Source organism: Muntiacus reevesi, chromosome 18, assembly GCF_963930625.1.
Source record: "Muntiacus reevesi chromosome 18, mMunRee1.1, whole genome shotgun sequence".
NCBI lineage: Eukaryota > Metazoa > Chordata > Mammalia > Artiodactyla > Cervidae > Muntiacus > Muntiacus reevesi.
In genome coordinates, this window is record NC_089266.1 from 5,068,049 (window position 1) to 5,193,921 (window position 125,873).

General features: G+C 52.2%; 6 protein-coding genes across 10 annotated transcripts; 3 read left to right on the plus strand and 3 right to left on the minus strand.

The window, feature by feature from the left end:
* The first annotated feature begins 15,724 nt into the window (after window positions 1-15,724).
* Window positions 15,725-22,041, plus strand: SSTR2 (somatostatin receptor 2). Its single transcript, XM_065910960.1, has 2 exons — window positions 15,725-15,841; window positions 20,655-22,041. Exon 2 carries the CDS (start codon window positions 20,743-20,745, stop codon window positions 21,847-21,849), a length of 1,107 nt encoding a protein of 368 aa, XP_065767032.1. The 5' UTR covers window positions 15,725-15,841; window positions 20,655-20,742; the 3' UTR covers window positions 21,850-22,041.
* A 26,726-nt stretch (window positions 22,042-48,767) lies between these two features.
* On the plus strand, window positions 48,768-60,973 carry COG1 (component of oligomeric golgi complex 1). The gene is made up of 14 exons (XM_065911087.1): window positions 48,768-49,101; window positions 50,769-51,013; window positions 51,163-51,344; window positions 51,480-51,650; window positions 54,032-54,188; window positions 54,898-55,108; window positions 55,464-56,249; window positions 56,758-56,904; window positions 57,363-57,524; window positions 58,329-58,456; window positions 58,931-59,039; window positions 59,468-59,577; window positions 59,648-59,726; window positions 60,778-60,973. Exons 1-14 carry the CDS (start codon window positions 48,787-48,789, stop codon window positions 60,919-60,921), a joined length of 2,946 nt encoding a protein of 981 aa, XP_065767159.1. The 5' UTR covers window positions 48,768-48,786; the 3' UTR covers window positions 60,922-60,973.
* Window positions 59,824-77,357, minus strand: VCF1 (VCP nuclear cofactor family member 1). The gene is made up of 3 exons (XM_065911088.1): window positions 77,105-77,357; window positions 72,336-72,435; window positions 59,824-62,194 (listed from the first exon to the last, which is right to left on the minus strand). The coding sequence occupies exons 1-3, from the start codon at window positions 77,323-77,325 to the stop codon at window positions 61,964-61,966; spliced, it is 552 nt and encodes a 183-aa protein (XP_065767160.1). The 5' UTR covers window positions 77,326-77,357; the 3' UTR covers window positions 59,824-61,963.
* A 314-nt stretch (window positions 77,358-77,671) lies between these two features.
* MTNAP1 (mitochondrial nucleoid associated protein 1) lies at window positions 77,672-91,601 on the plus strand. 5 transcript variants are annotated; one of them, XR_010659635.1, is made up of 6 exons: window positions 77,769-78,108; window positions 78,216-78,326; window positions 80,419-81,895; window positions 85,513-85,605; window positions 86,120-90,243; window positions 90,868-91,601. XR_010659635.1 is itself a non-coding variant. In XM_065909166.1 (6 exons), the coding sequence occupies exons 3-6, from the start codon at window positions 80,446-80,448 to the stop codon at window positions 87,394-87,396; spliced, it is 1,671 nt and encodes a 556-aa protein (XP_065765238.1). In that variant the 5' UTR covers window positions 77,769-78,108; window positions 78,216-78,326; window positions 80,419-80,445; the 3' UTR covers window positions 87,397-90,234. The 5 variants fall into 5 exon arrangements, 3 of the variants coding, with proteins under 3 accessions (XP_065765237.1, XP_065765238.1, XP_065765239.1); XM_065909166.1 differs by lacking the exon at window positions 90,868-91,601 and having other exon boundaries at window positions 86,120-86,224; window positions 87,374-90,234; XM_065909165.1 differs by lacking the exons at window positions 77,769-78,108; window positions 90,868-91,601 and adding an exon at window positions 77,672-77,751 and having other exon boundaries at window positions 86,120-90,239.
* Window positions 91,602-94,384: 2,783 nt separating this feature from the next.
* On the minus strand, window positions 94,385-100,876 carry CPSF4L (cleavage and polyadenylation specific factor 4 like). Its single transcript, XM_065909785.1, is given in 7 exon segments — window positions 94,385-94,437; window positions 94,440-94,478; window positions 94,607-94,720; window positions 98,597-98,683; window positions 98,686-98,718; window positions 100,263-100,313; window positions 100,774-100,876. Coding segments are annotated over 7 exon segments (480 nt in total).
* A 14,180-nt stretch (window positions 100,877-115,056) lies between these two features.
* Window positions 115,057-117,220, minus strand: CDC42EP4 (CDC42 effector protein 4). The gene has a single exon (XM_065910105.1). The coding sequence runs from the start codon at window positions 117,088-117,090 to the stop codon at window positions 116,062-116,064; it is 1,029 nt and encodes a 342-aa protein (XP_065766177.1). The 5' UTR covers window positions 117,091-117,220; the 3' UTR covers window positions 115,057-116,061.
* Window positions 117,221-125,873: the final 8,653 nt, after the last annotated feature.

Below are 125,873 nucleotides of genomic sequence, written 5' to 3' on the forward strand. Positions count from 1 at the left end.
GAACCACTGGACCACGAGGGAAATCTCAGGACCCATCTCTTAAACACTGGCATTCTCCGTTGTCTTCTTTTCCCATCCTTATATTCTGTCTGGATGACCTCATTTTCTCCCACTTGCAACTATCACCCTTGGATAACAACTCCCCAGTTGACATGACCAGCTTCGTTTTCCTTTCCCCAAGGCATCTAGACTCATAGCTCAAACCACTTACAAGGCACTCCCTCCACCATCCCAGAGGCACTTCACATTCAGTTCAAGCAAAACAGAACTCACTCACTTATCCCCCCAGTGTTTTCTCCTCTATCGAGTTCCTGAGCCAAAAACCTGGGGACCCAGAGTGGGCAGCAAGTCATCCCAGGGGTTGGGAACGAGCAGGGAGCTGATCCCAGCTCAGTAACGCTTAGCCAACCAAGTCAATAGCCAAGTCCAAAGCTAACCGAAGCACTAATGCTTAGCTGGCTAAAAACAACCAAACAAAAACTACAAACATTCACATAGACAAACAAGCAAAACAGAACTGAACAAATGAATAAAAAACGCAAGTGCAGACCACCTAGAAGAACATCTGCTTAAATACGGCAGAGGAAACACATGTAGCTTCCTCACGTCTCTTCCAAATTCCTCTAAGATGACAGTAAAGGAATTCCAAGATGCAAAAAGTGTGTAAGAAGAGAAAGAATGGCAGAAAAAATGACAACAAACGAGAAAATGCCAAGAAAAATTCGGAAGCTGGAAAACGGACTGGGAGATAACTGACTTTGCAGAATACAGATGAAACATGACCCCGAAGGAGTCAAGCCCATCAGAAAGGAAGCCACTTCACGCAGCAGAACTCCAGAAAGATCCAGGACTGGGAGGCTCCAGGCAGGGTTGGAAAGAGGATGGTCGAATGACTTGATAAGACGTGGTCAGAGTGGGCAGTGGGCTCAGTGAGTGAAGGGGATAAATTACATGGTGATGGATGGTAGTTCCACCTTCGGTGGTGATCGCTTTGCAATGTACACAGATGTCGAATCATAACGAAGTACACCTAAAACATATACATTGTTATATACCAATTTTGCCTCAACTTTAAAAATGAATCACTACTTCTCTTAATCTTTGTTTTAATTAGAAAAAAAAAAAAAGAAATAGATCCTTAGATCCATTCCCCACACTTCCTTACCCCAATTTAATTAAATTCTCAGAATACTGGAGTGGGTAGCCTTTCCCTTCTCCAGGGGATCTTCCCAACCCAGGAATCCGACCCAGGTGTCCCACACTGCAGGCAGATTCTTCACCAGCTGAGCCAGAAGGGCAGCCCTGTGTTTATTCTGGGAAGTGTTTGAAACAGCCAAGTTCTGGACTTGGGGACACTGGATCCACTGGAAGGTGGGGTGATGGTACAATACTATGAACAGGGAAATTAGATGAACATCTACATACTGCACAGTGAAACTCTAAACCATCTTCTTTGCTCTAGTAGCACTGGTAGCCAGGCTTATAAAATGCCAAAATCCAAGCTTTGGGGATTCCTGGGAAGTGCTCAGGCCTAATGAAAATGACCTACAGATTAGGGAGGCTCCCCAAGTGACCTGGTCCCCACCTGACCCTCCTACAGGGAATCCACCAGTCAAGAACCACACCTTTGTGCAAAGACCCTCCAATACACACTACGGTGCTTCACGCTTAAACACAATCAAAGATCACCAAGGACAACTGCAGAAAGACTTGAAAGATAAAAATAAGTAAGATAAAGGACTTTGAAGGAAACAGACAAGCAAGAAGTAGAAGGAAACTAAAAATAAGTAAAACCCATAGAAATTTGAGACCAAATATTACATTCATGAAACAAGAGCAGAAAGTTATAAAAAGAGAATGCTGATAGATTAGAACAAATTTCTAGGAATTAAAAATACAATCGTTGGGACTTCCTTGGTGGTGCAATGAATAAGAATCTGCCTACCAATGCAGGAGACATGGGTTCGATCCCTGATCCAGGAAGATTCCACATGCTTCAGAGCAGCTAAGCCCGTGTGTCACAAGCACATAACCCACACTCCAGAGCCCGGGAGCTGCAGCCACTGAAGTCCTGCAACAAGAAAAGCCACTGCAATGAGAAGTCTGCGCACTCCAAACCAAGAGCAGACCCCATTCACTGCAACTAGAGAAAGCCTGCATAGCAACAAAGACCCAGCACAGCCAGAAATAAATAGATAAATAAATTTTTAAATCTTTATAAAAAATATAACTTTTGAAATAAAAAGTTAATAGGAAGTCTAGAACATAAAAGATCACTCAAAAAGTAAAACAAAAACAACAAAGAGCTAGAAAAGAAAAAAAAAAGTCAAGGGAATTGGAGAAATGGTCTCTGAATAATAAGCTAGAAAGAGAGACCAGTAACAATAGTGACAATTATTTTCTGAATCATCTCTTAAAAACTAACATTATCAGCAAATTTCAAGATCAAGGGCCATGAGTTTCCAGATTAAAGATGCCCACAGAATGCCGAACATGACCAATGATAAAAGAAAAGAGTGATCCACACCAAGGCACAGCCTCATGAAACGTCATAACACCTGCAATGAAGAGAAGATTCAAAATGGTTACAGGGAAAGGCAAGGCGCTGGACAAATCAACATCCACACTGGAAGCCAGGATACAATGGATAAATGCCTTCAAAACTCAGAGGGAAGAGGTTTCATTACGGTCAAATCATCAGTTGAAAGTAGAGACATGAGAAAGACATTTGCAGAGAAGTCCAGTATCCCAAAATATACCAAGGTCATAACTGTTGCTGTTGCACGCATGCTCAGTTGTGTCCGACTCTTTGTGACCCCATGAACTGCGGCCCGTCAGGCTCCTCTGTCCGTGGGATTTCCCAGGCAAGAATACTGGAGTGAGATGCCCCTCCAGGGCATCTTCCTGACCCAGAGATCGAACCCGCATCTCCTGAGTCTCCAGCACTAGCAGGCAGATTATTTACCACTGCTCCACCTGGGAAGCATACACAACAAATTTTGGTGGCTTGAAACCACAGACCTTTATTATCTTCTATTTGTGGTATCTCGGGAATCTGAGAATGCTTAATTGGCTGGTGCTGGCTGGGGGTTTCTCCTAAGAGAGAAATTACAGTGTCAGCCAAGCCTGCAGTCACTGAGGCTTGACTGGGGCTGGAGGACCCACTGCCAAGCTCTTTTGTGTGGTTGTTGGCTGGAGGCCACAGTTCCTCTCCATGTAGGAGTGCGCACAACGTGGCGACTGGCTTTGCTCAGAAGAGATGCTCTGCGGGAGAAGGTGGGGGAAAGAAGAGGAAGAACAGGAGGGGGAAGGGGAAGAACAGAAGAGAGAAAGAGAGAAGAGAGACTGGAGAGGGAATGCTAGAGAGCAGAAGCCACTGACTTCCACTGAAAAAGACCCTGAAAAACAAGCCACTGGAAAAGACCCTGATGCTGGGAAAGATGGAAGGCGGGAGGAGAAGGGGACGACAGAGGATGAGATGGTTGGATGCCATCACCCAATCAGTGGGCATGAGTTTCAGTAGGCTCCGGGAGTTGGTGATGAACAGGGAGGCGTGGGGTACTGCAGTCCGTGGGTCGCAAAGAGTCAGACACGACTGAGTGACTGAACTGAACTGAACAGAAGCCACAGAGTCTTTACAGACTTAATCCTTAATCCCTGAAGTGGCGTACCATCACTCTGCTTGAATTCCATTGGTTACAGAGACCAATCCTGGTACAGAGGGGAGAGCACCAGGAGATGGGGATTACTGAGAGTTGTCTTGGAGGCTGGCTACCACATAGCCCTTTCTCAAGAAGCTTGTGGAAGAGATGCTCCACTAAGACAAAGATTGAAAGGCAAACACAGAGCAAGAGAGAGAAAATAGAAAACTCGCGCTGAAAGTCACAAAGACAATCCCAGGCTGACGGCGAAGAGAAGTCCTGCAAGGTGGGCTACACAGAAGACCGAGAGGGAAGCTGGTCCAGACTGCGCAGAAGGACAAAGGGATCCAGGAAGGAAGCCGCCAAGCCCTTACCCCAAAATGAACCCAATATGTCGAATAAACCTACCGAGATTTTCAACTCTATCAGAATTAGGAGATGAAGTACAGATAGTTACAGAGAAAAGTAAACCAGATTTTTTTCTTTTTTTTTTAAGAGGTAATCATTAACTCCAAGGAAAACAAAAGGCTCTGTAAGAAAGAGGAGGCTGGCAGAGAATAATGCTTGGCTCAGCTTTAAATAATATTTACATAGTTATAATAAGGCAAGCACTGACCACTGATTTGACAGAAAGGATGATAACTATGTCGAGATGGAAGTGGGTGAAGAAGTTCATTGTAGAAGTAATAAGCTGGTGATTTCTTGGACTAGGAAGTCAAAACAATCTAAAACAAAACTCAAAAAATGGAAGTACAATTGCATCACTTATAAACAAGGAGATAAATAAATAGAAGAAACAGCAAGAAGAACTGGAAGCATTTGCCCTTAGGGACTGTCAGAAATGGAGAAGGATGGAGCAGGAATCTGCTGTTTTTCATTAAAAGCTTAATCCCAGCACTTGACTTTTTGGCCATGGACTTATATTATTTGATTAAAATTAAATTAAAAAAAAAATATTTTACTGGCCAAACAAACCCTTCTACCAGCTTGTATTAAAGATCAGCATACGTTATCAGCCTGTATTTTACTCTCTGGACCTCCAATTGTAGAGAATGATATCATTTCAGAAGGAATTAACCAGGATAAGTAATTCAAGCCCACCAGGCTGCCTCGGTCTACACGGGAGTCCAGCACTGCCCTCCTATTCCTCTGAAAAAACGCATCAGTGCTCATTAAGTCAGGCCCTGCTAATTGCTTTTTGACCAACTGCCAGCTTTGTGGCAGAATACCAAAAACAAGGACAAAGGCGGTTTTAGAGACGACAGCCCCCTTTAGCCTCTTTCCTGTATGGGCTGTAAGAAACCACGAGAAGACATCTGACTTCTGAAAGGTCCGCACGGGCACATCAGGTGCACTTATCCCCCGGAAGGCTTTCTGAGCACTTGCTGAGGATCTAGGGTCCGAGGTCGGGCCTGCTGAGTTCTCTCACCCTGAGGGTTTGATCGCAGAGCTTAGAGAACAGTTTTTCTCCTTTCTTCTCTGATATGGCCTTTTCGTTCACTGGATATATGGACAGAAGGATGAGCAAGTGAGGAAGGTCTGCATCTTTGTGTCCTGTTCAGATATAATCTTCAGGAGCATGATCACGTGGCCAACGCCCGTTCTATATTTGGGGTTTCTTCTTTGTGCCGATCACATCAGAATGGTACATCGGAGGGAGTACTGGCTATTTCTAAACAGTCTAACTATCTAATAGTGCTAAAAAAAAAGTGCTAAGTGCTCATCTTGGAAAACAAAATATGCATGCAACATCACTGTGGCCAAATCATTTTTGGAACGCCTCTTTGAAAATTCACTTTGGAGCCCGAAGCACAGTGTTGAATATAGACTCACTGGTGCCAATCATCTCTTAGGGATCGGCTTGGGTTTCAGAACCAGCTATAATCTGTAAGGAGTTTCAAATTTTATGTGCCAACAATGGAAAGCGATCTTGTATGTATGAGTCACTCAGTCATGTCCGAGTCTTTGCAACCCCATGGACTGTAGCATGCCAGGCTCCTCTGTCCATGGGATTCTCCAAGTGAGAATATTGGAGTGGGCAGCCATTCCCTTCTCCGGGGGATCAAACCCAGTTCTCCTGCATTGCAAGCAGATTATTTACCATCTGAGCCACCAGGGACTCCAATAAAAATGAATAAAACAAAACAAAACAAGGGGGATATATGTAATACATATAGGTGATTCACTTTGATATATAGCAGAAACTAACAATGTAAAGCAACTATACTCCAATAAAAATTAAGTAAAAAAAAACAAGAAAGAGGGAATATATATATATGTGTGTACAGCTGATTCACTTTACTATAGAAGAGAAACAGAATAATGTAAAGCCATGCTACTCCAATAAAAGTTAATTCAGAAAACAAATTTAAATACGCCATGGCTTCCCTGGTGACTCAGTGGTGAAGCATCTTTGGGCAACGCAGGAGACACAGGTTCTACCCCTGGGTGGGGAAGATCCCCTGGAGAAGGAAATGGCAACCCACTCCAGTATTCTTGCCTGCAGAATCCCATGGACAGAGGAGCCTGGTGGGCTATAGCCCATGGGGTCACAAAGAGTCGGATATGACTTAGCGACGGAGCATGCACATAGGCGTGTATACACAGAAAAGTTGTGTATGAAAATGTTTCCTTTAAGTGCTATTTAATTGAGCTTTTCACTGACAGGTCCCTGCGGCGGGTCCTACTGCGGTGTCCCGCGGGGAGGCCAGGGCTGGCTCCCTATCGCCTGCTCTGTCTGGGATTAGGCCCCCGGCGGCGTGCTCTCCTGCCTCTACCGGCAGAGAAGACACCTCGTAAGCCCTGAATCCAACAAACCAAACAAGCTCCCTGTGCCAGCAGGCGAGAGACAGAACCCAGAACCTGTCACCCTTCCCGATCCCAAACAGAAAGGTCTTGCGGGGAGGCAGACAGAGGGTCTGAAGGAGCACGGAGAATGGAGTGTTTGGAGCGGCCCTGGGACAATCTGTCAGCGATCGGCTGCAGCAGGGGAGCTGGGGTGCAGGGGGGTGGGAGGCGCGGCCCTGGGGCTGCGGGGGCAGGCAGGAACACACAGGCGGCTTTGGGGAGCGGAGTCCGCGGGGCGCCCTCCCCAGTGCAGCCATCTGCTCCGGGGCCCTGGGCGTCGGGCAGGCCCTGTGAGGCCCGGGACCAGCGGACAAAACCAACAGACCGGCTCCCCCAGGAGGAAGCAGGAGACGCCGCCATTTGTCTCTGACTTTTGGAGAGGGGCCAGGTCCCTCCCCTGGAGCCCCACCCGGCTCAACGCAGCATCTCCCGGGGCTGCAATTAAAACGAAGGTCACAAATGCGCTCATCTATGCAACAGAAACAGACTCGCAGACACAGAGAACAGACGTGTGGTCGCCCAGGGGGAGGGGGTCAGGGGAGGGGCGGAATGGGAGATTGCGATTAGCGGACGGAAACTATGATATAACGAATAGACTTAAAAAAAAAAAAAGATCCTACTGTATAGCACATATTCAATATCCTGTGATAAACCACAATGGAAAAGAATATGAAAAAGATTATATATATATCACTGAACCACTTTGGTGTAGAGTAGAAATTAACACAATATTGTAAATCAACTATAGTTCAATAAAATAAAAATTTTTTTAAATGGCATCATCGAGAGAGGGGACACAGATATGCCTATGGCTGATGCATGTTTTCATGTTGATGTATGGCAGAAACCAACACAATATTGCAGAGCAATTATCCTCTAATTAAAATAATAATAATAAAAAAAACCAATGGTGTCAACGCCCACTGGTCTTCGTGGAACCTCTTCCCACAGAAAGGAGGGAAAGTTTCTCCTCTTTGCCTCAAAGAAACATTTCCACCACCCAGCACCACCCTCCTCTGAGGCTCCCACGAGCAGCCTCAGGACGGCATGAGGCCCCCTGAGAGAGCTCTTCCAGACCCTTCGCTGAGCCCTGTCTGGCTGGGAAACCTCCCCTGGTGGAACGCGCATCCACCCTCCTGCCTTCTCATCTCACCCAGACAAGGTCACCGAAGCTGCAGCTACCTCCCTACCTGCCAGGCCGCCTAGTGGTGCAGGGGCCGCGGAGAAGGCAGAGACTCCTCAGTGATGCTGGAGGGCCTGCAGGGGAGCTGGAGGGGCTGCTAGGTCAGAGGATTCCAGTGTGTGTGTGTGTGTATGTGTGTGCGCGCATGCACGTACTGGTCCTGTCCAACTCTTTTGAAACCCCATGGACTGTAGCCCTCCAGGCTCCTCTGTCCATGGAATGCTCCAGGCAAGAATGCTGGAGTGGGTTGCCATTTCCTCCTCCAGGGGATCTTCCCCACCCAGGGATCGAACCCACCTCTCTTGTGTCTCCTGCCTTGGCAGGTGGATTCTTTATCACTGCACCACCTGGGAAATCTGAGGATTTCAGATTCTGCAGCAAATCTGGGTTCCAGACACTGTGATCTCCTTTTGATTCTATCAGGACTGCAGCCTGTCCTCGGGTTGGGGGGAGGGGAGGAACGAGAGAAGAGAACAGCCAAGGGCTGGGTTTGGGGACCCCGTCCTGCAGGGCCTGGGACCCAAGCTGGCACAGGCCTGCTGGCACGGTGACTTCTGGGCGCTCACCCCACCCTGGGGCCAGCAGAGGAACTGCAGCCTCTTTGGAAAGAGCGTTAAAATTCATCAACCAGAGACGGAGTCAACTCCAAGCTTTTGCTTCATGGGGTACAGAGGCCCTGGGGCATCAGAAATTCCTGGTCCTGAGATAGAAAGAGAGAGAGCTCCGTGCTTGCTCTGCCATCACAGGCCAACACCTCTCGCCTCTGGGAACGAAGACACCTCCTCAACATCAGGCCCGTGTCTCCACCTGGAGGTCCTCTCCTGTGGGCTGGTGCCTCCCCCAGATCCCTCTAAAATGTAAGAGTGATGCTAGTGGTAAAGAACTTGCCTGCCAATGCAGGAGACATAAGAGATTCAGGTTGGATCCCTGGGTTGGGAAGATCCCCTGGAGGAGGGAATGGCAATCCGCTTCAGCATTCTTGCCTGGGAAATTTCATGGACAGAGGAGCCTGGGGGGCTATAGTTCATGGGGTCATGAAGAGTCAGACAGGACTGAAGTGACTCAGCACACGCGCATACATTCTATGTCCTATGGTGAAAGAGCTATCATTGGGGGCTCCCTGATGGTCCAGAGGTTAGAACTCTGAGCTTCCACTAGGGGCGAGGGGCGCAGGTTTGATCCCGGGTTGGGGACCTGAGATCCTGCATGCTACCTGGAGCAGCCAAAACACAGAGAAAAAAAAAAGAGTTTTTCTTTTTTAAAAAAAAAAAAAAAAGGATGAGCTGTCATCATGGCCACTAGCACAGAAGAAAAAGGACACGGGGGCTGTTCAAAGCCAGGGGAGTCGTCTGCAGGAAAAGGACACGACTCCTCAGGATCATGGGCAGGATTCCTCATCACGGGGTGGGGAAGGGGGCCGCTGGCGACACTCGAGGGCACAGACCCCAAGAGGGAACACGCCAGAAGCAGGAGGGTGACCCGGCTTGGTGATTCTGTCACTTGGCCAAGAAGAAACCTGGCTCTGAACTGCCTTGACCTAAATACAAACAAAACCTGAGGCCCATTTACTGGTTCTGGCCCGTTTGTGGGATGATGGCCCATCTCTCAGAAGCTGCGGAACACCCATTCCTACCAGAGATGGAGCACTTGGAGTGGGTACCTGCCCAAGGGCACCCAGGTGCCGCCCACCTCACCCGGGCATCCCCCTGCGAGACCACGGTGTTCGCTACTCAACAACGCTTTCCTTTATGAGGAGGAAACTCTGGTTCCACCAGCCCCCGAAAGCAGAGGCTCCCAGGGCCCCACGCCGGCAAAAAGCCTGCCCAGGCCCCTCTACCTGCCAGGGCGTGGGATGGTGGGCTGTGCTGTGAGCCCACAGCGGCCCCAGTGAAGAGATGAGTTGCTTGTCTGACCCAGGACAGATGTTTCCCTCCCTGATCCAAAGTTCCTGGATCTGAAATGATGTTTAAGTAGCGGGGTTCTCTGCTCTAGTTGACATGAAAGTCATTCGGGGAGCTTAAAAAAACAACAAAAGTTCAGGTCTTCGTCCCAGATGCATTGTTAAAAGAATTGCTCAGAAGGGAGCTAGGGCATCTTCACTCTTTAAACCTCCCTGGGTGCTTCTCGGTCATGTCTGACTCTTTGTTCCCAGGTGGTGCTGGTGGTAAAGAACCGGCCCGCCAATGCAGGAGTCACAAGAGACAGGGGTTGGATCCCTAGGTCAGGAAGATTCCCTGGAGGAGGGCATGGCAACCCACTCCAGTATTCTTGCCTGGAGAATCCCATGGACAGAGGAGCCTGGCGGGCTACAGTCCATGCAGTCACAAAAAGTCAGACATGACTGAAAGGACTTAGCACGCACAGGAGATTCTGCTCTGCAACCTGCTAGTGAAGCTCTGTACCAGCTGCTCTCTGCGGGCCAGCTGGCTTCCCTGAGTCTATAAATCTGACCCTAAAGGCAGCTCTTTCTTTCCCAGGAGGAGGCCGGCCCAGGGAGCAAGCTACTTAGGCAATTCAGCAAGGAGGTGGGAGGGGGCAGGTCATACATCAAGAGTGCACCGGACGCTCATTACCTGGCTCCGTCTGGAAGGGGGAGGGAAAGGGCCCTGGAGAAGACCGCATGGTTGTCTGGGTCTCAGAGACCTTGGAAACCATCCAGAACTCATCAACAAACACTGTGAGATTAGGGGGTCAGCGGAGGGGAAAGAGCTGAAAACAATTAAGGCATCCATCGTCCCTCCTCCATTTCAATCAGACTCCAGGGGTGCTTGGAGGAAGGAAGGGCCCCCTTCTCCACCACGCTGCTCTGAAGGATTGTGCTTCAGGCCTCGGCCGCGGTGTGGCCTTGAGCAGAGTATTCAGCCTCTCTGGGCCTTAGCTGCTTCTTTCACAAACAGGGAGACTCAGAACCGCGACAGGCTTCCTAGGGTTTCGGCGTGATCACAAGTTAACACAAAGTTCCCACTACAGTGCGGGGACACAGAAAACACTCAACGAGTGTTAAAAATCATTCACAGGCAGGGCTCCCCGTGGCAAAATAAACGGGGAAAACACTGGGCTTAAAGAAAATAAATAGGTTTCTTCGAGGCAAGATTTCTCAAACTAACAATATTAATAATGATGATGAGATGGACCTCAAAGGCTGAGAAGGCGAAATGGAATGAAGGATGTGCGGAATACTCAGTCCCCACCATGCACATAAGGGGCCCTTAATAATCGTTACTGATGGGTGTTACTGACAAGCCGGGGGGAATCTTCAAGAGAAGCGGCAGGTGTGGGAGCATCCCGGCCTCCTGCTCTTTTCCTGCAGGGCAGGGCCCAGGGAAGGATGGTTGTGCCTTTTCCAACTCCATCGCGGAGGGGTTGGAAAAACGGACCCAGCCAGCGTGAGGGCTGCAGGGACCTGGTTATCAGGAAGAAGGTCTGGAGGGAAGAGAGCGCTGGGCTGAACGGTGGGGACAGCTGGGAGCCACCCCTCTGGCTTTCCCACACTCCCCGTGTGAGGCGTGTCCCCATGGGAGGGGCAGGAACCTGCAATTCAGAGTTTTGCCACTCTCTAGCTGGGTGGCCTTGGACCAGTCGCCAGGCCTCTCTGAGCCTGGCATCTTTTCACCTGCATGGTGATGGTACACGGACTATAAATTTGAGCTTGTCTCCAATTCCTTCTGGCTCCAGGATTCTATGAATGTGCAGTTCTGCCCAAATGAGGGAAGGGAGAGAAAAGCAAACCCTGAACCGTGGTTATTGTCTTCTAACCGTGATCTCCGTTTCCAGACTTATTGGAGGTCTTCTAACCATCATCCCAACTCCAGACATATTTGGGGTGGTTTTTAGAGAGATTTTGATGACTGCTCACTCACTTGGCCATTGCATTTCCCAGGGTGAGGAATTCCATAGCAAAAATGGGATGAGTATCCAGCAAAACTCCTACCTGTCAAGGGGTGGGGAAGAGAGACGCCAAGAAAGGGTCTCAAGTCAACCCCTTCTGTATCTAAACAGACCCTTCAACCCATGATGCCAAATGGTCAGAGTTTTACAAGAGGTCTGTGACCATATGCCATATTTTCCAAACTAACCGTCAAGACCCATGACATCACAAAGGGTTTCTTGTGCTACCAGGTTCACGATGCAGTCTCGGAGACAAAATGTGGGAGCTGACATCTTGCTTTTGGTAAAAGGCACATGCTTTGTGGGTAACAAGGGCAGAACGCCTGAAAACAGGGGTGTCCCAAGAACTGCAGGTAACTTGATCAACACGCAGGTGACCTTCCCTGTACATCTGTCTCTTCTCCACGACAGAAGGGCTGCCCTTCCCATCTGTGGAAATGGCAAGCCGCATCGTCCCTGGCATTCCCACGAATACAGCAAGACCCGCCCTGGATGCTTGGATGGGCATCCGCCGCTCCCGGCTGGGTCCAAGCCTCCTCCCAGGACCCTCCTGCCTTCCTCTAGGCTTAACAGGACAACTGGCTTCCACGAAACTGACTGCAAAGTCACGATTCCCCCCATTTAATTTATTAAGCCACTAAGAGACACAAAGACCTGCCTGGGTCTTATGTATCCACATCGGCGCTCCTAGACTGTGAACTTCTCACCGAGGGGGTGAACCCAGCGGCATCTCCCCGTGTTAAAGGCTGAGCACTGGCCTGGGCCTGGGTCCCACTGCGGTTCTTAATTTCCTGCTGTCTATTGTCTCTCCGATAAGTGCTGAACGAGGGGAAGGGATTATTTAATTGCTTTAAAGATATCAAACAAGCCAGGGTGGAGGTTATCTCATCTGCAGCCCTTCTATTTTTCCAGCTCAAGGTTTGGTTACTTAGTTACTCAGCAAGCTGCAGAGGAAGGAGACGGCCCCACAAGGTGACAGTGCAGACTTCACTCAGCAGGTGGAGGGGAACCGGGAGAACGGCCGTGAGGACTCGAGACGGACCAGAAGCAGAGGGCAGCCGCCCAGTGCAGGCGGCAGCAGAGTCAAACAACTCTTTCGAGGCATTCAAAGCCCGCAGAGGGAGGCCTCCATTACCCGGACAAAACCAACAGCTGTTCTAGATTACACGGTTCCTTCGCATTAGGTGGCCAAAGTACTGGAGCTTCAGCTTTAGCATCAGCATCAGTTCTTCCAATGAATATTCAGGGCTGACTTCCTTTAGGACTGACCGGTTTGATCTCCTCGCTGGCCACCTGATGAGAAGAGCTGACTCACTGGAAAAGGCCCTGATGCTGGGAAAGATTGAAGGTGGGAGGAGAAGGGGACCGACAGAGGATGAGATGGTTGGATGGCATCACCGGTTCAATGGACACGAGTTTGAGCAAGCTCTGGGAGATTGTTTGGACAGGGAAGGACAGGGAAGCCTGGCGTGCCGCAGTCCATGGAGTCGCAAAAAGTCGGACACGAGTGAGCAACTGAACAGCAGTTTCTGTTGTCAAGGACAAGACTGTTCAGACTCCACTTACCCAGCCTCACAGTGGAGACAGGCGTGTCTGAGGTGAGTGGATCTGTCGGCAGTTTTTCCAAGCTGAACTCACTCCACCTGCCATATAGGGAGGCAGCGGAGAGGAGGAGTCACAAGGAAAGGCCAGTGAAGGGGGATGTCACTGCATCAGCTCACCCGAGATGAAGAGACTTGTTCGAGGAGGTCATGGAGAAGATGTGACCCCTGTGTGACCTGAGAACTGTACTGGGGCCATCAGAGGCTCCCTGCCCCTCCCCCTGTCCTTGGCCATTGCAAACATTCCCCTTGCTAGGAGCCATTTCAAAGACACAGTCTTGAGAACAGTGTGCTGTTGAGACCATCAGACTGAGCCCCACTAAAATGAAAGTAGTCAGTCACTTAGCCATGTCTGACTCTTTGCAACCCTATGGACTGTAGCCCGCCAGGCTCCTCTGTCCATGGGATTCTCTAGGCAAGAATACTGGAGTGGGTTGCCATTCCCTTCTCCAGGGGATCTTCCCAACCTAGGGATCAAACCCAGGTCTCCTGCAAGGCCTCTATAAACTTCTAAGATTCTGGTGAGCGGGTGCATCTTGCAGCGCCCAAGAAAAGCCTCATCAGTGACCTTTCTGCTTCTTAAACCGGCCACCTACCGATCTGGAGTGGCTGCCTTTCCTCTTCGCTCCTTGCCCTCCGTGTACAGGGGAGGCTCTCTGTTCTGAATTTCACATGGGAAACTTCTGAGGTTGCAACCAACACACGTACCGATCACCCCAGCAAGATGCCCTGAAGAGAGATGGTTATTTAGCTGGTTCTTCAGGGGCAGTCTGGTTTTGCTGGTAGAGCTTATATAAAACTGGGGGGTGGAGGGGAATGCATTGTCCCATTAGAGTTATCCTGAGAGCCGGTGGGGAGGACATTGAAAGCCACTGGTTCGCTTCTTGTAGAGGTTAAAACACGTATTTTTTTTTTAATGACGCAGGAGTTTGGCACTAATAATTTAAGACCTTTGGAAAGATAATATGGTTCCCGGGAAGGGAATTTGAGACTGGAATAGGCGTTTCCTGGATCTTCCTTTTCCTGGAAACCAGTTGGGTCACTGGTTTTAAACTGAAAGTGGCAGCAGGTGTTGCCGTGGCCACTGGCCCCCACCCTACCCCCCGAGTGTGGGGCGTTCTCTTGAGTTCAACCCGTGCTGCCCCCGGTACTATAACCAGCCCTCCATCGTCCAGCTGGTGGTGAGCAGGGGCACCCCACTTGTGTCAAGCTACGCGCCCAGCCCCTGTGCCCGGCACACAGAGAGAAGCAGGCTCCCAGACGGGCTGGAACACGAGTCAGCCACCCGTTCATCTGGCCCTGAGCACCAGGATGACTAGCATCTCAGAAAGAGACACATCCAAGGATAACCTTGATTTCCACCCTCATGGTGGGTATCCCAAGACACAGCTTGGCCCAGATAGAAATTGGCAGTTATTTGCTACCTTACCTGCCAGTCCCCTTCCCAGGTCTCTGGGGCTCACCCTACCTGCTAAACAGTCTTTGGACTGTAACTTTCACTGGAGAATTGCAAAGCAGATAGCAGCACAGGACAGTCTGAGCCAGCTCAGCCCACAGAGAAAACTGTAGTTGGCGTTTGCTTTCCGTTTTCCCATCCTCTAAAACTGTACTCAGGATGGGGAGTGTGTGTGTGTGTGTGAGTGTGTGAATCTGTGTGAGTGTGTGTACTTGGAGGAGGGTGAGGAAGGAGAGGCTGCAGGACTGAATATGACTTATTAAACTTGCAACAGAAGCTGAATCATCACGGCCAAATAATAACTAGCTGTACCTGCGTGTGACAACCCCTACTTCATGCATGTCTGTTTCCCTTCGCTCCCTCCCAGGGGGGAGGGGGAGGGGCTGTGCCCAAGGTCAAGGTGAAGGAAGGGGATGGCTGTAGGGCCCCTGCCTCTCCAAGTCCTGGAGAGAGGGTCGAGTTAGGATGAGCTGCCCCAGTGTTGCGCCTCTGATTGCTCTCCCACCTGAATTTTGGAACCAAGTGCCGGCTCAGCCCTGGGCCGAGGGGCGCTGGTCACTGCAGCCAGACGGGCATTCCCCTGGCCCTGTTTTCCTCCCGCTCCTTCCGGGGGCCTTGCGCCTGGGGGATGACCCACTGCTTTGCAAAGTTGTCTGAATTCAGACATGGCAGAGGTCGCCCGGCCGCCACTCCAGCTGTCTGAAATAGGCTGGGTGAGACAGAACCGACTCTGTGAAGGCGGAGGGAAGACAGCGCGTGTCCGTGCCACCGATCTTGGGGAGGCTGAAATCGCTTGACCCTTCGCGCCCCGCACGCGCGTCTGCCTCTAGCCCGGGTGCCTGCGACCTCTGCCCGAAGCCACCCCGGGATTCTCCCGCAGCGCATCCCAGTTCGCCCACCCGACCCGGCGGGCGGAGCGAGCTGCGGTGACGTCATGGGGGGCGTGGGGACAGGAGCCGAGGTGCCCGCGCTCCGCACTGCCAGTCCGACCGGCGCAGCCACCCGCGCGCGCGCTTGCTCCCCCGCGCCCGGAGCCTCAGTCCGCCGCGCGGCTCCCGGGGTCTGCGGGCCACGCGGGTGCTCCGAGGCGCGACGCGCGAGCGGAGCCGGCGGCTCTAGACGCCGAGCGCCGGCCAGGCAGCTGCGCGCCCGGGCGCCGGGCTGGGTTGCGGACAGCCGCTGGTGCCGGCGAGCCGAGCTGGCGGATTGCAGCAGAAAAGCAAAGGTGAGGTGTGTGGGCGTGCGTGTGCGTGTCTGTGGGTATCTGAGAGAGAGGAACGCACTTGGGCAGCTGGGTGCATCTGCGCTGCGTGGAGGTGCGCGCCCGGCGTGCCCAGTGTGGGTCCCGGAGCGTGGCTCTCCACCCTTGGGCTTTCGCGGGTGGTTTTGGTGGGAATGAACGCCAGCCGGTGTCCCGGCGCGAGCGGGGCGCCGTGGGTCGCCTGCGCCGGAACGGACGTGTCCGCACCGCTGCAGGCTGAAGCGCGCGGCGTGCGCCCTTATCCAGCCCTGGTCTCCCAGCCGAGTGTCCAGGTGGCACCGGCTGCGACGGGCACAACTTCTCTGCCGGCCGCCTGTATCAGAACCCGGACGCGAGGACAGCGAGGCTAGCGAGGGGGATATCGCCGCGGATGCTGCCGGCGCGCGCCCCCGGATCCCTCCCCCACCTACCCTCAATCCGAGCCTGTGAGTGGCAAGCAGCGGAGCAGGAGGGAAAAAAAAAAAAAAAGAGGGGCTTCTCCCTTGTTCTTCCTCGCCCAGCCGGGGACACGGATCCCAAGCGCTGTAGCGTCTGCTCCGCGCGGGTGGAGAGGACCCGTTGCCCAGGTTTGGAGAGACCGAGTCTCCGAGCAGCCCGCACCCCGCGGAGGCACTGGCCAAATCCCCCGGCGGCGGCTGTTGGCGGTTCCCAACCGACGCTGGTGCCCGGCCCCGATCTGCCTTTGGAGATCAGGGTGCTGGCAGGACAAGCCTTAATCCCTTCTCCTCTGGAGATAGCAGGGAATCCTTTAGGAAATCCTTGGGTCTGATGGCCAGCGAGTTGGATGGTGCAGAGGTAGATTTTCTGTGCCAGCCTGGGGCGCCCACTGGAAGGGCGGTGGGGACCCTTCCTCTCCCCTCTGCCCCTTCTGCCAGCGATGCCTCAGCTTCTCCTAAGCGCCGGAGCTCCGGTGGCCCGCACCTGGCTGTTGGCTCTCCCCACCTGTGGGGCTCACCCTTCGGCCACCGGGAAAGGGTTAGGAGGCCAGAGCGAAGTGGGGTAGGGGCTGAGTGGAGGAAAAGATGCTGGAGAGAAAGGGAAAACTGAAGTTGAAAAGGATTTAGGGTCATCTGGGATGCGAGGTCCCATTCCCAAAGCTCAGTTCTTAGGCTGGGAACCATAGACCCTCTGGGATGGGAGGGGATGCTCTAGATCAGGGGTCCCCAACCTCCAGGAGACATCCTGAAACCATCTTGCCCTCGGGTCCATGGAAAAACCATCTTCCCTGGAACCAGTCCCTGGTGAGAAAAAGGCTGGGGACCGTTCTCACCCTCCTCTCCAACAGAGCTGGGCTCAAGCTCAGAGGAAACCAACAATCAGGCATTTCCCATATCTAACGATTCTTAGGCTGGAAAAATAAAGCAGAAAACCAAACTTTCTGGTGCATTTAATCACAATCCAGCAGGTAGTGACGCCTGGCATTGGCGTCCACTTTTGATGAGACGCCAATGAAGCAGAAGCCTCTCGGAGAGCCGAGGCAATGGACTTCATTGTTGATGCAATAACATTCGCTGTGATTCAAACTCATTTCTTCCTCGGAAGAGGCTTCTCAATCCGCACTGGCTCCCCAGCTTACCCAGTCTGCCACCTTCACCGAGTTCTGAACTCTGTCTGGGGCTGCCTCTCTCAAAGGTGGGGAATGTTGCCTCTCAGAAAGAAAAAAAAAAAAAAAAAACTGACCCTATTCAATCCCTTCCCATTGCATGAGACTCCAGCCAAAAAGGCAGAGTCAGGGCTGGAGGTCAGCATTCCCTCCCCTGCTGGCATCATCATCACTACCCCTGCAGCCCTGGGGTCTTCAGTCTGGCCCAGACATCGCAGTGTGACTTTGCAGGTCACATAGATGGGGTGCTGGAAATGCTAGTGATAAATGTCCACCCCAATGCAGGTGGTTTAAATGGGCTTCTGGGTTTTGGAAGAATTAAAATGACAACCAGCAGTTAGAAGTGATATTGGAAACAGCCTGTGTTAATCCCAGGACACCAAAACCAGTTTCGTCACAGCTTCTGTTTTTAATTGCTGCCAGTTTATGCTTTTTACCCAACTCAGATATTGACTCCTGGGTCCCCAAAGTACTTTGCAGAAAGATCAGCCATGAACCCCCAGACCCCCACTTTTCAGACAGTTGTGTGGTGGGGAAGTCAGCACAGAAAAGCTAAACCGTGCTCCAGGCAGTGCAGAATGAACCAGAGGCAAACGTGGGCAAGCGCCCCGCAATACTTGCTGCTGGCTAACTCCCCTATAACTCATCAGCAGTCTCTTCAAGCAGAAAGGAACAAGGTCCAGTCTTCACTCAGGCGCCAGGGAAAGCACCCTGCTCAGGGGACATGTGTCCTCCAGGTGGCCTCCTCCCACCATGAGCTGAGCGCTCCACCGCTTTGCCAGCTTCCCCCTTCCCAGAGGGACCGCTTCCCTGCCGTCCTTACTTCCCACTTCCGGGACTCAAGACCCAGCTCAAACCTCCTCATGCGAAGCCTCTGAATCTCCCAGAAGAGAAAGGCACCCTCAAGTCCCTTGTTCACGTCTCCATGCAACTCACACCCTAAGAGTTGGTACCCTTCCTGTCTCCCCTCCTAAGACGTCACCTCCGTGTCTGGCTCATTCCTGTATGACAAAGAAGTGTCCCAGGGATGTTTTTTAAATGACCGTAGATAAATCATTTAATTACGTGATAAGCTATTGTTCTACATCTTGGACCAAGCCGATAGTGCCCCCATTATTTTCTCGGCATGGAGGTAAGACCAGAGTCGGCTGCTGCGAACCAAAGCCCAGTTATCAGTCACTGGTTTTCCAATCCACTGAGCAACGGCTGTGATGCTGTGAAAAGTGTAGAAAGCTTGGGTGTCCTGTGTTCAAATTCCAACTTCACCAGTGATGCTCAAGGGAATGGAGCAAGTTCCTTAAACTCACTAAATCTCAGTTTCCTCATCTGTAAAATGGGGATAATTATCCCCACATCATAGGATTGTTTGGAAGGTCAAGGAGACAGTAGATCAGTAAATGTGAATCAGTGTTTCAAATTCACTCTTGTGAATAAGCCTGCCTTCCTCCCTCCTGAATCCTGGTTTTGCCCTTAATTAGAGGATCACAGGCAAATTCTCCAGGTTGTAAAAAGATCCCCAGCATCTTGATGGGGGACTTGGGAAAGGATTCTCCAGGGCACCAGGAGGTAAAGCATTGGGTATTAGAGAAAAAGAGAGGGAAAAAAAATCAACTAGAGCCTACATTTTAAAAATAAAAGCAAGCCAGATCCTTCTTTTTAATATTTAAGACTATAAACTGGTTCATTGTGTAGGCAGATTTCAATAAATTAGAAATAAGTTGGTATTCATTGGAAAGACTGATGCTAAAGCTGACGCTCCAGTACTTTGGTCACGTGATGCAAAGAGCCACCTCATTAGAAAAGACCCTGATGCTGGGAAAGACTGAAGGCAAGAGAAGAGGGCGGCAGAGGATGACATGGTCGGATGGCATCGCCGACTCAACGGAGATGACTTTGGAAACTCTGGGAGACAGTGAAGGACAGGGAAGCCTGGCGCGCTGCAGTCCATGGTATCCCAAAGAGTCAGACATGACTGAGCAACTGAACAACAACAAATGAAAAAGGGAGAAAAGACAACCTCTTTAGAGTTCTAATTAGGAACCCAGCACAGTGCTAGGCCTTTTCATCTTCACTTCATCACTTCGTCGTCATGATACCTCCATTTTAACAAAGAAGAGAGTGGTTGAGTGCCTGGCATGGGGTCACATGGTCTCCATGGTTCTTTCACCTCTAAAGTCTGGGATTTTTCCACTATGGGATTTTCAGAATAGAAAGACTCCAAAGCAGTTGTCAAGTCAGCATAGATTTCCTCAAGGGGGAAAGACCAGGAACGCGGGTGTCAGACTCTTCTGAGGCAGGGCTTCTCCAGGCTCTGTCGTTTTACGTTCAGATCAGCCTGCCTCATAGGAACCGCTGTCTTGCAGGTAGAGTCAACTCCCATGTGTGTGTCACCAAAGATGACAAGATAAACTGGGATGACTTCACTCAAACCCTTCCCAGCCATTGGAAAAACAACTCCAGTGGCCTGCATGCTGGGAGAATGAGCTGGTAGCACTCACACTGGTGTGAAGGACAACACACTTTTCAAGTGAAAAGTGTCTGACGAATGGATAAGGAAGCCGTGGTACATACACACCACGGAATATCACTCAGCCGTTAAAGAGAGTTCATTTGAATCAGTTCTAATGAGATGGATGAAACTGGAGCCCATTATACCGAGTGAAGTAAGCCAGAAAGATAAAGACCAATACAGTATATTAACGCATATATATGGAATTTAGAAAGATGGTAATGATAACCCTATGTGCAAAACAGAAAAAGAGACACAGATGTACAGAACAGACTTTGGGACTCTGTGGGAGAAGGCGAGGGTGGGATGTTTCGAGAGAACAGCATCAAAACATGTATATTATCTAGGGTGAAACAGATCACCAGCCCAGGCTGGATGCGTGAGACAAGACAAGTGCTCAGGGCTGGTGCACTGGGAAGACCCAGAGGAATCGGGTGGAGAGGGAGGTGGGAGGGGAGATCGGGATGGGGAACACATGTAAATCCATGGCTGATTCATGTCAATGCATGACAAAAACCACTACAATATTGTAATTAGCCTCCAACTAATAAAAATAAATGGGGAAAAAAAAAGAGTGTCTGAGAGGTCAAACCAGAAACGCGGGAAGCGGGTGAGAGCTCAAGTAACCCCTGGCAGATGAGTCGATCTTCTTTTCTCCCTTGCAGATGTCGCAGTGGGTCCTTTGCCTCTGGGACCCATGATGGTGAGAATAAGACCGGCGGGTTGTATCTAGCCTAAGACCAGAAGGCAGCCATGGATCTGGTGTCCGAACCCAATGAGACCCAACCTTGGCTGACCTCTCCCTTTGACCTCAATGGCTCCGTCGGGGCAGCCAACATTTCAAACCAGACAGAGCCGTACTACGACCTGGCCAGTAACGTCGTCCTCACCTTCATCTACTTCGTGGTCTGCATCATTGGGTTGTGTGGCAACACGCTGGTCATTTATGTCATCCTCCGCTATGCCAAGATGAAGACCATCACCAACATCTACATCCTCAACCTGGCCATCGCAGACGAACTCTTCATGCTGGGTCTGCCCTTCCTGGCCATGCAGGTGGCTCTGGTCCACTGGCCCTTCGGCAAGGCCATCTGCCGGGTGGTCATGACCGTGGATGGCATCAATCAGTTCACCAGCATCTTCTGCCTGACGGTCATGAGCATCGACCGCTACCTGGCTGTGGTCCACCCCATCAAGTCGGCCAAGTGGAGGAGACCCCGAACAGCCAAGATGATCAACGTGGCTGTGTGGGGCATCTCTCTGCTGGTCATCTTGCCGATCATGATATACGCTGGCCTTCGGAGCAACCAGTGGGGGAGAAGCAGCTGCACCATCAACTGGCCAGGTGAATCCGGGGCCTGGTACACGGGGTTCATCATCTACGCCTTCATCCTGGGGTTCCTGGTGCCCCTGACCATCATCTGTCTCTGCTACTTGTTCATCATCATCAAGGTGAAGTCCTCCGGCATCCGAGTGGGTTCCTCCAAGAGGAAGAAGTCTGAGAAGAAGGTCACCCGCATGGTGTCCATCGTGGTGGCTGTCTTCATCTTCTGCTGGCTCCCCTTCTACATCTTCAACGTCTCCTCGGTCTCGGTGGCCATCAGTCCCACCCCAGCCCTCAAAGGCATGTTTGACTTCGTGGTGGTCCTCACCTACGCCAACAGCTGTGCCAACCCTATCCTCTATGCCTTCTTGTCCGACAACTTCAAGAAGAGCTTCCAGAATGTCCTCTGCTTGATCAAGGTGAGCGGCGCAGACGACGGGGAGAGAAGCGACAGTAAGCAGGACAAATCCCGGCTGAATGAGACCACAGAGACCCAGCGGACCCTCCTCAATGGGGACCTCCAGACCAGCATCTGAACTGCCTGGAACCCCATCACTCAGGCGCCAAGCTCTGCCAAAGGGCCGTGCGCTCCCCAGCCCCAGCCCCCTGCTTCCTCCCACCCATCACCAGGCTTCTAGAATGGGGATCTGCTCAGCAGGAGTCCGATGCAGAGAACAGGGTTTGACTTGGCTTGCAGGAGTGATGTATTAAACTGATTATGCCCCCCTGAGACGCAGGCAGACAATTCTGAGTCTGGAAAAGAGGAGATCACGCCTGGGTGAGACCTTTAGAAACAACTGAAATGCAACAAAAACAGAAAACTCTGCGTGTTTGTGTGTTTAAAACCCCGTACGTAATCTTGTGGTCTTACATTTATACTTGCATATCCTTATCTAGTCCCTGTATAGCCATGACCTAGGTGTGTTTCCTGAGTTCAAAGAGACAAGGAGCAAGTTCAAATGTGCATAGTATAGAGGGATGTTTATTCCAATATGGTACCGCAGAAATGGACTTACCGTGAAGCCAATAAAGTTTAAGCTTCAGGGGTCTCTCTTGCTTGGGTGGTATGTTCACATGGTCATATGCTTTTGTAAAAAAAAAAAAAAGAAAAGAAAAGAAAAGAAAGAAAGAAAAATATGTAAAAGTAAGATATTTTTGTATTTTTTTTTTCTTAAAAAGGTCTCCCTAAATTGTATAAGCTTCCAGCCTCACAAAACTGGCCTCTGTCCCTGAGTTTTTGCTTCATTAATTTCAGGCAAGTTAAATCAAAGTTTAAAAAAAACATAAAAAAGGGTGGGGTGGAGAGAAGGAGAAGGTATTTAAGACCCAGAACATAAATTCATGTGTTTCCTCCTCTTAGATATAATCAAAGGATTATTCATCTCTCCAAAAGGACATTAAGTGGCTGTGGTCATCGATCATTGTATTTATCAAGACATGGCCTGCTCTAAGATTGCATCATTTTCTTCTTAAATTGCCTTAATTTTTCCTAGGGAGCCGTGGAGGGGAGTGGGGTTGGGTGAAAATCACTAACATGCAAGGCAAAAAATGGACAATCATTCTTAGAGGGCAACAATTTTATTCTCCTCACCATGAAAATAAATGAATAAGAACGAAGCAAAATTACACCTTTATAAGAAACCATAAAGCTGGGGTTTTTTTAAATGCCAGACATGTTTTCCCAATGAAAGAAAATGAAAATGTTATTCAACAGCCTCTCAAAGGTACTTTTTAAGAACTTGCTACAAAGCTGGGCGCTAGTAAAATCACAGTGCACGCAGAAGATCTGAGGGCATGGTTCCAAAAGCACTAGCAATACGCGCCAGCCAATAAACACGCCGAGTGCAGGGGGTGTGGTGTGAGCGCTGGAGGCAGCCCCATCCCTCACAGGTGTGGTCGTGCCACCTTCCTCACCCACAAAATACACAGCAAACATCGACCTTTAATCCACGGGCTCCCTGAGCTGTTATTCCTCAAGCACCATTACACATAGGCACTTCACACCATCAGTGACGTTTTTCTGTCCCTGAAATTGAAGACAGGCTTGTATAGGGGCAACAGGAAGAGAGGCAATGCCCATTTCATTGACCGGTCGCAACTTCTGGGGTACAAAGAAATACACACTCAGGTGTTTGCAAGGATGCCATGGTCTCTGGGATTGTATGAGAGCCTCACTCGTTTGGTTTCAGGTATCAATTTCACCATATTTAAAAACGAGCTTGCCTCTTCCGGCTCCCTAAGCACGGGCTGTCAGGATGACTAAGAACTCCACCTGTGGTCATCATGCTGCTTTTGTTCTCTCTGCCTAGGTAATTCATGCCACCTCCTCCCCCAGAGCACTGACTGAGGCCCAGAAAACGTCTTCAGAAGCACTGATGACGTGGACTTCCTGGTGGCCCAGTAGCTAGGACTGTGTGCTCCCAGTGCAGGGGGCCCGGGCTCAATCCCAGGTCAGGAAACTGGATCCCACGTGCTGCAACTGAAGATCCCGTGTGCCAAAACCAAGACCCCCCAACTCCAAACAATCAAATAAATAAAAAATAAATGTTTTTTTTAAGACTGATGATAGATAAGTCCATGCAGAAACAAAAGAAAGTATTATGAGACTATAAAGAAAGTTGTTACACACAAAAAACGCATGCAAAACAGACTTCCCTGGAGGCCCAGTGGTTAAGACTCCACGCTTCCACTGCAGGGGGTGTGGGTTCCATCCCTGATCAGAAAACAGATGCCTCAGGCCTCATGTTGTGGCCAAAAACATACTTGCAGTGAAAGCCCACAAAACTACTAAGAGAAAGTTCAGCTGCAAGGTCAGTTCAGGACGTCTTAGCAGCCACAACCAACGGACAGCGATTTCCCCTCCCTCTCCCCTTGCCTGCCTCCTCTTCCATGAAAAGAAGCAAAGATTCGCAATGAAATGCTTTAAACCCGACTTTACCATTACTTCTGTGCTAAGTCACTTCAGTCCAGCTCTGTGCGATCCCATGGACTGTAGCCCGCCAGGCTCCTCTGCCATGGGATTCCCCGGGCAAGAATACTGGAGTGGGTTTCCATTTCCTCCTCCAGGGGGTCTTCCCGACCCAGGGATGGAGCCCAGGTCTCCTGCATTGCAGGCAGATGCTTTGTCACTAGCACCACCTGGGAAGCCCCTACCATTATTATGAGATATTCCTGGGCCTTTACATAAATGCTGACATTTACTTAAGAGAAGTGATTCCAAGGGACCCAGAATTGGTAAAAGTAATTTCAGGGCAGATAGACAAGTTTTAGAGCACTCAGGCCTCTGCGATCAGAGAAAGCTGCCTGCCGGGAGGTTGCCATTTTCTCCTCCAGGGGATCTTCCTGACCCAGGGATCAAACCCACATCCCCCGCACTGGCAGGCAGGTTCTTTACCACTGTACCACCTGGGAAGCCATTGATGCTATAATTCTGCCCAAATAAGCCATCATGTTTCTACTCTACGAGAAAGGATTCTCCACTTTACGAACAATGCCTTTCTACGATGATTTGCTCTTAGGTTCTTTTTTCTCCAAAGGAGGGGACACATATTTTCATTTAAATGTTAATGCAATTTTAGTTTCAAAATTTAATCTTAGGCTTCACTTGACAGGTAATTATGAAGACAGATCTGCTGGATGGTAGGAAAGAATAAAAAGTGATGCACTGCTTTGATTTTAGGGTATCTGAGCACTTGGGTTATGCAAACTACTATTTAACCTTCTATTCACATGGGTAGCAAAGAGCTGATTAAATCTAAGTGGGTGTAATGAGAAAGGCATCAGCAGAGGTGGCAGGACACTAAGGCCTGTGTTGATTGATGTCGGCTCGTCTTTCAGTAACACAGAGAGTTGAGTGAGACTGCACGTGGGACTGGAACTTTGGTGAAGTTCATGTCACAGTTTGGAACAGTCTAGGAGGACATAAGGACATGGGAGGATGGAAGGATGCTGTGTTTCTTTTGCTTGTTTTTCTGAAGAAGAAGGGGCTTCCATTCTTTATTGCTGGTGGCTCAGCAGTAAAGAATCTGCTTGCGAGGCAGGAGACCCGCCTGCAATGCAGCAGACGGGGATCTGATCCCTGGGTCAGGAAGATGCCCTGAAGGAGGGCATGGCAACCCATTCAAGTGTTCTTGCCTGGAGAACCCCATGGACAGAGGAGCCTGGCAGGCTACAGTCCATGGGGTCGCAAAAGAGTCAAACGTGACTTAGCGACTAAACCCCCACCACCACCATGAAGAAGAAAAGAGGAGGAGCCGTGCTCCATGAGTTGTGACTGCTCAGCAGTCCTGAGACAAACGTGCAGCTGGTCTTGAGTAATCATGGGTGATTTTACTGCGTGCATTTAAAAAATTTCATTTTATTGAAATATAGTTGATTTACAATGTTGTGCTAATTTCTGACGTACAGCAAAGTGTGAATCAGTTACACACATTCTTTTTCATGTTCTTTTCCACTTATGGTTTATCACAGGATACTGACGATGGTTCCGTGTGCTATACCGTAGGACCTTGTTGCTTATCCATCCTATATATAATAGTTTATGGCATGCATTTTTCTGTAACAACTTTTCTGACCATTTCCTCTTTTTTTTTCTTTTTTAATTTTGCTTTGGTTATTTATGTCTTTCGGCACCTGCACAGGGACCTGAACCCAGGGCCCTCAGCCGACTGTTTCATCTTATAATCATACCTCTTTTTGTTTTTGCATAAACTTATTTATCTCTCATAAATGGTGGACAAGGAAGAAAATGTAGCCTGGTTGCTGAGACTTCCGGAGTTGGCAATGACCTGGAGTCTGCTTAAACAAATTCATCCTCTCCTCCAAGACAAAATCTAGGTATCAAAGTGTTTGGCTCCAGCTGCCCTAAACGGGAGCACCATGCTGGAAAAAGTGCACAGCCTGGTCACTGACAGGAGTAGCAAGTGGATGGCTGTCAAGACAGATGTACATAATCAGTCAAGGGCTTCCCTGACAGCTCATTGGTAAAGAATCTGTCTGCAGTGCAGGAGACCCCAGCTCGATTCCTGGGTCGGGAAGATCCGCTGGAGAAGGGAAAGGTTACCCACTCCAGTATTCTGGCCTGGAGAATTCCATGGACTGTACAGTCCATGGGGTCGCAGAGTCGGACACGACTGAGCGATTTTCACTTTCACTTTCAATCAGCCCCAGATGGGGCTATTCAATCAAGTTTCAATAAAAGACAGAAAGGAACTTTGTTTGGCCTTGTTGAAAAGAACATAGCAGGAGAATCATCAAAAGGTTCCATGTACTGTTTCTACCCTGGTGGTCCAGTGGTTAAGAAGTCACCTTGCAATGCACAGGGGATGCGGGTTTGATCCCTGCCTGGGGAACGAAGATCCCAACTCCATGGAGCAACTAAGCCCAAGACACAACCACTGAGCCGGCGAATCACAAGAGAGTCCGTGTGCCGCAAGGAAAGATCCTTCATGATGCAATGAAGATCCCACATGCCAGATAAATATTTTATTTTTAAAAGGCTCCCTATGTGATGGGGAAGGTCTGATGAGTGTCTCTGAAACGCTCATCATCACAAAAATCACACAATTTGGCAGATCAAGCATTCAAGCTCATCAGTTCAGTTCAGTAGCTCAGTCGTGTCTGACTCTTTGCGACCCCATGGACCGCAGCATGCCAGACCTCCCTGTCCATCACCAACTCCCGGAGCTTACTAAAGTTCACGTCCATTGAGTCAGTGATGCCATCCAACCATTTCATCCCGGTCATCCCTTTCTCCTCCCACCTTCAATCTTTCCCAGCATCAGGGTCTTCCCCAATGAGTCAGTTCTTTGCATCAGGTGGCCAAGCACTGGAGTTTCAGCTTCAGCATCAGTCCTTCCAATGAACACCCAGGACTGATTTCCTTCAGGATGGACTGGTTGGCTCTCTTTGCAGTCCAAGGGACTCTCAAGAGTCTTCTCCAACACCACAGTTCAAAAACATCAATTCTTCGGCACTCAGCTTTCTTTATAGTCCAACTCTCACATCCATACATGACTACTGGAAAAACCATAGCCTTGACTAGACAGACCTTTGTTGGTAAAGAAATGTCTCTGCCTTTTAATACGCTGTCTAGGTTGGTCATAACTTTTCTTCCAAGGAACAAGTATCTTTTAATTTCATGCCTGCAGTCACCATCTGCAGTGATTTTGGAGCCCCAAAAAATAAAGTCTGTCACTGTTTCCATTGTTTCCCCATCTATTTGCCATGAAGTGATGGGACCAGATGCCATGATCTTAGTTTTCTGAATGTTGAGTTTTAAGCCAACTTTTTCACTCTCCTCTTTCACCTTCATCAAGAGGCTCTTTAGTTCTTCTTCACTTTCTGCCATAAGGGTGGTGTCATCTGCATATCTGAGGTTCTTGATGTTTCTCCCATCAATCTTGATTCCAGCTTGTGCTTCATCCAGCCCAGCGTTTCTCATGATGTACTCTGCATATAAGTTAAAAAAGCAGGGTGACAATATACAGCCTTGACGTACTCCTTTCCCTATTTGGAACCATTCCATGGTTGTTCCATGTCTAGTTCTAACTGTTGCTTCCTGAGCTGCATACAGATTTCTCAAGAGGCAGGTCAGGTGGTCTGGTAATCCCATCTCCTTAAGAATTTTCCAGAGTTTTTTGTCCACACAGTCAAAGGCTTTGGTGCAATCAATAAAGCAGAAGTTGATGTTTTTTCTGGAAATCTCTTGCTTTTTTGATGATCCAACAGATGCTGGCAACTTGATCTCTGGTTCCTCTGCCTTTTCTAAATCCAGCTTGAACATCTGGAAGTTCATGACTCATGTACTATTGAAGCCTGGCTCGGAGAATTTTGAGCATTACTTTACCAGAGTGTGAGATGAGTGCAATTGTGCGGTAGTTTGAGCATTCTTTGGCATTGCCTTTCTTTGGGATTGAAATGAAAACTAACCTTTTCCAGTCCTGTGGCCACTGCTGAGTTTTCCAAATTTGCTGGCATATTGAGTACAGCATTTTCACAACATCATGTTTTAGGATTTGAAATAGCTCAGCTGGAATTCCATCACCTCTACTAGCTTTGTTTGTAGTGATGCTTCCTAAGGCCCACTTGACTTCACATTCCAGGATGTCAAGCTTATAAGTAATAGCTTATAATCAGCCACTTCTCTAATCTCTATTTTTTGCCAGATTCAAAAATACCGAATTTCCTATCAAATGTTCTACCAAAGCAAACCTTCCCTTGAGTGGTTGTTTTGTTTCTAATATGTGAATTTCTAGGAAATTTCCTGCAGGCAGAGCCTCTAATATTTTATCTAGAAGCTCATCTAGAAAGTAGGCATCAGGGACTGTATTCTACTTACAGCTGAAAAGCTTGTGTAGCTGCTACCTGAGTCGACAGACCCGCAGGGCTGAGAATAACAACTCAAGGCTTCACACCCCCTCCCCACTCCCACCGCCAGTTCCAGCGACTGCCCGCCCTCCCCTTCAAGTCTGTGGTGACTGAACACAGGCTGGGGGCCTGGTTGTCATCTTTAGATGTGTCAGGTTACACAGGTTCGGCCTACGCTTAAAAACAGAGGTGAGGGCTACTCTGATGGTGCAGTGGTGGAGAGTCTGCCTGCCAGTGCAGGAGACACAGGTTCAATCCCTGGTCTGAGAAGATCCCACATGCCAAGGGGCACCTAGAAGCCCATGGGCTACAACTCCTGAGCCCAAACTCTGGAGCCTGGGAGCCACAGCTCCTGAGCCCGTGCACCCCAGAGTCCTTGCTCTGCAACGAGAAGCCACTGCAACGAGAAGCTCACTCGCCTCAACTCGAGAAGAGCCCACGCAGCAACAAGGACGCAGCAGAGCCAAAAACAAGTAAATAATACTCTTATTTTCTTTTAAAGATCTTAAAAAAAAAAGTGCTAAATATTAACTGAGATTTAACCAAGCTGTACAGAAAACACTATCGTTTCTCCTAAGAAGAAAAGTGAGTAAAATATCATTAGACGAAATGCTGTGACTCGATGACTAGGTTCCGTCTGCTCCTGCAGGACAAAGATTTTCAGCATGAGAGAGCTGATGACGCAGAGCCTCAACTCCAGTTGGGTGGGGAGGGAGGTGGCAAGGGGAAGGACAGACTCTGTTTCATCTCTCTCTGCTCTCCTGGTATCACTGAAGGACCAGCCCCGGGGGAGGAAGACCTCTGTCTGAGGACGCATGTCTGGTCCAGAGGGGGCAGATTTGTGTCCAGATCCTGCAAGGACCGGAAGCAGAAGAGGGGTGTCCTGGTTAGAGATAAGATCACCCCGTCCTTTTAGAAAAGCCTGTCCAGGACTGGGATGCAAGGCCCACTTAAAAAGAAACCTGGAATGACTTCCTGGGCTCTACCCACACCAGTTCCTCAGTGATCGCGGCCTCCAGTCGCTCAAGCAATAGAGAACGGCCCTTGACAGTGAAGAGAGATAGAGGGGTGTGCTGTGATCTACCAAATAAGACGGCAGTAGTTTGGACGAAGGAGACACAGTGGTCCCAGGTCCTTACAAGGTAGCCAGTACAGGGGTCCTGAGAGAAGACGGCTAGTCTCAAAAGAGGACTAAGGGCTTCCCTCATAGCTCGGTCAGTAAAGAATCTACCTGCAATGCAGGAGACCCAGGTTCGATTCCCGGATTGGTAAGATCCCCTGGAGAAGGAAATGGCAACCCACTCCTGTATTCTTGCCTGGAGAATCCCTCGGACAGAGGGGCCTGCTGGGATACAGTCCAAGGGGTCACAAGAGTCGGACACGACTGAGCAACTAAACCACCACCACCTCTCCGGCGGTCCAGTGATTAAGGCTTCGAGCTTCCACTGCAGGGGGCATGGGTTCAAGCCCTGGTGGGGGAACTAAGATCTTGCATGTTTCCTGACATGGCCAAAAACAGGAAGGTCGGCCACCAGCTCTGCAGGACTATCTATAGATGCTCCAGGTACCCCAAAAAGGCAGCAACACCCTCTGGAACAGTATCCCACATCTGGTCTGGAAGGTGGCTGGGTATCAGTTTCTTCAAGGCTCCCTGCCCCCCAGGCCAGGGAATATGGTCCATTCCGGAGACCAGATTCTTTTTTTCTCATGAGTGTTCTTTTTTAACAAGAACCCCAAATGGTTCTTATATAACACAATGAAAGCTTAGCTATTTTCTTACCCTTCACTCACATCCACTTCTCCAGCAAAATGGACCATTTTCCAAGGCTCTCAAGTTCAGGGACTCCCCTGGTGGTCCAGTGGCTAAAACTCCACACTTGCACTGTCAGGGTGCGGGTCTGATCCCTGGTTGGGGAGCTACGATCCTGCATGTCACCTGCCGTGGCCTGAATCAGTGAGTATCTCAAGTTCAGCTCAGCTGGTACCTTCGCTGCCCTGAGCTTGCTTGGACACACACAGACCACGCCACCAAGCCGGGGCACACACATGGGATGCCAGTGCACGTGAAGAACGCGTTCACACGTGTGCATGTGACATGCATGCACACACACAGGAAGCGGACACGTAACACACACTCGCATGCACACACAGCACACCATCTGTGTCTCTGGGGCAAGATCTCAGATTCGGAGAACTGCCAAGGCTTTCAACCGAGGAAGAGAACTAGAACCTGACTAACCCTTCTGAAGTCTAAGGATGCTGAGCCATCTCTTTCTCGATGGGGAAGGAGGACATTGTGCCGGCGGTGACTTTTCATCCAGAGGATTCTGTGCGCGGCCACAGTCTGACACCAAGCCCCAGCCAACTGTCCCTGCAACAACACTTTAAGTTTAAAAAAAGGATTGGCAAAAGGGTGTGGACGATTCACTACAAATCATTCCCACCAGTCAACCAACCTAAAGCACGGGTCCTGCTCAGAGCAATACTTTGGCATAAGAAACACATGACAACTTCTTGGCATAAAAATCACTCCAAATAAAAAACAAACAAACAAACAAAAAATCACTCCAAATAATTTTTTTAAAATCGATCCTTACTGAGGACAGTGTTTCAATAGGCATTCCCCACACCCACCCCCCACCATGGCTCAAACGGTAAAGAATCCACCTACAATGCAGGAGACACAGGAGATGTGGGTTCAATTCCTGGGTCGGAAAGATCCCCTGCAGGAGGAAACGGCAGCCCACTCCAGCATTCTTGCCTGGGAAAACTGCATAAACAGATGAGCCTGGCGGGCTACAGTCCATGGGGTCACAAAGAGTCAGAGACGGCAGAGCACACACAAGGCTGTCAGCCAAAACCACCCCACCCACCCAGCCCCGCCAGCTTCCGCACGTAAACTGAGGCTGAACACTTTGGGGGAACCGAGATGCTCGGCCACCAAGAAAATGAACGCACCTCCACAAAAGCGTATCTTCAAGATAAAAGAAGTCCTCCCTTCACACACTGTTCCACCCAGTCCATTTTCACAGCTCGAGACACCTGCATCAGCTCACCCCGTACATTTGTGCATTTTCTTTTTTGGGGAGGAGGGGGGGCAGGCAGCATGTGGGATCTTAGTTCCCTGACCAGGGATCGAACCCACCCCTTTCACTGGAAGCATGGAATCTTAACTGAAAGCAAGGGACCGCCAGGGAAGCCCCTCATCCCATGCATTTTTAAGTACCAGCCAGTATGTGACAGGGAAGAGCATCTTTTTAGAGCCTTCCTTGATGAACTGAGTAGCTCAAATGGTAAAGAGTTTGCCTGCAATGCGGAGACCTGCGTTCAATCTCTGGGTTGGGAAGACCACCTGGGGGAGGGCATGGGAACCCACTCCAGTATTCTTGCCTGGAGAATCCCATGGACAGAGGAGCCTGGAGGGCTACAGTCCATGGGGCTGCAAAGAGTCAGACACGATGGAGCAACTTTCACTCTCTTTCAGTATGTGATGGGGAACAGCACGTTCTTAGAGCCTTCCTTGGTGAACAGGAGTCTCCAGGGTTCATCTGCAAGATGATTTAGAGTTAGCTTAGTTCCAGCTACACTGCCACTTTAAAGTCTAGACACTTCTAGAGCAAAGGCTCAGACTGGATTAAGACTCAATTTGGCTTCCACTTACAATGCCTTTTTTTTTTTTTCAGATTAAAATAGTCTCCTACATTCCAATAGTTCACAGAGCAATCGAAGTTCATGAAAAAGATAATGGAGACGTCAAGTTTCTGACTGAAATAGATAATGAGGAAGTTGACTATAGAGGCTTGTACCAGGAAGGCCAGAACTGGCCTGAACAGAAGAGCGTGGTGGGGAGAGTTGGAGGGTTTTCTCCATATGTCAGTAGAGTCTCTGTAATAATGCAGGACGATCCGAAATTCAAGCATGGTGTTTTGGCTGTAACGGGTGCATATGAGTTACTATTTATGAATCCTAAAATGAAAAACAATTCCTGGGACCAGATTGAAGTAAGTTCTGTTGAAAAAGAAAGTAATCTATTTAAAACGTTCCACTTTCCGTAGAAAAGGAAACAATGTGGAGATGTTTTTGCCTTGTTTGAATAAATGATTCATCAGCTAAAAGAATAAAATAAAACAGCCTCCCAAATAGCTCTCCGGAGTGGATGGTGCTGTATTATTCATTACGGCTCCTCTGGGAGGTGACAGACCTCAGCTGTCTCAGGTCCTCCCTCCTGTACCCTCACGCGACCCCCTCCGCTTGCTCCAGGGGCTTCAGGTGGCACCGGTCACATCCTCAGGCACGCCGTGTGGCCTGAGGACTGTCTTTGCGACAAGGAAACCCCATTCCTCCTCGATCTTAGGCGCTTAGCTCCAGTCCAGAGTCATTCTGGGACCTGAGACCCTCTGCTGCAGTGTTTGCACCTGGACACACGTCTCCTCCAGCAACAAAACACAAAGAAACTGGGACTAAAAACAACCGCGTGCATGCACGGGTGGGGCAGAATCATGGACCAAAGATGCGAAAAGACCAAAAAAAATCCCTACTGTCACTTCTAAAGAGTCAGGAGCAAACAGTGGGTGTCAGGAGCAAGAGCACAGGAACGTGTCCTGCGCACACCACCACCCGGGGGGTGGGCACACCCCGAAGCCACCCCTGCAGCCTGACGCCCTGAACACACCCCCCCACCCTCGCCCCGGGTAAGGAGCAAGCTAGCTTCGGGGAGTGAGCAAGGGGCCCTGTTGTGCTCGCTTCTCCTGCTGTAGCGGGGGCCCCAGTGGAGCCTTGTCTGAATTTGCTGTCTGGCTTGGTCAATTTCTATTGATTAAGGAGGCCAAGAACTCTTGTGGGTATCAGCCTCGTTCATGCCTCTTCTCCATCTCTCCAGCCTTCCAATCTTGGTGTTGCCTCAGACAGAAGCAAGTTTATTAACAGCTCATGGAGTAGGAGGAAAACATTTCCAGTTAGAACAACCTGCTAAGGACGATGTGTTTGGAGGAGGAAATCAGCCAGGTTCAGCCCCACAGGGCCGCCACTCTCGCCAGTGGATCCTGAAGAAAAGGAACAATTCAACTCCCCAGGATGATCTGAAAGCCTTTTCTCCAGGAAAGGTCTCCATTTGAGTTTCCAGGAGCCGAGAACCGTCTCACTAGGAAAGAACAGAGTGCGGAGTGAGTGGTGCTGACTTTCAGATGCGCTGAAGATGGTCTAGTGGACGGTGAATTCCTCCCAGTCATCCTCACTCCTTGTTCCAGAGTTACTCTATCCAGTATTCTCCAGCTGTCACACACCATAAAACAACAGCGGGGTTTTTAGAAACAGCAGATCAGTCATCATCAAAGGAGACTGAAGACTCTTCACACTTGCTCTCGAATGCATTTCCACCCTCCTGTCTGCTGTTTTGAGCAGTCCCGGCATCGTTCTTGGCTCCCCCTGTCTGAAGGTGGTGGAGGTAACGGGAGGTTCTGGGCTTCTTTCCATCCCCATCTCTGAAGACTAAAAGGAGTTTTCTTTCTCCTTTCAGGCTCTCCCCATACCAGGAAACCTGGGACACCCAGAAAAAGCCTCCAGCAACCTCGAAAGCAAAAAGGGTTTTAACTACGTGCTGTGATGGGTGGTTTTTTTGCCTTTTCATACTGTTCATGGGGTTCTCAGGGCAAGAGTACTGAAGTGGTTGGTCATTCCCTTCTCCAGTGGACCACGTGTTGTCAGAACTCTCACCATGATCAGTCCATCTTGGGTAGCCCTACACGGCATGGCTCATTGAGTTAGACAAGGCTGTGAGCCAAGTGATCAGTTTGGTTAGTTTTCTGTAACTGTGATTTCCATTCGGTCTGCCCTCTGATGGAGAAGGATAAGACGCTTGTGGAAGCTTCCTGATGGGAGGAACGGCTGTGGAGGAATCTGGGTCTCGCTCTGATGGGCAGGGCCACGCTCAGTAAATCTTTAATCCAATTTTCTGTTGACGGGTGGGGCTGTGTTCTCTCCCTGTAATTTGGCCTGAGGCCAGACTACGGTAGGGGTAATGGCAGCCTCCTTCAAAAGGACTTTTGCATGCACCGTTGTATTCAGTGCCCCTGACCCCACGGCAGGCCACTGTGGACCCACGCCTCTGCCAGAGACTCCTGGACACTCACAGGCGAGTCTGGCTCAGCCTCTCTCAGTGGGGACACTGTTCCTTTCTCCAGGGTCCTGGTGTGCACAAGGCTTTGTTTGTGCCCTCCAAGAGTCAGTTTCCCCAGTCCTGTGGAAGTTCTGTAATCAGATCCCACTGGCCTCCAAAGTTAAATTCCCTGGGGTTCTCAGTCCCCTTGCCCCATCCCCAGGTTGGGAAATCTGTTGTGGGTCCTAGAACTTTCGCGACAGTGCAAGAACTTCTTTTTACTATGTGGAGAATAGGTGTGTACCAAAGCCAGAAATTATTATTATTCTCATGGTATCTTGGTATATTTTTGCTAATATGTCATTCCCATGTGTCCAGTATTTAGACGAAATAGCTAATGCTGCAAATAAGCTGCACCAGCCTTTGTAATTGCGTGAGCTTTTGTCAGATAAGTTTACTTTGATCTTCACTGTTATAATTGATGGTATATACTAGAAACCAAGAAGCAAACTTTTTAGTGACTTTATTTATTTTTGCAAGTGCACTATTCCAGAAACCACCTCCACATGAAATCACACTCTCAGTGAAGGAACTCAGGGTGAAGTCTGTTCATGAGGCCAGCCATGTGGACTCAGCTCGGTTCCTGCCTACTTCTGAAAAAGATCCCACAGATGCAGGAAAATGAGCCAGGGTCCTAGGTGACATAACCCACCTAAAATGGGGAACTGGAAACTTTAGAATTTTACAGTTTGTCTTAGAACTCCTAGCCCAGTGAAAAGCATACAAGACGTTTTCTAGATGTCTTAGCTATCATTTGCCTGGTAACAAAAGAGAGAAAAAAAAATTATATACATATATATATATATATATATACACACACACATACAAGAAGGCTTAAAAACAGACAACCAGGGTCTTCCCTGGTGGTTCAGTGGTTGAGACTCCCCCTTCCAGTGCAGGGGGTGTGGGTTCAATCCCGGCTCAAGGAACTAAGACCTCACATGCCTCTGGCAGAAACCAGAACATATACAACAAAAGCAATATGGTAACAAAGTGAATAAAGACTTTTAAAATGGTCCATGTCAAAAAAAAAAAAAAAAAAAAGCTTTTTAAAAAGTCCCATTTAGTACAATGACTTTTTAACGGCCCCATCTGATTTCTTCCAGATTTTGTAAAATAGCTTAAGTAGCATGACAAAGTCATGGTAAAGCAGATGACCAAAGGGATGCTCTAGGAATGTCATAAAGACATGTCAGCTTTGCCAGTACAAGACTGATGACAGGGAAATGTCAAGAGTTTTGAAATCAGGTCAAAGAAAATGACTTTTTGTTATCTTCTCATCATGTCTTTCACTCAAAATCAGAACATTATAAAAATTTCCAGGTGCTTAAAACAGTCTTAAATATGAGTTAGACTATTAAAATCAGACAAGGAAATTAGATAACTTTTGGAGGGCTCACAATACACTCACTTTTGGAGTCCTAAGCACTTTATATTCACCATTGTATTCAATTGCCACAAGAGCTCTATAAAGTAGGTCCAACTGTTACCCCCATTCTACAGATGAGAAACCGAGGCAGAGTGGACTTACATCCCTCGCCCAGAACCCGATTTGTTAACCACATCACTGCACTTTCACTTATGGGAGGTGTGACCTGGAGCTTGTGACATTGCCAAACCCTTGCTTTCCTGTCTGCAAAACTGGGATCACCCCACCTACCAGACAGAGTTGTATAAAGACTGGCTGAAAGGAGATATTACAAATAATTTATCACATTACCAGGTACGGAGGGGTGTCCAATAAATGTGAAATTCCCCTCGCCTTTCATCACAGCAAGAAAAGACCAGAAACTTCTGGGTCATTAAACCACCAAACATTTTCCAGAATGGCTAATATTAAACCACGGCTTCTGATCCTGCCATGAGGAAAACTCAGCTGGCCCTGACATAACTGCCGCATGATGCAAAATAAAGCAAGTGCAGCACAGAAAAGTAAATGGATTATGCACTGCCCGGTAAGGCGCTAAACGATTTCCATCCACACAGTGCTCTTGCCTACAGGGCTTTCCTCCTCTGCTAAGCCTCAACTTGTCTATACCCGAACAGACAAGGGAGACAAGGTCTCCCCTTCCTAACAAGGGCTCGTGTTGTCCAGGTGTTGCAGAAACTTCGGGTGCACGGCGTGTTCTAAACTGCTGAGCTGTTCGTTCTTCCCCCGGGGTGACATCAGGGCTGGACCCGGGCCTGGTGCTAACAGGGCGGGGGAATCACGTCGCTAATCTGGGGTCTATAACCATCTGCATGGCGCACGGTCCAGCTGGAGACAGATGGCGCACGCAGAGGGGCTTAACTAAAACGAATGCAACGGAAGGAGCTGCACACAGAGGGATGGGGAGAGAGAGAGAGCTGAGCGAGGAGCCCGGAGGCCAGGCCAACGCGGAAGCCGTCACCAGCTAGGAGGGCCCGCTGAGAGCTGACGCCACGGGGCAGGCGGGACCAGGATCTGTGCCTGCGACGTCATTAGCCCACAGCCAGAACTCTAGTGCACCCCTCTGCTCCCCTCCTGAGACAGGCTGGGACCTGGGACCCTTTGCTGTAAGGCTTGCACCTGGACACACATCTCCTCGAGCAACAAAATACAAACAGACGACAGCAAACTAAAAATAACTGCAGGCATGCAAGGGGCCCGGGTTCAATCCCTGGTCAGGGGAACTAGATCCCACATGCCACAACCAAGAGTTTGAAAGCTGCAACTAAAGGTCCCACAGGCTGCAGTGAAGACTGAAGATCCCGCGGGGCAGAGCCAAATAAGTATATTTTTTAAAATAAGCGAATTCTAAGAGGATAAACAGGATTTTCAGAAAATAGCCGCTGGACAGCTTGGGAGCGGCAAATGGGATGCAGGATTAGAGCTCCACCTGCTCACACAGGATGCTAAGTGGTCAACACCCAGAGACTCTGCTTTGGGCAGAATGCAACTATATGAGCCTCCTTTGCGAGGCATAAACTCATCGCACGGTCTTTCAAATTCAAAGGTCAAGTAGCACACTCTTCCATGACCCCCGCCTGGACCAAAAGCCTATCAAGAGAAGATTCAATACATTTTAGCCAAGTGGTGGCATTCTCCCCCAAACTCTATTTGCAGACACTCAAACAGCCAAGTTTCCCAAGTCTTAAGAACTCAGGGTCTTTGATCACCCAGCCTCAGGCCAAGCATGTTTATATTTCTGATTTACCTGGTAGAGCTTAAAATACAACAGAAGCAAACGAAGTTCACAGTCCAGGAGAGACAAGCCTTCCTGCAAGCACACCTCCTCCCGAAACGGCAGTTTGCTCAGAGATCTGATTTCCCTGTCGGAGTCTTTGAACTCTTCCTGGTCTAAGTCCTCATTAATTGACACATAATTTTAGATTGTGTGAATCCCAGGATAAGACAGGATCCTGCCAGTGGTTCATCCCCAGGAAAGGGAGACTTGACAACTGCTTCCTCTCAAGTTATTTCTCCAACTATGCTGTATCCAAGATGAAAATATCCCTTCTCTCATCATTACAGTCAAATATTCTCAGGTGGCAGCTATGGGTGCCTGGGAGGCCACATACGTCTCTAAATAAGGTGAGGGCAAACTTTAGTTGCTCCGTCTTTGCAAACTGAAGTTGCCGACTCTGCGACCCCATGGACTACAGCCTCCCAGGCTCCTCCATCCTTGAGATTTCCCAGGCAAGGGTACCGGTGAGGGCGGGGTTACTGAAATAACGTGTCGTTGTTGCTGTTGTTCAGTTGCTAAGTCACGCCCGACTCTTTTGCGACCCCATGAACTGTGGCCCACAGGGCTCCTCTGTCCATGGGATTTCCCAGGCAAGAATCCTAGGGTGAGTTGCCATTTCCTTCTGGAGAGGATCTTCCTGATCCAGGAAGCAAAGGGGCATCTCCTGCACTGCAGGCAGATTCCTAACTGCTGAGCCGCCAGGGAAGCCCTGTAACAAAATAGCTTCTCTTACAGGTGTGTCCTTCAGCTGAAAACATTCAACCACATTGGAAGGGACCTGAACTTATCCTGACCCTCAGGATCGCTGTCCTAGAGTACACAGCCCAGAAGCAAGGAGAAAAGGAATAAGAAGGCGAAAATGACCACAGGACTCTTTTCATTTCATAAGTAACATTTAAAAGCCCAAAGAATTCACATATTCTGGGGGTAAGGGAAGGACAGAGCAGATTATGAATGAATTCAACATTTTTGCAATTAGAGTAATGAATCTAATCATTTCCTTTCTTTCATAGGAATTCTAAGAGAAGGTGTATTTTGAATGTTTATAGACTCATCAGCATACCAGTATTTTTCACACACTCAACAAATAGTGAGTATCTACTGTGTGTCAGACTCTATTGTTTTGGGCTCCAAAATCACTGTAGATGATGATTGCAGCCATGAAATTAAAAGACACTTACTCCTTGGAAGGAAAGTTATCACCAACCTAGACAGCATATTAAAAAGCAGACATTACTTTGTCAACAAAGGTCCATCTAGTCAAGGCTATGGTTTTTCCAGTGGTCATGTACGGATGTGAGAGTTGGACTGTGAAGAAAGCTGAGAGTCGAAGAACTGATGCTTTTGAACTGTGGTGTTGGAGAAGACTCTTGAGAGTCCCTTGGACTGCAAGGAGATCCAACCAGTCCATCCTAAAGGAGATCAGTCCTCGATGTTCACTGGAAGGACTGATGCTAAAGCTGAAACTCCAGTACTTTGGCCACCTCATGCGAAGAGCTGACTCATTAGAAAAGACCCTGATGCTGGGAGGGGTTGGGGGCAGGAGGAGAAGGGGACGACAGAGGATGAGACGGCTGGATGGCATCACTGATTCGATGGACATGAGTTTGAGTGAACTCCGGGAGTTGGTGATGGACAGGGAGGCCTGACGTGCTGCGGTTCATGGGGTCACAAAGAGTCGGACACGACTGAGCGACTGAACTGAACTGTGTGTCAGACACAGTACTGTGTGTACTGGTCTAGAAGCTGGGAATTTGATGAGACAAAAGACAGGTCAGATCTCTGCTCTGAGTTGAAGGGGAGACGCTCAACAAACATATGCATAAATAAATGAACATGTATTACAACACAGCGACAAACGTTATGATAAACGTGATACATAGACAGTAAAGAGCGGTACTAAGGTCGTGGACCCCAGAGCCAGACAGCTTGGTTTATATCTCAGCTCTGCTACTTCCTCAATCATTTGGGGGAAATTATATAATCTCTCTTGGCCCCAGTTTCCCCTTCAATAAAGTAGAGATAAGAACAGGATCTAGTTCAGGGGGTTTTCTGTGAGAATTGAATAGGGCAGTTCATTTTCAAGAGCTTATAACAGTGGCTGACATATAAAAAGTCCCTTATAAATGCTAATGCTTCCTACTTTAAGTTGGGGTGACCTGGGCAGTCTTCTCAGAGGAGGTAACCCACGTGAAGACCTGATAAAAGAAACAGAGTGAAAGCCTCAGAAAGGGGTGAATCAAGCCTTCTTTATGAAACAGAAAGGACACCAGTGAGGCTGGACTAGAGCGAGAGGGAAGGGTGGGCTGAGATGGAGTCAGTCACGCAGGCTCTTGAAGGTTTTTGCTAGGATTCGGAACTTGCCCCAGAAAGGGGAGAAGCCCCTGGAGGGTTGAAGCAGGGACACCCAGGGCCTGGTTCATACTTTTGAAAGACGCAGCTGCTTTCATAACGAAGACAGGTACTAACGGACAGGAGTAGAAACATGGAATTAGAAGGTAATCTGAAGGACTTCCCTAGTGGTCCGATGGTTGAGACTCACGCTTCCAATGCAGGGGGCGTGGGTTCAATCCCAGGTTTGGGAACTAAGATCCCACCAAGAAAAGAGAAAGCAGTCTAAGTGGCTCAGATGAGAAACTGATGACTTGGTCTCTGGTAGTGACAGTGGAAGTGGAAAAGGCCAGGGACACACCTTGCATCAGGGATTAGCAAACTCTGGGCCAAAACTGGCCCCTGCCTGCTTCTGTAAATGAAGTGCTCTTGGAACACAGCCACGCCCGTTCACTTACCTACCGTCTGCTGCTGACTTCCCGCTACAGCGGCCTTGTCGAACCGTTCTTACGGAGACCACAGGGCCTGCAAAGCCCATCAACTCTCTGACTTCATAGCCAAAGCTCCTCAACCCCTACTTTGGAGGAAGAGTCTACAGGATTGGAAAATGGATCAGGTGTGGACAGAGAGAAGCATGGAGGATTATTCCTGGGGTTTTGGCATGAATAACTCAGTGGTGCCATTTTCTGAGATAGGGTTGGCTTGGAGAAGAGAACAGGAAGGGTGGCAGGAAGAGAATGATTACTTTGGACGTATTGGGTTTGAGGTGTCTCTTAGACAGCCAAGTGAAAAGTCTAAGGAGGCGGCTAGACGTATATCCAGGAGCCCTGGGCTGGAGGAACAAATGCAGGAGCTACCTGCAAACACCTTTCCCCTTCTCTACACTTGCGCTGCCGTCAGAATCTCCACTCGAACCCGTGGAGCAACGCTCTGAGTCTTTAGGGGACTGGGCAAGGTGGAGTCACCTAGCCAGGGATTGCCGACTGAGAGGGACCGGCGCTAAGGCTTGAGCCTGGGCCCCTCCAACACTACAAAGTCATGCAAAGGAAGAAGAGCCAGTGAAAGTGATGGAGAAGAAGTGTCTAGCGGTGGGAGAGGCTGTCTTGACGGAGGTCAAAAGGCAACTGTGTGTAACAGGCTCTAGGCTCACCCACCTCATCAGAACTGACTCAAACGCATTCCTTCTTATGGTTGAGCAATACCCTGTTGTATGTATGTATGACTTCTTTACCCATTCATCTTTCGATGAACATCTAGGTTGCTTCCATGTTACAGCTAGTGTAAACAGTGCTGCACAATTTGCGCAGGATGCAGAGAGGCCAAACCCAGAGCTGCGGGACAACCTAGAGGGTGGGATGGGGAGGGAGGTGGAGGGGAGGTTCAAGAGGGAGGGGACATGTGTATACGCATGGCTGATTCACACTGACGTCTGCAGCCACTAACACAATATTGTAAAGCAATTATCCTCCGATTAAAAAAAGGCCACTGTGTCAATAAGGGGTGGGTCAGCCATGCTGAGGGCTGCTGAAAGGTCCAGGAATGAAGTGCCTGCAGGAACTGAAACGGACAAGATGGGGAGGGCGGTCTTTCAGTGGATGCGAGGATGATGCAACGGGTCCTATCGGATGGGGTTGGAGAAGAGAACTGGGGGCATCCTGTGGAGGCAGCAATTACCAAAGGTCAAAACATTTCATTGTCACGGGGGGACAGGTGGGCGCGCTGGAAGCAGACTGGAAGACAAAGGGGCATTTTTACAAGACGGGAGACGCTAGGGATATTTTTGAGATGATGGAAACCATCCTGCTGAGAAGGAGAAAACTATGGAGGAGAGAGGAGAGTGAGGTCCTTGAGGGGTGGGAGTGGGGAGATCCAGAGTTAGATTTAGGGGACTTAACTCGAGGACGTTCCTGATTACTTCCATCTTCTCCACACACGTGAGAAAGCGCAGCAGCCAGGGTGGGACAGTGGAGCAAGGGAGAGACAGTGCGGCACACCTGAAAAGAAGTGAGACAGACTTACAGAAGGAACTTCTGGCTGCTGGGGAGGAGGGGGGAAGAACGTGGGGAAGGGACAGTTAGGGAGTCCGGGAGAGACGCGCACACACTGCTATACTTAGCATGGGTAAGGCTGGGGAGGGAGGCGAGGGGGGCTCAGCGCGGGGGACACATCTGTGGCGGATTCATGTTGACTGATGTATGGCAGAAACCATCACGATATCAGAAAGTAACTATCCTCCAATGAAAATAAATGCATTTTAAAAAGAAAATAAGTAAAACATAAAATGGATAACCAACAAGGACCTAGTGAATAGCCCAGGGGAACTCTGCTCAACGTTATGGGGCAGCCTGGATGGGAGGGGAGTTTGGGGGAGAATGGATACATGTAAATGAATGGGTGAGTCCCTTCGCGGCCCACCTGAAACGGTCGCAACATTGTTAATGGGGTTTAACCCAATACAAGATTAAAAGTTTAAAAAAAAGAAGTGAGAGACTGTTACAGGATCATTGACTGTTCATCAGATATCTCTCTGGTCCTCCATTCCATCAACAGAGCTAGTTAACATAGCAAGCGCTCAAATACACACTAATTAAGGGTCCAAACTAATGTCTGCAGGGGGATCTTTGCTATCTCCTTTTCCAGTGAAGGTGTTGAGTTCGTGTGCAGTCAGATGTCCAGGCTCTCTTCATCAAATGTGATACCTGCCTGGGTATTTGTTGAAGGCAGGGTCTCCAGTATCTGCAAACAGTGAAGTCAAATAACCATCCCTCCCACGACAAATGTCATCTCCAGTTGACACAGGCTGATAAACATTGACACAGAGATGTTACGACGACTGTGGGAGGCATTCTTACCCTACTAGCATGTCAGCCAAGGGCAAACACCCAATGTCTCAATCACACCAGAAAGTGGTTCGTGACTGGATCTCCTGTCCCGCCCCAGACACTCCTTTGATCGGTACAATCGATCCTTAACCAGAACAAACCTCCCTTTCTTTTCTTTGCTGTCTGTTCATTTGTGGTCAGATTCCTCTCCTTTTTTTCCCTTCTATCTTCTTGCTTTCTTCTTTTCCATTTCTCCTAGCTTGGTTGTTATTGTTTAGTCAAAGTCATGCCACTTTTGCTGTCCCATGGACCGCAGCCCGCCAGGATTCTCTGGCCATGGGGATTGCCAGGCAAGGATACTGGAGCGGGTTGCCATTTCCTCCTCCAGGGGATCTTCTCAACCCAGGGATGGAACCCACATCTCCTGCAATGGCAGGTGAATTCTTTACCACTGAGCCACTTGGGAAGTCCTTCTCCTACCTTATCCCGAGTTAAATGTCTTATTTTAATTTTCCTTGGTTAGTTTGTCTCTTCCATTTATCATCTCGTCTCTGGTGTGCTCAGCCTCCATCCCATCCTAAGTGTACAGGAGAACAACAGCCTTTCCTCCAGCATCATCCGTGGACAGACAGACCTAAGATTCAGCAGGCTCCTCTTTCAGACTGAACACGGACGTGCCAAAAAGGCAGACACCTTCCATAAAAGAAGAGGTACTGGGACTTCCCTGGCGGTCCAGTGACTGAGACTTCACCTTCCATTCTAAGGGGTACGGGTTCGATCCCTGGTCGGGGAGCTAAAACCAGGCATGCCTGGCAGCCAATAAAACAAAACATAAAACAGAGACAGGGACTTTCCTGGTGGTCCACTGGTCAGGACTGCACCGTGCAATGCAGGGGACTCGGGTTTGATCCCTGGTCGGGGAACTAGGATCCCATACACCACTGGGCAACTAAGCCCACGTACCACAACTAGTGAGCCCACATGCCACAGCTAAGACCTGAGCGGCCAAAAGAAACAAATATTTTTTAAAAACAGAAGCAATATTATAATCAATTCAATAAAAACTTTGGTCCACATCAAAAAAATCTTAAAAAAAAAAAAAAGAAGAGGTACTGAAATAAGGCATTGAAGTGGATGTGATACAGATCAGAACTGTCTTACTGCCTTTAGTATTTCAGCTACGAGGTGACTGATGACAGAAACTTGGGCAGACACTTTGTGACCATGCGACATATAGGCAGGACGCTACGCACTCATTCTGCAAACATTTATTGAATCCTTTCATCAGGGAGCCAAGGGCCAGATGCAAGACCCCACAATGCATAAATGAAGGAGAACATGTGGGATCTGCAAAAGTCGGTTTTTAAAAACCCTTCTATTTTAGGCATGATGCTGGCTGGCTTGCTATATTTCTATTTAAAAGGGAGGAGAAACCTGCCCCCTCAATGTTCTGAGTGAGATAAGAGTGCTAATGGGCCCGGAGAAAGGGAAAATGTCAGAACATGTTCCCGGTTTTCAAAGACAGTCCTCCAGCACGCAGACGACTGGGCTCCCGCATCACTGGATGCCACTCCAGCCCGGGGCCCGCGACTGCCTGAACCTGCAGATCCGCACTGCCGGGCAAAGGGCAGGAGGCGGTGCCAGCGCCGTCTGAATTTTGCTTCGGAATTATCTGGTTCTTCTGGCTTTTGATGTTCTGAAATTTTCTTTGAAGCTAGTAATGTGACAAAGATCAAGGACGGCAGAGTCAGACTAACTGAGATCTGAAGACTGACTCAGCCGCCGACTGCCTGTGTCATCTCGGATCGGTGCCTCGCTCCTGATGAGACCCTGTTTTACCGTCAGAGGAGTGGAAGACGAGCTACGCTGCAGAAGTATTGTGAGAATTAAATATAATACATGCAAAGTGCTGAGGTGCTGCTTGAAATGACAGCTATCATCGTCGGCAGAATGCTAGGTTTGATTTCAGGAGCCCAGGGTGAGCCAAATGTCACCTCTTGAACTTAAAACACTGGATGCATAAAATTCTACCCCAAAAGATTTAAGGAGAAAGGAGGAAAGTTTGTCATCAAGAGTTGCCACACTACGTCTGCCAGTGCAGGGGTCACGGGTTTGATCCCAGGTCCGGGAAGATTCCACATGCCGGGCAGCAAATCAGCACGGCCACCACAACTCCTGAGCCCACGCTCCCCAAGACGAGAGGCCGCTGCGGCGGGAGCCACACGCCGCAAGGAGGAGCCTCCACTCGGCCCAACTAGGGAAAGCCCAGGCGCAGCAGCCAAGACCCAGAGACCCAGGGCAACCAGAAATGAATAAATACATGTTTTAAGTTAACAACAGAAATAAGAGTTGTCAGAAGACACACACACACACACACGCAGTCATCTCTAAATAAAATTAAAAGATGGCAAAATAGTGAGGGAAATACGTCAGACAGAGAAGGAGAAATATCATAGGAAGTCCCTTCTATGTGGAATCTAAGATGAAACGGTACAAATAAACTTATTGAGGATCCAGAAACAGACTCAGAGACTTAGAGAATGAACTTATGGTTGGGGGAGGAGGCTAGGGGAAGGGATAGTTAGGGAGTTTGGGGCGGACACGTACACACTGCTGTATTTAAAATAGATGACCTACTGCGTAGCACAGGGAACTCCGCTCTGTTATGGGGCAACCTGGATGGGAGGGGAGTTGGGGGGAGAGTGGATACGTGGATATGCATGGCTCAGCTACGCACCCGAAACTATCACAACACTGCTAATCGGTCTATTCTAGTATAAAACAGTAAGTTTAAAAGAAAAAAAAAAAAAGATGGCAATAAAATGAGGAGGTACTTTCTACTTGTGCGCTTCCTCGAAGAAGAAAAAAAGGACTATTTCACATCTCAGCCCTGGCTCCCAGCCCAGTGCCTTGCCCTGCTGCTGGAGCCGAACTCCTTGCCCACATCCTGGTTTTGCTGGAGCCACGGAGCAGGAGGAGGGGGAAGAAAGCCTCACTGCCACATCCATGCAGAGGGGCTGGGAAAGGGGCCATGGAGAGTGAAGAGTCCAACACACAGCTCCCGCAGCGCATCCCCACCCCGCCCCCTCCCTCCCGCTGCGCCCCTGCTGCCGAGTCCCCCAGCGCCCAGGCAGCGGCCGGTTTGGTGACAGCCTCTGTTAGGCGCTCGGATCCGCCAGCAGAAGAGCAACAGTGGCATCTTCAGGACAGCCGGTGAACTCGGCTGGGGAGGCAGAGAGACGGCGTGCAGAACACACTCTGCTGCCATGTCGGCGGACGAGCCTGCCCTTTCTCTACCTGAAATGACATCTGTGAGCGCCAAGGCCAGCCCCCGACCCCATGCGAACCCCGAGGCCCCCGCACCCAAGCTGATCGCTGACATTCCTCCCGCATGCTCTTCCAAACTCTCATTCATGGAGCCAGAAACTCAGGGGGTATAGGTCAGTTAAGAGTCTCTAGGGCAAGAAACTGCAAGTGTTTTGATTTTGAAATGAAATGCATCAATAAAATACTGGACTGTCCATAGAATCCTTGGGGAAGCTGGGGAGCCCTGCTCAGCAAAGAGACAGGAACCAAGGAAAGTGAACCTTCAGAACCCGGTCGAAATACAAGATACTAGGGAGGTCACCCCTGGCTGTCACTGGCAGCTGGATGCTACAGCTGGATTCAGTGTCTCTGCTGCCCCTGAAGCGTGGGTGTTTATAGGGGGTACCTTTGTCACCGCCAAAATGAAGTCTCCCTGCTCCTCTCCATCTGAAGTCCTAGGTGGGGTGTGTCTGATTGGCCGATCCCAGCTCAGCTGTGAGTGGAACAGAGCAATGTTTCGGTACAGCGGTGACTCTCAGAGAAGACAGACCCTGCAGGCGATGGGAAGCTAAACACCATCAAGTGTCCCTACCTAATGGGGTCGCAGTGACAGCAAAGGGCAGATCTGCCACCAGGAAGTGCCTTGAGTTTGTGGGAAGTTGTGAGAGAAAGTAGAAAAGAAATTCAAAAGTCTAGGTCTCAGTGCTGTGACTGATTAACTCTGTGACTGATTAACTATGTGACTCGGGCAGGAATAAATAAGCTGCTCTGGGGGTTTTGTCATACATAGAATAATTATTCCTACCTCCTTTGCAGGGCTGAAGTGTACATGGGATCATTTTGTGGATGGCCTTTGACAGTTACACCGCATAATTCCATTCACCTCTCTGGGTCCGAGGTTGCCCACCTGTCAAATCCCACAGGTTGCAGGGCTATGGCGAGGTAAACTAGAACACTATCTCTGTGTAGTTGCTAAGTCGTGTCCCGACTCTGCGACCCAGTGGACTGTATGCCGCCAGGCTCCCCTGCCCATGCGACTCTCCAGGCAAGAATATTGGAGTGGGTTGCCATTTCCTCCTCCAGGTAGAGCACTACAAATGAATGGTTCCATTGTCAGATTGAAATTTTCTGATGCCTCGGATTTGTGTCAAAACCATGGAGATGGTGGAAGAGGATGTGGGGTTGGGGCATTCATGAGGCTGACCATGACTGAGACCCAGCTGGTGGACACACCAGTATCGTTCTCTCTGCATTAATGTGCATATGAAATCTCCAATTTTTTTTTTTTTTTTTTTTTGGTAAATGAAGGGTCTTGGAAACACTTGAAACAGGCCATACTCTCCAAGTTTCATTGTCAGTTAGGCGTCCTCCCCACCCTCCTCCCAGGCATTGTTTTCTCAGGCATTTGAGTCTTTTCCTCACTGCGCACTACTCTCCTCGCCGCACTGGTGCCAATGTAAGGTTCTATCAGGGGAAACATCTTTGATGGTACAATACTGGTTTGAAACCAAAACCAAAAACCCCAAAGAAACAACCAACGACACATGAAAACCAGAAGCAAAGAAGCGCGCGCGCACCCCTGCGCTCCGGCCGCGTCCCGAGCATGTGAGGTTACTTTCCAATGAACGAAAACGGACTCCCAGGTCCCTCTTCCTAACATCGCGTTCGGTGGATGACCAGAGGAAACAACGAACAACAAGGACGCCCCAGAAGGCTGCAGGCTGAGAGCCAGGGATGGGGGTCCAGCGGTCAGCTCTACGCGCCCACCCGGCTCCCAGCCCGACCCGGACAAGGAAGCGGCCGGGGGCCCGGAGGAGCAGGGGGCCGACCCAGGGGAAGGGGACGGGCCCAGAGTGCCATCGAGCCCTCACAGGGGAAAGGCCGTGATCCGGCGCCGCCGCGAGGGGCCTGGCGAGGGGACCCGAACATCCCGAGGAGGGGTAACAATCAGACCGCCGGCGCTTGAAAAGTAACCGCGATGGGGAAACGCCGCACCAGCGCTAGGAGAGGTTTCAGACCGAGTGAGGCTGCGCCCCAACACACCTGCCGGCTCAGCGACCCAACAACCACGCAGGGTCCCTTTTTAAAAAGTGCCGCCTAACCACTTTAAAAAAACCAGTTTAAAAACAGTGCCGCCCATCACTGGCTCCGCCCCTCGGCCGCGCCGAACAGGCCCGGCCCCGCCCCCCACCCAACCGGGCGGAAGCGCTTCCGCCCTCAATCAAGATGGCGTCTGGGCGGCGCGGCCGGGCGGAAGTGCCCCGGTGGGGCGCTGACGCGTCCATCATGGCGGCCGCAGCCGCCTCCCCGGCTCTGAAGAGGCTGGACCTCCGCGACCCCGCGGCGCTCTTCGAGACCCACGGCGCGGAAGAGATCCGCGGGCTGGAGCGCCAGGTGCGCGCCGAGATCGAGCACAAGAAGGAGGAGCTGCGGCAGATGGTGGGCGAGCGGTACCGCGACCTGATCGAGGCGGCCGACACCATCGGCCAGATGCGCCGCTGCGCCGCGGGGCTGGTGGACGCCGTGAGGGCCACCGACCAGTACTGCGCCCGTCTCCGCCAGGCCGGCTCGGCTGCGTCCCGACCGCCGCGGGACCCGCAGGTCAGCCCCGCGCCCCGGCCCGGCCGGCCCGGCCCCGCGGGGAGCGGGCGCCCCGGCCGGGGCCCACCCGCCTCAGGGAGGCGCCCCCGCCGCCCTCCCCGCGCAGGTGGCCGGTTCCCCGCGGCTCCTCGGGACCGCTCCCGGGCTTCGGGCCTCGCCTCCCTCACCTCAGTCCTGGGGTCGCCGGGCTTCCTCCCACATCTCATGGAAACGCTAGGTGTTCAGCCCCGTTCCCTGTTTCACGTTTCCTGACATCGTTCCGGGAACAGAGCCCTCCCCTGTGTCGACCACCTCCCCTCCCAACTCGTTCCTTCTTCCCGCTCCCCACCCCCACCCCCACCCCACTCCCAGGAACAACTTCCAGGCTGCACAGACACCTGCTACCCTTTGTAGCAGGTCGCTGAGGGTAGTAACCAGTTCCCAGGCTCTCATCTTTTAATAGAGGAACAGGTTCATTTTAAGGAACTAAGGTGATAAAGAATCTGCCTGCCAGTGCAGGAGACACAGTTTCGATCCCTAATCCAGGAAGATCCCACATGTCTCAGAGCGACTAAGCCCCCTGCAGCATAACTGATGAGCCTGTGGTCTTGAGCCCACACACCCTAGAGGTGGGGCTCCACAAGGCAAGCCACCGCAATGAGACTCCAGAGTAGCCCCCCTTACCCCACCCCATGAGAATCAGTGGATTCACAGGTCCCTGGAAGAAAGCAGTGGAAGGACAGGCAACCCTTGGCCACCAGGCTGAGATACTAGGCACTTAGAACTGGGCAAACATAAGATCTCAGTGACCTTTGAAGAATGTTCGTTTGACAGGAAAGGAAAAGGATAGATTGGAGGGGATAGAAAATGAACACAGTGCAAGTCCAAGGTTTTCAGATTCAGGTAAGAGTGAGATGACGACAGCCTGCAGTAGAACCAGGGAAGTGAGAGCAGAAACCTAGGTGTAGACGTTTCGGCAGAACCATCAGAACGACTTGAATGTCCTGGGATGTGGTGGTCTATGCAGATGTTTGAGGGAGGTCAGATGGCTATAATTTTTGGTAGGAAGATGAACCTCGTGTTAAATATACTGATTATAGAACGACAGTGAAAGTTCCAGGGGCAGTGTCTAGCTGCAGCAGAAGAGGCTCGATGGGGATTCAGGGGAATGGTGAGGACTGCGTGGTGTGTGCTGTGATCTGCCTGGAGGTGACGTTTCAGGGACGAGAATTGTGAAGGGAAAGGACAGCCAGAGATGAGTAGAGGCGCGAAGCCAGAACCAGATTCAAGGGAAGGCTGGTGAAGAGGAACAGCCAGCAGAGAAGCCCGCAGGGTAGTCAAAGCGGCAGGAGAGAGTGTAGGAAGGACGAACATCACACCCAGCAAGGCAAAAGCTCCCTGGAGGGGCAATGCGCGGGCTCTGGGCTGAGACGTCCCAGGGGTCCCTGATACCCTGCAGTGACCAGATTTGGCTTTCCCCTCCATGGGACAGGGCAAAGGTACAGCTTGTAGGAAAAACTTAACTCCGTAATTCTGCTACACCAACCTCGATGCCTTGCTGAGCGGCACTGAACCCAAGTTCATGAAAGTTCCACACCCCCGGACCCCCCCCCCACGTCTCCCCTAGCCGGCACCATGCTGACCTGGCTCTTGTCTGTCCCAGCTCAGCTCTGTGCCTTTGCCCGTAGCCCCAGCAGCCGTCCCAGGAGAAGTTCTACAGCATGGCTGCCCAGATCAAGCTTCTCCTGGAAATCCCTGAGAAGATCTGGAGCTCCATGGAGGCCTCGCGGTATCTCCACGCCACCCAGCTCTACCTGCTTTGCTGCTACCTCCACAAGCTGCTGCAGCTGGAATCTTCCAGTTCCCGACACAGCCCCGTCCTCTCCCGGTTCCCCATACTCATCCGGCAGGTGGCGGCTGCCAGCCACTTCCGGTGAGTGGTCCGCCAGCAGGACCTTCTCTGGTGATGGCCGTGCTGCACTGCTCTGGCTTTATGGAGCGTGTCTTCTCTTTCCTCGTGTGCTGGGGCTCTCCTCTGAAGATGTCAAAAGCTCCCTGTGACCTTTGCCATCATCTCTTTAGGGCAACCATCCTGCACGAAAGCAAGATGCTACTCAAATGCCAAGCCGTGTCCGACCAGGCTGTGGCCGAGGCTCTGTGCTCTGTCATGCTCTTGGAAGAGAGTTCTCCGCGCCAAGCCCTCACAGACTTCCTGTTGGCCAGAAAGGCAGCGATCCAGAAACTTCTCAACCAGCCGCACCACGGTGGGCATGGCTTCTCTCCCAGACGTGGGCCTCCGACGGGGGGATGGGGCAAGATGAGCTGAGGGAGTCCAGAGTGTCCCCTGATTCTCACTTTACCGAAGGAAACTCCTAAAAGAGAATGGTTTCTTCTCGCAGGTGCCGGTATCAAGGCTCAGATTTGCTCGCTGGTGGAGTTGCTGGCCACCACTCTGAACCAAGCGCACGCTCTCTTCTACACTCTACCAGAGGGTGTGCTGCCAGACCCCTCCTTCCCGTGTGGCCTGCTCTTCTCTACGCTGGACAGCATCACCGGCCAGCATCCTAGCGGTGAGCTCCTGGCCAGCCTTATTGTCTGCTTCATTCGTTTACTGGGCGCCCGCCAGCTGCTGTGCTGGGCCCTGGGGATACAGCAATGGATGGACAGATGTGGACCCACTTTCGTGGAAGTCAGAGTCTAGTGGTGGAGGCAGATACTGAACTCACGAATCCGCAGTATCTGCTTACTATCAATCCTGGTCATTGCTCTCCAGGCCGAGTGCAGCTGGACTTGGTAGCAGCTAATGGAGGGACCAAAGTCAGACAAGATATTTAGTTGCTCTGCAGCGTGTGGGCTGTTAGTTCCCCAGCCAGGGATTGAACCCACGTTCCCTGCATCACAAGGCAGATTCTTAATCACTGGACCACCAGGGAAACCAGGAGAGGATATTTAAACTGAATCCTGAAGGTTGAGTAAGAGGCAAAGAAGAGAGTTCCAGGCGAGAAGGAGAGCAGGTGCAAAGGTCCTGAGGCCGGGAGGCTGTTCGTACACGAGGCCGTGAAAGGAAGCGGGGTGGTGGGGGGTGGGGAGTATGAGAACGAGGCCGTGAAAGGAAGCGGGGTGGTGGGGGGGGGGAGGAGCACGAGAATGAGGCCGTGAAAGGAAGCGGGGTGGTGGGGGGGGAGGAGCACGCGAAGGTGCGCGGCTGGTCTCCCACGCGTGACCGGTGGACTCAGTGTGTAAACAGAGCAGTGGGCAGCTCTCCGGGGCCTCCGGACTTGGTCCTCCGTTACAGCGCCCCTGCACCCTGTGCTTCCACTTGGTAGCGTCTGTCCAGTTGGAATTAGACGCACATGACTTTTATGTGGCAGTGGTTCCCCGTGGGGTGGAGTGGATGCTGAGAGCTCACTTACGAGGCTGACACCACCAACCAGGTGACAGCTGATGTGGGCAGTAGAGGCGGAACTGGCTGGACAACGCGGACGTGTGTTTAAGAGATGGTTGTTGAGGGGTTGGCTGTGAGGGTGTGGAAGGGAGGGGTCCAGGTTTACTAGAAAAGGAGGTTTTTGGTTTTTTATTGAATATAGTTTATGTGCAGTGCTAGTTTCTGGTGTACTGCGTAGTGACTCATACGTTCTTTTTCAAGTTCTTTTCTGTTATAGTTTATTGTAAGATAGTGAGTATCGTTCCCTGTGCTGTTAGCAGGACCTTATCTATTTCATAGACGGTTGTTTTATCTGCTGATCCCAAACTCCTGATTTTCCCCTGCTTTTCCCCCTTGGTGACCATGAGTTTGTTTTCCATAAGTTCATTTGACTGTTTTTTCAAAGTTCCACTCTAAGTGATATCATACGATATTTGTTGTTCTCTTTCTGACTTGCTTCACTTTCTATGATCATCTCTAGGTCTGTCCATGTTGCTGCAAATGGAATTCTTTCTTTTCTATGGCTGAGTAATATTCCGTTGTATATATAGACTACATCTTTATCCATTCCAGAGAAGGAACTGGCAACCCACTCCAGTATTCTTGCCTGGAGAATCCCATGGACTGAGGAGCCTGGCGGGCCACAGTCCGTGGGGGCGCAGACAGTCGGACAGGACTCAGTGACTGTCTCTTCACTTATCCATTCCCCTGTGGATGCACGTTTGGGTTGCTTCCATGTCTTGACTGTTGTAAATAGTAATGCAATGAACACTGGGGTCCATATATCATTTCAGATTATGGCTTTCTCCAGATGTGTACCCAGGAGTGGGATTGCTGGATCTCATGGTAGCTCTATTTTTAATTTTTTAAGGAACCTCCATACTGTTTTCCGTGGTGGCTGCACCCATTTCCATTCCCACTGACACAGTAGGAGGATTCGAAAAGGAGTTGGTTTAAAAGGGCCAATGATGAGTTGACTTTTGAAAACCTTGCCTTGGAAACAGCTGAGACCTTGGAATGGGACTAGAGGGCACGGGCGACTGTGGGTCCAGAACAGAGCAGTGAGCGGTCCGGCCGGAGACACACGCCGTGCATGCGCACGGCTGTCCTTTGAGGCCTTGGAGATGGATGGTGGCATCAGCATGGGGAGCGGGCGGCGGAGGACCAAGCCTCAGGACAGTCCAGAGTCAGAGATGAGACGAGGAGCCGAAGGAGGAGGGGGCGGGGCAGACGTGTGACTGACAGAGACGCGCGCTAGTCGGTCCCATCTGTGCTACTTTGTCTTCAGCCCAGCGACTGCCTTTAAAATGCGGGGAGGACACGGCCCTTTTTTCTCCTCTCTCCTTCCCCTTCTTTGCCACACCCCCTCCCTGCTGAGGGGGCCCCGGACATGCTCCACTTTTCTTTCTCTCCCTGTTTCCGGGGTCCAGTCTGACTGCCCCCAGAGGAAGACTGGGTGACTTTTGGAAATTCCTTCCAGGCCCTGTGCTGACTTCCCGGTGACCCCCCTGGTCCTCCTCTCCCCAGGAAAAGGCGTCGGCGTCCTGCAGGACGAGATGAAGCTGTGCAGCTGGTTCAAACACCTGCCCGCGTCTGTCGTCGAGTTCCAGCCGGCTCTCCGGACGCTGGCACATCCCATCAGCCAGGAGTACCTGAAAGACACGCTGCAGAAGTGGATCCACGTGTGAGCAGCTCCCGGGGCAGCGGGAACCGCCCGCCCCCCCACCCTGCGTGGCCGCGGGGAAGCGGGAGGGCCGGACCTTCCAGGCGGGCCCCGGGTCAGGCCAGCCCCCCACTCAGCCACCTCTCATGACCGCGAGCCGCCTCCGGGAGAACCAAGAAGGAACACGTGTTTCAGCATACCACACAGAGGGCTTTAAATCCTCAGAGTCCTGCCACCCCATGCTTGTGTTTAGTGCAGCTGTTTAAGCTGAGGTGTAGTCTAGTGTTGTGTTAGCCTCAAGTGGGCAGTCACATGATGCAGGCATGCAAACCACGTGTTCTCTTTCAGATTGTTTCCCATCATAGGTTGCATTGTTCCCTGTGCAATACAGTAGGTTCCTCTTGTGTGCCTGCTCTCTATACAGTACTGTGTATATGTTAATCTCAAACTCCTTGAAGTCATGCTCTGGGGCTCTAGACTTCCTTGGAGCCAGGCCTGTCTAGGGAGTAAGGGTCGGCCTGGTGAAGGGGCTGTAGGCTCCACCTCCCATCCAGCCAGAAATGCTATTTATATATATATACACACACGTATTTATAAACTTGCTGAGACATATAGACATTTACATTTATATAGTAGGACTCCGTTAAGAGGTTTTCAAGTAGAGTCCAACTCTTTTTCTTAATAAGGGTGAGCAAACTAGCGAGGCCCATGAGAAACACTTCTGTTGCAGGTGTAATGAAGACATCAGACACGGGATTGGTGGCCTGCTGATGTACGTGACGAGCACGAAGGGGCTGGCGGGCATCCGGGACGCCGTGTGGGGCTTGCTCGCCAACGAGTTAGCCCACCACAGCTGGGATGTGGTCTGCCGGCGGCTCCTGGACAAGCCGCTCCTGTTCTGGGAGGACCTGATGCAGCAGCTGTTCCTTGACCGGCTGCAGGTGAGGTGGGGAGTCCACAGGCCCGCTGCCCGGTGCCACCTTTGGACTGTCTGGGTAGACTCACCACTTCCTATAAGTGCATTCCTTCCCTGCCGACTTATTCCCAGGGTGACTGTCCTGAATGATGATCCGTACGAATGAACAGACTGTTGCTGCATAGGAGGCCAGGCCTCCGTCGGGCGGTTGGGGACACGTCCGCCTCCATCAGGGATGACACTCTTCTCCACCACCAACGGGCCATCTCCCTGAGCGTCGGCGAGAACACTGGACGCTGGGATAGTCTGCCACTCGGTGCTCTAGGCTGAAATTTCCTGGAAGCAACTGGGATTCACACTCTTCTCCCCTTCTCTTTCAGACTCTGACCAAAGAAGGCTTTGACTCCATCTCCAGCAGTTCCAAAGAACTCCTCGTGTCAGCCTTGCAGGAACTTGAAAGCAGCAGCTCGGCTTCAAGCAAGCACCTCCACTTCGAGCACAACATGGCTGTCTTCCTCTGGTCCGAGAGCCCCAGCGACCTGCCCTCTGACGCCGCCTGGGTGAGCGTGTCCAGCCGGGCTCCGTTTCCAGGCAGCGGGCTCTCCATGAAGGCACAAGCCGTTAGCCCTTGCGTGCAGAGCTTCTGCTCCGCCCTGGATTCTAAACTGAAGGTGAAACTGGAGGACCTCCTGGCCTACCTCCCCTCTGGCGACCCATCGCCCCACCAGGATACCCCCCCCACGGCAGCCAAGAGCTGCGCCTTCGACAGGTTCGCAGACGCAGAGACCGTGCAGGAGACGCTGCGGACGCACTCCGCGGCCTGCATCCAGGACATCACAGACTGCATCCAGGCGGAGCTGCAGAGCATCGAACAGGCCATTCAAGGGCAGCAGGACGTCCTTGACGGGGCCAAGCTGCACTCCGCCCTCTTCATGGCCCGACTCTGCCAGTCCCTGGGGGAGCTGTGTCCCCACCTGAAGCAGTGCATCCTGGGAAGATCGGGGAGCCCCGAGAGGCCCAGCCGGGACTCCCGGGCTCTGAAGACACAGGGCAAGGGGAAGGCGCGGGAGGTCCTCCCCACACAGGCCCGGTGGCAGGACGCGAAGGAGCTCCTCCTGCGGCGCAGCGTGTCGGGCTACCGGGTCTGGGGCTCGGCGGTCGTGAGGGTGAGTGGCACAGCAGCACCAGGCTTCCTCCCCCCTGCCCCTTTGCCGTGGTCCAGGCCGGCCAAGCTCAGCCAGGCCTTTCAGCAGCAAGGGAGTAACCATTGTCGTTTCACAGTCACTTTCTCTGTGCCAGAGTTCACCTGTAAAAGCTGCCTCTTTATTTTAGCCTAGATTTTATAGACTGAAATGCTTGATTTTTTTTTTTCCTTTGATCTGATGAGAATGAAAGACTTTCTCCTGGACGAGGGTCTCTGTTTTCTGATCTTCAACCTAAATATAATCTCTGTCACCTCCACTCGGGTCTTCAGAGGGGGCCCCTGTGTAGCGGAGTTGGCAGCCAGACCCCACTCCTGGTATCAGCAGTTGGTCAGAGGAAGTGATCTCGGCCACTTGCCATCCACAGGCAGTCTGTGCGGCGGAAGCTGGCCTCACGGTCACTCAAGTAGTCTGACGCAAACTCTACAGAGGCTCTGAGTGGTCTGTGTGGATATCTGGGTTTCATCACCAGGTTCTGGCTCATGGATTCGCCCAGTCATTACTCGTAGACGATGCTGGCTCCGTCCTGGCCACGGCCACCAGCTGGGATGAACTAGAAATCCAGGAGGAAGCAGAGTCTGGCAGCAGCGTCACGTCCAAGATCCGACTCCCTGTTCAGGTGAGCAGGGTCCACCATGAGGGGCCTGTGAACCAAAAAGGGGAAAGAAACCCTGCTCTGTGGCAAGGAGAGACTTTAGAAAAGATCACCCAAATGCAGCTCCTGAGAAGAGCTGACAGCATGCGTGCCTCTCTCCTGTGGGGGCAAAGTGGGCGGACGGCCAAGCACACAGACGGTTTGCGAAGCCCATTCATGCTTCTTTCCTGTAGACTGTGCTCGTTAGAGAACAGCTTGCCCTGCAGTGGACGCAGCGGCGGGAAGCCGTGTGCCAGGTCGAGCCCAGGCCACCAGGGGGCTGGGGCAGACGCCACTCGTATCCGTCCGCTGGTCTGCCCTGGCGGGCGGACTGGCCAGGCCAGAGTCCCAGAGTGGGAGCCTTGTTAGGCTCCTTGAGCCCACTCTGTGCATCTTGTCTAATCGGTGCAAGTTGGCAACTCAGCGTTCCTTTGTCCTTCTAGCCGTCCTGGTATGTACAGTCCTTCCTGTTTAGCTTGTGCCAGGAAATTAACCGGGTCGGAGGCCATGCCTTGCCAAAGGTGACACTGCAGGAGATGCTGAAAAGCTGCCTGGTTCAAGTAGTTGCCGCCTATGAGAAACTCTCAGAAGAAAAACAGGTGAAGGTAAGCCTGTGAATTTCTCCCCATTAAGAACAGAAATAAAAACTGTAGGTTAAAAAAAAAAACATAGGTTTCTCTTGGGTTTGGGCAGCCCTCATCCAGGATTCCAGGTATTAAGGTCTGCTCGCCCTGGGCAATCAAATGGACAGTGGCTTCCGCCTCTGGGAGTTGAATCACACCCACTCCCAGGGCCAAGCAGGTTCCATCAAGCAGCAGGGACGAAAACTTCAAAGTAGCAAGACCTGCTGTCCAAGCCCAGCCCGTCACGTGGTCAGAGGGCTCTGGGCAGATCATTAACCCGTTTGCTCAGGACACGTGGGCACGTAGATGGGGCGCTGGGGAGCGGAGGTGGGGGGAGGGGCCCGAGCGCCATCGCCCGGCCCTCCTCCCCTGTTGCCTGCTGTGAGCTCCCCGACTCTGGTGCTCACTCCCATCTCATCAACCGTGTCTCTAAGATGGACCAGCTCCTGACTGGGGAGAGTTCAGGTAAGTCTTCTCTCCTGAGCGTCCTCAGAAGGCCTCCCTCTTCATGCCAGGAGCTTTCATCCTCTAAAATGACTGTCTACAGCACCTGAGACCTTTTTCTAAGGACCAGCTCTCCTCCCTGCCATTAGAGGTTTTTAATTTTGTTCAAGACCAAGTATCTACTATAACTTGTTTTTGTTGTTGTCATGAGATAAAACTGGCCTTCTGAGTATAAAAAACTTCTGAAATAACCAGCTGAAACACAGGCAAAACACGAAGCTGTTTATTCTCACCTGACAGGCCATCTCCCTTAATGGGTGGGGATGGGAAATTCATTTGCAGAAAGAAGGTGCCTTTCCAATGACCCAGAATCGGGCACTGCAGCTGCTCTACGATCTGCGTTACCTCAGTGTCGTCCTGACAGCCAAGGGTGAAGAGATGAAAAGCGGCCGCTGCAGACAGGACTCCAGGTAGCCGTGCCCACCCTCCCAGCGCGTCTCTTCCTGACCTGCACGGCCCCTTTCTGGGAAGCTGCAGGAGTCAGCCTCTTCCTGCCCATTCCCTGTGTTTATTCTCAACACAACTCAGGCTCATGTTACCAGCAAGATAAAGAATGGCCACCCGCTGGATTGATTCCACGGTCATGTAGTAGGTCAGGTCTCGTCCCTCTCTGAGTCCGCCTACCAACTGTTAGGTGTAATTTGAGCATCTGGTGCCCTCCCTGGAAGCAACATGGGGAATTTCTGTACTTGATTTAGAAGACATCCCACCAGGTTCAAACTCCTGAGCATTATTTAAACACAGTGGTCAGTGACAAGGGGTGCTGAGGCACAGTTGCAGAGAACAGACCCGCCGGTTCCAGGACTTCTCCAGCATTGCAGCACACTGGGCGTGGTTTCTGTCCTACTAAAGGTGGAGAATGACCACCTTCACCCTTTCGTTAGAGTCGAGAAGGTGGCCGACTACCTGGAGACGCTCATCGACCCCTTTGACCTGGATGTTTTCACCCCCCACCTGCACAGCAACCTCACCCGCCTGGTGCAGCGGACCTCCGTAAGTCCCGGGAGCACACGCCCGCTCTGCACGAAGGGCCAGGGGCTCGGGCCACAGCACAGGCCTGCCCAGCGCCTAACGGGGGTGGGGGCGGGCAGATGAGACACAGCTGAAATGAGTTACAGGGGTGGAAAGAGTTTTAGATCGAACTTCAAACCTCACAGCCCAAGCAGCCTGGGATGACCCTTTAGTTGTGGGTAAGGACTGTTAAGGTTTTATCAGGGCTTCAGAAAGAGGAGCAGATCAGAGCTACTTGACTCTCAGATTCTGACCTGCAGGCAGTGATATGTAATTTTGCAGTATTGACACACGCAAGAGGACATGCCCCCAAAGGATGCCCCCAAAGCAGTGACCGGTGCTGACAGGAGCAGGTTTTCTCTTAACTGGACCACGCAGCGCATCACCGTGTCCCATGTCTCGTCCCACAGGTTCTCTTTGGACTGGTGACTGGTTCGGAGAACCAGTTCACCCCCAGGAGCAGTACGTTCAACTCCCAAGAAGCCCACAACATCCTGCCGCTGGCGTCGAGCCAGATCAGGTAAGGACGCCAAGCGGCCCCTGCTGGGCCCCCAGCCTCTCCGCTGAGCCGCCTTCGTCTTGTCTGGCAGGTTTGGGCTTCTTCCACTGAGCATGACAAGCACACGAAAGGCCAAGTCAGCGGGCAGAAGCATGGAGACCGCAGCCCAGGTGAGTGTCCGACCGAGAGTTCGTCCCCAGGGACCCCACCCCGCCTCCCGCAAGCCGCCCGCTCCGCCCCGCCTCAAATAACCGATGGAGAACCAAGTGACAAGATGCACTAATGCTGCTTTTAATGGCGGCGCAATAAGGAAATACACGATGTTACTAGCTTGAGCTAAGAGAGGTTTTAAAAGACGCCCACTGACACTATCAAGTAGCCTCATGGTAGAAATGAATCTCAGGCTGCCAAGGCTGTAGAAAATGTGCAGGACGGACCGAGATTACAGCTTGTGTTTAAGATTAAGAGGGTAGAAGAGTTAACTGCTAACCCAGCACTACAACTATACTTATTTGGGGGAAAAAAAAACTGCTGTTTCAGCGATGGTTTCGTCTCTCGTTTCTTTTAGGCGGGTGGAAGTTTGCTTCCTCAGGCTTCACCTGTTCTTGTTGATAGATCTTTTGTCTCAGTAGGCTGCCATCTGCTAGGATAGCTGCGGGAGTCCTCCGGCGGTCTCTGAAGTGTGTTGTGCACAAGCGTGTCTGAGCGCTCACACGGCTCCCTTCCTTCCAGCGCATAGTCCTCGTTTGCTCTCTCATTGGATAAAAGTACTCACAATGTCTCCTTTCCATATTCCCTGCCATCAAACCCAGTCAGGTCCAAAAGCCTATCAACACCGGGTTTTAAAACTTGGGAGATGGGAGTAAGGGTGGGAAAAACAAGTTTGTGCACAAGCCTCCCACTCCTGAGCCCGGCCTGTGCTCTTAGCTTTCCCCACAGCTGTCCGCTTGTCCTCCCAGTAACTGCCCTTTCAGCTCTGCACCCGAGAGGATCACGCCACGGAGAGGAGGCGCACGCTGCCCTTCTTCCTTCCTCGCTCCCAACGCCGGCCGTCCCGTCATGGCCCCGCAGTCTGCCGCGTGTCCTTTTCCATCTGGACTAAGCAGTCCCCTCCGGGAGCTGGCCGTGCTGCTCAGACCCGCCGTGTGGACCCCCGAGCGGAGTGGGGGGCGGGCGGCCGGGGGTCCGGGTGGACGCTAAGGCACTTTCCTCTCCACACAGCGGCAGGCGACGCCCCCGGCGCTCTCCCGAGCAGACGACCCCAGGCAGGCCGGCTCCCTGTTCAGGCAGCTGGTCGCTGACGAGGATGACTCGGCCGCACCCTCGCTGTTCAAACTCGGGTGGCTCTCCAGCATGACCAAGTGAGGAGGACGCTCCGTCTCTCTAAATAAATACTCCTGTCTTGTTTCTCCTAGAAGTGACTCTGCTCCTTTGTTTCTGAGCCACACCAGCCTCGGCGGTGGCCGTGGCGGCACGAGCCCCCTCATTCCTGTTGGGCGCAGGGATGACTGAGCACAGAGCAAGGAGGTCCTTGTCCCAGAGTTCACCGCACGTGTGACTTCAGAGCTCAGTTCCTAGAGCTCACACTGCGCCAGCCTTCGCTAGCGCCCTCTCACACGCCAAGGCGGGACCAACGGGGCGCTCACACCGGCTGCCGGGCGACAGGTGGTGCCTGAGGCCGGAAGTCACCTCCATGTCCCGCGACTGTCCGAGCCGAGCAGCGTTTCCTAAGTCTGAGACGGCAGCTCGGGGGGACTGACAGCTAGCAAGCTATCCGGGGCCCATGAATCAGAAAGCCCTTCTCTCTGGAAATACAAATATATAGCAGAGAGAAGACAGTTGCGGGGCGGGAGCTGACTCACTCTCAGTCTGTCTGGGTCTGACGTCCCCGTCAGAGGACAGCACGTTCAACAGGACGTCCACGTTCTAAGAGGTAGCATGGCAGTTCACTTCAGTGCAAGGCTGGTCCAGCTTTCTCTGTTCTGGAAAAACAGCTTGGTTTTTTTTTTCATGGAAAGTAGATTCTCTTTACTAGTTTATTTAAAAAATTGAAGATCCTGCAGTTTTAAAAGGCCTTTTTACATAAAGTAGAATTTCTAACTGACAGACCTGGAAAGCAGTCTAAACTGGACAAACTATGGGTTCAACACACAGATGATGTGTCCTCCTACGGTTCCCTTGATACCCACCCTTAAAAGAATCCTATAAAAACTGCTTCAAAGCCCCTTGGAAATCGCAATAGTGCAGCAAAACCACAAGTAAACAACAGCCTGTTAACCTGTTATCTCAAATATAGACGGAAAAGCCAACAGGCATTTTTTTTGTGCAATTTTTTTAAAACATCGCTAACTTGAAATATCAAATCCGCACAGCGCTGTCCCTTCACAGAAGGCAAGAGTCTGCGGCGTCACGAGGGAGGCCGGCCCCGGTGCTGCAGGCTGTGGAAGTGGGCCTCCTTCAGGGTCTGGTTGATGTGGAAGTAGGGGCCTGGGCACAGCGCGGACGGCGCGGGCGCGGGCTGCGGCGTGTGGGGGCCAGACCCGGCGGCGAGGTGGTGCAAGCTGCTCTCCGGCCCGCTGGCCCTGTCGGGGCTGCTGATGCTGCTGCTGCTGCTGCCGCCGCTGTCGCTGCTCGAAGACTGCAACAAGGAAAGAGAGACGCGTCACCGTCAGGCTGCAGGGGTCTCAGCAGCTCTACTGGGGTTTACCTGCAGAGACCCTGGGCTTTCCCGGTGCTTCAGACGGTTAACAACCCACCTGCTGATGCAGCAGACCTGGGTTTGATCCCCGGGTCGGGAAGCTCTCCTGGAGGAGGAAATGGCAACCCATTCCAGTATTCTTGCCCGGGAAATCCCATGGACAGAAGGGCCTGGCAGGCTCCAATCCATGGGGTTGCAAAGAATCAGGACAGGACACAACTGAGCAAGCACAATTAAGCGACAGCTCCAGTAACTCGGTTAGCAGTGCCCTCTCCCATTTACATCTCAACACGACATTGTGCCAGAAAGAATCCATGCCTGAGGAGAAACAATTCTGGAGGTCAATGCTCTTGTGTAGAATTTTCTTGGGGGGGACACATCTAAATTTATATTCCCTTAGACAACAACATTGGTTTTGAAATGCCTGCCTTCCATCGTGTGAAATCTACAGATTAGGAAAAAGACCAGAAAGAAACAGATCACAATAATTATGTTAGATGGAGGAATTATAGTTGGAGATTTTTTTCTACCCTTTCCTACAACTTTCTGCAGTGTGTTTTCATTATAAAAATAAACACATACATGCTTCCAGATAATTTAAACGTGATTTTTAAAAAGCTAGTTCTATTCACTTTCTGATAAAAAATTACACCTAACAATATGTATATAAACTGAAATGGCAAAAAAAGCCATGTTTCACGAATGTCCATTCTTAAACCAAGAAATATCATGGTCCACGAATCATTTGGAGGGACTTATACTAACAGGTCATGGAGCCCATCGCCCAGAGGCAATAGGAGACAATGTATCCCATCTTTCTACAAAAACAAACTCATGGAAGCATTTTAAGAGGCTGAATAAGACCAGACGGTAGGGTTAGCAGCAGCAGCAATTACTGTACATTTACTTGAAGACCCAAGAAGTCAAAGCCAATTCAAACAGAAAAACAGTGTTCCATGAAAGTCTCCCTTGACCTAGTATAGAATCTAGCTAGAACTGCCGCCAGCATCCCCGGCGTGGCTGGGCCAGGTGACGAGCAGGCCACCACACTAGGGAAGAAACCCACCACCAAGAGCACTCTGCATCCTCCATGATTTTCTTTACCATTTCTCGTTACAAGCGCTGTCTGAAAATTAAGGCAAGAACTAGAACCTAGTAAGTCAAGATAAAACTAGAATGTTTCTAGTAAGTCAAGTTTATATTTTATCTTTATTTCATACTCTAATAGCAATGGTGACACTACTGTGAGAAAATATGGACATTCCTTCAAATAAACAGAGAAGACTATACCAATGCTCTTAAAAAGGGGAGAGAGGGGACAAACGCCTTCCACTTCTAGGCTGTTCCAAGTATCCTGTAACTCAGAGTTTTAAAGACATGTATTAAAATCTTTAGCGTGGCCTTGTCTATAATAGCTAAAAATGGAAACAACCTAAATGTCTAAAACTAGAGACAACTGATGAAACCACAAAGTAACGTATATAAAATGTAATATATGAATTGTAATCCATAACAATGAAACTATTAACGATGAAGCTGGTTAATAGTGATAATGGAGACTTACATATACTGAGGAAGAAAGGGATCTTTAACATCGTTTTTATAGGTTACAGAATAATGTACAGTAGGTCTGCTGGTTTTCAAAGTATTTATGTATACACATAAGTACACCAAAAATATTCTGGAAGGACAGACATGCCAAAATATTTAGCATTTAGACCTACTTTAAAAAAATACTTTCTACAGCTTCTACAAAAAAATACTTCTTTTGAGGACAAAATGCTAAAGAACTAAAGAGTGCTACTTCAAGAGAGTAAGGACTTCAGTTTTTTCTGACTCTGAGACTTAAAAAAATACAATGATACTATCAGTAAGATTTTAGGAAGGCTGTTAGTCTCATTTAATGTAACAGCTTAAGAACCTCTGAACTATTTCAGTTCAATCACTAGCAGACAGCAGGTTGATGATGCTTTTGGACTAAGAGAGAACCTACAGAGAAACCTGGGAATCCAGGTGAATGCACTTTGTAAGTTATTTTAATACACATAAAACCTTCCATACATACTGTCATTAAAGGTGAAAACAAATCTCTTTCAGAGGTGCACTCGTTCCTACTTGCTGCCTTCTCAGACCCGTCTTGGCACTTGGGGGGCCGGGGGCGTCAGGGAATATGTCCCCACCCACAGACGGGCCAGCAGCAGCCAGCATGATATCAAACAGGGCAACACAACAAGGCACTGGTTCTGTGAGACTTTTTTCAACGATGTACAAGTATATTCAGTATGTACACATCACAAAATGAAGCATTTCTATGGGACCAGTTCAAAAAGGCTGAAAAGTCACTCTAACAGATCTTAACTTTATGGGATAAAGGAAAGACCATTATTTCCTTTTACCCCCGAAGGTGTAAAACTGAATTTTAAGTCTCTAGCAAAGCCTTAAGATATATGCAGAAATCAATCGTTTTGTCTTATAAAACCCGAAAACCTGAGACAAGAAAAAAAATTGCATTTCCCCCGCTTGATGGAGCTTTTCTGGATCAGACTGTGTGGAGGGCAGGGAAGGGAGAAGTACCAGAAAAACACCCAGAAGCCTGAGAGAAGGCAGAGGGACACACACTACTTCTGGCAGAAAGAAGAATACGTCTAAATCGTGGAGCAGGGGACACAGAAGCCAAAGCTTATTTTCTTAGTTCACGCGGCTCCAATGACACAGCAGAGGTAAAGAGCGCCTGGTGCTCAGCTAGGCTGCCCTGAATTTTACTTTCCCACAGTGAGAACTCAGTTTAAGAGAGAGCCCATTTATACCCATGGTAGGAACAAAATAACTCTGAAGACTCTTTCTGCTAATAACCTTTAGAAAGTCCCCCAGGCGGGACTGTTAATTAGTGAGTCTCTGCTTCATAGAGAGCGAGCCGGAATACATGTGTACATTTATTACCTAGAGTTGTATGCTTTCTCTTAATTAGAAAAGCAGAGCAACATCGTATTTTATTTTCCTTCAAGCCCCGGCTTCCCCTCACATCCATCTCCCAGTTCAGTGGTGCTTTTAATTTACATGAGCCTGAAAAGAAAAAAAAAAGTCTTGCTGGTTGTATTACACACTCCATCCCTGGAGTGAGAATGAGTTCACCCTAAGGCCACTGCAGAATGCGAATTACAAGAGGTGATCCCAGCCAAGTCCACCAGGGCTTCTAACTTAAAACTGTGCTCCCAAAGTGCCCAGTGACTTGAGCGAGCTCCAGGTATGCTAAGCTCTCACTGGGTTAAGAGAGCTCTCAGTGGGCCCATTAAACTCCAAATGAGTTCAGTAGGCCAATTAAAACCACTTCCTAAATATGCATGGGAAGAAAATACAGGGGTCACTCCTTACAAGACAGAGTTAGGCCACATCATTGGTTTGAAGTTCCTGCCTAAAAACACGTATGTATCCTCATTACTCAACAAGGCAACAGTCAGGTTCAAGATGAAACTGCTTGGGTAGCTATCCGAACTCGGAGCTGATGCAACTCATCACAAATATTTCAAGAACTTGAACAGTGAGTCTTCCCTGGTGGTTCAGACGATAAAGGAATCTGCCTGCAATGTGGGAGACCCAGGTTCAATCCCTGGGTTGAAAAGCTCCCCCAGAGAAGGAAATGGCAACGCACTCCAGCATTCTTGCCTGGGAAATTCCACAGAGGAGCCTGGTGGGCCCCAGTTCAGGGGGTCAAAAAGAGTCGGACACAACTGAGTGACTAACACTTCTAACACTTTTGAAAGGAGTGTTCCTCCATTTTGAATGGATCTTTTAAAAAGTTATTGGGTCGGTGCAAATGTAATTATGGTTTCGGACCATGAATTTTAAATCAGTATAACTAGGCTCAAACACATCTTTATTAACCAAAATAGGAACCATTTCAATCAACACGTTTTTGCCAACGAGAAATCAGTTTGCTTATTCCTGTTGCATAAATATCCCTGCTTCAGGATTTGACTAGCTCCTGGAAAGCATTTTCTGCCTTCTGCTGGTTGTGGGAGTTTTCCCTGCAGAAAGTTGTCAAGACACTAAGAAGTGGCAGTTGGTTGGCGAGAGGTCAGGTGAATACGGCACATGAGGCAAGACTTCCTAGTCCCATTCATTCAACTTGTGAAGCACTGGTTGCATGACATGTGGTCAGGTATTGTCGTGGAGAAGAATTGGGACTTTTCTGTTGATCAATGCCAGCTGCAGGCATTGCAGTTTTTGGTGCATCTCATCGATTTGCTAAGCATACTTCCTAGACATAATGTTTTCGCTGGGATTCAGAAAGCTGTAGTGGATCAGATCGGCAGCAGACCACCCAACAGTAACCACCACTTTTTCTGATGCAAGATTGGCTTTGCAAAGCGTTTTGGAGCTTCTTTTCGGTCTAACCACTAAGCTGGTCATTGCCGGTTGTTGTATAAAATCCACCTTTCATCACACGTGACAATCTGATTGAGAAATGGTTCACTGTTGATGCACAGGATTAGAGATGATGACATTTCAAAACTACGATTTTTTTCATTTTCAATCAGCTCATGAGACACCCACTTATCGAGCCTTTTCACCTTTCCAATTTGCTTCAAATGCCAAATAACCATAGAATGGTCAACGTTGAGTTCTTTGGCAACTTCCTGTGTAGCCGTAAGAGGATCAGCTTTCACGATGGTCTCAGCTGACCGCTGTCGATTTCCCACGGCCGGCCACTGCGCTCTTCATCCTCAGGCTCTCTTGTCCTTTCCAAAGCTCCTTGAACCACCACCGTGCGATGCGTTCACTGCTGCTCTTGGGCCAGACGCACTGCTGATGTCGAGAGCTGTCTCCACTGCTTTACCAACCATTCTGAGCTCAAATAAGGAAATGGCTATTGCTTTTTGTCTAACATCGTTTCTATTGTCTAAAATAAATACAAACAGCAAAGAGTAAGTCACATAAAAAACATAAAAGCGAGAAATGCACATTAAAATGATGTATAACATAACCACATCTATTTAGAATGTATTCCAATGTGTATGTGTGCTAAGTCACATCAGTTGTATCCAACTCTTTGTGACCCTACTGACTGTAGCCTGCCAGGCTCCTCTGTTGATGGGATTCTCCAGGCAAGAATACTGGAGTGGGCTGCCATGCCCTCCTCCAGGGGATCATCTTCCTGACCCAGAGATAGACCCTGGAGTCTCTTACGTCTTCTGCACTGGCAAGCGGGTTCTTCACCACTTCCACCACCTAGGAAGCCCTGTGTTTCAATATCAAATGGCAAATTTCAACAATGCAAAAACTGTGATTACTTTTGCCCCAACCTAATAATTTCAGAGTTAATTTGAGACAGGGTTGTTTTTTTTTTTTTAATAGTTTCTTCAGTCAGTTCAGTTGCTCAGTCGTGTCCGACTCTTTGTGACCCCATGAATCGCAGCACGCCAGGCCTCTCTGTCCATCACCAACTCCTGGAGTTTACTCAAACTCATATCCATTGAGTCGGTGATGCCATCCAGCCATCTCATCCTCTGTTGTTCCCTTCTCCTCCTGCGCCCAATCCCTCCCAGCATCAGGGTCTTTTCCAATGAGTCAGCTCTTCGCATGAGGTGGCCAAATTACTGGAGTTTCAGCTTCAGCATCAGCTTATTAAATTAATTTAAATTTACTTTTGGCTGTACCGGGTCTTCGCTGCTGCACAGGCTTTTCTCTAGTTGTGGCGAGCAGTCTGCTCTCCAGTTGTGGTGCCAGGGCATCTCATCACAGTGGCTTCTCTTCTTGCAGAGCACAGGCTCTAGGGCACGTGGCCTTCAGCAGCTACAGCTCCTGGTCTCCAGAGTACAGGCTCAAGAGCTGGGGGTGCGTGAGCTTAGTTGCTCCGTGGCATGTGGGATCCTCCCAGGTCAGGGACCGAACCCTCGTCACCCGCAATGGCAGGTGGATTCTTTACCACTGACCCACCAAGGAAGTCCCCTGCTACAGGGTTTTAAGTACACAACCTTAACTCCTCACCCTGGAGTCTGCCAAACAGTTTTGTCCAGTACCCTAGACAGAGTAACAATAAGAACGAGCAAAAACAAAGTCTTAAAATACCTTCCTACAAAGCTATGCTAAATATTCCCAGGGTCATATAAATTCACACTGTTCAAAAAAAAAAAAAATTTACCTAACATTCTGCTAACTCTTATCAATTAAGACAAAAGGACTCATGGGATCCTAATTGTAGCCATGCACAGACCCCCCCCTGGTTCGGCTATTTTTGTCATGCCTCTACACTCCTAATAAAATACTCTTGGGGTTTCAGGGTATAACATCAAAGATTTTCCCTTCTAGTAAACACAAGAACAAGACAGAGACTGTTCCAATTAAGCCACCTCTGTTTTATTTCCACATCTTCTCATTCTCTACCTGCTATGATTTTACAGTGATCCAAAAGATCTTTAAAAGCTCAATCTTGGTGAGTTAAAAGTATTAAAAAAAAAAAAAGCGGGGGGGGGGGGGTGCGGGGAATTCTCTGCTGGTCCAGTGGCTAAGAGTCTGTGCTCCCAATGCAGAGGGCCCTGGTTCAATCCCTGACCAGAGAACTAGATCCCACATACCACAACTAAGACTCTGAATGCCACAGCTAAGTCCTGGCACAGTGAAATAAAGTTTTTTAAAGTTGGAGTCTTTGTATTTAAAAACAGTTCAGCTTTCATTCACTCAGATAGCAGTACTACTTATAAGGCATTTGCCTACACACCAGAGGCCAGACTCAGTAGAAGTGTCCAGTGTAATTTGTAAAGAAAGATGTTCAAGCTGAAAATAAAGAGCCATCATTCCTATAACCAAAGCTACAATTCAAACCGAAACGGCCAGCCTAAGAGAAGGTCAGCCTAAATCAGTTAAATTCAGCTAGTTTTTACCCACCCAGTCGCTGTGTGAGGTCAGGGAACGGGGCTACCTTTGTAAAGGACTCAACGGGAAGGCACAAAGTGACCAATCACTTCACTTACTCACAAGACAGAAAATCGAACCTGCCTTAGACCGTAACTACCAGGAATCATCTAGAATGGCTTTCAAAAAACTTTTTTATTCCTATACCTGTAAATTATATCTCAATTTTCAAAATACTACCCTAAAGCTCCCAAGTCATTAAATCTAAGCCACTGGAGTAAATATTCAACATCTTTAAGGCAAAGACCATTAGAATCAAAAAGAACACCAAACCCCAATTTCTTTACTAAACTTGCTTTTGAGCTAATACAGTTTCAGAGCATTAAGTGAGAAAAATACTCTTCTCTGTTCCCATGATTCAAGAGAAGTCCAGGACCTAGCAGCCCTGCATATATTTAGCAAAGTCCCTCAGACCTTCTAATCTGTCTTCTGGGAGACGGTACACACTGTGGGTGGCTCATATTCTGGGGCTCACTGACCTGCCTTGTACTAGCTATGTATCTCTGGGCAAGTGACTTTATTTTTCTGTGCCCCAATTTTTCCATCTAAAAAGTAGAGATCATAACACCCACCAAAGTGACAGGAAGAAAATGTACAAGTAGATTCAAAATTTCTCTTTACATAACTAATCTGGCAAGTCAGTTCACATTCTTCAGCTTCCTAGAATCGAGGGAAAAAGAGGCCCATACCATCTCCATTTTACAGATAAGCATGACTTAACTTGTGGCACAGTTCAAAATAATTCCAACACCTCATGTCTTATTTCACAGTACCTGCCAATATTATTACATTTAGGAGAAAACAGTGAGTTTTGGAAATTAACCAAATTAAAGTTGTTCATGTTACAAGAAAAAAATTCTAAACTTAAGTATTTCAAGAAAGACACAGGAAATGGTTTCTCTTAAGTATTTTAAAGAAATATACCTTGTTGGCCCGAGCTTAGAATTAAAAGATCCTATTTTCACTAATAATAGACTTTATTATTGGAGAAGGAAATGGCACCCCACTCCAGTACTCTTGCCTAGAAAATCCCATGGACGGAGGAGCCTGGTAGGCTGCAGTCCATAGAGTCTCGAAAAGTCTGACACGACTGAGCAACTTCACTTTCACTTTTCACTTTCATGCGCTGGAGAAGGAAATGGCAACCCACTCCGGTGTTCTTGCCTGGAGAATCCCAGGGACGGCAGAGCCTGGTGGGCTGCTGTCTATGGGGTCACATAGAATCGGACACGACTGAAGCGACTTAGCAGCAGCAGCGGCAGACTTTATTATGCAAATTGTAAAATTAAGAATTCACTAGTAATGACTTATTATATTCCCCTTTGTACACAATTGCCAACGAGCACCCCAATGTCCCTAACCTGGCTCTTTTTACGCTATAAACATGATGACCTACTCCAGCGGTAGATTTAATTACTCAGGACTGAACTCTGTTTTAAAGACCCCCTGCCATCTGCCGCTCCAGCACCCCCGGGGTCTGCTCGGCCAGCCACATTACTCACCAGCACCGGATGCTGGTAAACGTGACGACCCCGAGGGCCCACCAGCAAATCCAGGTCACCATGACGGGTGAAAAGTACCTGTACTGACTGTTAACTATTATTGGGGCAATCCAGTCCACCCTTCCGACTAATAACTACAGAGTGGTTTAATCACTCAAATTCTTTGGACAAGTAAGAACAACACACATGAACCCACAGGTTGAGCAACAATACACCAACTTCTTCTGTGAGACCAATGCATGGGTATCAGAAAGGGAGTGAAGGTCATTCTCTACCAATAGCAATCAAAATACAACCAAACCTAATACCAAGGAGTATTATTCAAAATAAGAGATCAGAAATGATTGATTTTTTTTAAAAGTGACCATTTATACTCCTGCTCTCAGGCATTAGAACTGTAGACCCAGGGGGGAAAAGATCAATACAATAAATAAATAAATAAAAAGATCTACTGTACCTTTGAACTAACGCAAACATCATACAGCAGGACTGACATACAGGCACAAGTAAAGAAATATTTACACTGATACCATCAAAGTAACCATCATATACTCTTTTAATGAATAGTCTTAACTCAAAAGAATCATGGAAACTCAATTCTTATCCTTAGATGTTCATGGCAGCCTTTAATCTTTGGTTTTCTTCTATCTGTGAAATTCCCTAGTTACCACGTTAACCAACAGCTCAACACTTTTCTGCTACTCTAAAGGGGAAAAAAACGATACGAGGATTTAAAAGGGGGGATAAGAGCTACAGAAAGTTCAGTCTCCACACAGAAGGATCAAGTCTGCTCTGGGGTGCATCAGATGCTCTTGAATGAGGATAACCTACCTGACAGTTACTGATTTTTCCCTCCCTCAGGGAGTTACTTTGGATTTCTGCTAAAGACCGGATATAGATCAAATCCTACTATCAAGAACTAAAGTACAAATTATTCTGGTTCTGTGAGAATCGGGAGGCATGAAATTCTGCTTTAAGTGATGAGGCCAGGGCTTATGGACCTTTGCAGTGAGGAGTTTCTCTCTCAGGCCGACAACTGTTGAGGGTCAAAGCTTCAGGTGCGTCATTTATTAATAATAGCAGCATCCGGTCGGCTTCCCTCCCTCACTGCAGACCAAAGTGCACAGGTGGGACACTGAGGCACCCAGGAAACCTCAGTTCAGAGGCTCGTCCCCCGTCCAGTGGTTGGGGCTTTGCTTTCTAATGCAGGGAGTGCGGATTCCATCCTTGGTTGGGAGTTGAGATCCTACACGCCTCAAGGCCAAAAAACCAAATCACAAAACACAAACAATATGGCAATAGATTCAACAAAGACTTTTAAAATGGTCCATATATCTAAAAAAAAAAAAAAAAGAAAGAAAAGAAGTTGGCTTCTGAAATACCAAGAAGGGTTCAAAGATGGGCTTTCAGAGGTCCATGAAACCTATAACATACAAATTCTGGGCATGTGTATATATTACTACATGCAGACACAGGCTGTTTTGCTGTGGAGAAAGTGGGTAGCATCCTCAAAACAGCCATGACTCAGAAGAAAGGGAAAAAAAAAAAAAAGGTCAGAAACACTGCAATCAAGTCAGATCACTTTTCCCTATTCAAAGAATAATTTTCATTACCCAAAAGCGGCTCAAGCAATGAAAACAGCAGGTGCTCTCCACCACACTTCCTACCTCTGTGTCCCAAGAATCGTGAAAGACAGGATTTCTACTGCTCCTTTTGGTCTGTGGGGGGAGATGGTGGTCTTCTTCACTGCCATTCCTTCTCCTTTTCCTGGAATTACATCACAAAGAGAAAAAGAAAAAATTGGTCTTCTGCACACTTCAAACTGTAATTTAAACATATTAATTTGCCCTCTTGCCTGAAGAGATAGATTGTCATATGATAATCCCAACAGGCAAAAAAGTTAAAAGAGCAAAAAGGTAAAATACCAGGAGGAAGGTCGAGCTTAAATTAGCACAACTAATGTCTAAAAAGAAGCCTGATGATTTGAAATGCTTGCTGGGAATAAACAAGAGCAGTAAGACACTGATGACTAAGCTCTCCAACTCTACCTAATTAAGGTGATCTCGTCCTCCATTTCCTGAAATTACCATTCCAAGTTATTCTAATTTTACTCCTGTCCATGGGACAACAGCTAAGACCGGAGTGGCTGCCTTTGCCTGTTTATGCTTAAAATCCTTATAAAAACTGCTACACAGGAAGAGCATTAGAAGTTGGAGGTAGCCTCTATTCTTTCATTTTCTTTCATCTCTGATTTCCCTCCAATTATCACATTAACACAAAAGCTCTCTGCCCTCTAATGCATCAAATTACTTTTCTGGACAATCACTGCAAAGGCGGCTCTCAGACACATTAACTTGATGACTGGCTTGCACCACCTGGTATTCTAAGAGAAGTTATTTCCACCAGATTGTTACCGTTACACTGTAGCACCAGCTGCTTAAAACGTCCAGGTTTAAAGAAAAATCACACCTGTTTCTCGGTCAAGTACTCTGGGGTGTATGATGGAGACAGAGTTTGTGTTTCTATGCAAGAATTGAGTGCTGTTAGGACTTCTAAACTCCAGTTAGAAAACAGAAATAAATTAAAAGAGGTATACTTTTAAGTCAAACTGCATGGAACTCTGCTGCCCCGGTGGCTCAGCAGTGAGGAATCCGCCTGCGACGCAGGAGACTTGGGTTCAGTCCCCGGGTGGGGAAGACCCCCGGAGAAGGAAATGGCAACCCGCTCCAGTACACTTGCCAGGGACAGAAAAGCTACAGAAAATTCTACTGGACAGAGCTGGAGAGAGGCTGGTTTACACAAAGCAGCATGAGCTGTTATAACGAAAACTCTTCAGGGTTCAAGTTGCTCTATCTAGAGGGCAAAAGAGCTTTCTGGAAAATACTGAATTTGAACACACAGTATCTTCAATACAGTTACACATTCTACGTGAGTCGAGGGGCTTTGATCAGGTCTAGACGTTGGCAAAAATTTTATCACCCTGAGCTCAATTCTCTCTTACTTGTGAACGCATCTAATATTATTAATCAATGAGTATGAACCCAGTTTAGGCTTGGAATGATAAATATGGGGTGTGTGATTCTGAGGAAGCACTAGCCAACCGGCAGAGGGCTACACCAGTCTAAGCCTCAGTTCAGTTCTGTTGTGTCCGACTCTTGTGACCCCATGGACTGCAGCATCCTAAGACTCAGTTGTTTACAAAATAAGACCTGCTCCTTACCTTTCTCTCAGGGGATTAGATCTTACCTTGAAGTACTGGAGGCTAAAAGCTACATAAATATCAGGCTTTAATAATCACTAAATGGATGTGCTAGTTGAACCAAGAAATCGCTACACTCATCCTGACATGACAACAGTTGCAACGCTGGTGGAAGGCCAGCCGCCGCCCAGAGAGAAGCTCCTCCAGTGACGGTGACTGTCCCCCAACTCCTCTTTTATCGGCGTTCCAACAGATGATTGTGCCGGGGCTGCTGAGTCACTGCTAGCAAACTCACGGGCCTGACTACAACTTTCCAATTTCCTCATTTATAATCGGAGATAAGGTTATTATCTTTCTAGTGACAAGACGATGAATGTCAAGAGGATGGGCTGGTTTTGAAGATTTCAATTAAACTCTGAGAAAGTCACATGAAATATCCCTGCCTCATAATCAGCTGATGTCTCCAGGTACCAGAAGGATCTCTCTGGCCTTTTGGGAGTTCTCTCTGTTGGGTGGTTCTGGATTAAGAATGAGCCCTACCTGTTCTTCATTCTCCTTTTTCTAAGCTCTTTGCAGAATTCATCCTTGAAGCATTTCTTTCAACAACATCATGAATATTTTGCAAAACCACAGCTTCATGCTCAACACAGTCAGTCAAATTGTAACTTTTAACATTAATGCCATAGGCCAAGTTCTAATTTGAGCAGCACCCTATAACTAATTACATTCTTCCTAGCCATTTAGTTACAGATTATTATTTAGCATGTTACTTCTCAGGATGGCAGAATACATCCCTTTTCATCACTTCACTTCTCTCCAACCCTCCTGTCCCCTCCTAGAGACTGAGCACAGAAGAAATCCTAGAATACACAGACAAGTGGTTTTCAAACTTTATTTAAAAAATGACAGAACTATTTCACCCTACCCCCCCAAAAAAATCCTTCAATTTATAAAAGAGATAATGGTTGTTTTAATTGGAGTAGGGGCCTCCCTCCCACACAGGGCTTCCCCAGTGCTTTGCTCATAAAGAACCTGCCTACCAACGCAGAAGATGCAAGAGGGTAGGCTTGATCCCTGGGTCGAGAAAATCCCCTAGAGAAGGAAACGGCAACCTACTCCGACATTCTTGCCTGGACATCCTTCCATAGACAGAGGAGCCTGGCGGGCTACAGTCCATGGGGTTGAAAAGAGTTGGACACAACTGAGCAAGCACAGGCGCACATACCCACACCCACCCCTCATGTCTGAAAATCCACCATCATAGACCAACCCTTCCTCTTAAAATTGTGGCAACAGATCCATAGATCTGAACCGACTTGAAGATGCTAAGACAGCTGGATCTGATCCACTGTACTACAAAACACATGGGAGCAGAGAAAGCACTGCCAACTCACGTGACTTCTTTCACAGTAAAGAAGCTACCATGTGAGATTGTGTGAACAAGATAAAAGGAATCTGCTAGGAGTATAAGCGCATCCAGAGTATGGACAGCACTGAATAAAAGGAATGTTTTTCAGAGAAATATTTAGGCTTTTTCAGATATGTGAGACATCCCGAGGGACTGCTGGAAGTACAGACTGGGTGTGGGAAGGAAAAAACTGGCAGTTATATCAGGCTTACTATACGTGAGGATCTCGTGACTAATCTCAGTAGCAAGTTGGTACACTGGGCCCCTAACTTCAAATTCAGCCCACTCTTATTTCATATACAAGTAGAGGTTTTATGGCCCTCTCACATGACCCAAATCAACATGCAGAAGTTTGGAGAACTCCTGATTTTCACTATTGTCCTAAAGAACTCCCAAGATGCTTTCCAGAATCTCAACCCCATGAATTAATATGCTCCAGGGCCGGGTCCCCGTGGAAAGACTGTCAATTACATTCGAAGTCACTGAAAACATAGAGGGACGAAAAAAACTCTACAGCATAATTTACCAAGGCAATCCCCGTCTTATTCACTTCAGCTTCACTGAGACTATTTTGGAAAAAAAAAAAAAAAAAAATGAAGAGAACAGTGAAGCTAAAAGTTCAGTTCAGTCGCTCAGTCGTGTACGACTCTTTGTGACCCCAAGGACTGCAGCACGGCCAGCCCTTCCTGTCCATCACCAACTCCCGGAGTTTACTCAAACTCATGTCCATCAAGTCGGTGATGTCATCCAGCCATCTCATCCTCTGTCGTCCCCTGCTCCTCCCACCTTCAATCTTTCCATCAGGGTCTTTTCAAATGAGTCGGTTCTTTGCATCAGATGGCCAAAATATTGGCCTAGAAAGATGCAGGTAAACCAACTGAGCTTTCTAAATCTGCTTCCCGATCAGAAGAATGAAAGACGGGACTTAGTGATCAATAGTTTTCAGTTCAAACTCCACGATGAGGGATTTTTCTAATTCCGAGTAATAATAGTCCAACTTCTCCATTCTGGGGTACAATCCCAACTTTTTCCTCCCTAACCTGTTCACAGAGGTGAGAAATGAGAAAAAAGAAAAGAAAAATCGCGGCTTGGTCCGGACTCTCCAGAGTCCTTATCAAGAAATCCTCAGCACCCTCTACGTTAAGCCCCGGGTCCTGGCTCAGAGGAAAAGTGCGTCGCAATACAGCCCTACCTCCCGCCTTCGGAGTCAAACGGCTCCGCACCCGAACTGTTTCGAATTGTGCCTGCTCTTCACGCTACGGCCGAGGAGGGAAGCCACAGGTCACCACTTCGGCCCTCGCCCATTCTGCGTCCACGACGGCCCAGCAGGGCACAAGGGCTTCGATCTGACCTAACCCTTCCGTCCTGCGGAGTTAAGCCCAGTCCTCCTCCCCGACCTTCGAGAGACCGGCTCCCCGCCCCGCCGTCCCCTCACAGGCGCCCGAGAGGCTCCTCTCGAACATCGGCCATTCCTCCCAACCCCCCACCTTCCTAAATTTAGGACAGGGAAGCTTTGGGGCCCCCCTCTCTCCGCCGGGACCGACCGGACTTCATTCCAAACAGGGAGAGATCGGGGGGCGGGGGGAGAAAAGATGGGGTCGAGGGGCGACCCGGACCCTGAGGAGTCACCGCTTCGGCGCCCCTGGAGACCAGGTTCCCAATCAGCCGAGCATCCCTCCCCTCTCCCCGCCCGGACGGCAAGGCACCCACACGGAGACCCGCAGGGCCCACGCTCGGTCGGACACCGCGTCGTGCCTCCCTCGGCTCAGTGTACCCCAGGACACAACACCCGGCGAGGGGCTGAGGGGAAGAGGGTGCCCTGCACACACCTGGGGCGGAGGCGCTCGCTCATGGCAGCCGATGGAGACGAGCGACGCGGCGCCGCTCCGCGCGGAGAGGGAACGGAGGGCGTCGGGTTCCGGCGGCCGCCACGCCCACCCCCTCGGCCCTTGGCTTTGGCCGCGGCTCTGGCGGAGGCGGCCGGCGCTGAGTACCCCTCGGGGGCACCCGTCCCTCCGCTACTTCCGGCGTCTGCTCCGCGCCCCCCCATGTCGCCGCGCCGTGGTACCGCCCTCCCGCGAGTGCGCAGTGGCGCGAGCCCAGACGCGCCGACCGGTAGCCCCGCCCACAGGAAGAGGCGGGCTCGGGGGGTGGGGGAGGAGCGACCAGGAGCCTCTGGGAAAGAGGACCCCATTAGGGCTGGCCCGGGATTTTGCCTGTTTTGCAGCCGAGACGGGCCGGCGTAATAGGCCAGCCAGGCTTAAATGAAATTAAACCGTGTTATAATCATAGGATACAAGTATTTTATTTAAATCCCTGTGAAGTCACAGTTTAAAAAAAAAAAAAGGCGGAGAAGCATCAGGCAGTGGTGTAGACGGCTTGTCCCAGGGCCTAGTCCGGGGAGTTGGGCCGCGTCGCGTGGGCTGCGCTGAGGGAGCTCGTTGCGGGACTTCCTGGGTTTTTTGTGTCTCGCGAGGTGAGACGCTGCGCGGGCGGAGTTTCCACAAGCGGCGGTGCTGTCTGTGGCCTCCGCTGTGGGCCTGGGCGCGGATGTGGAGGCGAGAGGAGAGTGAGGGGAGGGCCTTCTGAAGCCGAAGGCTCGGCGCCCCGGCGGCTCCGGCGCCCGGGGCTGGGGGAGGCCGCGGGGCGGCCGGCCGGGCCCCCGGAGCTGCTCGGTGGTCCCACCCACTCCCTGGAAGCCGCCCGACGGCTCTCCTGGAAAAGCAAGGGAGACGGGGGCCGAACAGCCCACTGGAAGGCGCGGGAGGGAGGACTCTGAGGTCAGCCCGCTGCCCGGGAGGCTGGTCACACGGCTCCTCTCCGGGACCCCCAGGTAGAAGTGCCATATTGGCGTCACCCGTTATTTTGGATTTGCCCCAGTAGCTTGTTCCTCTCATTCATTTCATTCACTCGAGTGACGGCCCTAATTGTGTCTTTCAGAGGCAGACCCTAGCTTCGAATTCACCCTGCCCCCCTGGGTAACGGCGGTCGTGGAGCATGCGGGTACAGGAGAAGCAAGCGCAAAATTAGCATCCTTCTGCAAAAACTCAGGTAAGAAAATAGCTAATGTAGTAGAAAAGGACCTTTGTATTCTAGCGCAAATTAATTCCTAAAGGGATGTTATTTATAATCTCAAATTATACCTAATGGTCCATCTCTGGGATTCCTGCCTCCCAGGAAGGGGATTTGGGCATGAAGCTAAAATACCTCTGGTTAGCTCCAAGGAAACAGCCTGACCAGGCTCACCTGTGAATGACTGCAGGCAGGAAATGAACACAACCCCTCGGCAGGGTGATGGGAACCAGGAAGTGTTTGACTTTCTTCCCTCCCCTTTTAGGATTAAAGAGGCCTGAATTGTAATTCAGGCAGCATGGTTCTTTGGTACACAAATCCACTATCTGTTCAGTCCGCTGGCTTTCCAAACCGCGTCACTAGTCCTTGTACCAACAGCTCGTCTGGATTTATTGGCCTGTGGTGCGATGAACCAGACGAGCTTGGACTCAGTAACGTTAAGGCACCCATGTTGAGATGTTACAGCTGGAGGGTACAGGGAAGATCTCAAGAGGATTAAGTGAGGATGGAGAGCATGGAGGCAGACACCTCTAACAGAGGTCTCAATCCCCTTCTAAAATCGTTAGTCCAAGGCCTGTGGACTGACTTCCGTTGTGTGTCTTTTTGTAAATAAATGGTCCATATATATGTGTGCTTAGTCCTGTTTGACTCTCTGCGATCCCACGGACTGTGTCCCGCCAGGCTCCTTTGTCTGTGGGATTATCCCAACAAGAATCCTGGAGTTGGTTGCCATTTCCTTCTCCAGAGGGTCTCCCCAGGGATTGAACTTGCGGCTCCTGCACTGGCAAGCAGGTTCTTTACCACTGAGCCTCCTGGGAAGCCCAGACGGTCCACAACATTTATTATATTGCCTAAGGGGTACTTGCAAAGTAAGAATAATTCCTATAAAGTCTACTGGCAGAAGACAGTTTTATTTTGCCTGACTTCATGTAGGACAAGGTGGGTTGGTTGCTATGATAAATGGGTTGGCCAGGGCCAGGCCCAGTGGTCAGTTCTGAGAATACAGCTCTGCACAGGGGCTGTCTTTTCCCTACCCTCTGGAGCTTAATTGAATAAGAAATGTAAACAAGTAACTTTGATCTGAGCTTTGGAATGCAATAATGCCCTTTCCTGACTGGAGAGTATAACAGAGGCACCAAAGGTATGTGGTTTAAGTATTTTTCATTTCTTTGCCAGCAACACACAGCATTTGGGATCTTAGTTCCCTAACTAGGGATCAAGCCAGTGCCCCATGCAGTAGAAGTGCAGCGTTGTAACCATTGGATCACCAAGGAAGTCCCGGTTTAGGGGGGTTTGTTTTTGTTTTTCTTTTTTAATGTTTTATGTGGCATAAATTTCACAAAAGTGTCAAACTAAACAAATTTCCCATTAATCCGTTGTCGTACAATCTGAGTAAAAAATTCAGGACCATGTTCCCTCCATTTATGTATTATGTATGTTAGCTATACTTCTGTGTCTGTGTCTATGCATGCATGTTACTAATGTGTTAAACATTAGTACCATTCTCATTTTTTGTGCTTAGGTAATGGAAGTTACCTAGAGTTCTAATACTTTCTTGCACCCCAATGTATTTTCTATACATACAGCTACAGTCTTTTATTCTTTAACTTTCTTCCCTTGATTGATGTATAACAATTTCTTTACACTCGTGTGTTATCCAATTGCCTTGCTACAAGGTTAAATAGCAAATATTTCATTCTGGCTGACATTTTAGACACCTTTTCCTTCCACTAACTGTTAATTCACTAGATTTAAGTCCTTTTGCCTGGCTCGCCTCCTAGTTAGGGATGTAGAAAAACCTCTTTGGTCATTTTTTGTAATGATTGATTCCTAGAAGATGTTAAAAAATTTGAAATACCAAGCAGAAATGGAGTCAGGAACATTGACCTTAAAATCCAACTCTGTCTCTTTTGTTGTACCTATAGAAGAAAAAGAATGAATCAAAATAAATGTTTTGAGTTGTCCTTCAGCCTGGCTTATTTCAAATGAATTTAAAAGGTATGACACCTAACTAAGGCATGAGTATTTACAGACTGTATGCTTCCCATCTCCTTGTGTTTGTCTTTTTCAGGAATAGGAGAGTGCTGTTCCATCCAGGATGGAACTGTGTCCTTACTGTAAGAAGCCATTTAAACGATTGAAATCCCACTTGCCGCACTGTAAGATGCTAGGAGCAGCTATGCCTCCTGATCAAGAAATTCGTCCGTGTGAGCCGGCTACACTCCCACGTGGTAAAAAAATCGAAGCGCCAATCAGAGACTCAATTAAAGCAAAAGAGAAAGAGTTAGGGACAAACAGTAAGAAAAGAAATCCGGAAGTGAAAGGGAACAATTCAGAACGGACAGTCAAGTCCTCTTCAGCGCTAGCTGTTGGTTTGGAAAAAGCAAGTCATAAAAAGGCTGATGAAGACGTCAAGAGTCAAGTTAAGCCCTCCCTCAAAATGTTAAAGGCTACTAAACCAAAGGTTCCTTTCCAGGGAGAAACTACAGCTCAGTTTTCTGCATCAGAAAACACCAGTTCTGCAAAAGAACTTGCCAAAGCGTTGCCTCAATCAGGAGAAAGTAGAGATAACCCTTCAGAAATTGAAGCACCTTCACCTCCCGTCCCAGTGGCACCTTCTCGGTCAAATCACGATAGGAAATATTCTTTAGCCTTCCTTAATGATGTACAAGCCACTTCAGCTGATTCAAGACTGGACAGAGTGGATGCCTCAAGACAGAACCTTCTCGTAAAATTATTTGATACACCTCTTGGTGATGGTCATAGTTCTCCCATGAATTGCAGTCACAGGGTTCAAAGAGGAAACATGTCATCGTCAGGCAGAGAAAGAGATTCCAAGGCTGAGGATCACCTCTTAGGAGCCTCTACTGACAGAGACTTCAGGACTCTGGCAAAGAACGCAGAATCACAGATTGCTACTTTTAAACTTAACCCCTTAGGTGAAAGCCAGGGCAGGGAGAACCAGGGAAAAGCACTCCACCTTGGAGCAGAGACATATGGGAGCCAAGGAGGTGTGGAGAAAAGTGTGTCTATGACAGGAAGGCAGGATTGGGCTTCCCTGAGCCATGATTCAGTCATGGAGAAGAAACCTGGAGACAGAGGTCCCGGTTTACACTTGCTCCCGCTAACGGGCACAGCTTGCCCTGAGCATCTCCCTCTAGCACAGTCATGTAACCAGAGTCCCACCTCTCTGGCTATAAAATTTCTCCAGGAAGAGAAAGCAGAAGCCGGCAGCCGGAATCGAGTCCCTGCTGTGAAGGCGTTGATGGAGGGTGAGGAGTGGGCTTCTCTGACAACTAAGGTGGGCTCTCAGCCCCCAGCATCGCGCCCCCGGGGGCCGCAGTCCACACATTCAGCCCAGCACCATGCTTCCAGAAGCCCCTTGCCCGGTCAGAGCCTGTCGAGCACCCTGGGGCTGGAGTGGTTTCCAGAGCTCTATTCTGGTTATCTCGGCCTTGGGGTGCTGCCAGAGAGGCCCCAGCATTGGAGCAGTGTGGCCCAGAAGCCCCTGCTTGTCATCAGTCCCCAGGGCGAGAGACTCTCCCAAGGTAAGCATGCTCAGGTTTAAGCTCGTGCGGGCGGCTCTGTGCCTTCTGAGTTAATCAGGTTCAGAAGGCTAACATCCTCTTTCTCGTACCTACGCATTCCAGGGCGCTGCACTTGTCACTCTTCTCAGAACATGACTTCCTGCTCCCAGGGGTCAGTTTTAAGGGTGGTTCTTCATTTTCCCCTCCCCTCCACCAAGAGTTGAAGGCAGGACAGCAGGCTGGCTGGAGATGCTGGGAACACCTGACCAGAGGCACAGCCTCTTCTAGAAATTGGGTGGGTTTTCATGCTGACAGACTCAGGAGAAGCATAAAGACTTCAGGGTCTGCTGTGCTTAGATTTCAGTCAGGACCAGGTTGGGCAGAAAATCGGTTCTGGGCATGTGGTCAGACACAGTACCTAGCGGCTCTAGCAGCAGATGGGGCGTTTGGATGTGGGGGCAGGCTGGGGTTAAAGCTGAAGTGGGAGGCAGGGCTGTCAAGGCAGTGGGGGGTTGAGGATAAGCCAGTGAGATCAGGGGAGGGATGCAACCAGAAGCAGGCAGCAGTCCATGCACTTCCAGAGTTGTGGCCGAGAAGGATTTTGTTCTCTTATTGTTCACAGCCTGCGGTGTGTGCTTAGGTTGGGTTTCTGTATGGGGGAATGTGTGGCCATCTCACGGCCTCTGATTCTGTTATAAACCAAAAGGCCGTTGAAGTTGGCTTCACCATTAATGTTCAGACTTCGATGCTGCCAGTGAATGAACAGGAGACCCTGGTGACCCCTCAGTTAAAGTCAAGATTTAATTCGTCATTTGCTCAAGGACTTCAAGGCCATGGACTCTACAAGGATTAAAAAGGGAGCGTGGCTTCTCAGAAAGCTTCATAACCTCACTCAGCAGTGGCTGTCCCTGATAGCTGCAGGTTGAAGTTCCACTTGCAGGCAGTCATTGTAGAAGAGTTTGGGCCATACAGACTGTGGGTCAGGCGAGACCTCGGATGAGCCTTCCTCCTCCTCTCTCGGAAGCGGCTCGTGCCTTTGGTACTTAAAGGCAGGGCCGGGGGGTAACAAGTTACTGGGGTAACTATGTGCTGGAGTACCTGCGCATTTGTCTCAGTTACCTAAAGTGATCTTACACCAGTCCTGGGAGATGGCTGTTATCCCCTTTTACAGACGAGGAAACTGAGTTTCAGAGTGGGTGAGTAACTTGCCCAGGGTTCAGTTAGCCTCAGAGGTCACTTGGTGGGTCTCTGCCAGGCATTTCCAGGAAGCATTTCTCCTGCTGGACTCTGGGCTCCAGGCTGTGGTCACTTAGCTTTTCCTCCAGGGGGAAGCGCCAGTGCACAGCTAGCCCTCACATGTCAGGTACCCAAGCAGACCGAGGTGAGGTGATTGCCCCGACCGAAAGGCACCCAGGGCCTTCATCTTGATGAAGCAGGGTAGAGTGAGATGCTCTCGTGGCGGAAGAACAGCGGCTGTGTTGGGAGACCTAGGTGTGGAGGTCCGAGGGTGCCCCCAAGCTGGGCTTCGGTAAATCAGGAGTGAGGGAGATGAGCCTGTGGGATTCGCCGGCATGAGGAGCCGTCTTTGGAACTTCGGGGAGATAGATGCTCATGGATGTAACTACCAAGAGGAGTTGTTTTCTGGCCTGAGAGTAAGTGGATTTCAAAAGGTCAAGATTTCAATCTCGGGAGATGCAACAAGGTCCAGGGTCTGAGAGCCCTCAGCAGGCCACCAGCCACCTTGAGAGCGCTGGGCTGGGGGCGCCGGGTGGGCCTTTGGCAGAATTCCGGTGCTTTGGCTTCGGGGCAGGAAGTTTGAGAGATCTCAGTTCCCAAATCTGGGCAGGTTTCACATGGTTTTTACATAAATGATTCCTAGCCGTCATGCCCAGAGACTTATTCTGAAGTAAAACCTCAGAACTTATTTCCAAGCATTTTCTCTGTGTCTCTGAAGATGAGCCATGTCTGAGAACAGCTTCTGGATGCTGGTGCTGATGCAGGCCCCTGGCACCCAGCAGTGGACTGCTCCCACACTGGCAGGGAGAAGGTAGTTTAGGGGGAAAAAGCCAAAACACAGTTTGTGTAACTACAAAAAGCAAAACTTGGCTGATGGGGAGACCAGAAGGTCAAATAGGAAGACCTTGTAGGGTCCTTGGTTTTCAAAGGCCTGGAAACAGCTAAACAAAGGCTGTTCTCTAACCTGCAAACTCGACTGCCATCAGTAGGGTGTCCACGTGAGGGGTTTGAGGAGGGGCGCCTGTGGGGAACGGGCAGGGAGCAGTGGGGATCAGAACTGGGGCAGAAGCCTGACAGGCCGGGGCTGGGTCCCCTTGTTGACTGGAGGAGCCCATAAAGGGGGGTGTTTAAGGAAAGCGCATGTGAGTAACCAACAGCCTGAGACATGAGAGATGAGTCGAACCATGCCTCTGGGATTACAGTCATAGACGGCGGTTGCGGGTTTTTGACGTCTGTATCAACAGGAGCCTCGTCCCTGGATTTGAAAGAGCGGACATCGGTGCTGGCAGGTGCAGAGCAGTGTCTGAGGGATAGGAGGCAGGGCTCGGCCGTGCATAAGGCTCACGCCGCCCAAGGCTCATGACCATTCCTCAGGGATGGAGGTCAGAACCCAGAGCATCGGGGTGGTAGGCAGGGAGTCATGGAAAAAAGCTCCAACAGCACCTTTGTGGGCTTGGGCCTGGGTGCTCCCAGCCACGGTCTGCTTACATATCCCAGCTGCAGGCCTGAAGTGATGTCATCCGCATTATGTGCCTGGACCTGGAATGAAGCGAGCGGGCTCTGCCGGCTGGAGAAGACCCTAGGAGCCGCTGGGGTCCTGACACTCCAGGGAGAGAGGTGGGGCCATCACAGGTTTCCTGGAGCTGTGTTGCTTTTCTGAGCTGGATGAGTCTTGTCATGCTTTGTTTTCTAAAGGAATCTTCACCTTGCAAGAGAAATAGCTTTTGTGTGGTTAACGGGAAGCCAGCATGGTCCTTGCCATTTTTAATAAATGGGTGATCATTTGCATAGTATTTTTACATCTGCAGCAACTTCACCACACCTGCCAAACCAGTTGTAAATATTTGTTTTAATTTACACTTTATCCTAATGAACCAAACCAAGACCAGAGAACCAGCAATAGTAGAGATTCCCTGCCTGTCATTAAACGTGGAAAGCCGAAAGAGCAGGGGAAATGTGAGTACATAGCAGAAACCCGCCTTCTTGGTTCTGCTTTAGTTAATCTCGTATCGAACATAAATAAGAAGCGTGTGCTGGTCAGCGGTGGTGATGGGCTGATACAGTAGACCTGTTGTAGTAACGAGTAATCACCGTGACAGTAGCAGGCCGTGCTCTTGGCTGAGAAGGTGTTTAGCAGAGATCATCTGGGTGCTGTACTCATCAGATGAGAGGTGATCCAGGTCCCGATCCCTCGGGCCCCTCAGTCTGCCGAAGAACCTTTTCTTGACACCAACCAGGTGGTTTGGCCTCCGATGCGCACGTGTTCGCAGCCCAGGGCACTGTCACCCACTACTGAGCATGTCCTTCTCCCACAGCCTCGCCCTGGGGACCTCGGGCACTGAGCGCTGGGGAAGAGGACGGATTTAGATGAGCTTCACAGTGACTTCTGTTTGGAACCCTAGTTCCTTGGTTGGAAAGAAGCTCGACGGCAGTAAGGAGCTTGGAAGCCCCGGCCGGCTCCTCTCTCAGGAGGCTCCTGGGAGCTGTCCACTCAGGTGAGGCCCGAGTCGCGCCTGCGAGGCTCTCTCGGTGGTCCCAGACTTTCTCTTCCTTCAGCCATGACTGTCACAGCCCGGCTGAAGAACGAAAAAAGGACGGCCTTGCGAGCTTCCCGTCTTCCTCCTTGCCTTTCTTCATCCTGGAGTCTGACGCGATTAAACCACTGCTTTATCAAACAGGTTTCACTTTTTTCAGTACCTGCCCACCTCTTGGGGACACTCACGGTCCCCAAGCCAGGAAGGCTCAGCTGCAAGACCACTTGTATTCATCTCCTCCCCGTGAAACTTAACCAGATTCCCCAAAACAAGAGTGACTAATTGAAATTGATTAAAATTAAGGTCTTCTGGGTTTTGCCTTTTCATTTGTTTAAAACACATCTATATAGTACAGTAGTACGTAAATTCCTCGCGTAGCGATTCCTTTGCCTGAGCTGACCGGGTGACTTGAGCCCCTTGCGGACAAGGGCCCGGTGCCTGCCCTCTCACGTGAGCCCTGCTTCTCTGCCAACAGGCTGGATCCGGTGCCGCACCACGGTGAGGAGCGGAGTCGGTGGCCTCACCTTGCTCTTTGCCGGCTGCTTCGTCCTCGGCTGCAGCTGGAGCTTCAAGCATCTGAGTAAGCCTCACTCTGTATCCTCAGTAGTAGGGCACAGCCCATGACGTGCACCTCTGCGGGATTTTCTGAACTGCTTTTTTCAGTTTTGCATTGTCTGACACGCCCTAATGAACAAGCTGTTGCCCAAGGCTCTGGGTTTTTTTTTTATTGGAGGTTTTGGTTCTAATGGCCTTGATAAGATTTGACTAGAGTTTACATAACCGCTCTCATGCTCCATTGAAGATGGTCCCTGGAGATTAGGTGCATTTGTGTTTTCTGCTTAAAGCTGTTTGCCTGTTGGAGGATCAGGGCTCTTCTCTTTGATGACTTTCTGAGAACTTCTAAGAACTTCTTTTTAGGATGGAAACCAAATAGCTTTATACCCTAAGAGATGAGAAGCAAACTGTCACTTACCAGTGTGTCTAAGGCTGAGAGCTATTTTATTTAATCTACTTTTAACGTTAAAAAGAACAATCACCTTTTTCTAGTTATGCATTTCAGCTTGCTCCAAATCTTACCAGAAGGAAAATGCCTAGATTTCACTGCTCTTTTAATTCCAGATAACGTGTGCTCATTTTTAAAAATATTATTGTATTAAATAAATCAAAAAAGTCCCAGTATTCTTCCACAACAGACAAAATCCAAATGCTTTCAGATGAAAACTTTCAGTACAAAAGTGTAAGGTCATTATTAACACTAGAGGCCAGTAGAACTCACAAACTTCCGGAATGTCGGGTCTGACTCTAGCTGGGCTTGGCGACTAATGCAGTGCCAAGACGCAGGGCATGCATGGGTCACGACGTGGATCGTGTCTGTGGCAGGCACTCACATCCCGACTGACCAGCCACGACTTCCCGCCCTCATCTCACGTGTGTGGCCATCCGTGAGAAAGGAATTCCTTTCTGATCACCGTGCCTAAAATCCCAGGTCGTTTCTTTCACAGGGAAAAAGCCTCCCCTGAAAGAGAGACTGTTCAGGTGATGCTGGAGTTTCTGTTTCACATCTTTAAATTGAGAGCGAGGAAAGTGAGGCAGAAACTTACCCCTGTACCTAAGACTTTATTTCTAAATTTATAAAACAAACACAAGGGGATGATCTTGAGGGGCAAGAGGTAGAAGCCGTCAGGGAACAGCCTCGTAGACCCTTACGTTTGTCTCTGTTTATCCCAAGAGCTGCAGCGCTGGCCTAAGTAGCGCTGACCTAGACGCCACGTGGGAAAGCTGGCGCTCCGAGTCGAGGACGGTGGAGACACTGCAGAGCGCGTTTAAAGAGCGGAAAACTGTCCTGGGGGCAGGGAGAGGGAGCAGAAAGAATAAAATTACTGGAATCTAACCATTCTGGAGGAAGCCAGGTTGTTGTTTTTTTAATGTGGACAGCTCTGGTTCTATCTGGATTTTTCTTTTGGCTTGTTCTCAAAAGTGACTGAAAGTTTTGGAGAAAAACTTGAGGTTGTTTAATCATAAAGGCGGATGTTATTCAAGGAGACAGGGAGATGACAGGAGTTCCTCATTAAACATTTTAAATAGCTGTTTCCTAATTCCCGGTAAAAAATAATCCCAGTTCTAAATCATTTCTCCCCAAAACTGTTGTCTGTATCTTGGCATCGTCCTGTTCATTCCTGCCGGATACCGGTTCAGAAGAGCATCTGAAGTGGCTAGAAGTCAGTTCACATCAGACCTTTCCCCCTTGGGGGTGGGTGGGCTCCTCTGGGTCCTTGACCAGCTCTCGGCAGCTGTGAGGAACCCGCAGAGAGTGGGTTCAGAGTTGCAGGTGAGCCTCTGAAAAATCCTTGGCAGGTGGTTTTTTTTTTTTTTTTTAAGTGGATTAAAACGGCACACTCCACAGAATGTTAAATCACCTTTTCCGCATCTGCAGTGAGCGTAGCAGTGGGCAAGTGGTTTCTGCTTCTCATCTCTTCCTGGAAGCGTTTCAGAATCCCACCCTTACACCCCCTAGGAAGCTGAAAAAATGGTCGCACATTCCTCCCACTGCGTTAAGGCTGTGCAAGGAGGGTGCGCTTCGGGGTTGCTTCCCTGGTCAGAATACTCAGTGTCGTTCCCATTCTACGACTTCTGCTTTGGACTCCAGACGATAACTTGGATGTACTGATAAAGGCTTCGTGGAAATCTAATGTAGATCACACAAATGGATAAGGTTTTCCAATCCTTTTCCAGTATCAAGGGTTGATTATGTCTCAGATACAGATGTGCTGCTATTGATGGACCAGTGAGTCTGTGTATTTGCTTTGCTTCTGATCCTCAGGCCAGAACACGCGTTCAGCCCCTTTTGCCCCCCGCCTCCTCCAGAACTACAAGAAAGCAGGCGTGCTGTCATAAAGCCAGCTCTCACACATTTGCACCTCTCTTCCCCCCTCTCTTCTCAGAACTCGATGCTGGCTTTATCTCCCTTTTCTGTTCTTCAGTCCCCTGCCTCCCTGCCCTCTCTAATTGTCCCCAGTGGGAGTAATTTAATTCTGCATCAAATTTTCCTGGTTAGGGAGAGGTGTACTGGAATTCTCCATGAGGAAAAATTCACAGTTGAGGAAGATTATGGTAGAGGTAGAAGTAAAATAGAGGTAGGTAGTTTAGTTTAGTGTGCCTGAGAATGTCACTGGAAGCCGCTTTGGGAAGGGTTCTGTGGCCTTTCTTTGTAAACGCCCCAGAAGAGACGTGCGGGGAGGAGGCCCTTCGGCAGCCCCCCCTGCCTCACTCTGGGTCAGAGCCGCTCGGTGCAGAGGTGGGTGGGAACGACCTCTGCGAGGGTCCTCTCCTGCCCCAGCAGGGTCGGCAGACCACAAGAGCCCACAGGCATGAGCCAGCGTGGGCCTGTTGGTACGTGAGGTCTCGGGGACACAGCCTGGGTTGTTGGTCGGGTGCGGCAGGGCTGCGGCGTCACAGCAGAGGCCGCAGGGCCTGCAGAGCGGAACGTGGCTCCGCTCTGGCCCTCCGCGGAAAGCCTGCTGACCCCCGCCCTGGGCCAGCAAGACGCCTCACGGGCTCCTGCGTCGGAGGGATGAAGACGAACGGGGTCCGCGCTAAAGCGTTTGGGGCTGGGACACGTTTCAGGAGGAGCCTTTCTGGACTTGGTACCTGTCGAGATCGTTTTTGTCACTACCGTGAAGAAACCAGCACGTTGGTGGGAGCTTCCCAGGGTGAGCAGCAGCACTTAGATTTTGCTTCCAGAGTGGCTGCATGAATTCCCCCAGGAAACGCAGCCTGAGAATCCGCCTCCCCTCCCCGCTGCAGCTGACGTCACGGTGATACCCATGCTCCCCCGTCCTGGACTCCAGGGCAGGTCCCGTCCCCCGCCCGTGTGCCACAGCCCCTGACCGCCCTGCTCTAACTCGCGTGGCCGGGGAAACGGGGGGGTGTCCCTGCTGCCCACTTGAGATTAACCCTGCCTTTACTGCAGAGAGTATGTTTTTCTATATATATAAAAATTCTCAGCTATTGCGAATAAAATCAGTTTGTTGTATCGTAAGTGGAGTGTTTTATATTCTGGGAAGCCCTATCTGCTGTCGTCATTTTTATCACACCTTCCTTTCCTGGTTTACCTGGTAACCTGATAGCTTCCTTACCTTCACCTGGTAACCCTAAGTTACTTTTAATACCTGCTTCTCCCCAGACACAGTGTTGTTCCTACATATCACTACTACCACTCTCCATAACAAAATGCTCCTCTGTTCTGGTTACCTGCCTCTGCTGGACGCTCACCTGTGGGAGGAGTAGCACCTCTGTCCTTGGACAGCGGTCTAACTGGAGCCGCCTCGTTCCAGGCCGTAAAACGGGGACAGTTATGCCTACTCTGCAGAGATTAAGTCTCAGCATAGTAGGAATGAAAGAACACCACGTGTGCTGACACCTCGTCCTGCGTCCAGTCCTGAACTGGGATCCAGCAAGAGGCCCACCACCTTCCAGCCAAACTGCAGCTACCACCCCAGCACTTGCTTCCGCCAGCCAAGCCCCCTGCCGGCCGTTCACGCCCACCCAGTGGGGCCGAATTGGCCGTCACACTCCCCCAGAAAGAGGCTGCAGGCTGAGGTTAGTGATCTGGCTGTGTGCCATGTGTCACATACCAGCCCAGGGAGGAGCTGTCTCCTGGCCAGCGTCCTCTTGGACGGCCTTGCCCTTCGCCCTCTCCCCTCCCACCAAGCGGGACGAGGCAGCTGCCTTTGTCTGCAAGACCAGGGGGCCTGGTCCTTCCACACCGTCCCTCTGTTCCTCCAGCGGGCCCGACCTGGCCTCCCCAGGCCTCGCCCCGTGGGTTAGGCTGCCTTGGGGGCTGACTTAGACAATGACATGTATCACACAGTGCTCCCTGCCCCACGTCACTTCCTCACCTCCTGGGGCAAGCCTTGTTGGTACCATCTGCCTCCACTCCCTACCCCGTGATCCCTCACGTAAGATGAGCACAGAATCAAATCCTGAACTTAAGGAAGCTGTCCAGGGAAGCAGCTGTCGCGCAAAAGAACTTGATTTAATCGCCAGTTTACAGCAGCGGGTCAGGCCGCGTGCCCCAGAAGTGCTGCCGGAGTGGCGTGCGTGTGTGTGGCCGGGGGAGCCGAGCGGGGTGCGCACGGGTGTGAGCTGTACCTTCAAGCTGGCTGTGTAGACGCTGCGCTCCCCTGCTCTCTGAGTAACCCTCTCCTGCTGGGCTTCCAGCAGCTCGTTCACTTACAGGAGAGGAAGCGGGAAGCAGGCTGCCTCGGCCTCATCTGCGCTGGTTACGGGGCAGCGGGCTCGCTGAGGACGGGGCCCAGCACGGCCTTCCGGAGTCTTCACTACACAAGGTCCTCCAGTTCCCCAGACCAACGTGGGGTCTTTTTTTTTTAATGACTCCTACCACTTGACTGACTGACTGGCGTCACAGCTCATTTTTCAACACTAAAAGAGAAAAAGTTAATCATGTGACTTTTTGTAAATTCACATCCCAAGAGAAAAAAATGCCGAATTGTCTAGGGCTCCATAGGAGATCCTTAGCTGGCTTACTGAAGAACCTGGCTTCTACTCTTAAATGAAGTTCCTTGTCTGGCCTGAGAAAGGCCTCGAGATCCACGCCCAGCATCGCTAAGCCAGAGAACAGGGCTGGACGCGTAACGAGGAGGACAGCCGTCATGTGAGGAGGGCCAGCCCCGTGCCGCCCTCACCTCTCATCCCGGCACTGCTGTGGTCTTGCAGAACAGAACGCAGAGGATGATTCAGAGTCTGTCTCATCAAGGTGTAAAACATGATGGTTTTCTTCCTGATGAGCCAAAGAGAGCAACCGAGAAAGGCAAGGTGTGGGCTTCCCTGGTGGTCCAGGGGTTGAGAATCCGCCTGCCAATGCAGGGGACACGGGTTCAACCCCGGATCCAGGAAGACCCACAGGCCGCGGGGCAACTAGGCCTGTGTGCGAAACGCCTGAGCCCCCGGGCCTAGAGCCCGTGCTCCACACCCAGAGGAGCCCCCGCGACGAGAAGTCCTAGCTCCGCAACTAGAGAGGAGCCCCCGCTCGCCGCAACTGTAGACCCAGCACAGCCAAAAATAAAATGAATTCTTTAAAAAATGCAAGATGTGTGACACTCCTTTCCTTACCAAGCTGCCCCCTTCCCCACCCCCCCACATCTTAAGACCATTATGTATAAATAACTCAAGGGATCATTAGGCAGCAAAACAGGGCCTGAAAGAAGTTTAACTTGTTAGCCTTTTAAAGAAAGAAACAGTCTGTCTGGCAGGGGAAGCAAATAAAGGTTGAGACCTTACACCTGAAACATTTGGTTTACCAGCCAAATTGCCCCATTCTGTCTTAATTCACCAAAACCTGAGTCTGGCTTCTTAACCTGTTGCTAATCACCCCTCCCCCGGTCCTCAGCCCGGCAGTGGCCCAGCTCTGTCAGCGCAGGCCCCTCTCCAGCGCCTGAGCCCCAGGCAGTGGGCAACCCCCGGCTCGTGGGCCTCATCTGAGGATGAGGGAGCAGACACTTGTCAGGGAGGGGGGCTTGCGAGGTTCCCAGGCAGGAGGAAGTGTGGGACCCAGGGGCTGCTTGACAAGCTGCAGATAAAGTGAAGCCAGGAGGAAACTGCAGACACCCCCGTGTACAGACAAGGTGGAGGGCAGAGAGCAGAGGGCCTGGCCACTGTGAACGGCCTCGTTTTACAGCTTAATTGCCAAAAGCATTCCTTTGGATGGAAGTTAGAAATGGGCTCGTGAATTCCCCAGTGCAGACGATCACGTCCGCCCTGCCATCAGCCGACCCACCGGGGACCAGCAGGGGTCGCCCTCCTCCCCTGCCAGCCCCACCCCAGCCTGGCGCTTGGGAGGGAAGCCTCATGCTCAGTCGTGTCTGACTCTTTGGGACCCCGTGGACTGTGGCCTGCCAGGCTCCTCCGTCCATGGGATCTCCCAGGCAAGAATACTGCAGTGGGTTGCTATTTCCTTTTCCAAGGGCTCTTCCTGACCCAGGGATCGAACCCACGTCTCCTCTCTCTCCTGCACTGTCAGGCGGATTCTTTAGCCCTGAGCCACAAAGGGCAGCACTGGATACAGAACCCCGACTTAACAACAGTTCAGTAGCTCCCCCAGCGTCCAGGCTCCCCATTTGGCCTCTGTCAAACTTAACCAGCATCCAGCCATCCCCACCAGGGACCAGCAAGCATTTTCTACAGAAGCCCAAACAGTAAATATTTTTGGCTTCGCAGGCCATCTGGTCTGTGTTGCAGCTACTCAACTCTGCCATCGTGCCATCGTAAGCGTGAGCAGAGTCAGAGACAGGAAATGTAAATGACGAGCCTGGCCCCGTTCAGTGGGACTATTTATAAGCATTGGAATTTTCATTTCCATGTGTCAAGAAATACTACATTGGGTTTTTCTTCTTTTTTCTTCCCAAGAAGAAAAAAGACGACTTTAAAAAAAGTCGTCCTTAGGTTCCAGGCTGTACAGAAACAGAGAAAGGGGCCGATTCGCCCCGCAGGCTGTGCTTTGCTGCCTGGGGATCGTCATTCAGTCGCTCAGTAGTGTCCAACTCTGCGAGCCCACGGACTGCAGCACTTCAGGCCTCTCTGTCCTGCACAATCTCCTGGAGTTTGCTCAGACTGGTGACCCAGGGTGGAGGCCCTCATCATCAAGGCGTGTTATCAAGGGAGCAGCACCCGTTCCCACGGGGCCAGGCACCAGCAGGGTGGCCCTGACGCAGAACAGCTCTGGACCAGAAAGTCTCAGCTTGGCCCCAGGTTCTTTCCTTAAAACCCACACGTGTGTGGGGCTTCCCTGCTGGCCCAGTGGTTAAGAATCTGCCTGCTGATGCAGGGGATATGGGTTTGATCCCTGCTCTGGGCAGTTCCCACAGGCTGTAAGGCAGCTAAGCCTGTGCGCTGTAACTACTGAGCCCAAGCTTGAGTTCAAGGGCTGCAACTACCTGCGGCCTGGAGCCCAAGCTCTGCAATAAGAGGAGCCCCCACAAGGAGAAGCCTGCGCATCACAAGGAAGAGGAGCCCCCACTTGCCACAGCTAGAGAAAACCCACAGACAGCACAAAGATCCAACACAGCCAAAAATAAAAATAAATCTCTAAAACCACTAGGGTGTTAATCCAGCCAAAGAGGGGGGAGGTCTCAGGGGCTGAGATGGTCTGCGTAAAGCAGAGATGACAGAGGTGCGAGGGGGCTGGGAGGAAGGACCCCGAATGAGCGCCTTTCCCTTGATGGGAGCAGATGGTGTGAGGGTGAGAGCAGGTGGGAACAGTGCAGGACTGGGGGGTCCGCGTGCTAGAAAGGAGTGAGCCCCCGCACCGGCCTCCCTGCACTCGCCTCCAGGTAACTCGGGTTGAATAAACCATTCATCTTGGGACTGAAGGAGGCGTGGAGAGACGGCCAACCACGGCCTGGCTCTAAGCCCCGCTTCCCTCCCCCCCGCCAGCTCACCTACACCCCCTGCACCAGCCTGCCGCCCCGATTGTGATTGTGTGTTCTCAGAACCCCACAGGGAAGGGCCTGAATGTCCACCAACAGGACTGGTTAGAGTTCAGCGCAGCCGGCAGGACCAAGGAGAGGTGGACGCAGGGGGAGCCACGCCCTGAGAACCTCACGGGTGGATGCTGGCCGGACGCTTCACTCATCAGCTCGGGCCAGTGAAGGTATGGAAGGTTCTAGAAGCCAGAGTGTGCCCAGCACAGGGGGGGCTGGGGGTGTGAGGTCGGGTTGGTGTCTCACTGTGCAAATTGGCATCTGGGTCCTTCAGGGCAGAAGCTGGCTACATAGTACACATTGTGCTGCAGACGTGTTGGTATTTACGCAGAGGACCTACTGGGCAAAGAGAAAACGGCCAGAAGGATCCTCTTTAGCAAGGGGGAGGGGCAGAGCCCACAGGCTGCATCAGGAAGGGGCGTCCCTCCCCCGCCGGAGACACCCCCACATCTCCTGCGCCTCACTGTGTTTGCAGAAACCTCAGTCGTACCACGGACAGTCCTGGGTCTTGAAGGCCGGCTTCACGTGGAGGAAGGGACACTCCTTGTTGCAGTCCCCTGAAAATCCCAGCATTCTTTCTGCACGAGCAGGCTCATCTTCGAGGTCACGTCCACCCTCCTGGAACAGGCCTGCCCCTGCCCCTTGCACACAGGCCACTTGCCTGCCTTCTGCGGGACAGTGCTTTTTTGAGGACAGCAAGAAATTTCTCCTCCCTCCTGCAAGCTAAAAAAGGCATATTGGCTCGGTAGGGCTTGGGTATGAATACACTCATCTGGAGGAGGTGGGGCAGGGCCAGATGTTCAGAAGGAGGGACTGGAACTGAAGGTATTCAGAGGCTACTTGGGAGAAGGAACGAGGAGAGGTGGGAAGAGGAGACCCCTAGCCAGCAGCTAGAGATCCAGCAAGACCCCGACCCTGCATGGAGATGTTGCTCCTCTGTCCATGGGATTCCCAGGCAAGAATACTGGAGTGGGTTGCCATTTCCTTCTCCAGGGGATTTTCCCAACCCAGGGATCAAACCCACGTGTCTTTCGTCTCCTGCACTGGCAGGCAGGTTCTTTACCACCAGCGCCACCTGGGAAGCCCTGTACCATGGTTAAAGCTTAATCTCTACGATGAAACCTACAAGGCTTCCTGAACCTACAGTCCCTTCTGGGGGAGATGCCACAAGAGCACTGCTTCAAAGTTGGCACAGAGATGAAATAAACGGGACCCAGAGGGACACCTGTGGTTTCTCAGAACCTGTGCTGTAACCCGTCTGTGGATCCGACCAAAACTGGGTCCTAGGAGGAGCCAGCCCTGGTGGCACAGACCACCAGGAGTTTGGGGAGGGAGTCTAAGCCCTCTCGGCTTCCGCGTAAGGCCTCGGGGGCTCTGAAGGAACCAAGGGGGAAGACTCAGCCCTTTTTTCACCTCATTCGAGTAGAGAACTGGGGAGTGTTTCCAATCTCATCCTCCTCAAAAGCCTACAACTTAACATTGAAAGATCAGAAGGAGAAATTAAGGAGACAATCTCATTTACCATTGCATCTAAAAGAATAAAATACCTAGGAATAAACCTATCTAAAGAGGCAAAAGACGTGTAGTACTCCAAAAACTAGAAAATGCGAATGAAAGAAATCAAAGATGACACGAGCTGAAGGAAAAATACACCGTGTGCTCAGACTGGAGGAATCGGTAGTGTCAGAATGACTGTACTACCCCAGGCAAGGATCTCCCCAACGACTCAGTGGTAAAGAATCCGCCTGCAATGCAGGAGACGCAGGTTCAATCCCTGGGTCAGGAAGATCTCCTGGAGGAGGAAATGGCAACCCATTCCAGCACCCTTGCCTGAAAAATCTCAGCGACAGAGAAGCCTGGCAGGCTACAGCCCACAGGGTTGCAAAGAGGTGGACACGACTTAGCGACTCAGCACAACACGCTGCATCCAAGGCAATCTACAGATTCAACACAAGCCCTCCCAAATTACCAACGCATTTTCCACAGGGTTTTCTGGGGGGGGGGGGGGGGGGGGGGTGTGTGTGTGTGTGGGGGGGGGGGGGGTGTGGGGTGTGTGTGTGTGTGTGTGTGTGTGTGTGTGTGTAATAGATAACCGACAGAGACCTACTATGTAGTATGGGGGAGCTGTACTCAATATTTTTTACTAACTTATAAGGGAAAAAGGTCTGAAAAAAGTCTATACATATATAAATGAATCACTTGGCTGCACACCTGTAACTAACACAACATTGTAGATCAACTGTACTTAAAAAAAGAAAGAAAAAAAGCCTGCAACTTCGTGCTTTTCAGGGCCAAAAGGAACACCACAGTGTCAATCCCACTGGTTTCCAAACAGTTCTATTCTATACCTCGGGTTCTGCAAAGCAAGGTCTCGCCCGAGCCTCGAAGAACGCCGTGGCTTCCGCAGAATTCAACCCCCGCCCCTTCGCAGTCCTCTCATTTCACAAAGGGGGACAGCGGGGCTCCGAGAGGGGGAGACCTCCTCCTGAGGTCCATTCCCACCCGGCTTCCTCACACTGAAAGGTGTGCATGCAGCTGTTCGCGTGGGCTCTCGGCACAGCGCTCCCTCTGGGCTCCATCCTTCGGAAGAAGGGAGGAGACCCCCGGGACTGGCGAGCAGGGGCGGAGGGACGCGCGGCGAGTCCTCTGCCCAGAGTGGCCTGTTCCGCGCCGCCCGGGTGCGGCTGTCCGTCCCTCTGTCCGCCAGCAGGGGGCGCCCGCACCCCGCCCTGCCGTCGGCCTGCCCGCGCGGCGGGCGCCTTTGGGGAGGGCACGCATCCCCTCGCAGGGCCTGGACCCCCGCTTCCTAGCTCCTTTCAACGGCCATTTCCCGCTGCTACATCTCCCCAACAATCGTTTATAAGTAAGACCATTCCTTCCAGTAAGACGAATAATTACCCTATGATAAGCACACTCTATCTAATAGAGACATTGATTCATTTACTCCAAGAACCAAAAAAGAAAAATACATGGCTTACACATCACAACCCTGGTGTCCACACACGCCCTCACGCTGGGAATTGTTCGAGGGCAGACAGGGACCTCGTCCTGTTCCCAAATCCATGCCCAGCACGGCGGCCCCCTTCCCCCGAAGGAAACCAGGCAAGATTTTTTAAAAGAATAAAGTGTCGTTTTAACTGATGACCGAGGGGGACAGGCGCCGGATAAACTTGGTCCTTTCCTACAAGGGCCACGCAGGGGTGGCCCTCACGAACTGCCACCGCTGGCCAGGAGCAGGCAGAAACAGGATTTGAGCCTGAGGAAGCTCTTGTTGACCCTGAGGGGGGGGTGCCTTCTTCCTGGATACCCAGGGCTCCCCCCACCCCATCAACACTAATGAGGGACAGCTGCCTGCAGCCCCCCTGACGTCTCAAAGCCCACCCACCTGGCTCAGAGGTGTCCCTGGAGACTGGATGCCCCCCCCCCCCCCCCCCCGCCCAGTCCAGTTTGAAAACCACTGGACTAGATAATCCTAAGGCTTCTTCCAGCTCTAAAAAGCCCTGAACTGTAAACGTTTATCGGGAGAGCTAAGACCTGAAACGTATCCACAGATCCCGTTCTTGAAGGAGGCGGTGGCTTCCCCCTGCATGGCCCCTCGGACGGCAAGAGAAAGACTGCGGTCAGAGGGAGGTGATGCGCGGGTCCACAGCTGACCACACAAGGTCCCTTCAGGGGGCCGAACCTCTGAAGCTCATGACTGCCCCTTCACAGGGACCCTCCACTGCTAATCGGTGATGCCGCGGTGGTTTCGTCGCTCAGTTGGTCTGACTCTTGGCGGCCCCATGGACTGTCGGCTCCTCTGTCCACGGGATTCCCCAGGCAAGAACACTGGAGTGGGTTGCCGTTTCCTTCTCCAGGGGACCTTCCCCGTCCAGGAAACAAACCCAGGTCTCCTGCACTGCAGGGGGATTCTTTACTGACTGAGCCACGAGGGAAGCCCCCAGTCAGTGATGTGAGTTTACGGTTTAGGAAAGCGATGTAAAGCTTTCTTCTAAAAGGAGTGAAAAATAGCGAGAGGGTTCAAAGAGGCGGCGATGGGGCAGGTGCCCCGTGGGGGCGTCTAGCCCCACTGTGAAAGCGCGGGCTGTTTGGGAAACGCTGGCTCTGACCCTCCCCAGGGCTCCAGAGACCGCCTCCTCTCCAGACAGCAAGTCTGGCTGTGTGATTAGCCGGACGGGGCTGGGGAACAATTCGGCCTTTGATTCCCGCCCCACCCTCCCCTTCCCTGGGTCGGGGCGGGGGGTGGGGGGGAATGGCCTTCATGTGCCTGAGCCTGGCAGGGCAGTGGGGCAGGGCTCAAAAGACAGGTCCGATTTTTCTAGAGGGTTGGAGAAGCAGGGTGGCCTGGTCTGCCACCTGGGACGCTAGAGACCTCCTTTGAGGGCCCTTCCCAAACCTCCCTCCCCCTCCTCGGGGCGGGGGGCGGCACCAGGAAGGGGCATCACCCACCGAACTTGAAGTAAAGTGGCACTCGGGCATCCTGGAGACGTCATACTAGTGCAGGAACTTGCGCTGGCGCCCTTTTGCACACCACCATCTTCTTCCCCGGGGTCGTGCCAGAACGTGCACAGCTTCCCTGGGAACCCAGAGCACCCGGCTGGGGGCCCCCGCACACCCAGAGCCTGGGCCCAGCTCAGCCCTAGCAGGAGGTACCACCATCCCTTCCCCTGGCGGAGGCTAGAACTGGGGGCCAGAGGTGGCTCAAGAGACAGCCCCCAGCCCTCTCTGCCCAACATGATGCTCTGGCCCGTCTCGAACCCCAGGAATGCCCCCCCAGGGCATCAGGACACCTCCCGAAGCACCCATCACACCCCATCCCCTCCAGTCTGACTGTTCAGGGGTGAGGTGAGGGGGGTAGTTTCCAGCCCCAACCCAGCAAGGTCCCAGCACAAAGGAAGAACTCGTTAAGGGCCTGCGGAACTCATGTCTTAAAAAATAATACAAATGTTATGTTTCCTGGTTCCGGAGATCTAACATGGTGACGTGAGAGGCAACCTTGTAACAATTCAGAAGGAAATGGAAATGTTATATTTCGCTCTTTGTCATGTTCGTTTCAGACAGCCTTGCCTTCGCAGGAAACAGGACCAGTGTTGCACTGAGCCAACTCTGGTAGCATCTTCGGGGTGCTGCGGAGGTGTTCTCTCTGATGGGTCTTACTCTCCACCTCTGGCCGTTGGCTCACCTGGCTCTGACCTTCCAGAGCTACAAACAGTTTCATTTCTTTGCATGAGGGTCTCTCTGTGAAACCCTGCTCTAGAGACTGGAGGGACTGAGCCAAGGATTCAAAGTCTAGAGTGACCAACAAGTTCATTTCTCCTCCACACCCCACTGTCCAACACTGCCCCAAACATGAGCTAGTCACGTGGCCACACAGGTCCCCTGCCTGGGCCGACCTGGCCTCCCAGCTTCCCTGGAACAGAATCACTTGGATCCTAAAAGCAGGTCCTAAACTCATTCCAGGTTTCTCAACCTGGCTCTCTAGAGGGCAACTGGAGACCCCCAAATTGGAGGCCAGACTCCTGGGGGCAACAGCATTTCCATAGGAAGAGCCCGTGTGTGGTTCAGAAGCCAGAAGACGGGAACCCTTGATTTATGTCAGCCCCTGCTCACAGAATGTCTGCACTAGGGGAGAGGGGAGAGGGGTTTGGAAGAGCGCACAGTTGGGCCCCGTTGGGCTGGGGAAGACATAAGTTTCTGAGACTGCAGCCCGCGCTTTCTTAGGACACAGGAGTGGAGGGGGCCGCTGAACAGGTCCCAGATTAACTCAGGATGGGGGGGTGGGGAGGGGAAGGAAGGAAGCCCCTCTCCTGGCTGGGGCAGAATTAAGAACTCAGGGGCCTCCTGGGAGCACACACTTGGCACCCACAAACACCCCCACCTACAGCAGGGCAGGAAGCAGGGTCTGTCTCCTTGCAGGCAGCTGTGCCTGCCCTAATCGGCGCCATGGAGCCAGAGACATCCCGGCGGGTAGGGGGTAGCCCCCTGATGGCCCCGCCCACTTGCCCTTTGCCCTGAGAATGAACTCAGGCCCCCTCCCACCTCCCCTTCCTCACGTGCAAATCCTGCACCCCAGTCCAGGCCAAGCTGCACCCCTGCCAGCCCTCACCTCTGCCCACTCACCTTTCTCGCAGAGCCCTTTAGCAAAGAAGGTGCGCACAGCTGCGCCCGACTCTGGGGGCGAAGAAGGCAGAGGGAGTGCTGTGGGTGCCGGAGGGCCCTCACCCCCTGCCCGCCCCACCAGCCCGTCTCCCCCTGCCTCCCAAGGCTTGGGCCTCTAGATGCTGGCCTCCGGGAACCAGCCTGCAGACTCAACAGCTAAGCGCCCTGAACTCTCAAGCGGAGATGATGGACACGGGGCCCAAGGCCGGCCTGGCACTCGGGTGGCCCATGGGGTCGCCCCAGCTTCTTTCAGTTGACCCCTCTAGGGTCTCCGCTTTCCCAGCAGCCAGTCCTGTTTTCTGGCTTCCTGGAGAGGATGTAAGGGGGTACAGGGGGTGCCTGAGAAGCAAGGTGCTACACTGGGTGTCCCGGACAGGACGGTGGGCCCGAGCCCTCCTACACCTCCTGGTGAGCAGCTGATAGGAAGCTGGGGGCGGTGGCGGGGGCGGTTCGGGGTTCCAGCCACACTCACTGTCCATGCCCTGGAAAGGCAGGAGCCCAGTGCCCTTCTGCGTCTCCACATCCTTCTCAAAGGCGAAGACTAGCCGCTCCAGCCCCGTGATGACCTCCGGCATCCTCCCTGCCCCGCTGGGGCTGCAGAAAGGCGCTCAGGCCTCCAAGGTGGACCTTATTATATAGCTCCTCGGAGGCCCTTAAAGGGCCAGGCACTGTGGAGACCCCACCACCACCCTCGGCGGGCTGCACCCCCGCGCCCCGCCGCTGTTTCCCGCTCCTGCCCCACGCAGAGGCGCAGAGCCTGGGGCCCCAGACCCCACCCCAGGAACACAAGACCTGCTCCCGATGCGCGCTGCTGGGGAGTGACGAGCGAGGCCCCCCACACTGCTCATCTGCAGGCTCCCAAACACGCAGACGTCCCCAAATCTGTGTTCAGGTTTGTGTTGTGTTCACCTTTGTTTGTGTTTTTTGTGGACCCAGCACCGGGTCTTGACTGCAGCGTATGGGATCTAGTTCCCCGACCAGGGATGGAACCCAGGCCCCCTGCAACGGGAGCTCAGAGTCTTATCCACTGGGCCGCCAGGGAAGTCGCCCCGGGTTCACACTTCTCACGTGAAGGCACGGCCGCAGGTGTGAGCTGTGAGGAGAGTTGCACAAGCCAGCCCCAGCGAGGCCGCCCTGATGCTCTGATTCACAGGAGCTGGAGCCTGGGAGCCGGAGGGCGAGGGAGGGGGAGGGGACGGGCGAGGGCGTGGGGCGGGGCGAGGGGCTAGGGGCGGGCGAGGGGCAGGGGGCGGGGCGGGGCAGGGGCGGGGCGAGAGCGTGGGGCGGGGCGAGGGGCAGGGGCGGGCGAGGGGCAGGGGCGGGGCGAGAGCGTGGGGGCGGGGCGAGGGGCAGGGGGCGGGCGAGGGGCGGGCGAGGGGCAGGGGGCGGGCGAGGGGCGGGGGGCGGGCGAGGGGCCGGGGCGGCCGAGGGGCAGGGGCGGGGCGAGGGGCAGGGGCGGGGCGAGGGGCAGGGGCGGGGCGAGGGGCGGTGGGATCAGGCCACCCCCCACCGCCTCCCGGTTTCACTGCCATCACACCCCTCCTCCGGCCTGAGTGACAAGCAGGAGCGAGCTCTTCACCCGAGAGCAGGGAGAGAGAAGAAATCCGGGGGAATCGGAAATCTTTGAATGAATAGCGCTTTGTTCGCCCGGCGCACAATCCCGAGCCGGCCGCGGCGGGCGGGCGGGCCCGACCAGGGGCCGCGGCCTCCCAGCCCGGATTCCGCGGGCCACCCGCGTGCCTCCCGCCCCTGAGAAAGCGCTTTGCACACGGAATCTCTATGCAAATGTTGTTTTAGGCTCACGACACCACCCCTGCCCCCGGCCCGGGGACGTCTGCAGAGGCTCTCACAGGAGCACTTGAGGACTCTAGCCGGGGCCGGCCTCCACCTCCTGCTTTTCTGGCCCCCGCGGCCTTCCCCCTCCACCAGGCTGCGCCCTCCTTGCCGGACAGAACAGGCGAGGCTGGCAGCACCCCGCAGCCCCGCTGGGCCAACCAGACGGAGCCTGCTGGCTTTGTTTCTGCGTGGCCTTCGCTCCCAGAGTTGTTGCTGTTGTTGTTGTTGTTGTTTTGAACTCCAGTCAGAAAAGGAAACAGAGAAATAGGCCCCTGGAGCCCCGAGGGGAGGGGAGGGGCAGGGACGGGATCCAGGAGACTCCAGAGCTCGGGGCTCCTGCCAGCTGCGCACCCGGGGGGCGGAGGGCCGGTGTGGGGCCTGTGGGAGGTGGGCTGAGGGTCCCCAGGGTCCGGGCCCTGCTTCTTCGGGCCCTAGACACGTACATTGACTGGCGCCGCCAGAACATCGTCTGTGGACACGGGCCCACGGCGGGCTTCCTCCCACCCACCTGGCAGGGAGGTGGGCGCGTGGGGAACACAAGGACCCAGCAAGGACAAGGGCACACGGCTGGAAAGATGGTCACCATGGGGGGCGGGGGCGGTTCACACCCAGGTCTTTCACCATAAACACCCAGAGCATCTCTGTGCCAGGAACTGGGGACCCCAAAACAGGACTGAGTCCCTGCCTTCAGTCTAGGGGAGACTTCCCCAGCACAGGTCTCCCACAGAAGGCCGGGAGGCGAACTGAGGCACAGGTGCCAAGAGGGGCGTTCACCATGCAGGGCCCGGGGGGCTCTCACGGGGGGTCTGGTGATGATGGGGCGTGGTCAGCAGTGTGAGAGCAGGGGCGTGGGGCTCCATGCTAGGCCAAGGCAAGGTCAGGGCCTCGGTTTGGTGGACATGTGGGCCCTGGACCTGGTGCACCTTTTAGGACTGTTTTTTGTTTTTTATTTTTTTAATTGTGAAGCCCGCGGGGAGCTCGTTCAAGGCTAGGAGAACAGCACCCTGGAGAACGAAGTGTCGGGAGACCACCTCGTGGATGGTACAAAATAATAATTATGGTCTTGGAGACGTCTTTGGGGGCGCCTCCCAGCACTTTGGTGGCCCGAAAAGACTTCATCATAGGGGCTGACGAGGAGACCGCTCCCTCATCCGCCCCCCGCCCCGCCCCTCCTCTCCTGGCCCAGGTCCCCCCAGCGCCCCCACCCCAAAAGGTGCAGGCAGGGTGACATCAGTGGGTTCCCTCCTCCCGCTACCCTGCTGTCGTCAGCGCGGCGTGGCTGACAGCACTGTGCACGCAGGATGTGGGCGTCTCCGAATCCCCCAGGAGTGGGCTGCCTGGCCTCCTCCAGGATGTTCCAAGTCCTCACCTTTCCTGCCTGTGGCTGTGACCTTATTTGGAAACTGGGTGGGTCTCCGCAGACGCAATTAAATTAAGGATCTCAAGGTGAGATCATCCTGGAATTCAGGATGTGTTTAGGTGAGTCCTAAACACAATGACAGGTGTCCTTATAAGAGAAAAGAGGGAGGCTGGAGACGCTGAGATGCAGAAGAGCCCCAGAGAAGATGCCTCGAAAAGCCGGGAAGAGACTGGAGGCGCCCAAGGGACCCCACGGGAGGCCGCCCCCACTAGAAGCCAGGAGAGGACCAGGGGCTCCTCCCACAGGGGCTCCTCCGGCAGGGGCTCCTCCCGCAGGGTCTCCGGAAGGAACCAACCTGTGATACCTCCATACGTGTGCCGTGTGTGCCTAGCCATGTCCGACTCTTCACGCCCCCATGGACTGTAGCCCGCTGGGCTCCTCTGTCCATGGGATTCTCCAGGCGAGAGTGGGTTGCCATCTTCTCCTCCAGGGGATTTTCCCCACCCAGGGATCGAACCTGCATCCTCAGCATCTCCTGTATTGACAGGCGGGTTCTTTATCACTGCATCACCTGGGAAGCCCTTTGACACCTCAGTAGTGAGAGTGAATTTCTGCTGCTTTAAGCCCCCACCTTTTGGCCATTTGTTACAGCAGCTTCAGGAAACATCTTCCCACCTGGAGACCGAGCTTCCGCAATTCCTCACCCTTTTTACAGAGGAGCAAATAAGCAAGCAGACAAGTTGGTCAACTGACAAATTCCCACAGCTAATGAGCATCAGAGCTGGGAGTTGGGGGGACTTCCCTGGTGGTCCAGAGGTTAAGACTCAGCACTTCCACTGGAGGGGGCATGGCTTCAACCACTGGTCAGGGAACAAAGATCCCACATGCCACGCAGCCAAGAAAAAAGTAAAGAAAAACTTCGACATGACCTAAAGTGAGCAAAGTGAAGTCGCTCAGTCGTGTCTGACTCTTTGCGACCCCATGGACTGTAGCCCACCAGGCTCCTTCATCCATGGAATTTTCTAGGCAAAAGTACAGAAAATATCCATCAATTAGAAGAAGAAGAATTGAGAGTCGGATCTGGGTCTCCCATCTGGCAGGCCCTTCGCATCTTCTCTGTCTCAGAACTAGGGAAGCTGCCCACCCCGCACCCCCATTTATATTCCTCCCTCAGGGTTCTGGAGTCGACCGTGGATTGTGCAAGGATAAAAAGCCAGCCCCAGGCCAGGGGAACCCTGGCAACGCCTGGGGGAGGGTGCTGGGCTGGGGTGGGGGTGGGGGGAGCTCTGGCCTGTCTTCTCTGGAACCTCCCATCTCCTCTTCTGTGCCCTGGAGCTGATACCCAGCATTTATGTTTTCATTTATTAATTAATTCACGGCTGCATAGTGGACATGCAAATCACTGTGCAATCAGTGGTGTTAATTTTTAATCACCATCATTACGAGCTTCTCGTTGACCTCGGACAGCAGATTTCCTGAGTCATCATCCCCGCGCTCCTTTCGCTTTATGAACGCACAGCTCTGAAAAGCAGGGGCTGCGGGTGCTCTGCAATTCCCCCGCTGCCTGAAACTGGCCGAGGTCATGGAGGTCATGAGCTCTGCCAGGTCTGGGATCGGTCCCAGCCGGGGCTTTTCTGGGTAGCGTGTGGCCACGCCCCCCCGGGTACCCATGCATCTGCCTTACCCCCGACTCGAATGCTGGCACTGGCATCAGGCAGGTCAGGGTTCACACCTTGGTTCTGCCGGTCCCCAGCCTGCTGTCCCAGGTCACCTCTCTAAACCTCAGATTCTTCGTCAGTAAAAGGGGGACCCACAGGGTGACCTCCAGGGGGAACTGAGGCTGGTGACAAGTCCACGTGGATGCCTGACGCAGCAGGTAGGTGCTGTGAGGTGTGACCTGATGTTCAAGGGCCCAGGTGTCCGGCCCCCAGGTCCCTGGGGCCACCCTTCTCCGAGTTTATTATTCCATCTAGCCCCTGATCGGAGAAGGCAATGGCACCCCACTCCAGTACTCTTGCCTGGAAAATCCCATGGATGGAGGAGCCTGGTGGGCTGCCGTCTATGAGGTCGCACAGAGTCGGACACCACGACTGAAGTGACTTAGCAGCAGCAGCCCCTGATAAAAGGTCCTTCGGGGTGGGGGCAGGGGACTCCGCGCCGTGCAGGTGTTGATGGAGGGGCTCTGAGCCCAGCAGGGATGGGCCTGGCTGCTGGAGAGCTGTTGGGGGAGGGCAGAGGTCAGAGGAAGCGCCCCCCGCCCCCAGGACCCTCAGCTGCTGCTCCGGGCCAGGAACAGTGGGCCCGCACGCTCTGCCCCCTCTGCTGCTCTTTGTGCCCGAGATGCCACTTGGCGGGGACAGCTGTGGGCCTCGCAAGAGCCGCTGGACGTGCAGGGCGGGCAGGTCCGGCAGCCGGGACGGCCCCTCTGTGTCCCTGCCCCGGAGCTTGGCCTCTGGGAACCCGGCGGTTCTAGGAAATCTGCTCTGGGCGGGGCATCCGCTTGCCCCACGGGCGCCGACCCAGAAACAGGGCTACTGACCCTCCCACGTCTCTCGTCACGGCCTCCTCCCGGCTTCTGCAGCCACTCAAGTGGCTTCTACCCATTGTACAGATAAACCAAGGCCCAGAGAGGTGAAGCAACCGCTGAAAGCTCACGCAGCAAGTGGGTGTCAGACTGGGAACCTAGACTGCTGACTGTGTGTGTTTGCGAGTGTGTTAGTGGCTCAGTCGTGTCTGACTCTGTGGCCCCATGGACTGTAGCCCGCCAGGCTCCTCCGTCCATGGGATTCTCCAGGCGAGAATACTAGAGTGCGTTGCCATTTCCTCCTCCAGGGGATCTTCCTGACCCAGGGAACGAATCTGCATTGCAGGCGGATTCTTTACCGTCTGAGCCACCAGGGAAGCCCAGACTCCTCACTATTGAACCTACTTACTAGACTACAAAACCGCAGGGAGAAAGCCATTCGTTCTCTTCTGCGGCTGAAAAGAACTCAGGGGCTTAGGTGAGCTTCCCAAAGAGCACCAGCTCAGTCTGTATGAGGCAAGCTCCTACCAGTCAACCAAGCCGCAGTGCAGGAAAGGCGCCCCCAACCCTTGGACAGGCTGATAAGGCGACCAAGACTCCGTGACCCAGGCTGTGCCCATGGGCTGGCATGTGGATTGTACTTCTAGCCAGAGAGTCAAAGAGACAGGACATTCGGGGCTCAGGGAATCAGTCCTGGCCCAGGGAATGTCCCAATAGCTTATCTCTTCCAATGAGAGAGAGAGAGAAACTGAGATTTGAAGGTACTGCACTGCTGGCTCTGAAGCTGAGGGCGGGGGCACAAGCCAAGGAAACAGCCTCTAAAAGTTGGAAGAAGCAAAGAAATGAATTCTCCCCTGGAACCCCCAGAAGGAAGGCAGGCCTGCCTGCCAGCACCTTGGTCCTAGCTCAGCGAAAGCCCTTTCTAACCTCCAGAACTGTGAGACAATACGTCTGTGTTGGGCTTCCCAGGTGGCACCAGGGGTAAAGAATCTGCCTGCCAAAGAAAGAGATGCAAATGACTGGGGTTTGACCCTGGGTCGGGAAGATCCCCTGGAGGAGGAAATGGCAACCCGCTCCGGGCTTCTTGCCTGGGAAATCCCATGGACGGAGGAACCTGGTGGGCTACAGTCCATGGGGCCATAGAGAGTCGAACACGACTGAAGTGACTTAGCACGCACACATTTGTGTTGTCTCAAGCCACTAGATTTGTAGTAATTTGGAACAGTAACAACTTGGAAACACAGACAGACGGGAAAGTTGTCGGTAAACAGGCAGTGGAATCCGACGATGCGGGACACAGAGGGACTGGGGAACAAGACCACTTTGCTCTCACCTGGGCAGCAAGGACGGGGGTCCAGGAGTCGGTGAAACAGAGGCGAGGCAGGCCGTAAAGGACGGGTCCCCAGCAGCAGCGGCGCACGGGGGAACGGCTTCTGGCTCTGTGCGGCTGGATCCGGCTCTCTGGCTCTTGCGAGAGTTTCAAGGAGGTGGGACAAAAAAAACAAAACAGACCAAAAGAGGGACTTCCCTGGCGGTCCAGTGGTTAGGACTCCGAGCTCCGGGCTGAGGGGCAGGGGTTCAGTTCCTGGTTAGGGAACTAAGATCTCACATGCTTCATGCTGCGATGAAAAAACAAAGCGACAGACAAATCCCTCCAAAAAGTCAAGGGGCTGGGAGCTCGGGAAGGGTCTTGAACCTGAGGCCTTGGGAGTCATGGAAGGAGCCGCCTTTGCAGCTTTGGGTCGGCTTAAGGGTCGAGAGTCACAGTAGACCGTAATTATGAGCAAGGTTCTAGTACCTAATTCCCATATCCAGGGGGTCATTCCTGCACCCCTCACCCTCACTCAGGGGAGGAAGAGGAAGGTTTCTGTAGAACACAGGCCGCCAGCTGGTCGCCGACACCATGATGGATGAGTCCTCCCTGCCCGGGTCTGGCGCACTCACTTTGATGGATGGGGGCCAAGGTCACAGGTTCGATCTGCCTTTGGGTCAATTGAGTCCGAACGGCAAAGTCCATTTTCATCACCAGAGACTGCCCTCCGGTCTGTTATCTCCAAATGATTCTTGGGTCACGAGGCAGACAGACTGCGTGCAGATGGGAAAAAAACCCTCCAGCCCTGATGGTAGACAGGGAGTCAATGGTGCCCACTCTGTGTGCAAAGCCCAGGGGGTGTGCGTGGCAGGAGCGGGCGAGCAGAGGGCACCCCTCCCCACGGCCAGCCTGGACGAAGCATCCTGACCTCCGGGTGGGGGGCTGGGGAAGAAGACAGGGCCCTAGGCGGCAGCGGGGTGGGGTGGAGAACCTCACCCACGTGGACCTTCCCGCCTGTCGGACATTTGTCAAGCCCACCCAGCTGCCCCCGCCTGTTTTACTTCTTGGCTTGATTTTGAATTCCATCTCTGGTCCAGGACGCCCCATCCAGATGAGCAGTTCCAGGCACACGGGGAGTCAGCCCCGTCAGCTCGGGACCCACGGACGGGGCGTACACAGCAGACGCTTATTTTTCTCAGTTTGGGAGACGGGAAGTCCAAGGTGAAGGTCCCGGCACAGTTGGTTTTTGCTGAAATCTTTCTGTCTTCAGACAGCCGCCTTCTCACTGTGCGTCTTCACGTGGAGGATAGAGAGTGACCTCTGAGCTCTCATCTTATCAGGACACTAGTTTTATCACGGGCTGGACTTCCCTGGTAGTTCAGATCGTAAAGAATCTGCCTGCAATGCAGGAGACCCAGGATTGATCCCTGGGGTTGGGAAGCTTCCCTGGAGAAGGGAATGGCAACCCACCGCAGTGTTCTTGCCTAGAAAATTCCATTGACAGACCACGGGATCACAAAGAGTTGGACACGACTGAGCGACTAACATACACACACTCACCCTTGTGACCTCATCTAAGCCTAATCACCCCCACAAGGCCCCACTTCCTGATAACCACCACGCCGTGCAGCCACGTTTTAATACACTTCTCAAATCTGACCCCAGGATGAGAAATCAGAAAACCACCTCCGTGGGGCTGCTACTCTGAGAAGACCCTCGTAGGAACATGTTACTGGCTAAGATGAAGAGCCAGCTTTCTCAATTAAAGTAAGTAACAAGATGCAAGTCTATCCATTTTCCTCCCAGGGAACTCCATAAGCATTTTTATACTTTGAATTAAAAAAAAAGTGAACTAAAAGCATTTTTAAATTGGCATTTTTTTCTTTTAATTTTTATTTATTTTCATTTTTTATCTTTATTATATTTTTTGGTGGGGGGAGGTGCTGTGCTGGGTCTTCGTTGCTACCTGGGCGTTTCTCTACTTGCTGCGAGCAGGGGCTACTCGTCTTTGTGATGCAGGCCTCTCGTCGCAGGACAGGCGGGCTCAGTAACTGTGGGTCTTGGTTGCTAGAGCAGAAGCTCAATAGCTATAGCACACGGTCTTAGCTGCTCCTTGGCATGTGGGATTTTCCCAGACCCAGCATCGAGCACCTGCCTTCTACATTGGCAGGCAGATTCTTCACCACTGAGCTATCAGGGAAGCCCCTGGCTTTTATTTATTTTATTTATTTATTTTTTTTAAAGGAATTCCCTGGCGGTCCAGTGGAACCACCTGGCACTTTCACTGCAATGGGCCAAGAAAAAGAAAAAGGTATCTCACCACTCTGCTAAGAGCCATTACCACAGGGATGCGCAGCAATGTCGGGGGCCGTTTTGGACCGACATGGGGCATGGCTGGCTGTGGATACTCCCAGCATGCAGTGGGCAGAGGCCGGGGACACGGCTCACACCCCCCACGGGTCACGGGACGGCTCCCGACCACAAAGAAGGATCCAGGCCCCCACGTGCCCACAATGCTGAGGCTAAGGAATCCCGCTCTGTCTGGAAGAATCGAAACTGCCTCTCTCGGATGAATGATTGGATAGTTTGGGCCCAGGCCTCCATAGAGTTGGTTTTATTGACCTGTGCCTTGGCATCAAGCCCTTGATTTACACTGACACACAGAGATGGCGTTTGCCTGACTGAATCTGTTAGGAGGCTGTTTGCCTTTTTCTTTTTGACTTTTTATTTTCCGTTGGTGTATAGCCAGTTAGCCGTGTTGTGATAGTTCCAGGTGAGAAGTGAAGGGACTCCGCCATACATACACATGTTTCCATTCTGTTATGAGACTGTACCAAGGACACTGCCTGGGGCCCCAGCCCTGCCCTCTTTTCTCACGAGAACCGCTCTCAGAAAGAACTCAGTGCCAGAAAAAGCCGCTTCTGGAGTTGTTCCAACCGCGTGGACGCTGTGAGTCTCCTATGGGGTGGGTTTCCCTCTTCGCTTTGACTGATAGGAAGCTCAGAGCCCGATCTGCAGGTCACGCTGGAGCTCATTTCTGTGTTCCGCCCTCTTGGTTCACTGCACTGTTTGTTCCAGCCTAGTTTTCTCTCTGATCTATTTTTATCCTATTGTATTTTATGTATTTTTGTAAGCTGCCTCCAATTCTTTTGGGAACAAAGCAGGATAAAAAAAAAAAAAAAACCCACAAAATTCAGCAAAGCTCAGTGGCCCAGGCTTTTTTTTTTTAAACAGAGTGAGTGTCACTTCAGGGTTGGAGTCCCCTGGAAGGCAGCTCTCCGGCTCCTCCTGTCTCCTCCTGGGAGTCTTCGTCTTGGAGAACAGAAGCTCCATGTGTAAGAGCAACAGGCTTCAGAGGCAACACCACCAAGCTCCATCTGCCTGCAAATACCTTCCCTCCCCCGAAGCCTTCTCCCCAGCTCCCATCTGGCTGTTGGCAGGAAGCCACAGGGCCCCAGGAGCCTGTGAAAGGAAAGTCGATCAACAAGCTCGCCCGCTTTTACTCCTGACTTTGCTCTCCTGAATCTTTTACTTTTCATTCTTTTTTTTTTTTTAATTGACGTATAGTTGATTTTACCCCGTTGTGCCAATCTCTGTTGTGCAGCAAAGTGACTCAGGTATACATATATTATTTTTTAAATGTTCTTTACCATTATGATTTATCCAGAAGATTGGGTTTGTTTTTTTAATATTTATTTATTTTGGCTACTCCAGGGCTTAGTTGCAGCATTTGAGCTCGTGGTTGAGGCATGTGGGATCTAGTTGCCTGAGCAGGGATTGAACCGGGCCCCCTGCCCTGGGAGCTCAGAGTGTTAGCCACTGGACCATCAGGGAAGTCCCAGGACCTTGTTGTTTACCCACACTTGCCTGCATCTTGACTCAGGGTCTTGGGGGTCTAGGGATACTCTTGTTGTTGCTGATCAGTCACTCAGTCGTGTCTGAGTCTTGGCAGCGTGGGCCGCATCACGCCAGGCTCCCCTGTCCTTCACTGTCTCTTGGAGTTTGCTCAGATTCAGGTCCATTGAGTCGATGATGCTTTCTAACCGCCCCATTCTCTGCCGCCCTCTTCTCCTCTTAGGGGTATTTTGCATGCAGGTTATTACTGCAAAGGAGGGGCCATGCCAGGCAGGGTCCCCACCCGCGTGTGGACTCCGGGCATTTGGGAGGCGGCTGTGTGAAAGCCAAGGTGAGACAGGGAAGGGCGGGGGTGTCAGACAGCCCTGGGAAAGCCAGCCCTGCCCCCTCTGCCATGTTGGCGACCAGCAGGCTCCTGGCTCTGCCCCACACAGTCCACCTGGTCAGGCTGTGCCTCGTCTGTCCCACCGCAGAGCCAGCCAGCCCAGTCCACCTCACAGCGTCTGCTCACGGGACTGCAGCCGGTCCGCCTTCTCCAGCCTCTGTCTTCCCATCTGTAGAATGGGTGGAGGCGGGCAGTGATCCTAAAATGTGCCGATCCTTAGAAAGCTCCTCCCTGCAGGTATCCTGACCCCTTCTTCTTTTTTCAGTCTTAGCTCTGGCATTCGAAAACTTTAGCGGTGGCATGGGGGATCTAGTTCCCTGACCAGGGGTCGAACCCAGATCCCCTGCAGGGGGAGCAAGAAGTCTCAGCCGCTCGACCGCCAGGCAAGTCCGTGTCCTGACCCCTTGTATCCCTTTTCTATTTCTTGTGTCCACCTTCTGGGAACATGGCGCAACCCTGGTGAAGAGGAGGCGTTGGCTGGGGTGTGAGAATGAAGGCAAAGGGGTGCCCTCTGGGGCCAGCCTGGACCCCAGCCAGGAGGAGGGCGCGAGGCTGCGGCTGGAGACAGAGGCCAGCCCCGAGCGGCCCCAGGAAGGGCAGAGGCACCACCTGCAGAGCCCCTTGGACAATGTGAAGTGGCAGTAGCTGCTGAAAGGGTCCTGGCGCCGCCAGCCCCTCACCTGGCTGCAGACACCCCCCCCCCCGCTTCCTCTCAGGCACACCCCGACCAGCCCGGCTGTCAGCTCAGCCTTCGTGCGCAGCTCTGCCCGTAGGTCACTGGCCCCACCTGGTCACCCCAGGCTCCAAAGTGGACATCACCAGGTTAGGATAGATAGAGGTCGCAAGCAAGGGCTTTGGAGCTGGTGTCCGGTCCGTATCCACCTCCTGCACTTTCCAGCCCAGTGGCCCAGCTGCAGTCTTAGGACACACAGAGCCCTCATGCGATCACAGCAGAGCTGTATGCACCCAGCAAAGAGCAGAGCCCCTCGACAGATCGGGGAGGCCGAGGGGAGGCACCTTGGTGGTGGCTGGACCAGGACGGGGTTCGTTCTAACGCATTTCTGAGCAGTGACTGCAGCCCTGCCTAGAGCAGGTTTTGGGGGTCCCATGTAATTTTTGGAAATGTTAGCTGCAATCTGAATTAAAATTACTGAGTTATTATCCAGAGAGAGTTCCTAGCTCTTGCTTTGAGCTGCCAGAGGTAGAGGGAGCCCTATAGAGCAACTCAGGGAGAGAGATGCTCCGTGGGGGTCCTAGGCTTCTCAGGCACACCTCAGAGACCAGAGCAGAGAAAGGACCACCCCCACGCCCCCCAACGACTGCCCCACAGCCCCAGAGGAGCTCTGGTTCATCTGTGTGTATAATACCTCATGACAAAAAGAACTTCTGGTTTTTTAAAACAAAGTTGAAAACAACTGAACTAGAGCCTAAATTTTAAAGATGGAGAAGCTAAAACTGCCCAGAGAAGGAACAGAACTGGCCCAAGGCCACACAGCAAACCAAGGTCCACGCTGCTGGCTGGGCTGGTCTTGTGTGGTTATCCCACACTTGTCTGGCGGGCGCACGGAGCCCCTGGTCGGAAAGCATGCTTCTGAAGTGTGGGTCCAGCCGGGCCTGTGCAAGCCGCCGGGTGGTCCTGAACCGTCCCTGAGGGATCTGGCTGAGTGGCTGCGGGTGCAGTGGGTGGGGGATACACGATATCCGGGAGGCACGGCCCCCACACCTGCCTCAGCCTTTGCTGAACAGGGCATCCCTCTCTCCAATCCCCCTGGAGCTGGGAGACCCATCATTCCCGCTGGGCTTGGGTGTCTCCCCCCGCCCCCGGCCACCACCCCGCGTACTCATAACTTTACGTCTCTCATTACCTCTAATGAGCCAGTCTAGGGACAGAGGGCCTTGGCGACAGTTTAATTACGCTTCTAATTGCTCCCCAGGAGGACGATGAGTACGTGCCCAAATTTCTCCCGGGACAGGGGCAGGGTTTCCCGACCTCAGATCTCAGCCACGCCGGGGCCCCCAGGTGGAGAGCAGGGCATTGGAGGGGCAGACAGCCCTAGGGATGCACCCAGGCAGAGGGGAAGGGGTGGGGGGGAGCTGATCACCGGGCTCCCGGGGTCCCACTCGGGGCTGCCCCACCCCAGCCTCACTTCACCAAGTCACCAAGCTTCGGGGTGCCTCTGAGTGTGGAAAGGGTTTCTAATCAGTCCTGTTGACTCTGCCACTTGGTGACTTTGGAGGAGGTGGCCCCGTGGCCTCTGGAGCACGTCTCTTCTATAAAACGGGGACACCAGAGTCTGCCTCCCAGGCCAGGAGACTGGAAGGAGACCACACCTCCGTAAGGTGATCCGCCAGGTCAGATGGGGAAAGGGAGGGAGGGCGGGGTGGCCTCTTTCCCGACTCGACTTGTGTGTCCTGGTGCCGACAGCCCAGCTCCCACGCGGGTCAGGCGCCTCCCTGGGTTTAGAAACATCATGGTAAACACCATGGCTTAGTTGCTCAGTCGTGTCGAGCTCTTTGTGACCCCATGGACTGTAGGCCGCCGGGCTCCTCTGTCCACGGAGCTTCTCCAGGCCAGAGCACTGGAGTGGGTTGCCATGCCCTCCTCCACGGGATCTTTCCGACCCAGGGATTGAACCCAGGTCTCCTGCATTCAGGCAGATTCTTCACCGTCTGAGCCCCCAGGGAAGCCCTGAGAGCAGCAGGATTCGCATTTAGTAGACAAGGAGAACCAGGCACAAACTAAGTGCCCGGGGACCCCAGCAGGTAAGTGGCAGCTCGGACACCAAATCCCAGAGCCCCCAAGGGCCTGCCTGGGCAGAGGGGCACACAAGGCCGTGTCCTTCCAGAAGCTGGAGAACCGTGAGGGGCAGACCCCCGAGACAGAGAGAGAAGCCACCTCAGGTCCCCGAGGGCCGTGGGGGGACTCGGGCAGCCACAAGTCCCCCCACCTGCACCCTCCTCCCCATCTACCCTCCCCCACATCCTGAAATAACCCCAACTCCAAAAGCTGAGACAGAACACCAGGCATGCCGTAGAGCCTTTTATTTTCATGTTTCCTTGCTCTTTTAACATTTTCATGGAAAAAAATATACAGTTTAAAATCTGGAACTGACCACTGTCTAGATGGGTTTCAAGGGCAGCTGGTGGGGGGGCGGGGGGCTGCAGGACTGGAAACCAGGGGGCACCCGATTCAAAAACTAAGCCACAGTCTGAGTGCGCATCTGCCTCCGCCCTGGCTGGACCCCGTGCTGGTTCTGTCTGCCCCCGCCCTCTGCTGGCTCCAAGGGCACGTGGGGAGGTGAGTCAGCTTGAACTCTGGGGGCTCACACCCAAGCTCAACTCAAGGACACAGGGAAATCCGAATTTCAGAATGAAAAACACTAACTTTTTAGTCTAAGTATGTGCCAAATAAGGCAGGGGGCAGACTTCCACTAAAACAGTATCCCCTGTATGCCTGAGATTCTAATTTAACTCAGCACTCTGTTGTTTTGTTGCTAACTCTGGCAACACTCTGCTCTCAGGGCTGTTGACTCAGAGGTGGGAAGGGGGTTCCCTGGACAGAGGCCTGAGAGAGGAAGGGGAAGTAGTCAGTCCGGGTTGGGGGAGGGGGAAGGAACAACCCAATTCAAAGAAAGGTTTTATACCCCGCCCCCCTAGGAATGACAGCCTTTTTAATAATCATTTTCCAGAAATTTTCTACACTGGCTGCCTGCCCAGCTGTTAATAGCTATGGGGGAGGGGGCCAAAGACAGACACACACAGACCACCCCCTTCCACCCCATACAGCTCTAAATAAAGTTTGGAAGCACTTAGTATAAAGGTCTTTCTAAAAGGATTCGTCTCCCTCCCGGTGGTGGGTCTACAACACCGCTCCCGGTATTGCTCTAGAAAGATTTAAACACAAGAACCAACAGACCCAGAGGGAGAGAGCTAGGGCTGCGGCCTAGCCTAGTGTCATCCTGAAAGGCCCCGTCTTGATTGAAAATTCAAGCCGCCTGGAGCCTTCCTTCCGTTCTGCATCCTGTTCTCGTCCCCGGAAGGGGTCGCGTTTAGTGTACACGTTAGGTCCGCTTTGCCTGCGAGGGGTTCCCCGTGCAGGCGACCTGGCACAAGCATTTATTCAGGTGGCCGCTGCCAGTCACGGTCAGGTGTCCTCAGTCCTGGCGACCCGGCTGCCCTGTTATCGCCGCACGCGGCAGGGACTCGGGTTGCCAGCAAGCATCCACTGGAGGTCTCAGGGTCGGGAGAGCTGATGCCTGCTGCAAGCACGCAGCCCCGTCCTAGGAGCTCTGGGGCAGGGCAGGGTGTGCAAAAAAAAAAAAAAAAAAACACAACAGTCAGGCACCCAAGCCAGCTGCAAGTCCTCCTGGGCCCCCAGGCTCCGCATTGCCCCTCATCCATGAGGCTCAGGGTCAAGGCCTTGGCTGCCTCTGCGTGGCTGGGGGCAGGGAGGGGACCACGCCCAGAGCCCCCCACCTCCAGCTCGCCTCACACCCGGATCTCATCCTCCTCCTCCTCGTCCATAAAGGAGAACTCGGGGTCGGGTGGCTGTGTAGGGACAGTGGCCGGGGCGCGGTCCGGCCCCCGGAAGGCGGGGCTGCGCTCCTCCAGGACGCCAGACGTGCAGCTGGACAGCGAGCTGCTGTCCCGCGTGGTGTGGCTGCCGGCACTGCGGGCCGAGCCGGGGCTGGGGGCGGCCGCTGCCCAGCCCTCATCCTGCAGGGAGCGGGAGGGCGCGTCCGGGCCCCCCTCGCCTTCCTGCCCGGCCGCTCCGGGCGCAGGGACCGGGCTGCCGGCTGGGTCCCCGTCACCATGGTAACCGCCGTCCTCCGGCTCCCACTCGCCCCCCTTGTCCATGACGCTGAGCACGTCGCCCAGCATGGAGGGCCCCAGGTCGATGTGGAAGGACATGATGGACTCGGCGTGCTTCAGCCCGAAGCTGGCCTTGGGCACCACGGGCAGATCCGTCAGGTCCCCGAAGGCCTGCTCCTCCAGGAGGGGGTCTGGGGAGTGCGGGCCGGCGGCCCCGTTTCGCCGGGGCGCCGCCTCCTCCAGGCTGCCCTCCGCGCTGGCCTTCTTCACGGGGCTGGACGACAGGCTCTTGGGCAGCTTGCCGGAGCCCTTCTCCGCGGCCTCCTTCTCGTTCAGCTGCGGCAGGGACATGGCGTTCTTGACGAAGAGGGCTGAGTCCCGCAGGGAGCCCAGCACGTCCCGCTGCTCCCTGTCGCCCCGGGTCACCGACTGGGACCGCTTGCTGGCCCGGAACTTGCGGGACAGGAGGCTGCGCTTGGAGGACGAGGAGGAGGACGGGGCCTGCTCGTCCACAGACTCGCCGTCCAGCTCCCCGGCCTTGCTGTTGAGGAAGGAGGTGTCCCCGAAGGCGTCCCCCGCCCGGCCCACGTGCATGGTGTGGCGGAAGTCGCCCAGCGGGGCGCTGATCATCTCGGCCGTGAGGTCCACCCGCGAGCGGCGCTTGGAGTGCATCGAGCTGGACACCAGCTGCTTGAGGATGGGCATCGTGCTGGGGTGGAGGACGGAGGGGCCCCCCAAGGCAGCAGGCGGGTCGGGGGGCAGAGGGGAAGTCCGGCGGAGGTGGATCAGGGGGTCGGAAGTGAATGGGGGTCAGAGCTTAAGTCCAGCAGAGGTGGACCGGGGGGCAGAGGTGAAGTTTGGCGGAGGTGATCGGGGGGTCAGAGGTGGATCGGCAGTCAGAAGTGAAATCCGGCGGAAGTGGATCGGGGGTCAGAGGTGAAGTCCGGCGGAGGTGGATCGGGGGTCAGAGGTGAACTCAGAGGTGGATCAGGGGTCAGAGGTGAAGTCCGGCGGAGGTGGATCGGGGGTCAGAGGTGAAGTCCGGCGGAGGTGGATCGGGGGTCAGAGATGAAGTCCGGCGGAGGTGGATCGGGGGTCAGAGGTGAAGTCCGGCGGAGGTGGATCGGGGGTCAGAGGTGAAGTCTGGCGGAGGTGGATCGGGGGTCAGAGGTGGATCGGCAGTCAGAGGTGAAGTCCGGCGGCTGGAGGTGGCGATGCGGAGGCGGTCACAGGCCTGCAAGAAGATCACAGCAGGGCAGTGTTAACCCAGCCTTCCGCCCAGCACCAGAGCCCATCCTGCCATTTACACCTCCTGTCTGCCACCCAAGTGAGACAATGTGAAATAAGCTAGTGATCAATTTCAGAATCCTGCCGGCTCCCTCCCGCACAGGCTCTGGGGCTAAGCCAGCGCTCTTTGGAGTTCAGGTGGCCACTGACACGCCTGCCCTGAGCTTGAGAGAGAGCCGCCCTGCCGCCCTGCCGTCTAAAGGACCGCGTCTCCGCACCCCACCAGGGTGCCGCCAGCTAGCAGGGGAGGTGCAACCGGCCGGCGGCAGACTAGGGAGGGACTTGACTCCTGCAAACAACCCGTCTGGAGACAGGCTGTAAGTTCTTCCAGCTGGCTGACCTCAATCCCTGTGGAGTTAGTGGACACCTCAGCCTGAGTCACAGTCCTAAGAGAAGGGGTAGGACATGACAGGCCCCAGGGAGGCGCGGCTGACACCTCCAGGGACCTGGGCGGCCTGCTCACTCTCTGAATAAGAATGAGGGTGGGGCTGCGGGGATCCACGGAACCAGCTCCCCAGCCCTCCGGTCCTCGCTGGGCGTCCCAGTAGTGAGGACCCTGCCTGCCGCACCTCCTCCATGGGGCCCTGAGCTCTGCCAAGGGTCCACCCTCTGCCCGCCTCTCAGAGTCCAAGACAGAAACGCCGTTTCTTTAATCATTAGGGGCGCCCAGGGCGGTAGGGACGAGACGACTGCAGACACCCCCAGCCCCCAGGATGTTTAACCTGAACCAGAGAACATCCTCAGGGACCCTAGAAGAGCCTCTGAAAGCTTGTACCACAGCCATGTGACTCCCGGCAAGGACCAAGGTGAAGTCCCACACTGAAGCCAAACCAGCCCCAAAGGCTAAACCCAGCAGGCCAGGGCTGAGCAGAGCGGGTTGCCATGGGCAACCCAGGACGCCCCACAGGACGCCTCGCTCCTGATGCTGCCCCAGGCTAGCCGCCACATCCCACCTGGCCCTGCTTCCCCTTCCCCGATCCTTCACCTTCTGGCTAAAACAGAACCCACCCAGGACTCTCCAGCACAGAGCCCCCTATCTGGCGCCCGGTCCCTGCCTCCCTCCTCGCCTCTCCGTGACCCCTGCCGTCTGCCCTGGCCCTGAGTTTCTGTCTCCTGGACTCCAAACTGGACACACACGGTCCCTGCTGGAACTCCAGTCCCCTGGCTCACCCAGCATCCTCAGGGCTCACCTGAGATGTCACTTCTTCCAGGAAACCTGCTTTAACCCGGTGAGAAGCCCCGGCCTCCTGGTCCCACACCCCAGCACTACGGATGTCCCTGGCCCCAGCGGCCACTGGCTATGTCGTTCTCCAGCTGCTGGCTGGACTGTCATCTCCCCAGCAGACCATGAGCTTCTAGAGGGTTGCAACAGGCCCGTCGCCACTGAAGCCCGTCCGGCAGTTCTTGGCACAGTCGGTCTCCAAACACCTGTTGAAACGCCACCTCCCACCCCAGTCTCTGGGCTGCTGCCTTTCTGCCTTCCCGAGCCCAAGGACAGTGTCACCTCAGCCTACAGCTCCGGGGCTCCGGGCCTGATGTCTCCACGCCCTCCCACTCCCCACCCCCACGTGCTCCTTCCTTGTTCCTTGTCCTGCTGTGGACGCCCAGCCTGATGGTTCCCCTGCCAGCACGTGCTCCCCCGCCACCACGTGCTCCCCCGCCACCAGGCAGTCTCAGCACTCGTCACTCCAGCAAACAAAGTTCTCTGGGGCCGGCGGGCAGCAGGAGCCAGGCACCGGGGCTCACCTGCCACCCCGGGGAGCCGGGCTGGCAGAGTCAGGGGAGGACATCTCTGAAAGGCCTTGAAATGACCCCCTCCTCACCGGACCCTTAGGAAAATTCACTTCCTCCACCCCTAAACTCACCCCTCCCTATGCCCTGGGATCTGATCTCTAAACTATCAGACGCGGAGCCACTAGACCAGGTTTCGACAAGTGTTTTCCATGAAGGTCCAGACAGCAAAGATTTTCAGCTTTACGGCAGTTATGGTCTTGGTCTTAGCTACTCAAATCTGTCTTTGCAGTGGTAGGAAAGCAGCAGTAGGCTGTATGTAAACAAATGGGCATGGCTGTGTCCCAATAAAACTTTATTTATAAACACAAGTGGTGGGCCAGATCTGGGCCATAGTCTGCTGCTGCCTACACTAGACACACATGCAAAGTACCAGCCTCAGGGCCATCCCTTCCACATTGCTCCAGCAGAGAGTCACCGTATGTGACCCTTGGGGGCAGCCATGGGGTCTCAGGCCAACTTTAGGGAAAACTCTTTGGCTAACCAAGAGGAGAATGGAGTGTGTCAGCTTCAGAACTGTTCGCATCGAAGGAAATCAAATCAGGTCTCTAAGGCACTCTGGATACTGGAGGACCCCCCAGGCTTCTGCTGCCATCAGGGCAGTGAGGCAAGAATAGAAGGTGAGCGTCTGTATCCTCAACCTGCCTGCAGTTCAGCTCCTGCCTCTGGTTACAAAAGCCTCGGCTCCCAGCACAACTCCTTCATTTTCTGCATGAGAAAACAGGCTCACTGAAGCAAAGGGACGTATCCAGATTTATGTGCCAAAGGGCAGAGCTGGGCTGGAAGCCGGTCTCCTGCTCCAGGGCTCTCTCTGCTCCACGCCAGGCCTCTTTCTGGCCTTTGGTGGGTAGCGCTTCCGATTAGGGACCGTTTCCAACTCCCTCCCCCGACTGCTGGCTGGAGAAGAGTGATGCTGACCCTGCTGACACCTGGAGCTTTGAGTGCTCGGTGGTGGGGGCTCATCCCGCTTCCTGTAGGCCCTCTGGCCACATCCCTGGCCACTCCCTGCCCGATGCCAGCAGCACCCCTTCCCCAGCTGTGACTGGGACAAGCAAAGCCGCTCTGCACGGGCCAGGTGTCCCCCGCGGGCAGGGGGTGGGGCGGGCAGGGGGAGCATCTGGGTTGAGAATCCCAGTCCTGGAGTGAGAGCATGTATGCCTGCTCAGGCAGGAAAAAAAAAAAAAAAGAGGGAGGGAGGAACAGGGGAGGAAACGAAAAGGATCAGAGTTGTCGGATCTGTGACAGGAACCTCCAGAGTTGCGTAAGGGTCTCAAGCTAATGGCAGGAATCCCCAGGCCCAGGGAGCAACGTCAGGCGCTGCGGTTTCCCTGAGCTCAAGTGCTTGTTAGAACGGAAAGGAGACCGCAGGCCCCGCTGCCCAGGACTCAGCCAGGACGGTGTGGATCCCTGTGGCCACCTGCAGGGACCAGGGGCCCCAGCCATCGTGGCTCCAGGACAGGAGGGTCCCCACCATCCTATCACCCTCTCCCGGGACATTCTCAAGGGGAGAGCTAGAGGTCAGGGCTCGAGGCGCCGGCAGGGAGATCCCTAGGTCCCTGCACAGCCCCGCACCCCAGGAAGGCGGGGCAGGTCTGGCCAGCGCTTATCTGCCACCCGTGGTCTCGCTCCCTGGGGGTGGGGACAAGGCTCTGTGGCTCGTGAGAAACCAAGCCATCTCCGACCTCCAGCATGAGAACGCCCCAAGTCCTGAGAGCGGGGGCCTAGGTGGAGTCACTCACTGGGCGCCCTGCCAGCAAGGGGGGCCCATGGGACCCTGCAGCCCTGGGGCCCTATGGCTGCAGCTCCAGGACAGTCAGAGTCCGCTCACCAGGCTGTTTCAAACCTCTGGTCTTACGGCACCCTCATGACACTGTCAGCCTAAGCTCTGAACAGAGAGCAACCTGGGGGCGAAGAGGTGAAACTCGGAGGATAAGAACAAGCAGGTGGCCTGCACCAGTTTGGGGGGCGATGCTGAGTGCCACCCGGAAGGGGCCTGCTCTGAGCCCCGTGACTCAGCTCAGGGGAAGTGGCTAAAATAGACAGCCACTCCCCACGGCACACCCTGGGCGGGACGCCCCCACCCCCCTCCACCCCGGAAGCCACATCCAGCTTTCCTGGCGGAGCAAGGGAAGACAGCAGCATCTTGCTTCTCTCCCTGACGCCCTCGCCTCCTCTGGAACCTGATTCCGCTCCTCTTGGCCCACTGAGCACAGAGCATTCCTCTAGGGCGGGGCGAGAAGCCCTCCTTGTGAGGCCAGGCCAGGCCCCTGGTTGGATCAACTCTGACCACACCCTCCCTCATCCTCCCTGACAGGCTGTCTAGAGGGCACTGCCCCCCCTCGTCACTAGCCCAGCGGCTCCCCGACGGACCTGAGCTCCTCCGGGGCAGCCGGACAGGCCTCCCACTATGCAGCTGGCCTGTAAGCTCACCCGGTACATGGAGGACTCAGACTTGAGACATGGAGGACGCCCACGGCCACAGCCACCCGCCCCCTCCAGCATTTCCACTTCTAACCACCCAGGCCATCCCCAAGCAAGGGCATTCGAGCTCAGTCGTGCCTTGGGCTGGATACCAGAAGCTTTTTCAGGCAGAGAGGAGGGGAAGCAGGAATTCAGGGCAAAGAGGATGTGCGCTAGGACGAGGCTATGGTTGCGGAGATGGACAGGGGCCAGGATGAGGGTGTGATGGAGGAGCGGGACGGGGCAGGGTGTGCTAGGGTTAGGACACATCCAGGGCCGGTTTTGCAGGTGGAGACCCCAGGGCCTGAGCATCCGACGGGGGAGGAGACGGAGGACAGACTGCAGGACAGGCTCCGGGCAGAGCTGGAGCCCAGCAGAGGGGGTCTCGCCTGGTAGGCCAGGGACCTTTCGCTCGGGGGTGCAACCAACGCTGTCACCGGGAAGAAGCTGAATTTGCAGAATGGGGCAGGGGCGGGGGTGGCGTTGTGTTCAGAACATCCAACAGCTGGAGGAACACGATGCAGGAGATGGTGCAAGAAACGCGGGTGCCAGGAGGGCCACGGGCGTCCCGAGGCTCTGTTGCTTTCTGGAGTGCTCATCCGCCTTATCCTGAGAAGATAAGGAGCCCCAGAGAAAGCGGAAGACTGCATTATTCCAACAGCCGGCCGGCGGAAGAGGGAACAGAGGAGACACAGAGGAGACTTCGGGAGCTTTGAGGCCCGTTGCTACGCAGAGCAGGAGGGACTTCGGCGGCGCCGTGGGGTCACTTTTGCTGCCTTGAGTGTATCTGGAAGCTTTTGTCCCTTCACTAACACTGCCACCAGCCCTCTATATTTGAAAGTCTCCTGTTGGCACCAGGATGTTAAGAAGCCCTGTCTTAAAATAATCTGAGCCTGAACGGCCGCAATTAAGAAAAAAAAAAAAAAAAAGAGCCCAGGATGGAAGCATGAAATATCACTATTATAACTCCTGGACCACTCGTGTATCTGTGGAGCGACCATGCTCTTGGAGATGAAGAGACTAAATTAAGAGATTTGCCCTGGGGTCATGGACGGAAGCCAGGGCTTTATTCCCACAGCCCGGCTCCAATCACTAAAATAGTGATGCATGACCCAGAGTGTGGGGATCTCAGCGCACTGAAGCCTGGGGCCTGTAATCTGTATACACACGCACACACAGATATGTATTTTATAGATTACATATGAGGCTATTGTCAATCCATGCATCACTTAATGGGTTTTAGTTTTCCTTAAAAAAAAAAGTCAAAATACAACGTAGTAGTTCTGGTGTTTTTCTTCCCACATCTCGGTGGAATTTTTATTTTTTTAATTACAAAAAAAAATATTGTGGCCATGCCACATAGCACGTGGGATCTTCGCTGTCCAACCAGGAATCGAACCCACAGCCCCAGCACTGAGTCTTCCCTGCGGGACCAGCAGGGAAGTCCCACAGTGGATTGTGTGCACCCCTGGGGTGGTGCTGCAGGGTGGAACCCACAATGCCACACGACACCCACAGAGCCACCCACAATGCCCTCAACCTCAGAGATTCCCAAGACTGAGAAGTGAAGGACAGCCCAGACGTTATCCCATCCAGTGGCCTTGACGGGCTACTGGGCTGGAGAAGAGCACGTGCCCAAGGCCACAGAGCTGGTGGGGGGCCCAGGGCATGCTGACGCCTGGGCCCCTATCTCCCAGTCTCTATAGGGCCTCGCAGATAACACGGGCTTTTGACTCACTGCCAGGCGTGGGGCTAGACCTTCTTGAGTCTGTTACCATCTTGGTGGCACTGAGCCAGGAAAGGGGAAGAGGAGGACTTCCCTCCCACTGAGCAGCAGGTACCAGATGCCACCAGGCAGGCAGGGACAAAACGACCCCAGGATGGGATGGTCTTGGGGCATCGGCCATTACGGCAGGTTCTTGAAACACTTAACTTTAAACTGAGAAGGATCCAGGAGCCCCCATGGTGGGAAACCCACCCTCTGGAACTATTTCAGAGCAGAAAAAAGTCTGCAACACAGATAGCCACTGATGCCTCATTCACAATATCAAGAAACTGGAAACAGCCTAACACCCAGCAATAAGAAAACGGTTGGGAAAACAAGGACACGCTAACTCAACAGATTATCCTGCAGGCACAAGAAGCGGGGTCTATGAAGACCATGCGGGATGTGGGAAACTGATCATCAAACAACCTCGAGCAGGAGAAAAGGCAGAACTTAGACTTGTTTACATGCAGTGATCACAGACGACACACACATACGCATCCTCGAAGAAAGGGAAAAGGGCAGGCAGAGAAATCAAGGAGTGATGTCAGGCTGGAGAGGAAAATGGGCTTTTGTAAAAAAAAAAAAAAAAAGTTTCCTTTAATGTGGCAGTGCTGTTTTGATAATAATAATAGTAAAAATCCCAAAGCATCAAAGGCTTAAGGAAAAAATTTTAATTTCCAAACCAGCTTTAAACTATCAGATTCTCAGGCTCCGGCAGCTGCAGCCCATACAAGGCGCTGGGTGGGGGCTGGGAGGGGAAGGGCAAGGGCGTGGGGCTCAGGCCACATACTCTCAAATCAAAGGATCAAAAAATCTCCTGTTGATGTCTGTCCTCTCTCTCTCTCTCTCTCTCCCCCCCGCTTCTGCTAAATCCGCACCTCCCCCAGAAGGACAGAGTTTATCACAAGTTTATCATGTCCTCGTTTTAAGTTGCCTGGGAGGACAAAGTGGGCAACCTATAAAACCCGGTGGCAGGGGAAATAGGGAGCTTAGGACCCACCCCCTGTCCCCAAGAACCTGCCTTCCAACAACCAGCAATTCAGAAATGACAATCTCCACTCCCACCCTGGAGACTGGCCAATTTCCAGTGACACGGAAGCCCTGAGCTGGAGGCCAGCCTCCCACAGCGGCCACCCGCCAGTGGTACCCTGGGCAGGTGACGGCTTGGTCTCTGCTGCTTCCACAGCCCCAGCTCGGGTCTCCTGATGGCTACCAGAGAGCAGAGGGAATGCGGAGAGGCGGGGTCACACGAGGACACAGGGCCCCAGCCACTGGCCGACCACTAGCAATGCAGACATAGGCAAGCCATCAGCAGTTCCCATACACCAGGTGCCTGCCACGTGCCAGGCATTGTGTGGTGGCATCATTAAACTTGGGTCCCTGGCCCTGCGCGCAGGGTGTCACGATCGCCCCCATTGTACAGAAAAGAGAAACCGAGGCTCGGATGGAGTGAATGCCCTCATGCTCTCTCTCTCTCTCAGCTACTAAATGATGCTTTGAGCCCGTTTCTGGCAGACCTTGGGGACACAACCCCCTGGCTGATTCAGATGTCCACAGCTGAGAACGTGCTCACGGTGGGATTAGGCAGGCAGGCTGTTTATCTAAGACCTGGGGACTGAGACTCACTTGACAGACACCCCCATCAGGCATCTGCTCCCAGGGATGGTTCAAATGGGCGGGCCCCTCCTTACTCCAGATCTCATCCCCACTTCCTGCTCTGAGGACACTCCCTGGGAGGTGAGAGGTGGGGAGGACCCCCCTGAAGCAAAAGCCAGGACTCGCCCAGCAGAGTCAAGCATGGGCCCAGCACGAAGCCCCACTTCAAGTGTTTCTCATGCCTGCCCCTGCTCCAGTCTCCAGCTTGTGTTTCTTGGTGGTTCCCAGTTGCCAGAAAGGAAGACCAGCACCTGGACCCCATCCCTCCCCTGAAACCTCCCAGGCTGGGTGCCTGGCGCTGGCTCCACCCTCCCTGCCTCTCCGAGTCAATCTAGACCTTGGGTTCATTGGCCCAAGGGAGCCACAAGTCCCGTTTCCTGGAGATAAACATCCTCTGGCGGATAGATTCTTCCTGGAAGGAAGGGAAAGTGAACAAAGGCCCAATTTCACTACAAGCTTTCCGCAGCAGCGAGCAGCCACCGCCCACTCTCCAGGCATCCCTGGGGGCTGCGGGAGGCGGGAGAGG

Bases quoted from the DNA above. Each gene is read 5' to 3' on its own strand.
- SSTR2 (XM_065910960.1), top strand. From the start codon at position 20,743: ATGGATCTGGTGTCCGAACCCAATGAGACCCAACCTTGGCTGACCTCT.
- COG1 (XM_065911087.1), top strand. From the start codon at position 48,787: ATGGCGGCCGCAGCCGCCTCCCCGGCTCTGAAGAGGCTGGACCTCCGC. The intron at 49,102-50,768 runs GTCAGCCCCGCG...CTTTGCCCGTAG, and splicing joins GACCGCCGCGGGACCCGCAG to CCCCAGCAGCCGTCCCAGGA. The intron at 54,189-54,897 runs GTGAGCAGCTCC...CTTCTGTTGCAG, and splicing joins CTGCAGAAGTGGATCCACGT to GTGTAATGAAGACATCAGAC.
- VCF1 (XM_065911088.1), bottom strand. From the start codon at position 77,325: ATGGGGGGGCGCGGAGCAGACGCCGGAAGTAGCGGAGGGACGGGTGCC. The intron at 72,436-77,104 runs GTGTGTGCAGGG...ATGTAATTCCAG, and splicing joins AGCGAGCGCCTCCGCCCCAG to GAAAAGGAGAAGGAATGGCA. The intron at 62,195-72,335 runs GTAGGAAGTGTG...TCCTTGTTGCAG, and splicing joins ACGATTCTTGGGACACAGAG to TCTTCGAGCAGCGACAGCGG.
- MTNAP1 (XM_065909165.1), top strand. From the start codon at position 80,446: ATGGAACTGTGTCCTTACTGTAAGAAGCCATTTAAACGATTGAAATCC. The intron at 81,896-85,512 runs GTAAGCATGCTC...TTGGAACCCTAG, and splicing joins GGGCGAGAGACTCTCCCAAG to TTCCTTGGTTGGAAAGAAGC. The intron at 85,606-86,119 runs GTGAGGCCCGAG...CTCTGCCAACAG, and splicing joins CCTGGGAGCTGTCCACTCAG to GCTGGATCCGGTGCCGCACC.
- CDC42EP4 (XM_065910105.1), bottom strand. From the start codon at position 117,090: ATGCCCATCCTCAAGCAGCTGGTGTCCAGCTCGATGCACTCCAAGCGC.